Raw genomic sequence first — 144,179 nt, forward strand, 5'->3', positions numbered from 1 at the left:
TTTATTTTTATTTCATTTAATTTACTACTAAACCTTTATAAGCATTTGTAAGCAAATTTTAAATGAATAAATAAATAAATGATAAATTATTTACCATGAAAAATATTTATAAGCTTGTACACAATTTTCATACAAAATAAACCATTTCGTTCTTCATTTTTTTCATCTTAAACTTTTGGCCGCTACATCTCCTCTTCATTCTACTCTCCAGTTTTGGTAAAATGGATGTTTTTAATTACTGTTCTATATCGTAGTAATTGATTTATTCTTTATCCAATATTATTTGCTATTTTTTATTTTTCTCAATAAAACGAAATTTTGATTATTCTAATATAATTACTTGTTAAGGTTTGGTTATCTGAATGTCGCAACCACACGAGAGCTGCTTAAACGGCTTTCAAAGCTGCTTAAGAGGCCTTTGTGGAATGCTTTTAAAGAAAACTGGCTGTATTCACATAAACCTACCATACAGCCTGCCGTTTCGCCTGGGTTCGAATCCGGGACAAAATACCAGTAATCAGCAATTTTTAAGCACTTGGACATTGGTGGGGTTTTATATTTATTAAGATCAAGATTAATTTTTTTTATGCAATTTACAAACCCTCAATATGCTGCTCTTTACTGAAACGGTAGACATTAATACGATAATCCATTTCATGTACGGCTATCTACCTCCACATCTGTAGGTTGCGAAGATGTGGAGGTTAGCAAGAACTGATATGTAAAGACTGCACTAAAAAAGACTGTACTTAATAAACTGTACTTATAAAGTCTCACGGAATTAAATCCATGTTGAAATATTTTCGCAGATGATATCTGCCTTTGTGGCAAATTTTGATCAAGATACTATCGATAATGATCTCGATAAGGGCTTCTGTGGTACTGAATCGGACAACTCTCTTCTTAAAAAACTAACCATCATTATTTCCATTTAACAGAAAAGTCATCTAGCTTCTCAATATGTCTAAATAGATCCTTTCAGAGATGCGGAGATATCTTTCACATTAAAGCATATATTGAGCGCTTGCAAAAAATCCACTTTAATGATTTTACTTCTATTTTAGCTTTGCAAAGTATTTGGCACCGACTGCACAGTTTATTTAAAATGAAATTAAAATATATATTACGGAATGATGAATAACACTTTACTCTAAATGTATGATAAAAGTAACAAATATTGAATGACATACATTTTTAGGTAAAACATGAAATACAATGAGTCTGAATATTTTAATAAAATAATACGCAGAAAATAATATTCCATGAATTAAGTAAAATTTCAGAACAATATGGTAGCCAGTATAAAATAAGAACTAAAATTAACAGAACTGGAGAGCATATATAATAATATAGGTAATTAGTATCATTTCTCAGATCGAATGACATTTCTTAAGAACGCACGTTTTTTTTTGTGCATAATATGTTTTCTAAAGTCTACTAGAAAATCTTGCACTAAGCATATTCAGTGATACAGCGATTTGGATCATCAGGTTTGCTACATTGAGATACAGCTGAGTTTCTAAGTTTTAAATTTAATAAATACACAAGAAAAGCGTTCCTTACCCGTAAATAATTTATATAGTCTTTCCAATGATTATCGTTCTGTATCTATATATATAAAGAAGAAAGTCTGCGTGTTTGTCTTCTAATAACTCAGTCACTACTACAACTATCATCACCAAACTTAATACGAGTTTTTTCTGGGTCCTGATACAGGTCGACATCTTCGTTTTCCCCCTCTAAAACGTAGCTGAAATCAGATATATTAATTAAAAACTCGGAAAAACGATAATTTTCGCTCTCATGTTTTCCGAGTGGCAACAGTCTCGCAAGCTGGAGAGATAAATCTGCTTTATTTCGAAAGTTGCTGCCATTGCTCGCTTTCAAATTCTAGAGTTTGTTAATAAAAATATTAAAAAAAAAAAAAAAAAAAAAGTTTTGCAATGAAATAAAAATAGCATTGCCAAATATTAAATATATTATTTCCGATTCCAAAAATTCGTGGGAAGCGATTTCGACTATTCCCATCTTAGTACGACTTTAATCAACTGAAATATTAATTAAAAGCTCTAAAGCGCTAATTTTTTCCGAGTGGCAACAGTGTCGGGCATTGGAGATGAAATGCTTTATTTCTAAAAGTATTGCTACTGCTCGCTTTCAAATCGTAGATTTTGTTAATAAAAAATTAGTAAGTTTTACAAAATTTATATATATAAAGAAGAATGTCTGTTTCTGTGTTTGTTTGTTTGTTCGCGTTAATGATTTCTGATCAATTATGATCGATTTTTTGCCGCATTTAATCGACTAAAATTGAATATAGGGGAAATATTGGAAGGAACTTGAGCTTTTGCATACAATGCCAACGCTAGAGTTTTTGACGGTCGGTGACATCTCTGCGATTCCTAGATTCTGCCGTCCAGTGACTTAATAAATTTTATAAATTTTACCATCCGGTGCGGCTGCACCTGTTGCACATGCTCTGGCGCCGCTAATAATCATATCGTTTGATTATTAGATAGTGAAGAAATCACTAGCTCGCTCATTAAAATTCATACCTTCTTACATAATATGTAATATAATTTTTTTAATGTTATTTTACAAAGTCATCAGAAGAGTAATTAGTTTGAAAGTTATTGATAGAGCGTGTAAGTAATCGTGTCTTTGAAATAAAAATTTGAAGCTTCTGTGATGAAACATTTGAGACTTCCGAAGTGCCATTAAATTACTAGGTATGAAGATTTTCTTCCTCCTTCCCCCCAAAAGAAATTGTGGCAAAATCCTTGTTAAATACGGGTTTGATTTTTTAAGCTAAATGCTAAACATTCCTAAGCTACTGATTAAAAGAACTGAGATAATAATTATCGAAATACAAAAAGCAGTTTTGATATTGAAAGGCTTTGACTGCAACTGTTCTGTTTTTAAAGTCATCTAAATTTTCAGGCTAGAAAGTACATTTAAAAATGACAAAAATTAGTAGCAGAACTGGTTTAATGTAATTAATCTACTAGCAACTGGAAAGTGCGGTCAAACCTTCGAAACATTTGCTGTTATATTTTCAAACGTTATATCAGTTCCTTTCATTAACTTTTATTCATTTTTTAACTAATTTCATCTGACATCTATCTTTTAGTCTAATTAGAGAAGTATTTGAAAAATGCTGCATGTTGTGAACAATAATTAGTTCCTTTGTGTAAAGTTTCATTACTATACGACAAATTGAACAACTGAAATCTTTATGCAAGCAGTCGGAGAAGAAACAAATTCAAATTTAAAGCGATAGTCTGAATAAACAAGACATGATCATGAGTCATGAGTCAAAACAAGTGGCAGTGCTTTATTCAAATCTATAACAGTGAAGGAAAAGTAAGATGCGAACGTTCAAAAATTCATTGATCTTTAATGCCCTCCGAACTATATAAATAAATTTGATTATCATGCACTTTTAAATGTCTTTGGCGTGAATTCAAATACCTATCTGTCTCTATCTTTAGTTTTATCAGAAAGCTTTTCAACAGGTTTCATGTTAGGTTTCTGAATGTTGTTTTATAAGGTCATCAGACGATTAAGTAGATGGAATATTATTCATTGAGCATGTTGATAATGGTGTTTTTGAAACAAAAGTTTTAAAATTATTGTGACGAAACATTTGAAGCTTTGGAGTTCCGAAGTGCTATTAAATCTTTTTTTGCCCAGCACTTATTTCAAATTCGTTGTTAAGAACTGATTTTTTTAATGTTAAAGGCTTAAATATTCCTGAATGGCAACAAATCTCTTAGAACTCTTTAGATTATTTTGATATGTATTTAGCAAAAAGCAAGTCATTTCAAGTATTTATTTAAATTTTTGTTTTTATAAAAAAAGGTTTAGTGTTATCAAGCTCTGAAGCATTAAAAGTAAGCTTGTCACTTTCATAATTTTGAGTTTGATTCAGAAAAATTGATCTAATTGCCACTTAATGTTTTTCACGGAACCACTTGCATGAATATTAAACTACTTGTATAGAAGCATTTGCATGGAGGTTGAACCACTGATTGATGGAATGAATTCAAAGCTTTTATTTGATACATTCTCGATCTAAGAATAATATTATTTTAGTGTTCAAGTGGTTATTTAATTTTTGAATTAGAAATTGAGGTATTCACGTCTAGGAAATGATGCAGTATTTGTTATAATTTTGAGCTTTTGAAATACGTCCTTAAATTATATGTCAATATCTGCTGCATTAAAATCGCAATATAAAAGATCAGAACATAAATAGGACATGATATTGAATTTAGTATAGAATGAACAAATTAATTAAACATAATTAAAAAAAATAATCATAATTAAAAAAATGATCTTGCGCTTGTAACATGAAATATATTTAGCATTACTATAGAATTTGGAAAAAAGTTCCCAAAATTCAACAAATTACAGAATACAATCTTAAGTGTCAATCTTCGATGTAACGAACAAGTGATTACTTAATATAGAATTTTTGAGTTCCATTAAATTAAGTCAAATCATTCTTATATTAAGACGAAATAATGCTCTTAAATTCTGAATGTTATATGAAAGATGCATACATTTTAATTTCTCAAAAAATAATGTATTGTAAAATCGTAATGCTAAAAAGCATGCTGGATCGTAATGCTAGGTTCAAATTCTTTGAGAAGTTATTTTTTAAAGTCGTTCAGTAGCAGGGCGCAAATTCTGTACTATATTAGTAAAAAGAAAATTCTGTGTTAATAAGATATTCCTTGTTAGCTTATTAATGCAGACAAACTTTTGGGAAATGGAATCGGTACATTTATATAAGTTACTCTGTAGAGACATTAGGTTATTTTTGAAGCAGGAGAGATGAAAAATGAGCAATACCCTCGCCGGAACTCGAACCACGGACCTCTCGAATAAGCGTCGAGAGTGCTGACCACTACACCACGAAGGCACGCTAAGAAAGCGGTAAAAATACCTTATAACTTTTAGACTTTTTTGACGTTTAGACTACTTTTGCAAACATTTTAAGTTAAGAATTTTTGGAATTGTATATTTGTTTTATAAACACGAATATTAATATTTTAAACATTTTCTGATAAGTGAAATAAACTGGATTATAACTAAAATAATAAACGAGTATATAGATGTATTCATATCGGAGTAGCCTTTCTGCATTCTCCCCCATATCCTTCATTTTTTCCCGAAAAAAATGTCTTCACTATGCATGAAATACCCTAGTGCTTGAAATTATCTCTATATGATAGGGAAAATCAGAACCTCATTAAGTAGCCAATAAACCTGATTTATTATTTCATTGAAATGATCAAAAGGGAAACTTAATTGCCCTAATTTGATCAATCTCTTTTGAAAGTAAGTAACACATAATTTTATTCAGAGTTGTGGTTAGAGCTTTGCTCAAAGTGTAAGGCACAACTTTGAATAAAGTTATGCATTATTTACATTTCAAAAGAGACTGATCAGAGGAGATGAGAGAGTGATAATCAAGTTTATATATCTGCTTAGAGATATATACATTTTTAGATAATTCAGGCTGATGCACTCATGCATTCTTTGCTGCAGAGAGACAGATTTATTTGATTTAGAGCAAAGCAATTTCTTTTGCTCGAAAGAAAAAATTCCAGTGTCTCATAACTGGATGAGAATCATTAATAAAAAATAAATACAATTTTCTTCAATGATTTAAAAAAAATTCCAGAGCCTAAACAAAAAAATTACAATAAACAAAGTGTATTTTCTCCTTCCTTTCAACATGGCTTCGTGGTGTACTGGTAGCGCACTCGGCGCGTATTCGATAGGTCCAGGCTCGAGTCTCTGTCCAGGAACCACCATTAGGTTATTTTGAGGCAGGAAACATGAAAAATGAGCAATGCCCTCACTGGAACTCGAACCTGGACCTCTCGAATACGCGCTGGTTGTGCTACCGTTACACCATGAAGGCATGTTAGAAGAAGGGAGAAAATATCTTATAAGTTAATAGAATTAATATTAAAATTGAATTCAAAAGAAACAAATATAACTTTAAATTAAAGGAAATTTGAGAGAAACGTGTTAGATATTAATGATTTTACAGGTAATTTGAGAGAAATGTGTTAGGAATTAGTGCAAATGATTATGTAGAATAATAAATAATAATAATGCAGAAATAGTATAGAGTTAACAAGATGGTAATTTTTTTAAAGTTTCCCTATGATGTTTCCCCAAAATTTCTAATACCGGAAAAAATAATAAATCTGATTGGAAGCAATTTTTTTTGAGAGAAATACGTGCAAAATTCCAAAATTAGTTCTTTTTTAGATAAAGATATTATTCTGGTTTTTCATACTAGAAATATGTTAAATTCTTACTAAAATAATTCTTAAATTAACATTATTAGCTTTTTAATTAACAAAATCAGTTATGGGCCAAAAATTTGGATGACGAGAGATTAACTGCTGATTTGCACTGATCAGGTAACGGTAAAAATAAAGTTCAGAAAGTAATCGCTCGAGTTCAGATTTGAAGTTAGGATAGAGGAAAAAAAAAAAAAAAAAAAAAAAAAAAAAACTACTGAACTCGATCTCAAACCGAATAAAAAATGTTAGCAAGTAACAGTGTGAAAGCAGTTTTTTGCTTAGATATCTGTATTGGTTAATGTTAATCTCTTCGTTTAGGTCTCTTGGGCAAACAGGTAAGATGAGCACACCATACAGTCACATAATCAGAATGCAAAAGGTAAGTGAGTGCACAGCTTCCGACCACGGACATGAACCAAACGGAATTCTATACCATCACAGCGGGGAAGGCTCCAAAGTAACAAGGTTGAATATTACATACTAATAACAGTTTTTACATATTGATAACTGCAGGCACTAAGCGTTTATTCTGGTTATCTGGTTTAAGTTCTGAACATTTGAAACATAATATTATTCACGGTTGTTTCTGCTTAGGCAGTGTCTTGAGATTCTCTCTATTTTATCAAGGGCTATTCTGTTTTTGAGTGTGTTGGACGTCCACATTGCCCAGGCAATGTCCGCTGGTTTCTTCAAGTGCCAGGTTCTTGTATGTACACTATGGAAGTAATAATGGTCCGTGTCGCCTTCCTCTCCGCATTCGCAGAAAGGCGTATCCCTAAGTCTGAATCTGTTCAGGTATACTGGGAATGGTCCATGACCTGTTAAGAACTGTGTTAGGTTAGCACAGTGGGTCTTTATTTCCATATTAACTTTTGGCAATAAGCGAAATGTGCTTCGTCCTACCTCTGCCTCTGTCCTTCTACTTTGCCAATTCTGTAGTAGACTTGTCAAAGTTGTTCGCTTAATATGAGACCAAGGAAGTTTAGTTGGTCTTTCTAATATATCTGTGCTGTTGGCTGCCTGCTTGGCCAGTAGGTCAGCGGCTTCATTGTCTTGAACCCCTTTGTGAGCGGGAACCCATTTTAAAGTGGATCTTTGCAAAATAGGCATTGTCAGAAGCTGTTTCTGAATTCGGTATACCAAAGGACTCCGGCTGTTTTGATTTGCGATAGCCGCCAGACTTGATGCCGAATCACTGAGTATGGAGAATTTCTCCTGTTGACATGTGTTCGCATATCTAATTGTAGCACTGATATCTAGAAGCTCTGCTTGGTATACCGAGTTGTTCAAGCCTAGTTTCCTTTTCCACTCGAATGTTACAACTCCATTTTCCAATCTACAGAAGGCGCTGCCCGTGCCATTCCCAGTTTTGGAGCCATCTGTGAAAAGGTTATTACTGTTCCTCTGAATTGGTTGGTCGTTTATGCTGATACCGTCGGAGAGATTAAAAGCTGCTGGAGGAAAGTTTTGTTTCTCGTAGTCCGAGTGGTGATAACTATCACCCCAAAGTGTTGAAGTTTGACCCAGCCTGGTAACTCTTACGATAGCTGCCTCTCTTTCTACTATCAAATCTAGGGGAGGAATTCCTGCCAGTTCTTGTAGGGCTAGTGTTGACGTGGTACGGTAAGCCCTGCATACTTGAAGTAGCTGATGTCTCTTTGTCGAAGAATACCGGGAACGTAAATTTCTGGCTCTTCAATGTGCCATCACCAGGTGTTCGAAATTTGAACTATTATTTTTAATAACAATTTTCTTTTCCTCATGATCCATACAACGTATATACCAAATATCAACGAAATACGCCAACCAGAAGGAGCTCTGCACAAGTTCGGCGAGAATCGATTCAATTATAACCATCTTCTATTTACAAAATTTCCACTGTTATCTGCACCGAATTAGCAGATAATAAAGTAACTAATTACATAAGCATACATGCATTTCGCGATAATTAAAAAAATATGAGATTGACACCGCATGACTTCCTTGTACGGTCTGTTAAATATTCATTTTAGAACAGCAATAAAATGTTATTAAATATCGTTAGCTATTTACAAGAATAAACTGACATTAAAAATTGCTAGATATTTATTGTTAGACTAACTACGCAGATAAACTGCTATTATATATGGAGTTAGATTTCATTATTTGACGAAAGCTAATTTTTTAAAGTTTAATATTGCCAAATCATGAATATTTGCATCATTTAAAACACTTCTGAAACTACGATGATCAGTGATTGGGAAAATGAATGCTGGGTAAGGGCTTTTAAGAAACGTAAGGGATGAGTATATGTATATATGTTACTGTGAAAGACCGAAATTGGAGAACGTCGACTTTCACCGGAGAATGTCAACATTCACCAAATACGTCGGTGAAACATCGAATATTGCACTACATTCTTGTACATTCGGATCCTCACCGGTGTATGTCGACAATCACAGATATGCTCTGGTGTAAGTCGAAAAGAGAGGTCATAAAGTGCCATAATAGTTTAAGTTGTTGCAATAAATAAGATTAGAGTCACATAATTTAGTAAGTTTTTTATTACCGTTATTTTATTTTCTCATTTAGAACATACTGTATAATTAAGTAAGTTTTTAACTTCTAATTATTTTCCTTTCTCATTTTGAATATATTGTGTTTTTTAAGTTCTTATGTTCTTAAGTTCTTATTTTAAGTCTCAAGTGCGTTTTTTCGCGACTGAATGACGGAGAAGAAAATATAATATTGTTATATGTTCAACATTCACCATTAGTACATGGTGAATGTCGACATTGATCGGTGAAGGTCAGAAAAAAGAGTATTTTGAAAGTATTTCGGACATACACCAAGCGACTATGTGAATGTTGACATTCACTGGTGAAAGTCGATATTCTCCAGATTTCGGTATTTCACCGTAACATATGTTTACGTTTGGGTACCGCAGGTTACAATAAAAAAAAGGAGATACACATTTTATAGGTGTTCCGTACACAAAATGGCAACATTCGACAGCTAACCGCTCTTGAATTATGAGAAATACATATATACAAACGTGGACACGTACGCACAGACGTCACGAAAAAGTCGCATTTGAAACCATTTTAAATCCATTTTACAATCAGTTTTGGAAAAACCCGTCATTTATCCTATGAGTACATACAAATGCCGTGTAAAAAATCGTCCAAATGGATTCGGGAACTGTCAAAATAGACTTTTGGCTGAAATATGATACGCGAAATTTTTTGCTATTACAATACTTCCTTTACTTCTTTCAAGAAAGTAAAGAAGAGAAATACAAAATTACTATAAAACAAAGCATAAAACGAAGAATAAATAGAAGCAGAAACCACACGGATGCAAAGTGAATATGTGTGTGTGTGTGTGTGTTATTATGGCAAAGCCTCGAGGGCTATCTGCCTAAGGGGAGGGATGCCTTCGTGAAGGACTTTCTAAGGGAAACTGGCTCGTATACACGTTACACATGGGGAAAACCACGAAAACGCCCATGCAGCCAGCCCGTTCGCGGGATTCGAACCTCGGACCGAACTACCAGTGTTCAGCGACTTTACCGCTCGGCCGCTGGTGGGCCTCAAAGTGAATATGAAAAACACGAAAAAAATACAATATCAAAACATGTTTACGAAATTTTGCAGCAATAGTTTTCTATCAACCTATATATGAGGCAAGTTTTCTAGAAATTTATTTTTGAAAGCAATCTTTCCCAAGCACAAAAATTTTTCTTAGATTAAGATAATAAATCTAATTAAGAGAGAGAGATTTGATTATTGGACATAATGACAGGAATGATACAGGGAGTTCTTTCCTGTGGTCTTGATTACCGATGCGCTTGCAAATTTGTGTTTCCATTTAAATGTTAGATTTGCACATTACATCATGGCGAATTAAATTATAATTGGTAAGATTTCTATGATAGGAAAGATAGATATGATTATAATATAACTAATTTTGGACGGTAAGAAATCCCTTAATTTTTATGGCTTTTTTTTTCGTATGATATATCAAACAGAATTAGAAAGAAAATTATGGATTCGACGGCAGTTTTAGAAACACTTTTCTCTCATTTATTTTAAGAAAAACGAAAATTCTACTATTAAAATGTGCCATTTACCTGTATGTGTCTCGGTTAATACTTTTATTTCTGCAACTATTTAAACTTTTAGATGCCCATTTGCGAGCAACATCTGAATATAGATGGCGCTGCCACAGAGCATCTCTGTCCGGATGCGATGTGTCCAAGGCAACATCCCAGTCGAATCGATTCGCACGCATAACATCTCCCTCATCCACGTCTAAGCACGCGCCTTTATAAACTTATAAATAAAAACACTTTTGCGTTGAGGTTTCCTGCATTTCTGGGTCACCAATACGTTTCACACTGACTAACACAAATTTTCAAACAAAATTACCGACTTTGCATAGATTTTGCAATTCCCTGTTCGGAGTTTTGAATGATGCGGCATTTTCCGGCGTACGTCTTAGACGTAATATTTGTGCTACCTCTGATATTTGGGGCAGGTAAGTTGCAATTCACTTCATTATGCATGAGTTTCGTTCCGTCGTTTCGAATGACGTCGCGCGTTTTCGGATTTTTATTTCGATTTTACAACGATTCAACAAATTCTGGAGTTAGTGGTAAAGATATCCGATTCTGACAGAAACACATGTTTTAAACATTTAAAAACTGGTAATATTTTTTCGTAATTTTAAAGTTTTCTTTGCATGTTTGTACTTGTGTTTACTTAAGTTTAATTTCATTTCTATGTGTCATATCAAAAAAAAAAAAAAAAAAAAAAAAAAAAAATCTGAAATGTTTCAGATTTTAAATTACGTCCAAAGGGGCGTTTTTTAACATTTTGTGTGTTACCTTTCTTTATTAAATATCATGTTCCTCGCACTTAAACCATAAGATCCAGTGCAACAGCAATATCGCAAAATAGTTTTAAAACGAGCATATCTTTAGAATTTCCGATACAGAGACTCAAGCGCTGGAGATAAAAATGTTTTTTCTGCACAACGTTGCCATTGCTCGCCTTGAAATCCTTGAGTTTGTTAATCAAAAATTCGTCAAAGTTTTAAAAAATAGGAAATCGATCATAAAACAAATTTCAAATTTCAAATTTGGTCTTCCACATGCTCATATTCGTTGGAGGATTACGTTATTCAAAATTCGATGACTCTATGTACCGTTGTTTTATCACAATACGAGAAATATACATACATTTATGCAGATTTTTCATTATTTAATTTCTTCAAATATAATGCAGGACTCTAACATTTTGTGGCAACAGTTTGAAAAGTGAACCGACATTTATGAGTCCGACGCAAAATGCCAAAATGAAACTAATAGTCCTTCGGGATTCAAATCCCTTTGGACTAAAAATATATTGAAAACTTCTAATATTGCGTACTTGAAAGCAGTAGAATGTTTCAAAGCGTTTGTTAATTTCAGCAACCGCTTTATGAAATTTTAACGAATTTGGCATACAACAGATGTAGTATGCAGATTTGTTTTTAGCTTTCCAGGCTCTAAGATTTTACACAAGCGTGGGAATTTAGGAGGATTCAATCTTATTGCTATACGAAAGGAAATTTGAAGAGAACAGAGAAAGAAACTGGGAGAAAAGAATGATTCGATAGAAGTGAGAACAAAAGAGGAGGAACTGCGAAAATGCGTATCAGGAAACTGGCTTTTGTTCGCTCCAACGAGTCATAAAAAAGCGCAAAGGTAAAATTGAATGAAATTTCACTCAAGATGGAATTTTTTAATAGGATACTTTCCAATTTAGCTAGTTAAAGGTAATACTACGAAATGATATTTTTAAAAATGTTTTCTCCTTCAGAATCGTGAATGTGACTATAAAAATGCATTCAGACATTAATGAAACATATGATACATATAAGAGTAGGAAATAATTTACACTCGTATTTTAACATATGACTTGAGATAATAATCCACTTGCTGATTAATATAAGATTTGATATTTTAATTGATTTATTTTTAATTTATTGATTACAAAACCGTATCATACGTCATCGCGTACATGCAATAAAATAACACTAGTACGTTTCTGTAATTTTGTTACTATAATTTAGCTTTTCTGTTTTTTTTTTTTTTTTTTTTTTTTTTCAGAGAGAGCCCACCAGCGGCCGAGCGGTAAAGTCGCTGAACACTGGTAGCTCGGTCCGAGGTTCGAATCTCGCGAACGGGCTGGCTGCATGGGCGTTTTCGTGGTTTTCCCCATGTGTAACGTGTATACGAGCCAGTTTCCCTTAGAAAGTCCTCCACGAAGGCATTCCTCCCTTTAGGCAGATAGCCCTCGTGTGCTTTGCCATAATTAAATACACCTACACCTGTTTTTTCAGAGATTAAAATTTTAGACCGCAATCTGGAAATATGTAATTAGATTTTGTTTCTTAGTAGCAAGAGATTTAGAATACAGTTTAGGAAAAAACAGAAAGTAGGAAATTCTTTTTAGTAGCGCAAGAAATATTAGAAAGTCTAGACACGTTTGGTTATTTTCAGTATCTGTTTCTGAAACTGAATATGACGTGCTACTCTCATGAAAGTTTGAGAAATAATTAAGTTATGGAAAGGATTGAAATATAAATAAGCATAAGGTTAAAGAAATCGGGCAAAATGCATGAAAGCAGCTGTCACGAAAACGTAATAATAAGTGATTAAATATAAACACAGTGAATACGATCGATTTAACCATTCATTTTACTTTCCTAGACTTAAAGAAGTACGCATTTGTGTAAAAATAATTTTTCTAGCTACACTTAGATTCTATTTCATAGTATGACGAGTATATTAATGGAAAATCAAGTCGGAGGCTTATCAATGTAAAGGGTTAAGGCCATGAAGCATTGGTAATTCAACTACTTTGAAGTCTTGAACAACCGTCTGGCTAAATGGGCAATTTTGTGGTTTTTCCATGTGTAATATGAATACAAACCAGTTTCCCTTAGAAAGTCCGCCGTGGAGGCACCCGTTACTTTAGGCAGGATAGCCCTCATCTCTTTTGGCACGATTGATAAACAAAAGAAGTATCTAATTAAGTCACAGTAGCTAACAAAATTTAGAAATTGCTTTAACTGTTATTTGAAAGTACAAATAATCAAAAGTTAACTGTCGATATTCAATCCGCAGACAAATGACCGCAATATGTTTCTGCAGTCTAGAAGTTTTGTACTCAAATTCTGTTTGGATCCTGCTGATTATTTATATTCATTGAGCAAGCCACCAATTCGTTTGTGGCTTTGCAAATAAATGAAAAGTGTTTGTTTGGCTATCTTTAGGGCTCACAGTATATAAAGTATTTCATATTAATCTTAATAAAAAGTATTTTATATGAAAAAAAGAATTTTATGACAAAAAATAAATTTCTATTCTATTTTATTTTACATTTATTCAGCCAGTGGTCTGTATTTAGTTGGTCTTAATACAACTTTTCATATTATTAATATTTAAAATTTCAGTTAGAAATGCAACTTGGAATATCATCGTATAAATTAATATCATTATCCTTCATAAATTACGCACATTTGTAGAGTTATTAAGTTTTTTTTTTTTGAAGCAGAAGAAATGAAAAACGTACAATATTCTCGTTGGGGCTCGAATCCTGGAACTTTCGACTACACGGTGCATATACTTTCAATTACATCACCAAGACACTCGGAAATCAGGGAGAAAATACTTTACTTTCAATAGACATAGTATTTAATTTATTGGATTTAACTATCTAAACAAATGAAATATTTTCCATAATTATTCTTACAACAAAATATTTAAATGACAGTCAAATATAAATTTTTGATATCAGCTACGAAGAAAAGACTGCATCTTTACAAGTTGAATATTGAAATCGGGGCTACGAATAGTCAGAAACTAGAAGGAAATAAAGAATTGTTTATTTTTTGAATGAATTTCTCATTCTAATACCAAAATTTTACCTATACTCATAGAGAGGAAATTGGAAAAATATGCAGAATGTAGAATTTTCCTATCCGTTTCAGTAATACTACTGAAAAAAACGTGTTATTGCAAATCATAATCTTATACTACATTTCACAGAATGTTTGCTCTGCTTTTCATACAAAAAGAAATATATTTCATAGCGATATTAAGAATTCTTTCTTGATTCTGTTTCTGTCCTGAATCGAAACTAAATTTTTACCATCTTTGCAATACTGTTATTGTTCTAAAGAGAAATTTAATACTAATGAAGCTCTTAATGGATTGCTTTGATTTTGAAGAAAAACTGCAATTAAAGTTAATAGCGAAATACTTGTATTAGTTCAAAAAGTAAACGATTTTGTTTATTCTGTTAGTTTAGTTCCAATTCGGGAGCAATATCAAAAACGCCGGCCAAAATATGATACAATTTCCCTAGACGCAATGCATATGACATTTCAAACCGCCGCACGAAACGTGAGCATTGCTCATAATGCGTTGAGTGAAAAAATGCATTGTTGCCAGTACATTTCGTTTGAGTGAAAAGACTAACAAATATGTTGTTAAAATAGATATAAATGTTTACCTCTTTTCACTGATAATTGCCAGAAGTTTAGATTAAACTTAAGATTTTATACTTGTAGTTTTATTTTCTTTAGATAATCAATAAAAGAAATATGAGGTCTCTATTTTATTTTAATATTTTTGCCTTTTTCCCAGTGTTCAGTCAGGCATAGATGAGAAATGACGATTTATGAAACCACGTACTTTTAAAAGAAACATCTCTCCGTATCCATCCCTAATTGAAATTTATTTGAAATAATAAGAAATATAAATAAAATAATGTATGACTTTTACACCTAATACTTTTGGGCACTTAAGTCAAGGTAAAATAGGAGATAAATGTGGAAATCATGAGAAATACATAACACAATAAATAAAATAAATATTTCGAAGTCAAAAGAATAAGTAATTAGATAAAGATTTAGTTTATTTGATTATAGCAAAGCACTCAGGGTTTTTTGCTTAAAAGAAAGAAAGCCTTCACGGAGGACGTTCTAAGGGAAAGTGATTCACACATGGGAAAACTACAAAAACGCCCATGCAGCCAACCTATTCACAGGATACGAACCTCTGGCCGAACTACCAGTGTTAACGATTTTACCACTCGGTCCCAGGTAGGCGCAAAAATAATATAGGGAACAAAGTTATACTATAGAGCTTATTAGGTTATTTAGGAGTGAGAAACGTGAAAAAATCTTCAAAGCCGTAGCCGGGATTCGAACTCGACCTCCCAATTACTAACCAGACGTGCTTCCACTTATACCATAGAGGAATGCAGCAAGAACGGAGAAAATACCTTACAACAACGCAATAAATTATTTTAACTAAAATTTTGCAATTATGAATTGAATCTTAGATCTTCATTTATCATGCTTTGCTTTAAACGGCCTCCGCTTTAGCCGCTATATTGTTCTCAAAGTAATTTTCAAGCGTCAAGATTTTTGTTGATAATTTTAAGAAAATATGCTATGCAAAATCAGGGAAACATATTATTGTTTCTAGAAATTAAAATAAACTAAAATAGGAGCAAATCTAATCGCGTTTCTATAGCTCTTGAACTTAGTTTTCAAATAAAAGCTATTATTTTCTTATTTATACCTTTGAGAAAGTAGACGTTTCGTGTTACAGGTTATTATACCTGTTAGTTCCTTTTTTGTGTTTATGTGAAGCATTCAGTTTCTAGCTAAATAAAGAAAAAATATTATACCACAAAAAGTAGGAAAAAAATATGAAAGGTTTCAGATTTTTAATTACGTCCAAAGGGGCGTTTTTTAAACATTTTGTGTGTTACCTTTATTTATTAAATATCATGGTCTTTGCACTTAAACCATAAAATTCCATTCAACTGTAATATCGCAAAATATTTAAAATGAGCATATCTTTAGAATTTCCGATACACAGTCTCACGCGCTGGAGATAAAAAATTTTTTTTTTCTGTATAATGTTGCCATCGCTCGCTTTGCAATCCTTGAGTTTGTTAATAAAAAATTCGTTAAAGTTTTACAAAACATGAAATCGATAATAAAACAAATTCCAAATTTCAAATTTGGGCTTTCAGATGCTCATATTCGCAGGAGGATTACTTTATTCAAAATTGGATGGCCTTAGGTATCGTTGTTTTATCACAATGCGAGAAATATTACGTACATACATTTATGCAGATTCTTCATTATTTAATTTCTTTAAATATAATACAGGGCGATAATATTTGGTAGCAACAATTTGAAAAGTGAATCAAAGCAAAATGCGAAAACGAAATTAATAGTCCTTCTGGGAAAATAGGACTAATAATAGCGCCGGGAAAAATGTGAAAAATTTCTGTGCAATGAATAACATTTTTATGCCAATTAGGAAATTTATATTTTATGCATTATATCAAATACCTAGGCATTACATAGAATGACAAATAGCATTTTCAGCAAAACATGAAACAGACTTTTATAGAAAAGATGCATGTAGATATGTTAATAGATATATACAAAGTTAACATACAAATTTCTTCCACAGAAATAGAAAAAGACTAGGGCTAGGAGTTACTTGTTGCTACACGATAGACTAGAATTTATCCGCCTTTTTAAGATAAAATAACTTCATATTTTACACTTTATCTTGAAATTACCTCACAAACCCTTGATTGTTTCCCGCGGCCTGATTGGAAGCGGTCGACCGGAGATCTATTTTGTGGTTAGGAATGTTTTCATCTCTCAGTATGTCCATAGGATTTAAAATGAATTGAAAGCTGGCATACACTTTGATTAACACGTTAAGTACCAAGATTGTTTTGCTTTGTCTACGAGAGGTCCCTGTGGTGTTTAACATGATGTACTATATCCGGCAATCGCTGCCATACTCATAAGAATCTCTAGAAGGTTGTACGATTCACCCCATCCTTTACTGACGTCTGGGATAGGAGATAACACATCGATCTCAAAGCTGCACAAGGAAATTTTTGTGAAAATAATCCCCTTCCCCTCTTTCCATCCTGGCCTGTATTTCCAGATTTAATTTAAAATGAACTTTACCTGTTTTCTATCAACACCATAGTGTTGCAATTCAGCAGTAAAACACTGCGTGGTTTCCTCTTAGTAGGTTTGCTTTTTTTTTTAAACATTTTTCAAATTATTCAGGCAGTTTTAGCAGGCAGTCTCAGTTATAAGAAACACAGTTTTCAGAGCACTGGCTGAAGTTTTAAATAATTCTTTACATAATCATTGCTGAAGGTAATTATGACGGGATGCATACTTAGATAATGGAAGCTTCTCAACTTGTAGAGACATTAGGAATTTTTTGGAAGCAGGAAAGATGAAAAATGACCAAAGCCTTCCCCGGGAATCGAACCGCAGACCTCTCAATTACGTGCTGAGTGTGCACTACACCACGAAGGCTCGTTAAGAAGGCGGGAGAAATACCTTATAAACTCATTTTTTATGCAGTAGAATTGAATAGCGTTTTTCAACCGAATTGAAATTTTGCAACCGAATTGAAATAGCGTTTTTCACAACTCCGAATAAAACCGACTGTACAAATGGCAGAAGTGCCTTAGCATTCTTTTTGAGGCAAGAGCCGGAAATGACGTGATTTGTGTTGCGATATTAAATTATATTAAACCTTAAAGCTTGGAATATTTGATATTTCAGTCTGTGTTATGTTCTGAGTTGCTATGAAAGGGCAAAGAAATGTATGAAAATTTAAGCGCTTCATATTTTGACACATCCCTTTCGGCACTGTAGAGAATGCTTTCCATACTCTATGATTTAAGCGCTTCATATTTTGACACATCCCTTTCGGCACTGTAGAGAATGCTTTCCATACTCTATGATTTAAGCGCTTCATATTTTGACACATCCCTTTCGGCGCTGTAGAGAATGCTTTTCATACTCTATGATTTAAGCGCTTCATATTTTGACACATCCCTTTCGGCATTGTAGAGAATGCTTTCCATACTCTATGATATACTATTTTCGCTCTTTGCCGTTAATCTATTCAATATATATATATATTCATATATTATTTATTTTTATTTAAAAAACGTAAGTTCTATTTTGTGCGCTTTTTGGGTTTAAGGACTTTTTTGTAAATTGGCGTTGCCATAATCGATGCTTTACTTAAATAAAATCCGTAGCGCAAGTAAAAATTCATGTAATATTGAAATCCATAGAAAATTATGTGTACTATTTGAAATCTACTTAGGCAGTTTCGGCAGGGGGGGTATAAAATCAGTTTTCAAGGAAAACTTTCAGTTTCAAATCAAAGGATGTCCCGTAGAGGTCATTTTAAAGGAACCTGGCTCGTATCCACGTTACACATGGGAAAAGCAGAAAAATGCCTATGCAGCCAGCCTGTTCTCCGGAACTCGAACCACGGACCGAATTACCAGTATTCAGCGGCTTCCACCGCTCGGCTACTGGTCGGAACACGTAATTAAATGTTAGGTTTAAATTAGCCATCGTGCTCCATTAGTTTCATAAATATGAGAAGCGTTTGAATTGAGCTATTTAAATTATGGTAAAGTTTTCGAGGGCTGTCTTCTGATTGGGAGGGATGCCTTCGTGGACGAAACTAGCTGTTAAGCAAAACTAGTTCGTATTCACGTTACACATGGGAAAAACCATGAAAACCTTATGTGAATAATTCGTTCGTCCCACGCTGCTTAACCGTTAAGCACCAGTGCTTAACGGTTTTACCACTTGGCCGCTGATGAGCTGGAACAGAGAAAGCATTTGCGATGATAGGAGTAATCAGATTACTTTATTTTTGCATGTTGCCATTTGAGATTAATTTAGACTCAAAATGATCTTTTAACTACCCAACTGTTATTTTACGCTTAATAGATCCCTTTGTCTTATACTGTGAATTAAAAAATTAATTATTTAAATCATCTTTCAGTGGAGAAGTATTCTTCGAGGCTATTTGTATATGAAGATAATTAACTGCTCAAGAGAGAGATATAATTTATCTCTCTTGAAAAGCGAAAAGATATCTAAAATTTAGATAATAGCAAGTGATGCATATTCTCGGAGTTTGTTCTAAAATATTTTTAGATTTTTGTTACGTAAGATTGCAGTTGCTCTGGAAACTGAATTTAAATCCTATAACCCTACTAGACAGGCTACCCAGTTATCGCTGTCAGGAATAGTATGACAAAAGATTTGAGAATGTTTTCAATAAACCTTTTTATTTTATCTTGAACTTTTAACATAAAAGGCACACTTATGGTGCAGACGAAAACCACTACTTGTGGCAATGTAAATTAAAAACAACAGCCAAATAAATTTAAATGTTGATAAAATAGTCTGAGACTATACAGTAAAACGATTAATCTGCAAGCTAGTACAGTTATTTTTACCGGCGCATATGCTTAAAATCTGGGCTGCAAGAGAATACAAAAGCCGAGATAAACACTTTTAGATAGAGCTGGCGAAATTGTAATAGCGCAGCACGAATGCCAGAAGATCTTTCACCCTAAGATTAAAACTAAAAGCTCACTAACAGCTAAATTGCATTCTGATGAGGAATATAGAAAGAAGAAGTCACAGTAAAACCCAGAATCAGATTTTTACTTCCTTGTACGAAGTAAAAAGGAAGTATTGTAATCGCGAAAAGTTTCCGGCAGCATATTTTAACGAAAATATCCATTTTGACCGCTATCGAATGCAATTTAACAATGTTTTTGCGTGACATCTGTACGTAAGGACAGAATAAAAGACTCTTTTCCTACAAAAAAATTATAAAACTGCTTTAAAATTAATTCTGAAGAGAATTTTTCGTGGCGTCTGTACGAACGTATGTACGTACGTATCTCGCATAACTCAAAAACGAGTAGCCTCAGAACGTTGAAATTTTGTATATAGGACTGCTATAACATGTAGATGTGCACCTCGTATTTTGGTTGCAATCGGCCGCACCAAACGTATATAAATATATTTATATATATATCCACTCTGTTACCCGGCTCAGTGATCTCCGTTTCTTTAAAATTGTACATTTTTTGTTTTAAAAATGATTGAATTATGTTGTTTTTATCTTCCGGTTAAGGATTTTATGCCTTTAGTAAATTTGTGTGCAATATTTTTAGAATTATCAGCAATTTTAAAGTTGTTTAATTGCCGCTAAGCCTGTTTTTAATGGCGGCCATTGATGTTTACATTTGAAACAGGAGACTAGTGGATTTGTTGCCAATCTAGAGAAACTTAGCTTCGCAACAACAAAGATAACGCATTCATTTATTATTGCCAATTAAATCATGCTTAATTCTTTCTGGAATTTTTTCGAGGAAATAAGTGAGATTTACTTCGTAATTTTTAATATAGATATTTTGTGTTTTTATGTATTTTTGCCTTCTCGCGAAGTGAGAACTGAATTAATTAAATGAGAAATACTCAATCGTCTGTGAAAAAACTGTTTTTTTTGTTTTGTTTGCTTAATTTCTTTTATACATCGTTCTAGCTTTATTATAGTATTTGATTAGAATATGTGGCAACGATTAGATAATTCTATTCTTTAAATGATATAAATTTTGTGCAATATGAGTTATAATATGGACGAAATATATAAGTTAACTGTTATATAATTATTGGATTATATAATAGTTAACTTAGTTTCCGTTATATAATTATAAGTTAACTGTTATATAATTATTAATACTGTTAAGTGAATCTAGCGCCAGAGTGTCGCTATGGAAAACAAATACTAGAGTGAATTTTAAAGAATGCATTTATTCTATTGTGGTTTATGCGCTGTCGGCGAAGTAGATTTAATTCAATCCAATAAGTTTAATTGAAATGCAAGAAAAAATGCGTATAATTTAATATTCCAATACAAGGAAGTCATGTGGTGTACACATCAGATTTTTTTATATATGTGGAAACACATTACAACTTCAATATTAAAGCATGGTTCTTTCGTTACTAAATGTCCTATCAGTTGCCAAATCGTTAAACGGATGAATAATTGGAGATAGACCAGGGTTCGATCGCAGAAGAACAGGCTGGCTGCTTACTTGATTTCTTGGTTTTTGCCTTGCGTAACGTGAATACTAGCCAGTTTTCTTTAGCAAGTCCACATGCGCATCTGTCTCCTTAAGCAAGTAGCCTTTCGTGTTTTGGCATATCCGAATACCCTCAACCGTTTTTAGTACATTCTGAGGGAAACTCATGTTAATTACCCATTCTTAAGCATTAATAACTGCAGAATTTGACACTGAAATTTTTACTAAAATCTGCAATAAATATAAAATTGATATTAATATTGAAAATAATTACAGCTAGCTTGGAGGGTTTTAAGATATAATGATAGGATCTTCACTTTCATTGATGAACAATTTCTTATTGCATAGTGCACACGAATATACTTATAGAAAGTTACACAAATCAGCTACAGAATGGTTATAGAGTATCTATGTTTCACTATATGTGTAGTTGTTTGCATGCAAGGCAGTTATTAGGCGCATTTTATTCGTGATACTAAAAGAGAAAAAAAGCATTTTAATTAAATGAACAAGTATTTACTGTAATTTATCAGTTATTTAAGCTCTTTGGGAGGATTTGTCTGTTTCAAAATATAAATAATCATCGGGATAATCATCGTTAGAGCTAGAGAAGTTCAAAAGGTCAAGGCCATTAAATAGGGCAATGTGCAGCATTATTTATAAGATACAAATGAAACAGGAAAAATATAATTACATGTAAAGAATATATAAACATGATTTTATCAGTGTAATTCAGATTATCAGAAATTCTAATTGCTATGCTTGTCCGCTCTGTATGTATTTAAACGTGTAGAATCATTAGATGATTTTTATAACAGAGATATGAAAAATGTGCAGGGGCCTAGCTGGGATTCGAACACCTTACCTCCCGACTGCTACCGGACGTGCTATCCGTTTACATACCGAAGGCAGGAGGAAAGGACAGAGAAAATACCTTATATACTCCGCCTTTGGCGGGAAGTCGCCACCACCTGGTGGTAACAAAATATCACCCACCACCTTTAATTTAGGTGTCACAGACTCATTAGGTATTTTTGATGCAAGAGACATGAAAAATGTGCAAAGACTCTCCCCGGGATTCAAACACCCGATCACCAGCAACACTTGCCATCCATTTACACCACGAAGACAAGCGGTAAGGAGAGAGAAAATACTTTATAAACGCATACTGATTTCTGCAGGTGTGTTACCTGCGACAGAGTTACGAACATAAAAACCAGCTGTCCTGTCCATAGTCGAAGGGATAAAGACCATCGAGCATTACACATGCACACTAGTTATTTTGTCACAAGTCAGAGATGTGCAAATCATTCACATGAGGGCCATGTTCTGTCAACTACAGAGTAATTGTGCAAAGCTTCCAAGAACTGGATATTTCTTGAGAAGAAAATGTGTATTTAACCTACCGGTGGTACCGGAGTCTCAAAAATTATTTTCAGAAATGCATTTTCAGTTCAGAATTTAAATAGGAAATTGAGAGTGATGCATCTTGAGCATGTACCTTATGGTCGGTGGTTGTATATTAAGCACTGGCGTCGGCTATCTCATCACTTGTTATTCCAATCGGGCATGCGACATGCGACGGGGGACGTGGGCACCACCCCTTTACCGTCGGTTAATTGGTGTAGCGCCACGTCCACCAATATCTAGAGTTGAACCTTGAGTCTTTCAAAAGAGCAATTACATGGCCATACAAGGGCTGTTAATATTTAGTATTACATTCTTGTTTGCTGGTTAACATATTCTATGGATAACGTGATTTACAGAGTTACATACTGACTTTGTCTCTCATTTCCGGCATACAATGCATATGCATTACCTGAATTACATTAATCTTACATTGCGTTGGATTACTTTTGTGTACAGTTACAGTTTTTAGCTGTACATTTCAATAAATATACCTACATTACTTGTAGATTGCATATAAATACAGTTTGCATGTACAGTTACATATGCCAATATTGCATGTGCCTTGCGTTACATTATTTTTATATACATACATAGTCAGGCACGCCTGCTTCACATATTACTTAATTTTACCTACACTGCTTAAACTTAGGTTACATATACTTGCAGTTGCATATAGATACATGCAGATACATTCTGATTAATTTTTTAGATACAAATATTTACAAACATAATAGTCTTACAGGTTACTTACATTACATGTTATTTGGGTACTTATTGCATAATTTTCCAGTACATGAAATAGACATTCCAATACATACATTGCTTTGCGTTAGACATCCTATATCCCTTATTCATAATACAAAACATATATGTTACCCATGCATTTTTATTAGACATTTCTGCATTTATATTGCATTACTTTAAATTGCATAACTTACTTATACATAGCTTACTGATACACAAAAATATTTACATATATTACACTGCCTTACATTACTTTGCTTACAGATATATGCACTTTCATACATTCGTTATGCCTACATTATATATCGGTTCATTATATATGGTCTTACGGTATAATCTGCCGAAATTTATTTACACAGTACATGCACATTGTTAAATGCAACTGACTTTCCAAGTATGAATACAGGCAGTCTTTATACTGTGAGTTTCTAGTCTACATTATAGTTTCTTACAATTCACTTGAATGACAGTTTTCCTACATTGCAATACATGTCCTTTTTAAAATGCTTAAGTTGTTTTTACATGCTGGGTTGTTCTATGGCTGACACAAGTAGTCTGTATCTAAGTCGGACAGTCTGTCCATCAACTGTACCAGCTTTTTAATAAAGTGCCGCTGTTTTATCATATATTTACAGAACGGCTGGCGATTTGTTTCAGGGTGCAGTCCTTCTGTTATGGGCATGACGTTAGATAGTGCTCTGGTGAGCCTGAGTCGCCGCATGCACATTGACTTGTGTGACTTATGCCACGCTTGAAGAAATATTTCGGGTAGGGCAGAAACCCAGCGGAATTTGAGGCTGAGAATCCTTTACAATTACAGTGAGAATCCATAGTCTGATTATAGGAGGTTTACATCGGCGGCTTAAAATATGTTGCAGGGTGAAGGAGGAGTCTGTTAACCGTTCACTTAGACATAGTAAAGTACTGCCTTCAAAGCAATAAACTAAGCTTCAAATATTGAATTACAGTAAGACCCCGCTTAACGCGGGGGATACGTTCCATCGAAGTAGAGCGTAATGCGAAACAGCGCTAAACGAGGCTATCTTAACATGTAAATAATGGGGTTAGGGGAAGACGGATAAAAAATGGTTAGGCATTAAATTTAATAATGTTTTTTTAATAAAAATAAAATCAAACATTTATTTCTTACAAAAATAAAAACAATATAGACGCATATACTTTTAAAAACAAATAAAATTCTCAGTCAGATCATTCAGTCTATTCTGGGTTTCCAATTTTCTGCCTTTTTGTTAAGAAGGCATTATGATAGATTGGCTTAATGGCATATTGCGTTCAATTTCGTCGTCAATCCATATAGACAGTCGTTTTTCCATTTCCTCTATAATGTTATTTCTAGAACGGGTAATTCTAGTTGCAGAGCTTGACGTAGTTGCAGTTGCCGATGAAAGTATTTTTTCTTTATTCTTAAGAATTGTACTTATTGTTGAAGTTGCCAAAATCAATGCAGCACTAATTTGAGATTGACGTTCACCAGAATCTAATCTTCTAATCACTTGCATTTGAGTTTCCAGTGAAATGCTTTTTCTGGTTGCTTTCTTTTCTTGTTTTTTATTATCACCCATGATAAAAACTAAAGATCATAATATTTGTCACTGTATTAATCGTTATAGTATTATACAAATTTAAACTTACAATAATGTCAACAAATGTTTCAAATGATAAAAATGCGTCCACAAAGCAAGAAACACAACTACACTGTTTCGGATATGTTATTTGGAAACCTAGCGCTGCGCACAATTTCGGAGAATCCCCGGGTTGAAATAAAAGAGCGCTAAACCGAAACAGCGCTAAACGAAACAGCGTTAAGCGGGGTCTTACTGTATATGGATTTAATTTTCTTTTGCAGCTTTTGAAAATTGCAAAACTATTCACTACGCAATATGTATAGCTGCATCTTTGCTCCTCTTTGGAGCCGTCAGAATGCATGACCATGGTTTTCAGTGCCACCATAATGATGATGAGAGTTATATTGAATTCAACCCGTAACAAGGCAAAGCTCGAATGCAGGGTTTATAAACTGCATGAAATATGTTTCGTTTCAGATTGCGAAGGTTTTGTTTCAGTCTAAATGCACGAATTAATGCACAATTAAGTTATATCCCGAAACAGTCCAGTCAGAACGCTTAAAGCACTTGTAGACGGTGTTTTGGATCCTCGACAGATGCTTAAAAGATATGACTTATGGAACGAGTCCAGAAGATTCTACCTTTTAGGTGGAGTACAAATGTCCAACAAGCAGATTCCGCTTAGTAGTCTAGGTGCTCGGCAATTATGGTGAACCATCTTTTAAGTAACAGCAAAGAAACTCTCTGATTTACTGTTGTAGCTCTGAGCATCGAATTAAATGTAGTTTTAAGTTCTTCTTTGATTTCGTTAAGTGGAGAATACAAGAGATTATCGTCAATAATCACAGAGATATTTCATCTGCCGCACTACAGGAAGATTTTTACCATGGAGCATGGTGCTTGTGTACGATTCGATTTTTGCTATGACAAAATAACTTGCCTTTAGTTTTGGTATGAGAGATAACTAACTTGTGGTCATTAACTCAGCAGACTATTTTGCTCAGAGCATTCTTAGCACCAGTTTCATACATATTTTGACCGTGAGCTTTATTAACTTGTGAAAAATCATCCGCATAAGTCAGTATCGCCGTGTTTAACATCATCACCAGGTTGGGATTGAACTCTGTCCTCTACCAGATTACCGTTGTGACCTGGTGTAGGCGCTTAAGTACTGACAGACCACTTCAGGTAACAAAAGGCTAGGAAGCGGAGTTTGTAATGAATGGTAAGTCACTATCATGTTGTGCAAGCGATTCTATACATAATCTACCTACTCATCTGCTGTGAAAACATAAAATTAATTATTCTTATCTTTATTAACGAAGATTAAATGTTTCAGTCTCTTCAGGGGGATTCAGTAAAAATTCTATTTGGGAACTCATCTCTTGCCAGACGCATTTTTTACTCTTGCAGGCGCAGTATTTGATAGTTTGCTTTAGTGTACATCGTTAACAGTATATATATATACTGTTATATATATATATATATATATATATTTCTAAAAAGAAAACATTAAATTTCAATTATCACTCTGATTAAAGACTTTTATTAAAATTAGTATTCCTCCTATTTTCTTAGGCATGTTAAACATATTGTTTTGTTGCTTTCTACATTTGAATGTATTCTTTTCATGTTCAAAATATGTAGCACGATTCTGCTCATTCTTATTGATAGTTAAAATAGTTAAGGAGATGTTCATATTTAAACAATCTTTGAAAATAATCCTGAAATAGAACCCATTATTGAAGATTTTAATGTAGGGATCGAAATGTACTTCGTTTTCTTTCGATATAATCACGTGTTATTTCGAGGAATTTCTGAAGAACATAAAGCATTTTACTATTCAAGTCTTTTCGAGTCTACCACATTTTCACTGAATGTGCTTTAAATAAGAAAATTTTTAGAAAGACTTAAAACGTTTTTTTAATTGTTCATGTTAGAAATGTTCATAAAATAAAAAAGCTCTTAAATGAATCTTTATTTTTCAGTGATCAATTAATGAGCTTTTATTTTTAAGAATGCTTCAGGTTGTAAACATGAGGTTTTTAATTAACAGCTCTCAACTTTTAATTTCGTATTCAATATACAAGAGGTTTTCCAATATCACCATTTATTATGTTCAATGCATTCCTGAATGAATGGAGCAGATTTAATCAATTTCTGAAGACTTTTAAACACAGTGCGGAACAATTTTCAAGTTTCTGCTTAGTAAATCCCCTTTGGCGATTGAAATAATCTTCAGGAGAACAAGATTTAACGAGATTGGTAAATCTTTCATTTAATGCTAGTAAAGCGAAATTACGTTAAGCGGATGCAAAAAAAATATAAGAGTGATTATACCGCATCCAAAAATTAACATTAAATTTGAATAAAAATATAAATTACTTTATCCTTTACGATAAAATAATTGAAGTTAATAAAATTCCCACAAGGGTTAATTTTGTTTAATATCAAAACATTTTATGAGCTGGTTTGGTTTATTTAATTTTGGAAAAGCACTCAAGGACAATCTCCCTATGGGTAAGGATGCCTTCCCGAAGAACTTTCTGAGAAAAACTGGCTCGTATACACTTACAAGGAGAAAACCACAAAAACACCCTATAGTCAGCTCTTTCTCCAGGTTTCGAACCCCGGGCCGAACTACCAGTGTTGAGTGACTTGTCCGCTCGGCCGCTGGTGAACTCCAACTTATAAGATAAATTTCTGAAAAAAGAATTAAATAAAGATTTGCGAACAAAATTTAATACTTTTTTTTATTCTATTAGGAACTTTATGATTGCTGATGGTCAAACCCAATCAGTTTCATATAAATTCTCTTCACATATTCAATGTTAGGGAAACTGAACTTGAATTTTTCTTCTCTTTTTGAAGTTTACTTTTTCGCTTCAGATCTAACTTCACATAGGAGGGACACTAGATTGGAAAATCTACATAGCAATAATGTTTTTCTTCGAAAGACAAGAATAACACTTATACTTTAAGGTTTTGACCTTTATTCTTGTGAAATCATTGGAAAAAAGAATAATTTTACAATTTATCAAATCTGAAATGGCGTGTAACAAACCTATGAAATAAATCCGACCATAAAACTCAAATATTATTCAGAAACACTTTACTGAAAAATCTCCATTATATCTTGACAATGTTTTTTCTATGTAATATATATCATTTTTCATTTATTTTCAAAATATTTCTTCATTTTTTAAATAAAACCTGCCTTGCAACAGTCCACTGAAAAAACAATTATATGCCGATCAGAACACTGTTTCTTCCAAGCAATAACTAAAAATTTTCAACTACATTAAGAGTCTTTGGTTATTTTAAACAAATTTAACTCTATATAGCAATAAAAATTTCGCGTTATATAAAAGATAATGGCATTAATTGATTAATCGCTTTTAGGCATAAGTAATCGTTTCACTCAATTACGTTAAGTGATAATATGGCTCATATCGAACTAGCGTTAAGCGGAGTTTTCCTCTAAACATTTATTTCAATGAAATAACAGAGAAAATTAATTTTTGTGATTATATTTAAATGACATTTTCACAGCTTCAAACATAATTACTATATATTCAAAGATCTACTTATAAAACCTTTAAAAATATTATATTCAATCTCGTAAATTTAAATTTAATTGTATTCATTACAATTCATTACTGTCTCATTTAATTTCTCTATTAATACTTTGCTTGCACTGATTGGGTTATCTCGCCCTCTCTAATTTCAAATTCTTCTGAAAAGCCTCAAACATTTCTATAAAATTAAAGGCTAATCTAAGTTTGAAGTTTTGCCACTCGTTTAAATTGACGCACTTCTCTTGCATCTGTCATTAAATTAGAACAGCTTGAAAGAAAATCTGAAGTTGATTTCAACATGAGCGCCAATTATAGAAGAGAGGGGAACGTCTTAAATTATACAACTTAAGAGACTTTAAAAAGACGACGTCAGCAAAAATCAAATACTTCTCGTGTTAAATATATAATTAAAAAATAAAAATGGAACTGTCCCTAAACTAAGGTATTAAACAGTATCGTATAATTTGAGATTCAACAGAGTAAAGATTTAACAACTTTAAACTCATACCACGGGAGAGTGGTTAGTGATTCTGACTGCCACACCGAAGGACCCGGGTTCGAATCCTGGGGAAGGCATAGATGTAAATTGTCTGTCGCTTCATAGAAGGCAACTATGCTCCCCTATTAGCTGCTTCTATAAGAAAGTGACCACCGCTTTCGGCCTTAGCAGTGGCCAACGTCTATAATGGCTATTGCCTGCCGTTGGGAAAAAAGAAGTTTATGTTTTACTCATGTTGTAATTTAATTGTAAAAGACAAAGATGAAGAAAAGGACAATCAAATTCAGACTTGTTGAAGCTGTCAAGAACTGGCAGTACAGCAGTACTATCTGTGGTTTTGTAGAATTGCCGAGCAAATTAATGGTGCCGATGGGTTAATGGTATATTGACTAATGTGCTGAACGATTACAACCGAGATGCATTTATCATTGTGACAGGGTTTCAGTGTATTTTCTTTCCTGACCAGAAATGTCATTATCCTTTTGCGATGGCGATGAAAGAGGTATTCGAGGGAAAATGAATTGCAGTCAACATCCGATTTATCTAAGGAGGATTAACAAACAGGCCCTTGCCTAGGAAAAAAAAGTTACATTTATTTATTGCGGAATGATGGAAAATTATTATCACAATATTTCTCAAGATAAGATCAATGATTTTTTAAATGCATTAAAAAAACCTTTTTGTCGATCGATTTTCTCACGAAAGTTTGAATTCAGTAGCATTGGAATAGACAGTTTTCTTGTTCCTACTAACATTTATTCTGTGCTATTTACGGTGCATTCGCTTTTTATTTGAATACTGTTGTTTTGCAGCCAAGTAAATTTATTCGCCTGAATAAACTACTTGAAAGCAAAGTAAATAGTCAGCAGTACTTTTTGATAATTAATAACATAGGTTATTCCCTTTTCTTTTACTTTTTTTCCACTGTTACCATTTAATCGTGATTTTGAACTAACTGTAGAAGTAGTGCGTGGTATTAATTCGATAAATCAAGAGTTTAAATCCAGTATGACATTTCGGTATAAGGATTGGGGAGAAAAAGAGGTAATCCCCCCCCCCCGTGTACTTCGTACAAAAGTGAATGTTGTCTAGCGTGTTACTTTGTTGGAAACAAAATATAAAAGCAGCAAATTCGTTTTTTCAACTTCAGATTTCTCGAACAAAGGGAGACATAATTTGATATTTTAAAAATGTAAGCTAATTTTAGGAATATAAAGAGTGAAAATTAGGATGTGTGATAATTAAGCGCAGTAAAACGCTTACAGCGCAAATTTCAGGAAGAGATTTTGCAAATGGTAAATAAATTTAGTTTTTACTATTTTAATTGAAGAGTCATTGAGTTATTTTGAAGCAGAAGATGTGAAAAATGTACAGTGCCCTCGCTGGGAATCGAAATTTCGACCTTCAGAACACGTGTCGAGTTTGCTTCGAATTACACTACTTAAGCAAGCGGAAAGGAGGGAGAGAAAATACCTTATAAACTTATCTTTAATTTTATCGTGATTATTGTATAATTTTTAATATTTAAATAACTTTAATACTTTCTGCTCTTTCTTTTTTACTTCCTTGTACGAAGTAAAGCACAAAAAATTCAGGGTATCATAGATCAAAGAAAATATACATTTTGACCGCTATCGAATGCAATTTGACTATTTTTTGTCGTGATATCTGTACGTGCGAAGTAAAGGACTTTTTCCCCAAACGATATATAAAATTGATTTAAAATGCATTCAGAAGAAATTGTTTCGTGGCGTGTGTACGTACGTACGTAAGCATGTATGTATCTCGCACAACTCAAAAACAAGTAGCCTCTGAACGTTGAAATTTTGTATACTATAGGACTGCTATAATATTTAGTTGTGCAACTACTTTTTTATTTGCAATCGGTCGCACCAAAAGTATATAAATATATGTATAAATATACATATATACTCACTCTGTTACTCTGAGCGCACTGTTTTTTTCTTTTATGTTGGTAAATTGACCATTTTTTGCTTTAAAAATGATTGAATTATGTTGTTCGTATCTTCGGGTTAAGGTTTTTATGCTTTTAGTTAATGTGCATGCAATAGTTGTAGAATTATTAACAATTTAAAAGTTGTTTAAATACTGCTAAGCCTAATTTTTGTTTAACGTAGCAGCCATATTTGTTTACATTTAAAATTTAGCAGAATAGGAAATTAAGTCAGTTTCTGCATCTTCAATGTTTTTTACCAAGTGGGACCAAAAGTAAATTTTTAGTTTTGTGCACCGAAGAATTTGCCTTGTTGCCTGCTGGCTGAATTGTTTCTTTTTGCTTAAAAACTGTATTTTTAATTGTAAAAATTATTTTTTAAAAACTGTTTCAACTGTACTTGGTGTTTTATTATTTTTTTCTGTATTTTTCAAACTTTAATGAAGATATTTTGAGGTTTTGTGCATACCACGAAGTGAGAACTCAATTAATCGAATCAGAAATCTGTTTCTAATTATATTCGAGGAAATAAGTTTAAATGAAATGCAGCAAAAATAACGTTAAATTTAATAATCCGTATAAGAAAGTCATGTGGTATCCGCATCTTTTCTTTGGAAAGGTTTTATGAATTGAGTGACATCGTACCAGATTAGAAATATATTTATATTAAAGAACTAATGTGTCCGTATATATTTTCATGCCAACTATTCATTTAAACAGAAAACGTGATCTAACGGAGAGGTACGACAATCTTACTAAAATTTGGATCAATTGAAAACAAATTCGCTAATTTGGATGGCTTTGATTATGATATGGCGAATCATTATAGTAAGTCTATCAGCCTAGAATAAGTTTGCATTCGTAAAGGAATTACGTTGAGTGTATACGAGAAAATTTACGCTCTAGCAACCAGCACGTTCAATCACGAGGAACAAAACCTAGGATGGATTATCAAAATTTTGCAAATTTACCAACTTCTACATTACTAGAGTTTGACTGGTTTCTAAAGGTAAGCATCAGTTTAAAGCACATGTAATTAAAGTATAATATAAAATAATGTCTTGTTATTAATTCGTATTACTGCTTTGCATCTAAATGCCATTTCTTGGAATGTTTGAGTGAGTGCTTGGATCTGAAGTTTTTGGGAAATTAACACCGTAATTCTAGGTTGTGAATTTACGTAAATGTGAAAATTGGAGACGAGGAATATTGTTCCACGAGAAGTCATCTACATAAATCACTGACAGCAAAATTTCAGGATTTAATCTGCAATCGTCTCTCGAGTTTGCAGTTTTCCCCATCGATAAAAGTGCTACTGGTTACTACTTATAGTTTGATCGGGTTCGAACCCACCTTCCGAATTTTGGCTGGCTGCATGAGCGTTCTTGTGATTGTTTCTATTTAACGTAAATAAGAGTCAGTTTACGCCTTAAAATCTTCCACGAAGCGTTCCATCTCTTAGGCAGGTAGCCGTATTGGGCTTAATGATAATCCAACACAATCCGATGATAAAGTTGCTACTTTATATCGTTAACTAACAAATAAAAATTCTTAACTAATTAAATAAATTAATAAGTACCTTGGTGATTAAGAGCTGAATTTAAGCATATTTTGTAATAAAATATCGGGAAGTTATGCAGAGAGAAAAATGTTGAAAAGATAACCCTTCAGATGCACTATGTAAAAGCTGAACAAATCGTAGGATGAAATTTAATCTGGAAACACAAAATTTCTTTTTAAAAAATGAAGCGCATCCTTCAGTAACTTCCGTAATTCTCTAATAAACTTTCATAATTTGGTTTACTGAGTTACTTGTCCGATGATCCATTCATTTTATTTGATGCTTCTTTTAAGGCATGAACAGCGAAATTGTAAAATTTGCGGAAATGGCAAAGCAAAGCATATGTTATTTAAATATTCGATCGAATAAGCTAATTACTTGTTTATGTCCAGAGTCGCGAGAATATGTTAGCTGTATGAGCGGATGGATGGTTTACCCGTCATAATTATGATTATAATTTTTAGTTGAAGGCGAAATAACATCCGGTTATTCTCATTGTCAGATCAGCCATCTATAAACTTCTAGCAAATAGTGATGAAAACATCTGTTTTCAATTGATAACTCAGATAGTAGTCTATAATTTGTTAATTCATTTTAACTGTTTTCATTGCAGAAGACTTATGAATCTAATTGGTTTCGTTTCATTTTAAAAATGTTCATTTAATCAAATTTCAAATGAATTTTCTTTTGTTCTTCGTCTTAATTCTCTTTCAAGAATTAGTAAAATTGGGAACGCTTAAAATGGAGGATGAAAATTTCTTAATTTTATTATTTTGCTATAAAGTGAAACACGTTTGAAGAAGTCACAAAAATATTTAAACTCTTATGTTAAAATAATGAAATTCAAACTTTAAGAAATAAGTTTTATGAGTTCAAGGTCTATTTTGGATCTAATTTTATATTTTAGTCTCATATGTTAATTCTCTTCAGAAATCTAAATAATTCTCTTCAGAAATCTGCTTATCAAGTATTTATAAAATATGGAATTATTAATATTATAGTCTCATATAATACAGCAATGTGTCGACAAAGTTTTAAGCTAAGTTTGCACAAAATCGAAATTTGAAGAAAATAGCATTTTTACCTCTTAACCTAATATATGTATATAATAATTTATTGGTACTGTGAGAGAATTTAGTAGAGATTTTTATTTTTGAACATTTCTTTAAAGACATTTTCTTTTTTAATTGATGCAACACTATGGGTGCTAAACGCGCCCCACAATTTTATATAATACGTATATACGTATTTGGAGAGAATATAATTAAAACTAAAGCGAAAGAAATAACGAGAAATGAGCAAGTGTTTAAAACAGGACATGGGGGACTAAATGATCAATTTTGAATGAATTAGTGTTTTAACTGTAAATAAAGGAGTTTCCTATCTTGATGATGATGTAATGGACATTAAAGGCATTGTTTGATAAAAGTTTGTCCTTAAGAGAAATAGTCGTGGATTTTCATAGCAACAAAACTGTTTCATTAATAGGAAATTATGACGATTTAATACTTTGCCTCCTCCTGAAGGAAAAAAATAGAACATATTTAAATTAAAAAAATTGCAATAAAACAACCATTAACACTCTTCCTGTTTTCAAAGTATATATTTAGAATAATAATGAATACATTACTTTCCCTTTCGCTCGAGCCCACCAGCGGCCGAACTGTAAAGACGTTGAACACTGGTAGTTCGGTCCGAGGTTCGAATCCCGCGAATGGGCTGGCTGCATGGGCGTTTTCATGGTTTTCCCCATGTGTAACGTGTATACGACCCAGTTTCTCCCTTAGAAAGTCCTCCACGAAAGGCATCCCTCCCCATAGGCAGATAGCCCTAGTGTGCTTTGCCATAATTAAATACACCACACCACCACCCTTTCGCTCCAAATTATGTTATTCTAATAATATTTTGTGTGTAGAATTTAGTAGGGAAACTTTTTTGCAGCCTGTAAAGATATGATTTTATGACCTTGACTGGAGGGTAAAGCCGTATCTCAATGAAGAAATCTCGCAATATAACAAAGTATTGGCAAAATGTCAAAACTCTAAGTAATTAAGCTTGGCATTTCTTCTTATAAATCAGTAAACGATGGAAGGTTTGAAGTTCTATTCTAAAAGAGTAGTTAAAACATTACATAAATTTTTCTATTACAATTTCAAAGCTTGTAATACTTAAGCAAACTTAATCTTAAAGCAAATTTTAATATTTAAGCATTATTACAAATTTCGAAAACTTAGATTAAATATAACTTTAAAAGCTATATAAATAAAAAAAAAAGAGAGAGAATGGATTTATTAATGCTCCTGAATTACCTTCATTAAAAATTTTAATTTTAGATCATACAATGCCCATAGTGAAAATTTCTCACGTTTTCATAAGTATGCTGATAAAAATAATTTTGTAAAAGTATTGTTACCAATTTTGTACTTAGATAGGTAATTTTAGTATAATTATAAGTAAAACTTGTTTTTTTTTCTGTGTGATGTAGAGCGAGACAAATTTTAATAGAAACCTATGGCGGGAAAAATAAGAATACAGGGGCAAGCAAATTTAACATTGAGTAAACGGGTATCTCGGTAATTTGGCGAGATATTTTAGGTAATTTGGCGATATATATACAGTGGATGGACAAAAATATGGAAACACCTTGTGAAATGCATGTTTGAAAAGAAAGATTGATTTTAATGAAATATGTAGGTGGCGCTGGCGTTTTTGACTACTGACGCCACCTATACAACTTCGTAAATGTGCTAAACAGTTCAGTTGTTGTCGGAGTACTGTTATGTGAGGTTGTCATTGCATTATGTCAGAGTTAACAGACTTCGAACGTGGGCAAATTGTTGGAGCACGTATGGTAGGTGCTTCCGTAAGCGAGGTAGCCGAGGTGTTTAGTGTTTCAAGAGGTACTGTATCGAAGATTTATTCCGCATGTTTGAAAAGCGGAAAAACATCATCTGCTAAATCACAGCGCGGACGAAAGTGTGTCCTGAGTGATCGTGACAGACGATCATTAAGGGCAATTGTGACGAAAAATAAGAAGACCACAGCTGCAAAATTTACTGCTGAAATGTTGTGTTACCGAACCCTGTGAGTACCGAAACAATTAGAAGGGAGCTTCATAAACAGGGAATTGCTGGCCGTGCTGCAATTGAGAAGCCACTCATCAGTGATGCTAATGCCCGTAACAGGAAAAGGTGGTGTTTAAGTCATAAAGCCTGGACTATAGAGCAGTGGAAGCGAGTAATATGGTCTGACGAGTCTTCTTTCACATTGTTTCCCACTTCTGGCCGAGTTTACGTCTGGAGAACGCCATCTCAAGCCTATAATACAGACTGCTTGTTGCCAAGAGTGAAACATGGCGGGGGTTCTGTTATGGTTTGGGCAGCCATATCGCGGTTCTCTGCTAGCCCCATGATAACTGTGTCAGGGCACATGACTGCCAAGACTTATGTGAACATTTTGGCCGATCAAGTTCATTCCATGGTACAAACTTTGTTCCCCGATGGTGATGGTGTCTTCCAAGACGACAAAACCCCTGTTCACACAACTCACATTATCCAGAACTGGTTATCTGAGCACGAGGATGAGTTGTCCCATCTCCCCTGGCTACCACAGTCACCAGACCTGAATATTATCGAACCTTTGTGATCTACATTGGAACGGAAAGTGCGTTCTCGTTATCCACCGCCATCATCGTTATCTGAACTAGCCACCGTTCTGCAGGAAGAATTGTATAATATTCCCTTGGCAAACATACAGGAACTGTATTTATCCATTCCGAGAAGACTGCAAGCTGTTTTGGATGCCAACGGGTTTCCTACACCATATTAAGCAAAGAAACATGTTTTTTAAAGGTGTTTCCATATTTTTGCCCAACCCCTGTAGATTAAATATAACTTTATAAGCTATATAAATAAAAAAAGAGAGAGAGAATGGATTTATTAATGCTCCTGAATTACCTTCATTAAAAATTTTAATTTTAGATCATACAATCCCCACAGTGAAAATTTCTCATGTTTTCATAAGTATGTTGATAAAAATAATTTTATAAAAGTATTGTTACCAATTTTGTACTTAGATAGGTAATTTTAGTATAATTTTAAGTGAAACTTGTTTTTTTTCTGTGTAATGTAGAGCGAGACAAATTTTAATAGAAACCTATGGCGGGAAAAATAAGAATACAGGGGCAAGCGAATTTAACATTGAGTAAACGGGTATCTCATATATATATATATATTATATAGACTTTCTCTTTAGATGCGCTTTGCATTGGTTGTGTTTAACGTTCTTAGTAGTTTGAAGCGCAATTACTGATTGCACTGTGCGATACTCTGAACACCTGTACGACTGTTTCTGCAGAAAATTCCAGAAATTTGAAGCGTTTATTTTGATAAAATAAATTTTCTTAACCTATCATCGAACATTTGCATTCAGTCTATTACAAACCCGTACTAACGCAACAGTATTTTACTCCCTTTCAAGCCTTTTTAACACTTGAAAAACGAAATATGAATAAAGCCCCCGATTCCAACTCAAAATGTATCACGCAGGAAGAGAATATCAGAGGTATTGAAATTGCTCCGAACTCAGGAATACTATCTATATTTCTGTATCTTTATTAGATCACGAGATATCCCAGGTATACTTTTATGCGTGCTGTATTTACTTTCGTCTCTCAAGAATTGGCCAGAAGAAGTCGTTGCCGTATGCTTGGCACACATATCATATGTAGATTTATTCTTTTCCCAAACCCAAAACACATTTCGGACAAATTTATTTTATATTTTTCTCCAGGGATCTTAAAGGTTTTTTTTTTCATGACAAATTTACCATGGGCTGTAAAATTTAAAAGAAGGTTTTTCATTATTATAATTATTTTCTCCTTCCTTTCTGCATGCCTTCGTGGTGTAACCGTTAGCACACTTGGCGCGTATTCGAGAGGTCCAGGTTCGAGTTCCGGAGAGGTCATTGCTCATTTTTCCTGTCTCCTACTTCCAAATAACCTAATTTCTCTACAGTGGCACGCGAAAAGTTAGTGATAATTCTTCACCACCAGGTTTTGGCGATTGGGCCCTCTAATCCCCAGTCACCCTTTAAAAGGGGGAGTATATAAGGTATTTCCTCCCTTCTTCCAGCATGCCATCGGGGTGTAACGGTTAGCACACTCGGCGCGTATTCGAGAAATCTAAGTTCGAGTCCCGGCGAGGGCATGGCTCATTTCTACTAAAATTCTACTAAATTTACCTATCTAAGTACAAATTCTACTACACGAATTCTACTACTACGAATTCTACTAAAATTACCTATCTAAGTACAAATTCTACTACACGAATTCTACTAAAATTATCTATCTAAGTACAAATTCTACTACACGAATTCTACTACTACGAATTCTACTAAAATTACCTATCTAAGTACAAATTCTACTACACGAATTCTACTACTACGAATTCTACTAAATTTACCTATCTAAGTACAAATTCTACTACACGAATTCTACTAAAATTACCTATCTAAGTACAAATTCTACTACACGAATTCTACTACTACGAATTCTACTAAAATTACCTATCTAAGTACAAATTCTACTACACGAATTCTACTACTACGAATTCTACTAAATTTACCTATCTAAGTACAAATTCTACTACACGAATTCTACTACTACGAATTCTACTAAATTTACCTATCTAAGTACAAATTCTACTACACGAATTCTACTACTACGAATTCTACTAAAATTACATATCTAAGTACAAATTCTACTACACGAATTCTACTACTACGAATTCTACTAAATTTACCTATCTAAGTACAAATTCTACTACACGAATTCTACTACTACGAATTCTACTAAAATTACCTATCCAAGTACAAAGTTCATGTACTCTTGCTTTAAAATATCCTTTACAAGGTCTTATAACTATTATTAATTTATGTTCTAAATCCAGTTGGCAAACGTTTGAGTGATTAGGTTAACGTTTGAATGCAAGAGAGAAAAAATAAATGCGTGTCTTTGCTTATTATTTTAAATCATATTTAAAATCGTGCAGCAATACTCAGCTTGCAGTCCCAGATATATATGACTGCAAATTATGCAACGAAATTATTGTGTGTCTAATGATGGTTCAATCTATTTAGTAAATGAGGACTTTCTCAACGTATTAACTTCACTGCGTAATAATTGACGACTTTTCCAATGTAAACTTCACTGCGGGATTTATAATTACATTACCTTAAAGCTATCTAATGCTATATAATATATAAATTCATTGCAAAAATGTGTAACTTTTAATCTCAGTTCCTAACGTGCTACTTATATTTTCCTTGTCCTGTATTTTGAATTCATTTGAAGAACTCATTCCAGAAGTAGATGCAACGAATTCAGTTTCAACGAACACATAAAACCTAATTGCTTCACACACGTTTGTATAAACATATGTTTACAGTTAATTAAGTTCACACAAAACCTAATTGCCTCACACACGTTTGTATGAACATATCTTTACAGTTAATTAAGTTATGTAATTCAGGGAAAGTCATACAGTTCGCTATTGTAAAGCAGCAGGCATAAAAAGTTTTGCGTCTATCTCAATTGGAATGTTTTTGCATCTGTTCACTATGTGGAAACACAGTTCTTCCCCCTATTCCAAATCAAAATTTCTATAGCCAAGAATGTTCGATGATGAACCCCTTGTCCATCTGAAACATCTACGACGTTGATAAATATCCCCGTAACTTCAAATTGGAAACTTTAAGGAAAGGCATTTGGTATACGTTTCAAAATAGTTTAAAGTATTTAATATTTGTGATAACAGTATGAACCCGTCCTCGGTTGTAAAGAGTTAGGCGTATGAAAGTGTCCCATGAATGTGTTAGCATGGTTAAACTCTAAACATGAAATGGCATGAAAACATTCTTTGGGTGGTGAACAGACTCCTACCTATTTATTGCAATTCAGTATGAAGTAAACTCAAACAAACTTCGAAGCGAACGATTTAATTTCTGCTCTGTCGAATTAGATAGGAAAGTGAAAAATGAGCAGATACTAAGCTGAAATTTCCGAGTAGTTGGGTGATATCTCTGTGAAAAATGCCTTTCTTTTAATATCTATCCTTTGAAGACGAAACAAACGATAAAACAAGTCATCAAGAATTCGCCAAAGATGTTACGGAACGAGATATCTAGGAAGATCTGAAATGAAAAAAAGTTCTGGTTCTTAAATTCAGACAGCTCACCAAGATGAAAGAGGACGTTCCCCAACTAATGAAAGAAAAGTCATATATAATTTAATTCATAGTGTAAATTTACGTGTGTTCATCGAAAATAGCATAACATAAATAAGACACAATAACACGCCGAACACATACTAATTCAGATATCAAACAACAAAAATCAGCGTTATATTTTCAAATTTTCACAGAACTAGTTTCGATGGTTTTACCGAACCACTATCGTCAGCTGCAAAAGCGCAAATGAACGAGATAGGATATAATGATCGGATAAGATAAGAAAGCCTGGACAGAAAATAAGCTAGTGGCGCCATCTGTTGATGAAACCAGAACTAAAACATAATTTCTTTAAAGGCCGAAGGCAAAGAAGGATTGGAATTAGGATCGTTAACTAGAACAGAAAGATTTTTTTTTAATGTGAAATGTCTCTAGAAAATCCAGTTCTCCAATGGAAGATGTTTTTTTGAATAATTTTGGCAGCAGAAAAATTGAAAGGGTGATTTTCGGACCAACAATGTTGGGCAACAGAAGACTTCTGTGTTTCCTTTTTTCTAACATATGCCTCATGTTCCTTGACGCGAAATTTTAAGTTTCTCTTAGTTTGGCCAATGTAAATTAAACCACACTGGCAAGGAATCCTATAAATACCGCAGGAATTCATATCCGGAATGGGGTCCTTGAGTATGGAACTCGGAATTTTATTGATGGGAGAATAAACGACCCGAAAGTTAAATTTCTGCAAAATATGTGCAACTTTATAGCTAATTGATGGAAAGAAGGGAATGACAACAGAATTTTTATAATCTCCTAAAACAAGAATGTGTCTTTTAGTGTGTTAGGATGAGAATTTTTTAACTGCTTTATTAATAATGTTGGGTGAAAAGCCCCTGTCAATGGTTATTGCTTTTAAATAATTTAGTTCTTCTTGTTGTTTGACTTCTGAAATAGCATAACATCATGAGATTCCATATAGTGTTTTAACTGCCAAAGGTTTAGATATAGTCAGCTGAGCTGTTACGATTCTGCGAGGTACTTTAAATAATACTTTCAATAAATCATAGATTTTATGAATACCTATTGAAGAAATTTGATAAACCAAACTCCCTCTACTGTTGAGAAGGACATGCAATCAACTATAAAGGTTGTGCTAAATTCCTGGCAAAATAATAAGACTAGAATTAGGAAAAGTTAGAAGACTTTTCTGATTTTGGAAGAGATGAAAATAGAAATTCTAACTCACGGAAAAAGTATAAAAATACCATTAGAAACCACGGATACAATAGCTTATGTCTTTAGCTATGAGGAACCTGATTTCCAACATAACGGACCTGACGAAATCCCCAAAGACATCTGCGTCTGCATTTGATAAATTGAAGACCGATATATAAGTTAAGAAATTAGCGGAAAATTTCGATGGCTATAAAATTTTTTTAACTGTGTTTCTGTTTAACTGTGTGTAGATTATTGTGCTTAGATTGTTAGTGTGTTCTGTTTTCTGCGTTTAGATTTACTATTTTTCTTTACTGATGAATATATTTCTGGACTTCTCGCTGTCAGGCGTTATTAAAAATATCTTTTACCACTTGGTTACGCGATATATATGAAGGGCGAATCTTTAAACAGATGCAGTTGCAATCAAGTGTCAAATTCTGGTACGCATATTGTGGCAGCTCCTGGTGGTTCAGGCAGACCCTAACATGCCCAGATGGTTAATTGCAATTTACTGGCTATTGTTTTGTTGTGTATCCATGTGCAGGCAGTATGATTAAAATGATTTATGATGTTTAAAATGCGCAGGTAAGAAAAGTTTCTTCTGTCAATAACAAGGAACTGTTTGTCAAAACCTGTTAATAAATTTGCAGTTTTATAGTATATTTAGTCCAAAAGGGCGTTAGCCTCGAAGGGAGTATCAATCTCGAAATGGAATTTTCCGTTTTCCACTTCTACCAAAAGCCATCAAGTTTTGAATAATGCAGTTCTCCACCCGAACAAGTACAGCTGGAAGCCCGAACTTCGAACATTGAAATTAATGTTTCATATTTTATAAAATTTTAATGCTGATTAACAAACTGAGCTATTTGAAAGCAAGCAATGGCAACACTGTACAGAATAAAATATTTTTATGTCGAGCGCGCCAGACTGCCTATTGAAAATTCTAAAGATATATTGTTTTTACATATTTTGGGATGTTACCGTTGAATTGAATTTTTTGCAGCGTTAAGTACGAAGCACATGATATTAAAAAATAAAATTAATACCCAAAACATTAATAATAAAAAGGTATGAAAATTTTTCTTAGATATCTTACTAAGATACAGAATACAGGATACAGCGGCAGTATACAGGTTGCCGCATACTCTATGCTGATATGCTGCCTTAAAATGTTTTGTAATTTTGCTGTTGAATTTTAAATGGTATAAGTACAAAGAAAACGATGCTTTTTAAAAAGTTAAAAAGGTCTCTCCCTCCGAAAAAAAAAAAAAAAATATAAGCAAGAGTGAGTGTTACAGCACACTGGTAGACTGGGAGCTCAGGAAGAGCGTTAAAAACCTTAACAAAACATTTTGGGCTATTGTTAAAATCTGAACTCTTTCAGATCTTTTTTTGAATAAATTAATTAGGGTTCTAGATATAATTTAGAGAACTCTTATCGAAACTGATTTGTATAAGATAGTTTGGTTTTTAAAAGTCTGAAAACATTTCTGTTATGACGAATCCTAATAACTTCATACAATCAGAAAACGATGTTTTTAAATCCTAATCCACAGCAAAGAAATCTTTCATTCTCTTATTATTTCAGGTACACTGAGGGAAAGAAAAAGAAAAAAAAATGGGACAGTTTTGTAGCTCCCGTTCCTACTGGGCCGATTGACGAAATTCAAATTGTGTTTTTCATGTCTCGAAAGCGCGACTTAGGATATATAATTAGATTTATATATAACATTATTCTAACATACGTGTTTTGACACAAAATCGGACTTTTTCTGAAATAACATATCAATTTTTCATATTTAGATTCTACGACTCAAATTATGCTTACATATTAAATTTTGTAATTTTTGGTGAGAAATATATGGGGAAATTTAAAAATTTATCTTGGCTTAAAACTTGGCAAAAATTCTTATTTTATAGTAAATTACTTAACTTTCCTTTTTTTTTTTCATTGATGCACGAGAGGAAAAAAGGTCAATCTTTCATTCTTTCAAATAATTTTAGCAAGGTGCGTAAACCATATTTTCGTTATTATCGCTTATATTAAATACGCCAAATTTTCAAAACGCGGCAATATATAAATTCACCACATATATCTAAAAAAACTCTAATTTTTTGCAGATATGCTTATAAATGCATGTACTTTAAAATGATGTTAAAATTTAATAGGTTATAACACAAAATGTTTTTCGAAAAATTTATAAAAAATATTTAAAAATACGAGTTTTAAAATAAATACTGAAAAACGTGCGAATTATGTTTGGATTAAGCTTAAATTTCGGATTCTGGAAGGAAGAATCAAGTAAGTTTAATCAAAAAAGAGATATTAATAAATATATATCAAATTCAATTAACATTGAGGAGCCAAAATTTTGAGAGCTGATTTTTAAAAAAAGTGTCCGTGCGATTTTTACAAAACTTGTCAGTTTGGCATAATTTGAATCGTAGAATCGAAGTATGGAAAAACATTGATATGCCTTTTCAGAAAAAGTCCGATTTTGTGTCAAAATACCTGTATTAAAACAATGCTATATATAAATTTAATACATATCCTAAGTCGCGCTTTCGAGATGTGAAAAACGCAAGTTGAATTTCGTCAATCGGCGCAGTAGAACGAGAGACATAGAGTTGTTCCATTTTTGTTTTTGCACAGTGTACGTTATAATTTGTATGAACGATTCATGGGAAACTGTAACACCAAATAAGAGTTAAGCTTAGATATTCTGTTTTTTGATTACGGCTACGTACACAGTGGTATCCGATTAAGGGAGCGATGTTCCATAGAACACATTTTGAGGGAAACTGGCTTCTACTTAGGTTATACAAGGGGAAAATCACGGAACCACGAAAACACCGATGATGCCAGCCTGTTTGCCAAGATTGGAACTACCTTACCACCAGTAACGATTCCGGAGCTCCGATTGGCGCTGCAAGACGAATGGGCAGCAGTGCCTCAACAACTCATTGACACCCTCATTCTCAGCATGGGCAGACGCTGTGAAACCTGCCTAGCAGTCAGGGGAGATCATATCCCCTATTAAAGACCGAATGTTGCTTGCTGGACACCCATTACAGGGATGTTTCGGCCTTCAGTCTCATTGCGCTCCATGCTACTTTTTCAATAAAGCTTCTTTTTATCCCTCTGATTTCTCTTTTAGTAAGTGTTGCTTACATTACTCATGTCCTTACGTATTGGGGATCTTACGGTATTAAATGTGTTGATTTGGAAATCTTTTGTACAAAGTTATATTGAAAAAACCGTCTCGTCCTTAATTTTTGCACACCAGTGTAAATTATTTTCATTAAAATATAAACAGAAGAAATTTCGGTAGACTTTATGATTTTACTTATAATATCTAAACGCACCACGTTTAACTTTGAGCTTTCAACTGATAAGGCTGAGCAGCTCTCGAGAAAAAGCAATTTAAAATAATATATCCCAACTTGAGTAGAAGGAAAAAAAAAGAACTTACGCCTTAGTCAATATTACTTTGCTACCAAGGCAATTTTCTTCCCGTAGTGGATTCACAGATATCCCGGAACACATCAATATCCTGTATAACTTTCTTTTCCTTCTTACGTTAGCTCAAAGTAAATCGATTTGGGCTGTAAAACTAGAGATGGGTTGGCGGTAAAATCGTTGCCTGGCAACCACCATCTCCGACATCAAGTACCAAAAAACGTGGCATTTTCCATTGTAGTATTATTGAAAAGTTCTGCTGCCCGGTGTTCAGATGTACGGGGAAATTTATGAACATTTTCATCATTTATTTTATAGTGTCACAGAACAACAGAGGGCTTCAACCATAAAATGTATTTCATCTCATATTTTTATGCTGTTCTGAAAATGGAATTTCTAAAGCCTAGGAAATTATTATGGCACAGTGTCAACAGAAACTGATTTTTGTTCTGAAACTGACGATTTTTTCTGATGTAACGAGTGTTAGGATATAAGTTTTAGGTTTCAGGTAATTCCGTTACATGGAAGATAATTCTTTATAGATTATGCATAGCTTTGTAGAGGTTACTTTAACTAACAGTTACTTTAGGTTTAAACATGCTTTACTGTGTATTCTCGTTTCCTACCTGCTATTTATTAAAAGCTACTATTCCCTAAATATTACCTGCTATTCCCTAAAAGAATGAGTTTTTAGTATCGCCTTATATGCAAATGAGCTAGAAGGAGTATTTAAGGAAGATTCAGCTTACTTCAAGAGGGAGAGCTTAGGAGTCCTTAGTGGCACGTGTTTGCAGTCAGGCTACTTCCTTCTTAAATCTGCTACGCTGGGCCGTATTGTCCGTGCCTGTTGTTAATCGCCGGCTAGGTTAAATTAAGGGCAAACTATATTAGGTATTTGTGTGTAGCTTCGGTTAACTCTGTTTAGTTTAGTATTAGATTAGTTTCTCATTTTCTTATCTTGATTTAAAAGCCCAAGTAGAGGTTTTCCTGTAAGCCCGAGAAGGAGCCATTTGTTATTGTTTCTTAGAGTGAATCAAAGGGTAATTTAACCTTTGCAGAGTTTTTCAAACTCTGCAATTATGCATGTTAACTCAGCGATAAAGTCGATAAGTAGAACCATAATGAAGAGCAACTTGGCAGTCGAGGTAGAGTAAATATTCATATTTATTGTAAAAAACAAGTTGATGCCACAAACAAATATACACTATTGGTTATATAACATATAAACACTATTGGTTGATGCCTATTTCAAAATGCTTGCATTTTTTAATAGCTTTGCAGTAAGAAGACAGCAGCATGCAGTAGTACAGCTAGGCCGAAGTATAGAAAGAAAGTATGTGTGCCAAGTTGTCTGCGACCGCAATGTGGTTTTTAAAATGAAGATGAGTATTTATTTTGCCTCGGTTGACAAGTTGCTCTTCATTATGGATCTACAATCTACGTTTCTACACCATAGATACTATTTCTATGTATCTATGCAATGAACTTTTCTGTAGCATTAATATTGCTAATTTTGCTTTATCACTACGTGTTTACTTCCACGCCTATCGAATTAAGTTTCACCTTTTCGTTGCCCTGCGTTGGCAACAAGCTTTTGAGATTTTTTTCGTTCGTAGAATTTGGTCGCTAAAAGTGTAGCTGATCTGTAACTGTTGTAATTCTTATTTTAATGCTTATCTGTATTGCTGAATTATTACTAAATGTTTATGTGTGAATGTTTTATTATTAAATGTATTCAGTTTGGTTTAAATAGACCGAGAGTGGTTGAATTTATTAAGGATATTTAAAATCGAAATTACATCATCCATTTGGGCGCCATTCTATCACAGGAACGTAAACAATATTTGGAGGCACCGGCGAGATCGTGAGTTCAAATTTATATCTTTCGATTTACATCTGAATTTATTTCGATTTACATCTGAATTTGATTCTTGAAGTTTTATACTACGGTGTTCAATATTTCTACAATATCATTACAACTAAGTCTTTTTCACTACATATAGTGTCTCACAAAAGTGATGGGACACTTGTGCTTTACGAAAGGAAACTGTAGTAAAATAAATTAAAAAAACATGTAAAATTTTTTTGTGGGTGTGTTTCATACTTAAATTTAGTAACAATTATTACATAACAAAAATTTTCTCAAAATATTAAAATAGTAATTTAATAAAAATACAATTGTTTAAAACGGAGCAAAAAATGGCTCACATAAATGATGGGACACTTACTTTTCCATCAAATATTTATCCAAAAATTTTACTTCTTAAAATGTTTTAATATTTTGTTGGATTTCCTTTTACTTTTAAAACGTGATTTAATCTTCTTGGGATGAATTCGACTAATTTGTTTGTGATTTCTGGAGTGATTTTGAAGCAATGATTCCTCTTGAAGCAATGATTTAAATTGTTGTTTTGAAGAAATGGTGTGTTTGCGAATTCTTGATTCCAATTCTTGCCAAATATTCTCTATGGGATTTAAGTCTGGAGATTGTGGTGGTGTTTTTATTATTTCAGGATAGTTATACAGCAGCTAGAGTCTAACGTTCAAAGCAGTGTGCTTGGGGTCATTGTCCTGGTAGAATTTAAAATCGTTATGAAGTGTCAATTTTCATGCTGAAGATTTCAAATTTTGATTTAAATTGTCAATATACTTATACTGATCCATTATACTGTCAATAGAAACAAGATTACCAACTCCGGCGGACGACATACACCCCCATACCATAACTCCTCCTCCACCATGTTTTACTGTTGGCACCAAGTTCCTGTTTGCGAAATTCTTTCCTGGGTTTTCTCTACACCAAGATTCTACCGTCAGAACCAAATATATTAAATTTACTCTCATAAGCAAATATAACTTCATTCCAGTAATCAGTTCTTATTTATGTTGGATTTTGTGAAAGCCAGTCTGAGTTTTCTATTCTTTTCACTTACGAAGAATTTTTTCCTTTCTGCTCTACCGTGATATCCAGTAGATCGAATTACTCTTCTAATAGTCTCATGATTAACAATTACTCCATATAATGCTTGTAAATCAGCAGCAACTTTAGGAGCACTCATTCTTCGATTGTTTTTTAATATTTTGAACAATAATTCGCTTTATTCCATTGGATAGCTTTGATGGTCGGCCATGTCTTCTTTTATCCTGAATCATATGATTCTTTTTATATCGTTTAATGATATTGAAAACTGTTGAATGACTCATGTTAACCGTTTCAGCAGTTTCTCTAATAGATTTTTCAAGTTCAATATGCAAATTAATAACTAATTTTCGAATTTCAGGCAAAGTTTCTTTTCGTTTAGCATTTATGGCTGCACAGAGCTAAAAAACACAAAAATTCCGAAACAAACTGGAGAGAAAGACTGCAGACGATTTTATAAATTATTGCCAATTGCTTTTGAGTAAAAATAAAAACCCCCAAAAATATTTTTATTTTATGTAGTACATTAGTAGTATCTAATGGTGTCCCATCACTTATGTGAGCCATTTTTTGCTCCGTTCTAAACAATTGTATTTTTATTAAATTATTATTTTAATATTTTGAGAAAATTTATGTTATGTAATAATTGTTACTAAATTTAAGTATGAAACATACCCACAAAAAATTTTTACATGTTTTTTAAATTTATTTTATTACAGTTTCCTTTTGTAAAGCACAAGTGTCCCATCACTTTTGTGAGACAGTGTACGTATGCAATACTTGTATGTTGATTTGAAAATACCTGTATAATGAACTCTGCATAGTGTAAATGTTGCGCAACGGAGAAGAAAAAAAAACTAGCAGACGTGGCCGAGACACATCACATTATTTATTTCTGGAGGATTAATTCTTGCATTACATATTTTTCTTTACATCATCCTTATGGGTGCAATATGCACCCTTCCCAGCTTAGCATAGCTTAGCTTATATTTATTTAGACAACGAACGATAGACAGCACAGGCTACTACGCATTTAAGCAGCGTCTAGGTGAAGTAGAAATAAAGGAATGAGAATTTAGAAGCGTGGTATATATATATATAATCAAATCAATAAGAATTACAAAAGTAAATATCAAACTGATTAATTTGAAATGACGCAATACGGAAAAATTATTATTAACAATTTCTACTTTTAGAATAAGTTATCTAAACAATTAATTAAACAGTCTGACAGATTTAAATTATAACACATCGAAACTTTATTTGAAATTTCTGGCTATTAGATAATTGGAGCAATTCGTACTATATATGTGCAACATTGATTTTTTTAACTTTAAAATAATATCACTAAACAAAACGTCTTTTTCAGTTTATATTAAACCTGTTTTTAATATTGACAACCGCTAAAAGTCTTTGCAGTACGTCTGAATAAGGTCGCAGTGAATGTTTCGAAATTTAATTGAAATAAGAAAATGGGAATGGAAGAAAATAAATTTTACTTAGCGTGACAGGGAAGAGGATTAACTTTATCACATGGCGCTTAGCCAAAATAGATATTTTTCCCATTTGCATTTCCTCCTAGATATTTTCTTCAGAGGAACACTCGTGCTTCCCCTTCCCCCCCCCCGGCACCAAAAAGGTAGAAAAAGGCTGTAAAATTGTTTTTGTTTCAATCGAAGAAATGATTACTTTAACGATATTAAACTTTTATTTCATATTAGCTGAGGGATTTATGGAAAGGATATTAAATGTTACAAAAACATAAGTTATATAATTAGGCTTATACACATTCAATAACAAAGGGTTCTCAATCTTAAATATCTTTTTAGTTATATTTTCCTTTTAGTGCGTCTTTCTGCATTTTTTGTAACTTTTGGTGTTGCAGATTTTAAAGCTGAGCATTTATATAATACGCGAAAAACAAATATCGAAAGGAGAAAGCTCAACTATAAAATTGTTTGTACTCAGGAAATTTTAAGCATAAAGGATGCTGCATTGAAAATAATAGCAATAATAAACTTTAGGAATTCATATTAACAGTTCAATATTCAGCAGAATGCAATTATATATGAAATATTTTGAAATTTAGGTCTTTCGGTCAGTGGCGTAGCGGAAGGGGGGCAAGGAGAACAACTATCGCAAGACGCAGTATCCAGAGAAACCCAAATTGATGTTACGAAATTTTAGAATTAATTGTTTTCCATTCTTAAATGCAGTAAAACGTAAATGAAAAGCATTTGCTACTCACTATACAACCCCATCATTATTTGAGGCGGGATATATTTTTTAATGTTTCTTATCATGTGATTAGCAAAAATGGAAGAGAAAGACTACTGTCTGTCTACGAGAAGAATAGTACTCGCCACAGTGTCTGGCGGGTGGTGGTCGCTATAGCAACAGGGCTAGTATATTTCAAATAGGGGCGAACCAAGGTTGCAACATTTTTAAATGCGCCAAGATGGCAAACTGAAAAGTAAATCTTCAAGGACATCCCTTCGGAAAATGGGTCAAATCTCGTTTCTACGGCAACAGACAGCTGCAGACTAACTTGCGAGAGCTTTTCTTATGGCAGACAGACTGTACGATTTTCCATTTAGAAGTAAGATGAAGAAAAGTCATCCTTCCCCACCATACAAGGAGCCGAGACAGTCCAAATTAATTCTGGCTTAAAGCAAAGGAAGTAATGAAAAATTAGCTAGTAAAAGGTTTTAGAAAAAGGATGAATCTTTTTACTAGTGTTTACTGCCTTTTTAAAAGTAAAAAGTACTAGTTTTCACTACCTTTTACTAATCTTTTTACTAGTTTTTTTTATTATTTCTTTTGCTTTAAGCCAGAATTCGTTTAAATCGAAATTCTAGCGTTTAAAATAAATAGCCATTTTTTCCCCTTCAAATCCAACCATGCAAGATCTATTGGAAGCGTTCTCCCGTTTATATTAAACCAGAGATCCCCAACCATTTTGCATCTTATAGTACATCATAGAATACTGGTGGCGCGAAGGGCATATTTATTGTTTAAAGGCGCATTTATAGGTCTGCGTAGTTAATAATACATATAATACTATACAAAAAAATGTTTCAAAAATATAATTTCAAAATATAAAAATGAATCATTATACTCTTACGTAAAATAACTGTTAAATAATGCAGGCGAAAGTTTATTACTTCCTTGGTTTACAATTCGTTGATATAAAAATTCTTTATCAAATTGCAATGCTTGAAGTCAATGTAATATCTGGCTTTGCATTTCATTGGCCATTGCTTCCTGATTAGGAGAGTATGATAATATTCTTGCTCGTAAGCAATTATCAAGATATTCATCTAGACTTCGATATCTGCATTTTGTAACATTCAGTATTGAAAACAATGATTTGTTCAAATATGCAGTATCGGGAAATGATTTTTTTTTGTCTTCTATGCTGTTTTCAAGAACGAAAATTTTTCTTCCGACTATATTTCAGAAATTTTCATCTGATGCATTAGATTTTAAGACTCAAATTTCTAGCTCCAGGTTTTTCGTTCTTACTCGAATAACCTCTGTAATGTATGTAGTTATTTCAGTTATATTTGCTTAACAGGTAAAAGGACTGATGAAAAAAGTGACCATTGGTTCGGTAATATTAAACTATATAAATCATTTTTCAAAATTCTGTTTAAGTAGTTGAAGATTGATAACAAATGAGAACAAACCAGTTCCAGCTTTGCCTATAATGTTTTTCATATTTGTGAAAAATGCAAGTGACTTGATCTGTAAATTTGATATCCACAAAACAAGTTTAACTATAAACAGTTTCACAGACACTGTTAATAAACTTATATGTTTTTTTCTTACACAACTCAGTTTCTTGAATATGCCTGCGAGAAAATCTAAATCCGCCATCCAGTGAAAGTTTATTAACTCAGCTTATGATTCTTGCAATAACTTTGCCTTTATTTACCATACTTCATTACGCAGAAAAAGATCAGGATCTTGTGGATTTTCTAGTAAGGCCTTAAAAAGGTTGTGTTGCAAAAGGGCTGCTCGAATTAAGTTGACTACATAATAACGTGTCCGAAGGGCAGTAAACCCAATCGTAACAGTGTAAAACCCAATCGCCAAATCAGCAGGAGAGATGAAAAATGAGCAATGCCCTCGCCGGCACTCGAACCACGGACCTCTCGAATAGGTGCCGAGCGTGCCGAGCATTACACCACGAAGGAGTGCTCAGAAGACGGGAGGAATACCTTATACGTTGATTAGATACAGTACAGATATAACAAAAGCTAAGTATTTCGTAGGGACAAAATACGAATTCAATAAGGAATTTCGTATCATTCATAATTGAAACTTTAATTCCCTAAACAAAAAACTCTTTTTTTTTACAGTTGTTCCACAAATGTTTAATTTCGAAGTGAAAGGTGACTCACTAAATTTGTTCTTGAATACTGAACTTCGCCTAAATGTGTTGAAATTACTTTCATTAAATTCTCTTTTCTATTTTGAGAAGTGCTGCAGCTGAATATACATATTGTTGCGTTTTTCTTCTGACACCAGTTGTTACGTTATTTTCTTCCTTCACGTTCGTACGGGGTTCGTATATTTGGAGTGAATAACGACGACACTTGATGAAGTATCGAAACACACTTTATTTACCAATATTAATCAGATAGCTTCAAAATCACTTTTACAAACGTCGAGCTACTACAGACACGCTGACACGTTCAGCGACACAGCCTTAACACTGTCAGGCAATAATGGTGGAGACAGCTTCACTGCAAAGCGCCCGAGTACAGCTCCCAACTCTGCTTGGTTGTTCTTGGAACTCCACGTACTCTCGAGACTCTCCACGCGATGCATTCGACGATACACAAGAGTATAGCTCTCGACTCAGCACAGTCTAAGACAAAACTCGACGATGCACTAAAAGACTCTCTCGATGCACTTGACGACCAACTCGGCGCTAGACTTCGAGACGCTCAATGACTGACTATCGGCTCGCTGGACGAGGCACACATACTACTGACTGCGGACCAGCAGGGTTTATATAGCTTTCGGCTTATGTTCGAGAACATTCTGGACTAAACCGGTAAGAATTCGTTCCAGAAGGTTCTCCATCCGTCCATGGTATATCGCCAATTTTGTCGCCAAATGGGCGATTTCTCACCAAATATGGCAACCCTTAAACTGCTTTGCGGTGAAGCCATCTTACCGCGCCTGTACATTTCGTAACAATATTTACGAGAAACAGGTAAAGTAAAGAGGAAACAAAACTATCCTATCTTTTGAAAACCCTATATAGAAAATAATGCCCAAAATTTCAATCTTGCTTAAAATTTCGAAGCGGTTGCTTTCATAGCGTTACCTTATCATTAAAGTACGACACTTTAATGGAAGTAAAACACTAAGAGACAGAAACCTACATATGAGTTATTCGGCATAAAGGTGCCCGCACCTTTATGCACATAAGTGTTTTGTCTTAAAAGAACTTCATGGTGCAGATATCTTTATGTCGGGGCTATGCTGTGTGAACAGAATTTTCATTGTTTTGTTAATCAAATTAATAAACTGAAACCTATTTGGAAAGCCACGCATCCGCATAAAGGTGCCAGCATCTTCGTAAACGGTGACTGTTAAATTAGAAAACTCACCATCGTAAGGATTTTTGGAGCTTTAATGCAGAGCCATACTTATGAAGATTTCTTTATTGTCAAATAGAGCCTGATATACCTAAAGGCGCAGATTATGAAGCGACTTGCATACAGGCATCTCTATGGCGTGTTTTGTGTATAAAGCCTATCAGAGAAAGTTCACCTCAGGTTTTACTAAGATTAATTTAAAAACAAGTTTTAAAACCTTTGTTGACATATTTTCTGCGAATGTTTTCCAGTGCTTTTGATTAATTTTTAAAACAGGTTTCTCCAAAGAAGTAAGGATTTTAAGTTTGTTAGAAGATTTACTAGGGATTATGTGAAAATCTCTTGATAGATATCTTCAAATGATGGCAAAATTAATTTACTTTAATTAATAGTGTGATTTTTTATGTCTATTAAGCTTCCGCTGTTGCTCGAAAGATAGACCGCAAAATGACGGTGAACAATTTCAAAACTCAACGATTTCACAAATATGTTATCTTTTTGACACTTTTCTGTCAACTGAAGAAATTGCATAATTGCAAAAATCAAATATCTCTAAAAAGATGACTTGAGAAGGTAATATTCAGTCTTGATGTTTATTTATACTAAAATACCAGTAATTATTTGAATTACCAATACATCTGAGATGAATAAACTTCCATTCTTAGGGAAGTAATCATGACGAGAGGGTACTATGGTTTCAAGTCTGTGAAAACTCATATTTTTATTTAATGTGAAAGGAAGAAAATGTCTAAATGTCAGAATCTCTCGAAATCCATAGGAATGTTTTATTTATGTATAAAATAATCAATATGATATCAGCACAAAAATTCATTCTTTGAAGAAGAGAGCCCAATATCGGGGTCTTTCGAAATAGATAGATTTTGTTTGCAAAATCAACATGTATCTTAGTGTAAATTTTAACTTCTTTTAAAGCTCAAATGACTTGATTATCTTAAATCTAGTGGTAACAAGGAATTTGCTTAAAATTAATACGAATATTAAATTTAGTGTTTTAACGTCTGAAAACATGTGTTCGCAAATGCTCGTTAGACTATGAATAGATGAAAATTACTGTGAGACAATGCTTTTTAAAACTTTAAAATTTAAAAGCTACTGATACACTACTTGAAGTTTATAAATGGCATGTTGAGTAAAAAAAGTAACCTCATTTCTTTTTTGGTTACGCTTTATCTCTATTGACAGGAAGGAAGTGGTTTAAAAGGAGTAGAAATGGCGGAACTGCTGTTTATGACAATTTGCCTTTAGAAAAAACTGAAAGCATTACAAAGCGATGGATTTCAAACACTTCTGGGTAAAGATCTAATTTTAAAACTGAAGAATTTGAAGATGTACACATATATTTTTCTGTTAATTAAAGGTTATGGACGTAAAATTCTGCATCGAAGCAAGGCTTTATTATTTGGTAAACAGGAAAATTTCTCCCAGATCCTGATAAATTCGATTTTGGGTTGGATGTATTGTTGCGTTTTTTTTTTTTTCTGACACCAGTTGTTACGTTATGTTCTTCGTTCAGGTTCGTACGGGGTTCGTGTGGATTTGGAGTGAATAATGACGACAGCACTTGATAGGATATCAAGTTTAATTATTAATAATTATGCATATACTTTATTTACCAATATTAATCAGGACAGCTCCAGAACACTTTTACAGTAGTCGAAGATCTACAATAAACACGCTGGAACAATCAGTGACACAGCCTTCACACTGTCAGGCAATAACGATGGTGTTGGTGTATTTAAATATGGCAAAGCATACTAGGGCTATCTGCCTAAGGGAAGGGATGCCTTCGTGGAGGACTTTCTAAGGCAAACTGACTCGTATACACGTTACACGTGGGGAAAACCACGAAAACGCCCATGCAGCCTGCCCGTTCGCGGGATTCGAACCTCGGACCGAACTACCAGTGTTCAGCGACTTTAACTCTCGTCTGCTGGTGGGCCCAATAACGGTGGAGACAGCTTCACTGCAAAGCAACAGAATACAGCTCCCGACTCTGCTTGGTCGTTCTCGGAACTGTACTCTACAACTCGCGATGCACTCGACGACACACAGAGCACGGCTCCCGACTCCTCGATTCAGTCGTTCCCGGAGCTTAATACATTCTCTCGACGATACACTACTCGCGATAAGAGATTATCCCAATAAATGAATGTTGGAAATTAGGTTTTATTTTTTTATTAAATTTAAGTATATTCTATTGCCGTTAGCGACCGGGCTGGCTGCATGGTGGGCGTTTTCGTGGTTTCCCCCCATGTGTAACGTGTGTACGAGACACTTCTCTTACAAAGTCCTCCACGAAGGCATCCCTCCCTTTAAGCAGATAGCCCTCGTGTGTTTTGCCATAATTAAATAATCCAATCCAATCTATTGCCGTTATGTATGATTATTAGATTATTTCAATAAATGGATGTTGGAAATTAGGTTTTAATTTTTATTAACTTTAAGTATATTCTATTTTCTTCGCTTAACTTTTTATGTGCTTGTGATAACAAAGAAATTCAGAATAAACAGAAAAAAAAATTTCAGCGTGTGTTATTTAACGAAGAGCTTACTTTAACGTACTTAACTTACTATCGTATACTATATATTATTTAAATTATTTCTGCACAGTATCAAAAGGAAAATTAAAAAGTGCATGAAATGATCATTGTAATCTACCACTATTTCTAAAATGTAGAAACTAAAAATAAGTAAATACATTTACATATGATTGAAAGAAATGGTGTTAAGAATCATCAGCATTACTAGTAAGTACTGCAATCCATAATTATTGCACTTTTAATTGCTTACTATTTAACACAAATAATTTTTTATTAATTGGAAATTTTGGTTCTGTTACCTTCCTTCTGCTATTTATACTTTCAAACACTGCTAGTTCATGTTTTTTCTTAAATAGTGCTGTCATGTATGGTGTTTGTTAAGTTATTATTTCATTTTAGATATGAAAATGGGAAGTTTTTTTGGTTATTAGATTTAGGTATATTTTTGTATGTAATATTTTTGATCACATTTATTAACTACTTTATACAGTCTTTTATTTGCGCATCTCCGAGATATAGAAGTTAATGGTCATATTTTTTACTATGAAACGCAAATAAATTTATACTTGAGTTCAGGTAAAATACTGATTATGTTACATTACGCTTCTCAATTTATCATGACAGGGGCAATTTTCATTGTCTCTGAGATTTAACAGAAATAAATGTGATAATGCTGTTATAATCAGAAACGCTCTTTTTTACACACATAGATAGCTTTACTTTTATTTATCTATCTATTATTATTGCTATATATTTATAATAACCACTTTCATAATTACTCTCACTTATATATTAAAGGATTAAGGAAAAAATGGTGAAATATTAAATAATCGTAACTTAGAATTTAAATTGTTTAAAAATATAGTTTAAAGTACTGAAAATAATTAAGGCTATTGTTAATTATGCATATTTAGTCTAAAGAGAAATTTAAGAAATATACTTTAAAGTACTGAAAATAATTAAGGCTATTAATAATTATGCATATATAGTCTAAAGAGAAAAAATTGTATTATCTTCTGGTTTTCAGGAAATGATAAAATATTAAAGTTAAAAAGAACGTGATTCGAGGTGTGTATCCATGAGATGTGTAGAGACAGAAATGAGACAATACATAGATAGGAACAGCAATATTTAATGACTGAAATGCATATAATGTTTGTTAAAAAAATCACCCATTGCGTTAAGGCAGGCGTCCCATATTGCTAGCGAAGGTTACGAATTCCGGCCGCGAAGAACGATGTCGGTTGATCATAACTGCAGCCTTTACGTCCTCGTCAGACTGAAAGTGTTAACCCTTTAGGCTTTTCTTTAGCGGTTCAAAGATGTGATAGTCGCAAGGCGACAGATCTGGACTGTAAGCTGGAGGTTCCAAGACTTCCCGCGAGTGACATGCGGCCTTGCATTGTCGTGCAGAAGGCTGACACCTGACGACAGCATACCTGAATGTTTGGTTTTGATAGTCTTATGCAGTTTATCAAGCATTTTGGTATACCGTTGGGAATTGGTGGAGACTTGCGGCTCCTCAAACTCCAGTGATAAGGCACCCTGAAAGTCGAAAAATGCCGTCAACATCCCCTTTCCGGCTGATTGCTGAGTTTTGAATTTTTTGTGCCTAGGCGAAGAGGGAAGTTTTCATCGCATGCTGACGGACTTCCCTAACGGTTGGAAGTGGTGACACCAGGTTTCAACCCCTTGCCACTATGTGCTTCAGAAAGTCGTCATCGTTAGCCGTATAGCGCACCAAATGCTGTAAACTGAGGCCCATTCGCTGTTTCTTATGGTAGTCAGACAGTATGATGAGCACCCATTGGCAACAAACATTTCGATACTTCAGAATGTTGCTGACAATATTGTGAACAGTATCGATGGAAACGTTTAACTAATTTGAAATGCCACGAATGTTTCGACGCCGATTTGCCTTGATTGCCTAGTCAATGTCACTAATCTGGTTATTTGTCACAACCTTGTGCACCTGACCGGGCCGGGGCAAATCCGTTGTCTCCTGGCGACCTTCGCTAAACATTCTCATCCACATCGTCACCGTGGGCTTCGACACACACGTGTCTCCGTACACAGCTACCATTCTTCGATGAGTGTCCACCAGCTTACACGCTTCCAGTGTTAAAAGTTTAATTACAGCACGCTGATCCGTTTTCTACGCAGTTGCATCCACACCAGCCATTTTTGAATAAATGCCACGTCCTTACGATTGAAATCCGCACACGCATGCGTGTTACATACAGTTTCACTATGGCGTATGTTTCACGAAAATCCCGTGCAAACGTTTTGCATGCGGCGCTTCGAATCACTTTCGTTTGATCACGCCTTATATATTTTACATATCCCCCCTTCAAAAGGAAAAAGACTTGATGACATAAATACATTTTGAGAAGAAAGCAGTAGTGTTAGCAAAGGAAGAGAAATTTTGGAGAATTATTTACAGTACTTACAATTTCAATGAGAAAGGAAGTGAAGTGATTCGGGACGTAGCGTTTAGGTTTTCACTTGCCCCGTCATTTATTTCATGAACAATTTCATATTTGAACACAGACGAACATAGAGAAATATAATTTAAAGATATGATAACAGTATATGTTTCACAATTTAGAAATAGAACTCAAAAACGGACTTAAAGTTGAATTTGGATAGCTCTAAGAAATAATACTTGTAAAGCTCTTGAAATATTGTTGAAAGTCAATAAATTTACCTCCTAGCAGTATGGAATGCCGAGGATAAAAACTTCAGAATCTTTCCTCCACTTTCATGTGCCAAATTTAGGCAGTAAAACAAGTTGAAATTTATGGCAAAAATAAGGCTTGGAGAACCACTGAAGCTTCCACTTCAGCTGTTCTGGAATGCTCAATTTGTGAAGCAGTTTATCATTTGCCATCACGTGACACCTCCAACGATCGACTCTGTCTTTCCCCTCTGGGATCTGGCATCAGCCGTGACCATTAAGCTAACTGGAGAATCAATATGTCACAATTATTTTAGAAACATTTTCCAGCTCGGTGATTTACGCTAACTTAATGCACTTTTAATTAAATTAACTATCTAGGATCCAGCTTTTCACATTCAGTTTAACATTTAATGTAATTATGATGTATCGTTAGTTTTCTACAATTATTATCAGATCTGTAGAAAAGAAGCCTTTTCTGGAAAATAAAAGAAGGTTACAAGTTGGTTCTTTAGTGCATAACGAGGAATTCCTTACATATTTAACAAGGCAAAAGAATTAAGTTAAAGGTGCAAAGCTTGTTTACCCGGATGGAAGGTAAAATTCAGACACATGGAAGCTTAACGCTCATTTAATTAACTTCATTATTTAGTGAAAAACGAAATTAATTTGGGTTTTATATTAATTACATGAAACAAGTTCAGTTATTAGCATATTTACTTATGATAACTCCATTCACGTTATCATTCTAGTATCTAAAAGGTTCAATTCATATTGCAAATATTTCTGCGCATCTGTAAAGTAATAAAATTGTATTTTTTGCCAACACATTTCAAATGTATAGTCTTTCATCCACAGAAATGGTTAAGATATTACTTTAAAATACAGCGCATAGTCTCTTGGTCAACAGTAAAAATAAATAATTAAAAATCAATGTCATGCCATTGAAAGCTAAGCAAGGAATTGCTAGTATTATATTACGGAATTTTCTTAAAAAGAAATGTTGTCATTCACATTATACGAAGTAAATGTGTGCACATAGAGAGGGCTACCTGCCCAAGGAAAATGATGCCATCTTGGAGGAATTTTTAAGAGAAACTGGCTTGCATTTCTTTACACTTAAGGTTAGTGTTGGTGTATTTAATTACGGCAAAGCACACGAGGGCTATCTGCCTAAGAGGAGGGATGCCTTCGTGGAGTACTTTCTAAGGGAAACTGGCTCGTATACACGTTACACATGGGGAAAACCACGAAAACGCCCATGCAGCCAGCCCGTTCGCGGGATTCGAACCTCGGACCGAACTACCAGTGTTCAGCGACTTTACCGCTCGGCCGCTGGTGGGCCTTTACACTTAAGGAAAACCGTGAAACTCACAAATAGGTCCCATAGCTATACTCTCATTTAGCTTCACCAAGATTTGAGCAAGTATCAAACTACCAGTATTCAGCAGTTTTATGATTCGGACGCTGGTGATTTTAAAGAAATGCTGATGAAGACCAAATGTTGATAATAACAAAACCATGAACTCTTTGTTTTTATCTAGAAGTTACCAATGAAAGCTGCATAGGTTTTATTTTGTTGTGTCAGCATTTTTAGTAATTCTACAGATTTTCAATTCTTCCAAGTGCATGATTTCAAATCGTTTGCACTTACTTCTCCTCGAGTACTGTAATTGAAACTTAAAGGAAATTTTATGGAAGAACGACAGCTCATTTATTGGTACACTTTGTTTGGAATATTAATGTTTTCCACTGATTTGTAAGTAATACAACAGGAAATGTCATACCATTCAATAAGATGTCATACCATTTCATACCCGATAAAAATTATAATATTAAAACGGTAGCCACATTGGACACATTCTGCACTAAAACTGATTTTCCAAGCTCAGACAGTTAACTAAACATTCATTTTTTAATATTTCAATGGTAAACACAACAACAAAAGAAAAAGAGCACGATATTTCGTGAGTCACTCTGTACCTTTGCTTTTGATACAGAAATGTTTAAAACATTCCGATCTAATTAATTACGTATTAAACAATACTTATCTTAAAATAATCGTGTATTTAAAATTAATATACGAAAAATACCAATCTAAGTCTACTATTTTAGTCTAATTTTAAATTTTACATTGGTGTGTATCTTCTCCACTCAGACATTACTAATGGTGTTTTTCAAAATTTTCAGCAAAATAATCTAGAAATATTAATTTCTCGCTTTCTTGTTAATTTCCCATTTTAGCTAAAAGTTCATTTCCAGGCTCATTTAAAGCAAAAAGTACATATATTGCTCATGCAACTGTCAAAATTGTTCGTGGTTTCATATTCGTAAATAATGCCTAAATTTTGAGTTTTCCTTTAAAAAACGTTTTAAAAATTCTTATTAAATGCTCAAAATTAGAAAATAAAATTATAAACATTTTTCGTATTCTTTAGACGTTTTATTCTGCTTAAAGCTGCAATATTTAGACCTCCATGTTATTATCTTAGTGATTCGTTCTGTGTTTTTTTTTTTTTTTTTGTTTTGAGTATATTAAAAACTAGGCTAAATGGGTGTTCAATATGCGTGGCTGAGAATGGGATATAAAGTTTCCTGCCATGTCGTAAGCGAATTTCAGCGCTATGTAATTAAAAAAGTTTCTGTCTCTGCTTTAAAATCATAAACGTTTTGAAAGAAGTATTAGTATTTTGTCCTTATAAAAACTATTAGCATAAGCAAAAAAGCACTGTAAAAAAGCATTATTCTTTCCATTTCCTTAGATGTCTAATACATAACTCTACTGAACCGTACATATTATTTGCTAGTTTTTATTGGAGATAAAATAATACCGTATGTTTATTAACCAGACTTAATGATCTCTCTTTTAAACTTGAGAAATGGCTTTGGTTGCTCCAGATGGCCCAGGTAATAGCCCTGGCATAGAAAGAGTTGATATATGTGTAAATAATATTAATTTGAAAATGGTCTGTAATTTGTTTTTCCAATTTGGTTATTTCGATTTTTTATCCTAAAAAGAGTAATCTGTTTATATGTTTATAATAAATTTTTGTGCGTGAATCTTTTCAAAATTAATCAAAGTCATATGATTCTAATATAATACTAATGACGCATGGACTTATGTAATGGTGGAAGTGAAATTTAAGCCGCTTGTAATTTTATCAGGCCTACTGTTTTTCCTTATCTACTTTGAGAACATGAAATGTCCTAAGTAGACAGTGCGTTTACCCAAAACTACGTCCTATGGATTGTAGAAAAGATAACAAGATGAGATACCCTTTATTTCCCACACTTTACAGGTGCCCCCACTCTTCGGGATACAAAGACCAAACACTTATGGCCTAAACGTAAGAAAATAAGAACTACTAGCTAATTAAATTTAAATAAGAGCTAAACTAGAGTATTTTACACAAACGAATAACACTAAGATTGGCCTTTTAGATTTTCACATATGTAGTATGAAAACTATGGAAAACTACAGTACGTCTTCAATATCAAGAGAACTAAACCTCTGGCCTTAAAAGTGGACAGCAACTGTCTGAAAGCACGCGTGAAATAATGTGGCAAGAAGGCTCACTCTCTCTCATAACTTTAGTTGGCGAAAAGCCACAACTTAAATACTTAAGAGTTTGTAAGCAAAATTTGCATAAACGGATTAACGCATTTATTCTGGACGGAAGTGGAAAATAAGAAAGGACAGTAAAGTTTTAAAATAAAATAAACGTTAGTAAAATTTACGATGCTTATAATTTAAGTTGCTGTAAAGAAAAGTATTCAAACCAAAATTTTAAATTGACCAACAGAAATAAAGCGGTATTATCTAATATCAATATCTTAATCTTCGCTCTTCTCACGCGTGCCTCTGTTTTAGTAACATCCTGTCAGCCGCTTTTTTATCACATGCTATGTTGCAACAAATATGTAAATGCATGTTTAGAGATTTTGAATAACTATCGCGTTTCTTGAGGCAATTCAGCTGTGCATATTGCAAGAACATTTTTCCAAGAATACAAAAGTGCGTCAAGCAGTATAAACTTTATCTTCATTATAATCATCCAATTTAACATTTTCGAACCACGACTAAAAACATTTCAGTAAAGTTTCATAGCCGTACAGCAGAGAAAACAAGGAAAAAAAGAAAGAAAAAGAACAGAAACAAAGAGTTACTCAAAAGGATTACACAGAAAGAAAAGAATTGCATATGCGTGTTCAGTCAGGTTTCAAACTCGCTGAGTGACAGATGACATGGAACAGCAGTCGATAAAAATGAAAACTCTGTTGGTGTATTACAAATAGCAAGCTGCACTGAATTTTTAAAACAAATTTGTGAGGTTTCTATGCACACAGATCTATAAACGTACACTGAATATAAAAAATATGATGTATACACCACATGACTTCCTTCTACGGAATATTAAATTATACGCATTTTTTCTTGAATTTCATTTAAATTGATTGGATTAAATTAAATCTACTTCGTCGACAGCGCATAAACCACAATAGAATAAATGTACTCTTTAAAATTCACTATATTTGTTTACTATAACGACACTCTGAATGCACAAAATTTATATCATTTGAAGAATTATGGTTGCCACATGTTCTATTCAAATACTATAATAAAGCTAAAATGATGTATGAAAGAAATTAAGCAAACAAAAAAAAAGAAAAGAAACAGTTTTTCACAGACGATTTAGTATTTCTCATTCAATTAATTCAGTTCTCACTTCACGACAAGACAAAATTACATAAAAACTCAAAATATCTGCATTAAAAATTACGAAGTAAATCTTAAACACTTATTTCCTCGAAAAAATTCCAGAAAGGATTAAGCATGATTTAATTCGCAATAATAAATGAAGGCGTTAGTTTTGTGTTTGCGAAGCTTAGTCTCTCTAGATTGGAAACAAATCTACAATTCTGCTGTTTCAAATGTAAACAAATATGTCCGCCATGTTATATAAAACTTAACCGCACTTAAACAGTTTTTAAATTGTTGATAATTGTACAAATATTGCTTCCAGAATTACGAAAGGCATAAAAACCTTAACCGGAAGATAAAAACAACATAATTCAATCATTATTAAAGCAAAAAATGTACAATTTACAAACATATAAGAGTAAAGAAACTGAGATCACTGAGCCGGGTAACAGAGTGGAGAGATATATAAATATATTTATATACGTTTGGTGCGGCCGATTGCAACCAAAATACGAGGTGCACATATATATGTTATAGCAGTCATATATATAAAATTTCAACGTTCTGAGGCTACTCGTTTTTGAGTTATGCGAGATACGTACGTACGTACATACGTTCGTATAGACGCCACGAAAAATTCTCTTCAGAATTAATTTTAAAGCAGTTTTATAATTTTTTTGAAGGAAAAGAGACTTTTATTCTGTCCTTACGTACAGATATCACGCAAAAACATCGTTAAATTGCATTCGATAGCGGTCAAAATGGATATTTTGGTTGAAATATGTTGCCTGAAACTTTTCGCGATTACAGTACATCTTTTTTATTTCGTACAAGGAAGTAAAAAGGATTACATTTCTTTTCTTGTTTTGAAAACTTAAGAATGCGGAAAGATATTTAAATGGAGATTTCATCCTCGTTATTCAAACAGGAGGAAGACATTCGGTACATTTTCGTTTAAGTCATACCACGCATTTTCTACGCCATTTTGGCTTATTTTATTTCTCGAAGTTTTGGCCTGGTACCTGATGAAACGGAATTATCGGCAGCAGCATTATGGAACATTCTTTACCTTTGTAGTGTTTACTTTAATTTTATAATAGTTTGGAACAAGCCTTTCCTTTACCGTTTCATTTCCCATCTACGTTTCCCTACCAAAATGAATTTCCAGGATTACGACTTATGTAAATGAGGTAGAAACGAGTATTTAAGCTGAAGTCTGGGTCAGTTCAGTAGTATAGCGTAGGAAAGCCTATTCTGCCTTTCGGCCATATTATTGCTGCTAGGGTGTCCGCCGATAACATCGCGGCAAAAACATCGTGGACGAAAACGTCGGGGAGAAAACAACGCAAGGTGAAAACGTCGTGCTACAAAACATCGTGGGAGAAAACATCGCAAAGAGAAAACATCGCAGTTCTAAAACATCGTGGTACAAAACATCGTCGTCGAAAATAAAGCGGTTCAAAAACATCGCAGTTTAAAAAAATCGTCGTCGAAAATATCGTGGTAAAAAATAAAGTATCTACAAATCATCGCATGACGATAACATCGCAGACATGCTTTTTTCAGGTTTTAATAATTGTAAATGGATATTCCCATAATGATTTGTGAGCGCAAGGTGTAAAGAAGGATAAATTTTACTTTCACATATTTTATTAACTAATAAATTTTTGCTGAAAACGTAAGAAGGAAACTTAAGCATAGAAAATTAAATGTAACTTATAGATTATACTTTTCATGAAATATTACCAGTAAAAACTTTATAAAAATGTTTTATTAATGGCCTTTGTTAGTTAACTATGTCTGTTTAAAATTCTATTAAGTGCTATATGTTGCATTAATTTTTTATGCTTAAGTTTCCTTTTTATTTTCTCAGCAAAAATGTATTAATTAATAAAATATGTGAAAGTAAAATTTATCCTTCTTTACACTTTGCGCTCACAAATCATTATGGGAATATCCATTTACACTTATTAAAGCATGCCTGAAAAAAGCATGTCTGCGATGTTATCGTCATGCGATGATTTGTAGATACTTTATTTTTTACCACGATATTTTCAACGACGATGTTTTTAAACTGCGATGTTTTTGAACCGCTTTATTTTCGACGACGATGTTTTGTACCACGATGTTTTAGAACTGCGATATTTTCTCTTTGCGATGTTTTCTCCCACGATGTTTTGTAGCACGACGTTTTCGCCTTGCGTTGTTTTCTCCGCGACATTTTCGTCTGCGATGTTTTTGCCGCGATGTTTTCGGCTGTAACCTGCTGCTAGTCTGAACCTAGTGTTCTACGGCTGTATTGCTACGAGCCTGCTAGTTTACGCCGGTAATATTAATTAAGGACAAACTTTGTTAATTGATTCTGTGTAGCTTCGTCTGGTTACTTTTTTTTTAGTATTAGATTAGTTTTAATTTTTCTTTCTTGAGTTAAAACCCAAGTGTAACCAAACCTTATTGTGAGCACGAGAAAGGGCTGTGAGTTGAAATAAAGGGTAATTTAACCTTTCTTTGGACTTGTTACTTACAAGAGCTCAACGAATAGTCGTTACACAGTTCTTTGCTATTCTAGCTTACAAGAAAACCTAATTTAGCTAGGATATTACGAATTAATGGCAAAATCCTCCAAAAGTCCAATGTGGAAAAAAGGTCTATGCATTTTTCCTTTCTGTGAATAAGTTTTGATACTCCCCCATTTTGTTGTATGGATTAGTTTTAACATTAGGATGACAGAACAACGAATTGGTACGTACCTCTCTTATGTAACTATTCAAATCGACCGAAGTTTTGTATTTCATTCATTTCGAAAATTTCAACAGACATTAACTCCTAACATCATTAGGTAAATGAACCGTACTTCAGTAATTAAAGGAAAACCTGTTCCAACAAACCACATTTGTGTTCGAATTCTTTTTTCTTCGAGACATGAGCAAATTCTGGATAACCATTTTGACTTCGTCTGACATTTAATTTCATGAAGTGGTTATTGGAATGCAATCTTTCTTTGTGAAGAGCATCTCTTTCTTAAAGAAATAGTTACTTTTAATCCTTTAGCACATACCAAGTCCTGAAATTCCCATCGGAGGCTGGAAAGAGATTAAGAAGAAACCTAATTACTAAACCTTAAAGGAGGAAGAGAACGTCATTCGTATTAAAACACAGCTGCGAGGGCGATGGCTATAAAGACAATTATCGTCAGAAAAGGGAACGAAGCAAACTAGAGACACTTCGCACAGAGAAAATCGTCGAAAGGGAAGAAAATGGGCTAAGGGGTATACTTTAACGAAAAAGTACGAAGTATTCAAAAGTTATAGCATAATAATATTAAATTTGTATTTAATTAATCCATAAATTCATTAGGGAGCGTTAAAGAAGTTAAACGAATTTTGTTTCTGCCTTCGCGTCAGTAGATTTTGTTCTATTGCATATTTTTTCTTTCTGCCCTTTCGAAAGGTGAACATGATAGAAACAATTTAATAGCACGATTAAAAGAAAACAGAATGCTTAATCGGAATGAAAAGAATTTATGATAAATAATAAATTATCTTAGTTTTTGGAGTTAGAGAGGCAATGATTTCAAGTCTTCCGAGTCTTTTAGCTGATAGCTTTTCAGACTTTAGTAAATATCCCTCCCCTTTCTTGATATTCTTATAATCCGCAATGAAACTGATTTTAGCACCACTGTGTACCGTAAACCCTTTGCAGTTTGTTTACCACCCTATGCCAAGTCATGCCACCCTGTTAAGCAAAAAATGGCTTCTTTTTACTATTATGTATTCCGCGCGCTTAAAGTTTGTTCCTCTGAATCTTTGCTTACCAATGCATTTAATTATTTGAGAGCAGTTGCGATTGACCGTGGATTTTCTCCCGTGATTATTGATAAAGCCGTTAAAAAATTTTCAGATTCCCATCAAAGAAGACATTCCACTGTTATAAATAATATTAATGACCTTGTCGTGCTTCAATTTTATCCTTCTGTTAGCTATAAAATTTCACGGATTCTCCAGAAATTCAATTTTCAAGTCGGTTTCTCCACCATTAATAAAATTCACCCTTCGATTCTAAAAGATTGCGTTTCTGTCTTGAATTCTTGGGGAATTTATAGTATATCGTGTCAGTGTGGTTTAAGATATATTGGTCAAACAAAAAGAGCGTTGAAGTTTCGTATCAAGGAACATGAATCTTATGTCAGAAAAGGCGAAATTAACAAGTCTTCAATAGCGTATCGTAGTTGGACATTTAACCATAATTTTGACCATAATTTTGGTCTGCAAAAATTATGCAAAAGGCTTCTTTCATAAGTGAATTGGATTTTCTTGAGGCTTTTCACATTCGCAAAGAATTAGCAGATTTAGTTAATGATTTGAAGTCCAATCCAGTCCTTCCTAATGGCTTTAAAATTCTACTATCTTAATTCAGTTATTTTTGCCGATAAATGGCGTTACCTCCTCACGTTTGGTACTACCAGAGGGTATAAATAGTCGTTCAGTGGTTGCTTTCCATTATTTGAAGTTCAGATTTTGAGCGTGAAGGTGCATTTGCCCCTCGCTCCCTATTTTAACTTCGCTAATTTTTCTTGTCCTTTATGCTTGATCAGATAGCCTGGCTCAGTAAAAGTAGGCGGCCAGTGCAACTCTGATTAAAAATCCAGTTATAACCACGTGCAGTGCTGATAAGGACCACGTGTTTCTGAGACTCCTTCTCCTTTATTTTCTTCTTTCTAGATATTTATTTCTCCTGATGAGGAGGGACCTTTAGCTGCCCTTGAAATCGATTGAGTGTTTCATTATACTTACGCTAAATACAAGGTTGGTTTTACGATTTAATTTAGTAAATATATTTGCCAAACTGGCGAAACACACGAGTGTTATTGGCTTAAGTTATCGAATGGTTTCATGGAAGATTTTATAAAGGGAACCGACTCTTACGTTCGTTATGCTTAACAGGGGGACAGGAAATGACGAAAATGCTTATACAGGCAACCCATAGCCAAGACGGATTTCAGTGGCCTTATCCACTTTGCCACTGGCGAGAAGCATGAAATATAACGGTCAGATCTGAAAATGGGTTTATCTCTCTAATACATGCGATAAAAAATTTAGATATTCAGAACAAAATAACTTTTGTTGATTTAATTAAGAATGGCTCACACTTACACAGTTCTTCAAAATCGGCCTCCCTTTCATACAACAGTTTTAGGAAAATATGATGAAAAGTTATGTTGAATTGGATACAAAACTACTGATGCTATCTGGGAGTAGGAATACTATTTGCAGCTAGCACGTCTCTTAAGAGTCAGAAACCAGCACTGCCATTAGTCAGCAGCTTTAAACTCACAAACCCTTGACTTTAAATTTGAGGCTGGGTTCTTCTAATTAGAAATAAATCCATAAAATGTTAAATCCTGTATCTGAAAGAGGCCCGGTGGAGTCACATTAAAATTTAAGTTAGCAACTTCAGAAGTGTACTTGCAAACGCATTGATTATTAAACTTAAACGTAGTTTAAGCTTTCATTGTAGTATTTACCATTGCCTACTAAAAGGTTTCTGCAAGAAGGTTTTTCAAAAAGTTCACTTTAGAGAGAGAGAGAGAGAGAGAGAGAGGGGAAAAAAAACCCAGGTTAGGATCACGAATTAATCCGCAACAGTTAACAAGGCTAAAATATAAATGGTTTGAGAAGTTAGCTTTGTTTTTGCCGATCAATCAAAGTTGATGTTAAATAATGCATCTTCAGAAATTAAAATATATTGCACATAGCGGGAAGTTTTAAGCTGTAGTTAGAAAACACCGTTTTAGAAACTCTATCGGATTAGAATGGCTTAAGCCGTAAGGTAATTTATTGTACAGTATTGTCAGTTTATGACGGATAAACTAACAATACTGTAGTAGCTGCATAGGAATATGGACACAGTAAAAATCAGACTGACCGTTCTTAACCTGTGAACGTACAGGACAGGACAGGACTAAGTGTGGGAAGCACCAACACATCGCCATTGGCAGAACTGGTGTCGCTCCTTCACACTAACCGTCTTGAGATGAACACCTCCACAGGGCATACTTACGCCACTCATCGGTGTTAATTGAAACGTTAATCATTAGGGCATATAGAACTTGTGGTACGGGAGATACAGTTGCTGATGGCAATGACATTACAAATACAATACCATACATTACAGTTGATGGTAAAATTATAAGTATATATACACAAATAAACAAAAAGAATTGAATGGATAAACATTAAACATTATTATCTTGGCTAAGTTAATGTGATGTTATTGGGACAGTGTAGCAGTTCATAGATGGTGACCTGTGAACCTACAGTGAAAACTTGCATTCTTCAGAGGCTCTTTCAGAGATGCTCTTTGTCAGATGAAAGAATGAAATAAATTCTCTTTATAAATTTATTTGGTACTTTCCTGTCTTCATGTGTGTGTGAATTTTACACCTATCAGTTATAAATATCTATCTGTTATAACACCTACTGCATATTAAAAATCACCGCTTTCTTTACATATCACATAAATTTATTTAGGTTTGTTTGTCTTTTAGTTTGTATGTTTTGTAACTACCAGTTTGTATAGTTTATATTTAAAATTACTTCTGACTTTAAACCAAAATATTAGCTTTCCTAGAGCAGCCACCAAAACTAAAATATTTTAATCTTATTTTAAACAGCTCGTATCAAAATGTATTATTAAACAAAGAAGATCAAGATTTAATTATTAGTAATTAACTGAACTATCAACAGTTAGGGTATATGAATACATTGTCGAACCTTTTAATATTTTTCACTGACATATTTAGCTTATTATTTCCCTACAGGACTTTCATCAGAATTAAGTCTCATCAATAAAATCACACAATTATATATTTAGGGACTTCTAAATTCCAATTTTAAATTAAAAATAAAACAAAGGAAAACTTATAACATTTTTGGAAATTTAATGTGAGATGTTTCACATGCATAAAGAAAAATAACAAAAAATTTTCAAACTCTTTATAAAAAAATAAAGCAATTTGGGACATAAAGGATTAAATAAAACGAAGATTGTAACCTATGCAGCGAATCTACAGCTTTAAGAACAATTCCACAGGCATCGTTTAGGGATTCTACCAATCCTGAGCAAACGTAGAGAAATAAATTGTAATCTTTGTCAATAGACCACTTCAGTGCAAGTAAACACTAGGAATTCTACTTTATAAACAACATGTAATTTATGATTGTTGTCAAAGCGTGCGATATTGATTGAATGATAATGTTAGTACCTTCATTGTATAGCATGCAGACATTATTTTGGGCATGATTAATAAATGCATGCATAGTTATTACAGCTGCGAGTGATTCAACCTGTTATACTCATTTGTTAATTAATGAATCATGCTGAGTTCAGAGGATTGTACTATTCACGACGAGTTATGGTGTCATTGGCAAACTGCCATTCAAATTCAACAGTAAAGCTTCCATTTCCAGAAACATAATCATATTTGATGGAATTCCGAAAGCTTTGTATTTAATTTTTATTTCTTAATATAAATTTAAAATTACTCTTTAAGATAAAATGCTTTAGGCTTCATAATATTCATGAACATTTATCAAAATAATTTTTGGTAATTTTCACATATTTGGCCCTGAACCACTGAAAACACTGAACTTCACCACTTTTCTGTATCAAGTAGTCTTTGAAATATACAAAAGTAAATGAGAAATAAGTAAAGCAGTTTTATCGAAATAATCTTTTATCGAATTCAAGCTAGCTATCTACTAATGTTTTTAATGCACTAAAAGATAAATATTTTGGTACAGAGCAAGACAAATTATCTTTATACGTAGTTATTTCACTAAACTTCAGAAAAATGCCTTTCAAACAAAAACGATTACAGCAGTATCTTTTTTTATATTTGTTTCAACATGCCAATTGTTTATCAAAATACATCAATGTTTACTTCGTGATTATTTTTAAGTTATTTCAACGGTCTTATCTCACAGTTATAATTGTAACCAACCAGCTGGATATGTACAGGATTCTTTATAAGAAATCAACTGAACGAGGCTAAAAATGGTTATTCTAATCAGCATTGGAATAATTACAAGCGTTAGAAGTTGAGTGTTATTTCTCAATAATTTAAAATTTGTTCTTTTCATGATAGGATTTGAGATCAAAATTAATTAGGTAATTCTTTATTAAACTGTTTTGAAAGCAAATGTCAGATAAGAAGAGTTAAAAATGGTTTTACATTTTAGTTCACACTATGAAAATTTATTCGAAATCAGATGAAAAATAGAATATTATATTTTATCAAATTTGCTTTTATTTAACTGCTTGAGAATGTTATGGTACAGTTTGGCGTAATGAGTAGTTTGGCGTATGAAATTTGCTTTTATTTAACTGCTTGAGAATGTTATGGTATAGTAATCTAACTGGAGAGCGTCGTATTAGTTAGAAGATCATGTTATCAAGCCTAAGATAATTTACGAAATGTACAAGCGCGGTAAGATGGCTTCCCTGCAAAGCAGTTTTAGGGTTGCCATAAAATGGAAAAGGAAGGCTGGGTTGCCACATATTGCGAAAAATCGCCCGTTTGGCGATATTTGGCGACAAAATTGGCGATATGCCATGGAGAACCTTCTGGAACGAATTCTTACCGGTTTAGCCCAGAATGTCCTCGAACACAAGCCGAAAGCTATATAAACCCTGCTGGTCCGCAGTTAGTGAGTGTGCCTCGTCAAGAGAGAGAGAGTGTGTGCCTCGCATAGAGTGCGAGATAGTTAGTATCGAGTTGGTGTCTCGTCTATCGAGCCAATCTCTGCGGAGTCGATCGAGTTGACAGCCGGGCAGCGAGTGTCGAGTGGGTCATCGAGTGTACCGAAAGTCTCGTAGTGTATCGCCGTTAGTTCATCGTCGAGAGAGTGTGTTGAGCTCCGAGAACGACTGAACCGAAGAGTCGGGAGCCGTGCTCTGTGTGTCGTTAAGTGCATCGCGAGTTGTAGCGTGGAGAGTCTCGAGAGTACGTGGAGTTCCGAGAACCACCGAGCAGAGTTGGGAGCTGTACTCAGGTGCTTTGCAGTGAAGCTGTCTCCACCGTTATAGCCTGATAACCTGAAGGCTGTGTCGCTGATTGTGTCAGCGTGTTTATAGTAGTTCTTCGACGACTGTAACGGGATTTTGGAGCTGTTCTGATTAGTACTAGCTAAACAAATGCATGTTTCGATACTTCATCAAGTGTCGTCGTTATTCACTCCAATTCCTTACGAAACTCGTACGAACATGAAGGAAGAAAATAACGTAACAACTGGTGTCAGAAGAAAGAAAAACGTAACAATATGAAAATAATGCATAAAGTATTAATATATGATTAATTATACACAAAGTATAAACATACGTAAAGTATATTTATTACATATACATTTACAAAACAATACGTAAATTATACATAAAATATTGTCCGAAGCTACTAATGTTATCCAAATGGTCTCTTATTCTTATATTAATAAATGTCTAATTAAAACCCCGCAGTGGTTAATAAAATATAATAAAGGAGATGAGACAATTTTTTTTATAAAAAGAGGTTTTTAGAGAACCTTCCAAACCAGACCTGGGCAAGGATTTTGATCAAAGGCTTATATAAGGGTTAAAGAAAACAGCAGGTCACGAATAAAATAGTACTTTTAGATATGTGAATTCTAATATAAAACTAAATAAAATTCTAACAATCAACAGTTTAATGAGACGAACGATGTCATTTCATATCTTATTTTTCATTGTGCTATTTCATATCATTATTTTTTAAATTTCAGGTGTTAATCTAGTAGTAAAGACTCCTAAAACAGTTTGTAAATGAGCGTTGGGATGCTTGATTACAAAATGAATTTATCCATTCAGGACGGAAGACGTTTTTGATAACAGTCAACATTTCTCAAGCAAAATCTTCAAGTTTGTGGAATTTGTTCGAGTAAAGAATATTATTGCAATTTTCTTAAACAGTATCACACTGTAGATCTTTAATACGAAATTGTAATTTATATCTGTGCAATATCAATTTATACTAAAATTGCGTCACGAATTATCACTAAATTTGTTTCAATGTTTCGAAAATGGCCAAATAATGCTAACGAAATACTTGTTAAGGAAGTATGAGGGATGATCTAATGATTTATGAAATTCTGTCTTCATTTGAACAAAATTGGAAGTTATCACTGTGTTCACTTGCTGACAAGTTAAAAAACATATTATAAATTCAAATTAATACTTTTTTAATGATGTATCAAGAGACAGAAAAAGTAAACTATTGTGTGAAATATGATTACTTATCGGGGACTGCATAAAAATGCACGGATGCTGTAGTTTACCTGGGCGTGTGCTAACTACATAAAAAGTTTTCATTTGAGTTTCGTTAGCTGTTTTTTTTAGATATGGATACTTTGCTTCTATCCATATAGTGGATAGTTTGCTAAATTATTCATATCCACTATAGTTCTATCCATATAGTGGATATCCGTGGAATTCTGCAGCCTATATGGATAGTTTGCTTCTATCCATATGGGCTGCAGAATTTCACTTATTATCCGCAGGAAGGTGAAAATAATTAGTAATTTCAATTCAGTAAATCATTACTGAATTCAAATTACACATTATTCATTCAGTGAGTCATTACTCACATTTGTTTTGCTGAAAAAGCAATGATTTCTCAAAGTCAGAAATCCTAAGAAGTATTATCAAAGGAATAAGACCACCATGTTTAATTCAATGCTTTAAAAAACGTTTGTGTAAACAACTGCGATTATTAAAAAACAAACAAAAAGTTACCTCTTCTTGCACGAAAATAATTTTCAATATCCTGGGGTTAAAGAATTATGAATTACTGTAAACACATTGAGCGAGCATAGCTCTTATCTTTCAAGGCAATTCATGTGGCATTGAAATTTATCACTTATCATCATGCTTTCGTATCAATCAATGATTATCAGATATACTAAATTATGAACTATATCTCTTGCACTGCGGATGCATGCTTATTTGTGCTTTCAGTGTTTGTCACGTTTTAAGTTTGTTTTATATCAGATATTTAGGCTATGTCGTCAGAATTTACGACTATTTACAACTTTTGTTTGTATTCGAAAGAATGTAATGCTTCTTGAAACAGTTTTCGTGTGAATACAATAGAACATTGTATGTTTCTTCTACGAATTTTCGGTCTCACTAGCGGTTAAATTGCTGAACACTTACAGTTCGATCCGTATCAAATCCCGACGAACGAGCTGCAGATTTCGTGGTTCTACCTTGTGCAACGTGGAAACGAATCAGCTAGAAAGCGATCCATAAAAGCATCATTTCACACTGGCAACTAGCCCTCGAGCTGTTTTGTATTGATCTAACTATCTACGAATATTTATGTCAACCATTTGTCGGGTATCAACTGAACTCTGCTTCGGTACTGGACATGAAAAGTGCTGCACCATGAGGGAAAGTAGTTTACAAATGGTGTCCCGAACATCTTGCTCTGACAAACATAACGGGGCTATTATACGAATGGGACGGAATCGAGCTGACTTAAGATTGTAGTTATGAGTGTTTCAATTTATGTGGCTTTAATTCTACTGCAGAGGTCATGTGTTGTACTAGTTTCAGGGTGCTGTGACACCAGTTTCTCTGCATCCATTGACTAAACGTTTTCGTTGATAAAAACATTTCGTAACGTTTCTTATATTTGTAAAGTTGTTAATTTTTGCCAACGTACTAATTAGATTCATCAAACAAGCAATATAATTTTGATTTCGAAACTCATTTTTGTGCCTAAAAATTTTTAATGTTTTCATGTATATATGCTACTATTTGTAATATATTACATAAAATATTATAACGTCCACTCAGAAGCTGGTACATAAAAATTTTGTGACCACAGATTTAAAGAATCATTTGACATATTTTTTTCCCGGATAAATTTAAGATTGGGTGTTCTCTGAATAATAATTTTAAAAATAATCCATAAGGTATTTCTCCCGCCTTCTTAGCATACCTTCTTAGTGTAGTGGTTTGCACGCTGGGCGCGTATTCCCGAGGTCCGTGGTTCGATTCCCGGAAAGGGCGTTGTTCATTTTTAATCATTCCTGCTTTCAAAAATTACCTAATGACTCTACAGTGGCGCCCGAACTAAAAGAGTAGTGGATGATGAATATCCACGCCCAGGCTTTAGCGATTGGGTCCCCTAAAAACCCCATCCGTCCTTTAAAAGAGGGAGTATGTAAGGTATTTCTTCAGCTTTCTTAGCGTGCCTTCGTAGTGTAGTGATCTGCAAGCTGGGCGTGTATTCCAGAAGTTCGTGGTTCGATTCCCGGCGAAGGCGTTGCTCATTTTTCATCTCTCTTGCTTCCAAAATATCCTAATGACTATACAAATTTTACATTGATTTTGAATCATTTTTATGCAAACATTTATTATACTTCATCTTACCTTGGTAAAGTACTGTAACCAAGGCTATAATTGCTTTTGTAAGTAAACGGAAAAGATGTACTTTACTTTATCAAACTTGTGAAATACGAAGTCCTAGTTTGCATCTTATTCAGTTATCAATTAGGAGCTTATTAGATTTTCTATTTATGAATCTCACGCTCTTAAAGAGCGGCGTGCAGACTTCTAGAAGTTTTAGTTACATTTTCAAGTAACTAGAAGTTCAGTTTCATTTTAGTTACAAGAATTTTATCTGTCTAAATTTGCAAAAGGCTACTGAAAAGCCTCACAAGGCTTCCTAAGGAATGAAAACCCTTAAAAAGTAAATTAAATTCACATAATCAAAAACTAAATACTTTTTACCCTTGAGATATATTTTGATGTAAAGCGTCAAAGAAGTAGTTTATCGAAAGAATTTATCGAATTTTAATACGTTAACACGCAGAGAAATGAGTATTGATTAACACTATTTAGATTTATAATAAAATTGTTAAGGCACCATAAATGCATTTTTAAAATTATAAAACCTGAAAAAAAAAGTAATTAATTTAAAAATTAAAGAATTATTATTTTTAACAATATTGTCTTAGAATGGTTAATAAGAATGTTTTAAATTAAAACACCATCATAAAAATATGCTAAATGGCTCATTTATAAAATTTAAGGGAATAAAAAGAAAGAAAGAATGAAAAGGGAAGCAAATAACACAAAACGGAAATCTAAAGTTGAAACGATTATAAGCTATTTCTCCAGTTTTCCTAGCGTGCCTTCGTAGTGTGGTGTTCTGCACACTGGGCCGGTATTTCAGAGGTCCGTGGTTCGATTCCCAGCGAAGGCGCTGTTAATTTTTCATCTTGCCTGCTTCTAAAAAAATATCTAATGTCTCTACAGTGGCACCCGAACTAAAACGGTGTTGGATGAGGATTCTCCACACCCAGGATTTGGCGATTGGGTCCCCTAAAAACCCCAGTCACCCTTTAAAAAGGGGGAGTATATAAAGTATTTCTCCCGCCTTCCTAACGTGCCTTCGTGGTGTGGTGGTCTGCACACTGGGCGGGTATTCCAGAGGTCCGTGGTTCGAGGTTCGATTCCCGGCGAAGGCGTTGCTAATTTTTCATCTTGCCTGTTTCCAAAAAAATACCTAATGTCTCTACAGATAATCAAAGAATTCATTTAATTAAAATTTCGTTGCATTTTTTCAAGTACAGATCTCAGTAATTCTGCTGTTAAACTATTTCAGTTTGCAAAGTATAGGCATCGACATAAATACATCCAAGAAATTTTATCTGCAGTTTCTTTACTCATTTCTATTTGTACCTTATTTTATTCTGGAGTTTTGCTTTACAGTTACTTTTGCTCACGAAGAAGACGGTTATCTTTATTTTATTATCACTAAAAAAACTGTAAATATACAATAGTATTAGTGATGATGATATCATTACAATAGTATCAGCGCATGAACTGAACAAGTGAGTGATTATGTGAAATTGAGTAAGTATTATTCAATGAACTACAATGAAACTCTTTCTACGCCTAAACTCAAGAGCTTAAAATAGAATTTAATACACGTACATACTGTTAACACTATAATATAATATCGAATTCGAATCGATATCGATAATATATCGAAATATCGAAAATGAAATTTAATTTTCGATTAGTTCGGAATCTTACCTTTTTTTTTAATCAAATACTAAAAGTGTCTGAAGCAAATTCACGGAAAAATGAGCAAAAGATTCAGAAAAATGAATCATATTGAAACAGCAGTTAATAAACTATACGTTACTTGGAAGTTATTTTAAAGTTTGAAATTTGCAAAGACATTTTTGAATCAAGAAGTTTCTTCACTAGCTGAAAAATTCTAATAATTAAGAGAAAATTATTAAACAAAAAACTGTAATTTTAATTTTATTTTTGGGTTTTGGATGTGAAGAATGCGATGCTATTGGTGTGCAACTTCTCATCATACAGATTTATATTGTTTAAACTGCTCAATTCTTTTAACGAATTATAGTAGAACTATTTATCATACAGATTTATATTGTTTAAACTGCTCAATTCTTTTAACGAATTATAGTAGATTACAGATTTATATTGTTTAAACTGCTCAATTCTTTTAACGAATTATAGTAGAACTATTTATCCATTTAAGTTGAAATGCTAAAAATATATTTTAAATTTAAGATGAAATTTCAGCTTTTTTATTGAATATTTGTATTATAAACTATAAATGAATCTGGAATGCAGTACTTTAGCAGAACTTTTGCAGTACTGAATGTCTGGAATGCACAACTTTAGAAAAAGTAACTCTGGTGTTTCAAACAAATAAACGCAAAATTTGTAAAATTTAAACTATGCATATTTACATATATTAGAAATGTTTGGAAACTGAAATAAAGCAAACACAGTTTTAAATTTTGAAAAATGAATCACGAGGCAATCTTCTATCCATGACGAGTTTACGTAACATACAGAAATCACGTTATTTAATGACTTTTTTACTACGCAGACGGTAATCATGTCTTCGTAGCTGCGCTTAGAAAATGCTTTTTCCTTTAAAAGTTGTTTCAAGCATCTAGAAAATTTATAAGTAAGATCATGGCAGCCAACCACAGTGATAACAAAGTCCATACATTAAAAAATTACTTTTTAGAAATCACAGATATTTCACAGAAGTTTTTTCAAATTTATGGTTTAAAAATATTTGACTTTAAGACTATTTGATTAACACTTTTGTTCTTTTATGATTCTGAAAACTTTTAATTCAGACGTGCATATTAGATTGTTCAAAATAACTAAGATAAGTGAATTGAAATTAACACAGGTAGCAAATATGCACTTAAAGTATTTAGCAATTACATACTTACCTATACATTATTATTTTAGATGTCAGTAGTTAATTACAAATTAAGAGCTGTTAAAAAGCAATAATAATAAAACATATCGGCTGACTTAAGTTTCTTGTAGCCTGACGCTAACACACTACATACAACGAATTCCTACAATATGTAAACTTATTGCAGTTTACAGTAAGAGCCGTTGAAAAGCAATAATAATAATAATACAGTGAAAAAATTCCTATTAATGGCTTGTCACTTTATATATCTCCAGTTTACAACTCTTACTGTAAACTGCAGATTAGCTCGCTATTGAAACTCAAATGAATTTGAATTCTGGTGAAAGTAAAATGACGTAAAGAAGATGCAGAAAAGAATTAACATAAAATAATTTATCACATGAAATAAACCTTTTAAGTTCATCAAAAGATGGTTTTAAAATTGACAAGCTAACATGAGAATAACCTTCAAGATATACCACCCTCTTTTCTGATTTAACTTTTTGTATGCCATTGCAGAAAATACTGTCATTTGGAAAAGCTACAAATTCAGTTTCATTATTGGAAGGTTGCCTCAGAGGCATACACAAAATAAAGAAATTACCTTGTAGAGACATTAGAATTTTCTGATGCTACAGAAGTGGGAAACAAGCAATGGCTTCGCTGTGACTCGAACCTGGATCTCTCAAATACGCGCCAAGTATACTACCGTTACACTACCAAGGCGTGCAGAAAGGAAGGAGAAAGTAACCTATACACTCCCCTCCTTTTAAATGGTGGCGACTGGGGACTAGGGGATTCAGTCGCTAAATTCTGATAGTGAAGAATCATCATCCACCGCATTTTTAGTTCGGGCGTCACCTGTAGAATCATTAGGTTATTTTGAAGCAGGAGTATATGAAAAATGTGCAATGTTCTGGCCGGGATTCGAACCTGGAATTCTCGAATACGCGCCAAGTATGCTGCCGTGTCACCATGAAGACATGCAGAAAGGAGGGAGAAAATAGCTTATAAGATTCCTAAAACATTGGAAAAAAGGCAATTATTCGATCACTAACTTTCTCGAAGTTTTGATGCATTCTGTTACTAACATTATTAAGTATTCGTTTTGGTTTTGTTTAAGGCCCACCAGCGGCCGAGCGGTAAAGACGCTGAACACTGGTAGTTCGGTCTGAGGTTCGAATCCCGCGAACGGGCTGGCTGCATGGGCGTTTTCGTGGTTTTCCCCATGTGTAACGTGTATACGAGCCAGTTTCCCTTAGAAAGTCCTCCACGAAAGGCATCCCTCCCTTTAGGCAGATAGCCCTCGTGTGCTTTGCCATAATTAAATACACACCAACACTTGGTTTTGTTTAAGAGGACTTGAGTTCCTTGATTTTCTCGGTATTTCCATTACTTGCACCAGAGTTTCTTAAACTTTTTGATGTGAGGAATTTTTATTTACGAAAATTTTGTGGGACCCCCCCATAAGCATTGTGCAAATCCGACACGCGCGTGAGTGAAGTACTGTAATATACTATTGCAGTTTTAGGTCATTTACTTTAATTTTTAAAGCAAAATGAACGTTTCTATTATAAAAAAAATGTGTCGAAACCTTTTAGCTTTTTCTTTGTTTCTATTGTTTTGTTTTATCTCTATTGTTTTATGCTATCTATTTTCAGATACATTATACAAAAATATTTGATAATTCTAAAATTATTATAATAAGTTAAAGAAATATCAAAATTGCTAAATTTTTGGAGACCCTCTGCTGCAGATCTCGCGAATTAATGATTTCATGGCAAAGTATCGTAAACTTTTGTTCAGAGCATTTCTGAACTATATTTTCAAATGTACGTTTAAAATAAGATAATTTTGCGTCACGCTGTACGTAGGGAGCCACAAAGCATTTCATGGCAAAACCTCCGAAATTTGCGATATGTTGTCACTAAATATACTATTCTAAGGTGACTGGACAACCTCTGCATTATTTGCTGTAATTTTGGCTTAAAATGCCACAGGAGATTCAGGTAATATATATACCAGCGGCCGAGCGGTAAAGACGCTGAACACTGGTAGTTCGGTCTGAGGTTCGAATCCCGCGAACGGGCTGGCTGCATGGGCGTTTTCGTGGTTTTCCCCATGTGTAACGTGTATACGAGCCAGTTTCCCTTAGAAAGTCCTCCACGAAAGGCATCCCTCCCTTTAGGCAGATAGCCCTCGTGTGCTTTGCCATAATTAAATACACACCAACACTTGGTTTTGTTTAAGAGGACTTGAGTTCCTTGATTTTCTCGGTATTTCCATTACTTGCACCAGAGTTTCTTAAACTTTTTGATGTGAGGAATTTTTATTTACGAAAATTTTGTGGGACCCCCCATAAGCATTGTGCAAATCCGACACGCGCGTGAGTGAAGTACTGTAATATACTATTGCAGTTTTAGGTCATTTACTTTAATTTTTAAAGCAAAATGAACGTTTCTATTATAAAAAAAATGTGTCGAAACCTTTTAGCTTTTTCTTTGTTTCTATTGTTTTGTTTTATCTCTATTGTTTTATGTCTATCTATTTTCAGATACATTATACAAAAATATTTGATAATTCTAAAATTATTATAATAAGTTAAAGAAATATCAAAATTGCTAAATTTTTGGAGACCCTCTGCTGCAGATCTCGCGAATTAATGATTTCATGGCAAAGTATCGTAAACTTTTGTTCAGAGCATTTCTGAACTATATTTTCAAATGTACGTTTAAAATAAGATAATTTTGCGTCACGCTGTACGTAGGGAGCCACAAAGCATTTCATGGCAAAACCTCCGAAATTTGCGATATGTTGTCACTAAATATACTATTCTAAGGTGACTGGACAACCTCTGCATTATTTGCTGTAATTTTGGCTTAAAATGCCACAGGAGATTCAGGTAATATATTATCCAAATTAAAAAATTACGAAATTAAAAAAAAACTAGAAAATGTTAAACAATTTTTACCTTTTAAGCTGCTTTTTTCAACTTTAAACAGCTTAAACAAGATTAATCCTAATTAAATTCTATCTTTTCAAGCAAATCAATTTCGTTCGTTTTCTTTATAAAAACATCTGCCGAATTTTTAAAGCAAATATATGAATTAATTTATATATGTTTTAAAAACACAAAAAATTTTACATTAGCGAAATGAGCAGGAAAACTTTCTGATATTACAATTAAAATGTTAAACATAATAAAATTTTCGATAAGAAAATTGATTTAAATCAAATAAATGTTTTAAATAATTGTAATAAATATATTAAAACTAATGAAGCAAATGAATTTTTTATGCATCCTATTTCATCATGGTAACCAGATTAAATATTAGTGAGGAATTTAATTTTCTGCAGAATTTCTCTGGATAAGAAAAATGCGGTAGCTCCTTTTGATAAATTAATTAGATCACTTATGTTTAATTAATTTTGGCATAAGACGTTGAATTTGCAATTTTGAGATAATTAATAGCGGCAATGTCGACCTGAATAATTATCATCTTGTACTGTACTTAATCTGCTTGCAAATTATATTGCCTCAAGGCAGTGGTGTGCAAAATTTTTTTGAATACGATCAAACAGGAAAGTTATTTTAATTTAGAGACTTTCAATTACCATGCAGTTGAAACGAGGGGTTAAAAATTATAAATATATATAAATGTTTAGAGAAATATTTTATTTTCGTTTGTGTTAAGATAAATTTATCAACTAACAATGTAAGGTTTTATTTAGCTTGAACTAATACATAGGATATACTAAATCAGAAAATAAACGGCATTAGTAGATAATTTTAATAATTTCTTTCTTGATGCACACCCTAAACTGAGTCGCAACTCCACGGTTTTGCAAGATTGCTTTGGCAGACCATATTGCTGCCAAGGTTATTTAACCTAGATAGTTTACTTTCAAGGCAGTTTGCTTTATTTATTTAGTTATCAGTTTAAGATAAATTTGCAACGCTCCATTACATTAATGTAACCAATTATTATGATTTAGAACTTTACTGTCACTTATACCTTCCGTTTCTCTACCAGAATGCAAATTTAGTTTCATAGTACAGTACAAAGTCTGTAATCCGGACTCGTCGGGATTTCTGCGTTTCCGGATTAAGGGATTTTCCATTATAGATCATCAATTTAAATCTGGTAAGATGGCATGCAGAAATTATACAATTAAAAATATGAAACCGTAATTTATGAAATAAAGAGCAATTATGATCTAAAGGATATCAAATTTTACAAAAAAGTTTAATATTTATTTGTTTACTTTATTAAACATTTCTTTCAACGCACTCATGCGTGAAGCATACATTACGCGCATTCTTTACGCGCATGCGTAAAGTTTGTGGCTTTGAGGTCCGGATTATAGATCATTCCGGATAATGGACGTCCAGATTACGGACTTCGTACTGTATTTGAGCTGCGGCTTTTGGATTTAAGTCTGAGCGTGTTTCTACTTCTTGAGGCCACGTTATTAGGTTTCGCTAGCTCGGGAAAGATTGTAATCTTCGGCTTTGCACCGTAACTGCCGACATTTAAAATGTTACGCTGGTGAGAAACTAGAGCCATCTTCGCTGTAAAAAAATTGTGTAATCTTTGACTAGATTTAGTTTCAGTTTGAATTTGACAGTTAATTTTAAGTTATCTCACCACGAGTGGTTGGCTGACTTTGTCAAGTCCGAAACGTGTATTTTATTTTTAAGGTTCTGATTTAATAAATAAGTTTTTTGTAACCTTCTCAAGTCTTCGTCGTTCTCTACAGACGAGCGGTAATTCGCTCCAAATCTGTTAGGAATTTGGATACCAATTTATGCTAACGAAGAAAACAAAACTCTATAATCCAATAAAAATAAACTAGCTGAGCAAATAAAATTCCTTAATGCTATTAATTTCTTTATACCAGTATTTTTCTGTATTACTATTTTTCTTTATTTCAATAAAATTATTAGTATTTTATACATGACTTCAAAAATGTGATTTCGTATATGAGCAGTTTTATAATAAATTCACAGGCTTAAATTAAATGCAAAATTTCAACTACAAACTAGGGTTAATTTCATAAAATATGAATTTCGATCGAAACTGTCACGGCTTCCACTTAGGAGACAGAAATGAAAATATTCTGCATTATTTTCCTGAAATTACATCTCTTAAACAGGCGCTTAAATAGCTGGCTTTTCCCCATTTTCATATAATTTTATAATGCTTTTCTTTCCCATTTGTCCAATGGATGACCAATGGAATTCCTATCAATTTGTTCAATGGAGTTGCTACTTTGTTTTATTGTTTATTTATTTTTATTCATTTTATTTTGTCAAAATGATCTAAACATGGACCTTATAAGAGATAGACTAACCCAGTGGGCGGGGCGCGCGTCACCGACATGTCGGCAAGAAAGAGTAGGAACGATCTGGTTTACTTTAACACTGAAACCTATGGCGTTTGTATCACATAACTCTTTTTAATTATTAAATGTGATACGTTGTATAGTGATGAGATTATGAAAGCCACAGTTTTTTCCAATAAAATATTGATAAATATGCTAAATTTTTAAAAATCAATCTCAATTTCAAAAATAAAAATATGTAGATATTCTAATTTGTGAAATGAGGCGCTACAACCAGCTTTTTCTTGACAATTATATACGCTGCAATAGGCAACCACTGTTAAATTTCTGCAAGTCGTCCCTACTCCTTCGGATGTGATCAAGGTGACAGCCGAGATCGCCTCAGACGAGGGAGAAAACCCAATTGGGTTAGTCTATTTCTTATAAGGTCCATGGATCTAAAGTACTTCTGGTAGGAGGGGAAGGGAAAAGAAAGAGTTCCATGTCAGGTTTTCTTGAACTCGAAACAATCTTTTGAAAAACAAATAATGATGATATGGGCTTAGTTTTAAAATAGGCGTTTCCTCCTTCCTCTATGAGTCTAGAATGCAATAATTGCATATACATATGGATAAAGAATTATAGAATTTGCTGCATTTCTTTCTTTTTTTTTTTGCATTGATTGCTAATTCTTTAAGAATCCCTTTGTGTTATTGTCAATTGTATCTACAACTAAATATTTTTTAAATGAATGTTTTTTCAGAGATTTTAAGTGCTGCAGGCCACCTGGATATTCGAAAAAGGCACAAAAATAAGTTGCCACTTTCTGCAAGACAAATACGTATTACAAATGAGACAATTTCATATTTCTGTGGGTCATGTTCCATTTCAGCGAAGGTTGTAATGCTAAAAAATAAAATGTTTTTATTTTCATGAAAAAACACAAAACATACTTTTCTGGATAAAATTATTGTGTGAGATTGTTTTTCGTTTACATAAACATAGAGTTCATATCTGTTTCAGCTAAGTACAAGAAAGAAATTAATTTTTATTTACGTAAGCGCGAAACTAAGCACGCAATCTTGGTTTTATTTTTATTACTCTAAAATTAAATTTAAATTTATTTCTATTTAATTACAGCTCGTATGACATTACTGTTTTATTGTTGTAAAGCAACAAAATAACGAAATTTAATAAGCAATAACTCATAGAGTGAATGAAGAATGCTATTATGCAGTGTACAGTGTGCGTAATTTTATCATTAATAATTATTGATTATATATTCATCAAACAAAGTAGTGGAATCTACTTGTTTTCTGTATATATATACACATAAATATATGCCTAATATACGTATATAGATATATAAAAACTAAACTCAGTGGCGCAACAGCCCTAATGGGCCAAGGCCAGCAGTGTCCCGAAATCTGCTTTCTTGACCGTGGGCTCCGGGGTGCGTGAGTACATGCCCTGAACAAGTGGTCAGCTTGTAGCAGCGCCCCCAGTGTTTAGTTCCCAAGCGAACTTGGTACTCATTTTATCGACCCAGGGGATGTGAGTCGACCTTGTCCATCCCGGGCATCGAACCCTGGACCTGTAGTTCTATATAGATATAAAGGTATGTTTAAATTATTTTAACAGATTTTTAAAAATATGTAGTCTATATTATCATTTTATAAGCAAAAGGCTTAATTTACTGACTCTACAAAGGTGAACAAGCTATATTTTAGTGACTCGGTTTTAGGATATCTGGAATCCTAATAATTTCATCTCTACTTTATTTAATTCATTTAAAAAATATTCATTTTCAAATTTCGTTTTGCTGCATTTGGGAGAAACATTCTCAGGAACTGAAAATTTAAAGTAGTATTTTGGTTAAATCTGTTAAGTATTGTTGTTATTCATTTTTCGGAATATTAAACAACATAATGTTTTGCTTCTATTCAGCTTCAGCAATCGAGAAACGCATATGCTATCAGTGTGAAGTGGAAGACTTGGCTCTGTGTACAGATGAATATTTACAGCCATGCCCAGATAATCAGGCCTATGACAGCTGTGAAACAAGAATTTCCAAATCAAGTAAGAACCATATATGTTTGAGCTCAAGAGATGAAATATTCTGTTGTTTTATTTTTACTGTTGTCTGTTGTGTTATGTTTAAAAAATTGAAATATTAATTCAATTACTAAATAATTTATCAGACAGAATTTCACCAAATCATTGCACTTCCGGAGAGTTGCCACATTTATTGCATACTGTTTCTGCAGACAACTGAATGCATACATGAATCAGTGCTTTGAATTTATGAAATACGTATTACTTCTTCAATGTAACATCTTGAAGATGTTCACAATGAAGTTTTAAGGCATTGCTGTCATCTCCCAGGTACGCTTGCTTGCTATGATACGACTGACAGTAATACGTGTAACATTCTCCATCTCTCGACGAATTGAATTTTTAAGGCTGTTTAAGGCAGGGTATGAGGGAAAACTTACATCCTTGAAAGAATACGACAGCAGGTTTTGGGGAACTGAATATAAGACACTAATTACCATCAGACAAAAAATAAATTGACCTAGAAGATGCAGCAAATGATTTTATTAGAGGATAAGCTAAAAGTTTCACGTATACACTGCCTGATACTGACTGTCTTAAAAATTCAATTTATTTGGAGACTGGAAATATCACGTAGAATATGTAGACGTAATGCCGTGGCAACTGTACCTGAGAGATGGCACTAATCTCTTGAACATCAAAAATAAAATCTCCAAAACTTTGTATTGAAGAGATGAGGCCTGTTTTGTGTATTCAAGACATTAGTTTACCCAATCGAATGTTGATGTGAGTAATAAATGTCATCATAATTTGGAAATGGTTACATTAATCTCTGCATTCTGTACTTCTTCAAACTAACGTTAATAAATTCTATTATTCAGTAATAAATTACTATAACAATTACTTATCTTGTGTACATTTCAGATTTTAATTTTTGTCTTTTATATATTTTTTTATAAACAGTTTGCTATACTGTGTCGAAATTGATATTTAACAACACAGCAGTGCTCTTGATTTTAAAATATTTTTTCTGCTTCACATTAGCTCAGAATGTTGTAAGCAGAATTAATGCATTTTAAGAAATAATTTTTTGGTAGTTTTACAACCAACTTGTGGATTACTATTCGCATGCTCTATAATATGAGCTATAATATAAGAATAACATGAGCTATAATGTAAGAATTTCCCCTCAGGCTGAATGAATCATTTTACTGCAGTTTTTATAAAATAACTCACTTCTCTACAAATCATGAATATTAATACTACCGTACGTCCATATAATATCAGTGCTCGTATAATCTCCGCACCTATTCTCTTAGACGAAAGGAATGCGTTCATTTAATGTCCGCATCTGTTCGTTGTTATAGCAGCTGGAATTTCACACATTCGTATGCTATAAAACAACAGGAAGCCTGAAGAGAGCATCACTTACTGAAGTGGTATGGGACACTCTCATGCATGGGACAGCATCACAGAAGACACTATCATCAAAGAGTTTTAAAGTCATTGGTATATCAAATGTAATCGATGGTACTGAAGATGACTCATTTGGGAATCGAATGATTGATTATGGCATGGGACAGCATCTCAGAAGACACCATCATCAAGAGTTTTAAAGTCATTGGTATCTCAAATGTAATCGATGGTACTGAAGATGACTCATTTGGCAATCAAATGATTGATTATGGCATGGGACAGCATCTCAGAAGACACTATCATCAAGAGTTTTAAAGTCATTGGTATATCAAATGCAATCGATGGCACTGAAGATCACTCATTTGGGAATCGAATGATTGATTATGGAATGGGACAGCATCTCAGAAGACACTATCGTCAAGAGTTTTAAAGTCATTGGTATCTCAAATGCAATCGATGGCACTGAAGATGACTCATTTGGGAATCGAATGACTGATTATGGTATGGGACATCATCTCAGAAGACACTATCATCAAGAGTTTTAAAGTCATTGGTATATCAAATGCAATCGATGGCACTGAAGATGACTCATTTGGGAATAGAATGACTGATTAGAAGAACGATCGAATGATTGAACAGTGAAAGAGAAAGTGATAGTGACGCAAGTGTTTAGTGATGTTCACAGCATGTATAACAAGCAGTGTGATTATAGGTGTTAATAGAAAGATAATGCTATTATCGATATTTCTGATAATTATTTCTAGGTAGTTAGATTTCTCCTATTTTCTATTCTAGTGTTAACTACAAGTACCGGTATATTGTAAAGGTAAGAATTAAGAGTAAATACAGTGTAATGTTCAAGCAAAAATGCCCTGTAAATTTTTATTGAATTACACAAGCATATACGGTATGTTAATTTTATCAGAGCACAAACATTGATGTTAATGTTTGAAATTAATCAATTTCTTAACTTATTTAATAACTTCGGACGAATGGTAATATATTTAGCAGAGAAAACCTTTTTAATTAACAACGAACTATTTTATTTAGCATTCTAAACATATCCAAAAAGAATAACATTCCATGCGTTATCACGCTCAAAGTAATATAAACAGATTTCGGAATGGTTAGAGAAACAAAGGATATGCCTTTATCCACTTTTTGTTTGATAGACATCGAAACATGCTTTCGCTTTGTAGATCCTTTGGCAGCTCCAGAATCGGAAATTCTTTTTGACATAATTGCTTTTTTGACATAAGCTTACTTTTATAAAATTGCTGTAACAGTCTGCAAAAAATAACAAGCCGGATCCAATTAGAAGATTAAGGAACAACGCAGTCTGCAATATTAACTGAAATAGATGATTAGATAAAATGCGTTTACGCATGCGCAGCAAGTTTGTAGCTTTGAGGTCCAGATTATAGATCATTCCGGATTATGGACGTCCGGATTAAAGACTTTTGACTGTAAAACTCTAATGGGTTGGCCAGTTCATTTACTAGACTAGAACCCGACTGAACCGGTGTGGGATATCATAGACAGATTGCGGTGTATCAAATGTCTCCTCGGGTATTTAATACAGTACGGAATATAAATGTAATATGGAAGATATAAATAAAAAAAAATGCATATAAGGTCACTGAAGATAAAGCATTTAACATTTCCCAAACATATTGATGAAAAATTCGAAGTATAACACTTTTGAAGTATATTCGGAGTTTTCTTTTCTGGTCATTAATTTACGATTTAAAAGACTTTTTAAAAGTTCCATTTCACACTTTAACATAAGATATGTTTTATTATTAATTCGCTTCGCTGCATCTTGATACTACCCAGTTTTTGCTTTTCATTTGTATATTTTTGTATTTATTTTAACATGCTTTGATTAACGAATTATGCTTATGTTTTCAGGAGATTAAATTAAATAATGATCTCAAATTATAAAATTAAATATGGCTTAAATCAACTGAAGTTTCAAAGTGGTAAGAAAAACTATTGTGCGCTTCACTATCTTTTGGTTTCATTTATTTTATTTTTTTTTTCCAGAATCTAAAGGATTTTGGATTCGTAAAAGTTGTGCATTAGGACCCTGTGCTCTCAGAGATGCTTCGCAAAGCATAGGATTGGGACTTGATCACTGCGATCGTAGCAAGGAGGAATTCGACTGTTTCACCTGCTGTAAAGAAGACGGCTGCAATACTGGTGATGGCGCCCTCTATCGGCCAATGACGACACTAATTGTTGTTTTAATTTTCATTGCGTTTACGAAAAAGTATTATGTTTAATGTTTAAATAGGGAGGCAAATCTTCCATAATAAACCAAATATTTCTTTATTAATATTCCTATATCAGATCTAGTTGCACCAATCATAAATAACTGCTAAATGCCAGAGGTAAAGTTGAATTCCTTTTACCCAGTATGGAAATCTTATGCAGTACGTAAATAATTTTTCTTCCTTTTAGAGAAAATTTTTTAAATTATGTTACATTTTTAAAAACATCCAAACGAGCGCGAACCAAAAAATAGTAAATAACTTTTACTTTTGATATATGTCTGTAGTGCTGTCACCTCTTTCATCGTGAGAACTATTTATTTTTAAATGAAAAGTACATTTAAAAATGCTTTCATTTCATTTTTTAATCTTATTATTGAAACAGCAGCAATTATTGATGCCAGATTTTCTTAAAGTTTTTTATAGTGTTGTCAGTTAAAAAATTCAAGTTGCCATTTGCTTCATTTATTTGCGTTACTCTTAAAAAGGACAGCGTATATTGAAATCAAACTTACTTAATGCTTTATCGTTATAAATTAAAATTTAATTTAAAAATTAAAATTTAAAAATTACTTTGATATTTATACATAAAATAATAGAGCCCTCTAGTAACTAATATAAGCCAACTAATTTGAATTTTCACTGACTTGATCAATACATTAAACTCATGACAAACGCACAGATAATTATTACAAAAACAATTGCAAATATTTTGGAACTCTCAGAGTGTCCAAACTAGACAGATTAGAGATGGATTTTTGCTATTTCGTAATTCTCCTTCTTGCATGTTCTAACTTTCATCTGAACGTTAAATATTTGCCCTCTTAAGATTCTTTGAAGGATTATGAAAGAAGGATTAACTTTCCTTTAAACCAAATAATTTGCTGAAAGATTTTAGTCATTTTGTGCTGGAATAACTTAGGAATTGTTTGTTTTTAGTAAATACTTGTTATTATTCAACTGATTCCAAGTCACCGTCTCACATGAGCAGTAAAGAAATTGAATAAATGTGTGTGGTGAACAATTGTTAGAATATTTTAATTTATTTCCCCCCATAAAATAGTCGGTACTTTTCCGTTTTGCCGGCGCAAGCGATAAAGTCGCCAATAATGGTACAACCGATGCCAAACGGAATTTTCTAGCTGGTAACCTTTTACGCCTCATTTTGAAAACAAGTCGCAGCTTTTTCTTATCAGACTGATTGTTTCTTTCAATACTGGCATATAATTACATAGAATTTTTATCAGATAGTTCAGTTTTATGTCTAAGGCCATTTTCGGTAATTAAGTCAATTAGGATGCAATCACAGCGCTTACCCGAAGCCGAAAATATAGAAAAGGTAAAGTCAAGGGTTAAATTCATCAATTCTAATGAGAATGCATTAGCGAAGTAAAGCACTGCAGTTTTACATAATTTCTGAGTAAGCTATTCGTACGAATTGAAATATTTCTTGCATTTAAACTTGTGTTCCAAATTAAGATTTAACTTGAAATTAATGTAGATAATTACTAAGAGCATTAGATTTTTGTAGAGTAGTTTACGTGAGATGAGATCGCTTGGGGTCACGTGATATGAAACGGCGAATCAGAATGTTGAACCATGAAAGCATAGTAAATTCTTAAATTAATGTCTTTTTACAAATTTATTGTCTTTATTTATTGGCTTTTTATAAAATTTTAAGCGATATTAAAATGTTTATGCCTTCAAAAAAAGAATTCTTAGAACTAACATTTTTTTAATATTTTTCATGTGTATACTGTATGTTGTCGCCAATAAATTCTGCTTAGCGAGATTTGCGCCGGCGAAACGAAAAAAAGTACCAAATAGTCAAATAATGCTTACCATACTAGTCTGTTCCTACACCAAATATGGAAGATCTGCCTTCTCAGATAGGAACTGTTTATTGCATATAGCGGAATCTGTATGCTTATTATCATTATTAATTTCTCCAAAATGTATATTTGTATTGTTGGTTCTTGATTTTATGATAATCAACATAAATCCCAGAATGCTATAAGAGAAAAAAGGAAAAGTGAAATTTAATTATGCAACTTTTTAAAACCTATTGCTTATTTTATTCACTGCAGCAGATACAAATCATTAGTTCGTAAATCATCTATATAAGAAATACCTCTTTATGAATTCTGTTTTATTTTTCACATGAATTCAATTATTTGTTTAAATCGAATAATCATGCCATGTTACTTACAAAAAGAATTTTAATTATTTATTTCATTAAGTACAATTATTTAAAATAATTTGACAGGCGAAAAGCGTAGTTAAATAATATAAAGTGATGAGTATTGATAACTTACTTAAATATCAGAAATATTCATAAAAGAAATTTAGAATTTTCAAGAAATAACTTACGAGATACGCACACAATAGATTATTTCATACAATGTTTAAAAATATTGTTAGCAAACGTTTTAAAGGGAATAACTTAAGTGTCAAAATTAGATGTTAATATAGAATTTGTAACAGAAGAGAAACTAGCAAATAATGTATTTCACATTGCAAACTAAAATATATTAGAAAAGTACATTACCCGTTTTAAACCCAGATCTTATCGTAATCTTGGCATTCTTTGTTACACGAAAAGATCACATGATTGGATTAATGTAACTAATTGTCAATTCCTACAATGCATGCAATACGGAACTGGGCATGCAACAATAGGTATTTCAGAAAGATTAAAATTTAATTTTATCAAATATGTCAAAATTAATCTGAAATCTAGAATTTAATAAAATGTAATCATAAATAATGAGAACTGTATTAACAATTTTTTTTGAAAAAACTGTAACAGGTTTTACTTGATCTAGTAAAAGTTAAAATGGACAAACCCTAATAAACGTAAAGCGAAAAATCGCTATGCTTGAAAATAACTACTGAGTCTTGGAAATATTTAAAATGAACCTTTTTATTTATACATGAACCTTGAGCATAAATGCACTTTCTTGTGCTAACAAGACTAAAGTAACAGTCAAATTAGACTTTAAAACCTATAGTAGTCAAAGACTGCACAATTAAATTCAAATCTAAAGTGGCTCAGAATTTCTAACCGGCGTATCAAATTCAAATATCGGCAGAAATAACGCAAAGCCGAATAATTACAAAACATTATAAGACAGAGCTGGCAGGAACTAACGTAACTTCCGCGAAAGGCAGAAACGCGCTCTTCTTTACAATCTAAAAACCTAAGCTTAAACTGATTTGTATTTTGGTGAGGAAATGAAAAGGAGCAGTTAAAATAACGGCTAAAATTATAAATAACTGATTAGTTTCAAATAATAACCTCGCAAGGTAATTAAATAATTAAGTAAAACGTAAACCAGTTTACATGATTTTTTTTCTCTCTGTGCTGAAACCATGCTTGGAATAAGCACTTCTGCAAAAAATATCAGCTGAGGAGCTTGAAAAGAGATTTTCTTGATAGATTTTCTAAATCTTTCAAACACCCGAACTGTCAGTAGGTTAAGTTCGAGAAAAAAGAAATTTGTCCAGGTGAGGTTAAAATGCATTTCATATCCCAAGAGTACACAGTTTACATAATGAAAGATCCTAGTGATTAGTATTCAGTATAATCAAGATTTATTTAAAGGAGGTGATGCTAAAAACCCCTTATTTATATTCTACAAATATTAGAAAATCCCGAATGTCGGTTATAATTCAGTATTTCAAAAGGTTTTCGGATACACAGATAGTACAACATTGTGATATGTAACGCAGGTCATAGTTGTTAATGGAGTTTATGACGGATTATTATATAAGTGGGGTCAAGCATTATTATTCATAATGTGCATTGAATTTAATTAAAGAGTCAGTTTTTATCCAGAAGAGTTAAATAGCATTTCATTGCGTCTAGCAACAAGAAAATCTATGTACATCGTAATCGCTTTTTCTCCATTTGCATTAATGGCTGTACCGTGAATGCAATGCTTTCTCGTTTCAATGCCCGTCTTTTCAATTAAAGCCATAGAAAGATTTGTATCAGCTATACATGATTTAGATTCATTCATTACTAACCACACTTGACATCTTAACTTCAAATCACATTTTGAACTTGGCATATTAGATTTATTAATCACATTTTGAAGCTAATATTCTTGAAATCGCCAAAATTGAGTGCTAACTTGAAAGTTAACCTGAAAGAAATAAATATGAGAAAACGCATTCGTTTTAGAGAAACACTGGTGAAAATGTGAACTATTTCACATTGCTTTCACTACTTATAACTCCGTGTTCCGTTCTGTAAGCTTTGTGACAGTAAATGAACAAAACAAATTGTATTCTATAGTGAATAAGCATGAAAGTTATCAAAAACCTTTGATATTAAGCACATATCCTTTTTCTAATCTTTTTACAGTTAGAATAGATATATTCTGAAAATTAAATCGTAGTTCTTCCTCACAGTTTTAACTAATTATAGAATTTTAGAAGAGTGAATATCACTAAATCACACCGAAGTGTCTTTCATGAATGGATCAGATTATATCTGTAGACAAAACATTTACCTTGTAGTATATCTCTTAGTGTTCACACTATTTTACTAAATGTTTCTATCAAATTTTCTAAATAATTGATTCAATAACAATTGCTCATCAGCTTTCATAAGTAAATTATTTTATACTATAAGCTTTTTCTGAAATTTAAATTACTTAAATAGATGAAACATTATTAGAAATCCAAGCTTACTGCAAATTACTTTTAAATTTTTCGAGTTTGTATTATTCTTCAATGAGTGAAAGCTTTTATTCATTCTTTGACATTATTCTTAGAAAAATGAACCAATCGATAGATTATGGGATAAAAATGATACACCATTAGGAGAGAAATTTTCGTAGATTGCGTATTTCAGAAAAATAAATTAGAAAATGATATTTTTGCAGAAATTAGAAAACGAAATTTAATATAAATTTTTATCACAATAGTTTTAAAATAAATTTGAGCTTATTGATGTTTTTCCACTATTTTTTAAGTAATCAATGATTTCAAAGTTCCGTATTTCTACTTTTAAATAAACTGAAATTTAACTTGATGACTGAAAATAAATATTATCAATTTCCTAGTAGTATCATTTGATTTCGATAATTCCTATTTCATTAGCTTAATGCTAATTGGTTAGCTAATTAAATATCAAGTCATTTAAGAAAAAATTATATTATTCTTTAACTTATTTCGGTCATTAAATATACGTCTTATTTATTAATTTATAATAATTAACATTTTCCCTAACAATAATCGCGATAAAATGTCGTTTAATACTAAATCTAACAAAAATTATAAACAATTGTTAAACAAATTTAAAAATATTTCTAAATTTGCATAAGCAGTTTCGTATTGGTTTCATTTCTAAAAAACATTACATTCTACGAAATAAACAAAAATGTAAGACCATTGTTTAGTTAAAGAATTAATTTATTAATCAGAATTACCTGTCGCACCTACACTGCATATTTCTGTTTTTATTAAACAGCTACAGGGGTTGGACAAAAATATGGAAACACCTTTAAAAAAACATGTTTCTTTGCTTAATATGGTGTAGGAAACCCGTTGGCATCCAAAACAGCTTGCAGTCTTCTCGGAATGGATAAATACAGTTCCTGTATGTTTGCCAAGGGAATATTATACCATTCTTCCTGCAAAACGGTGGCAAGTTCAGATAACGATGTTGGCGGTTGTACCATGGGATGAACTTGATCGGCCAAAATGTTCACATAAGTCTTGGCAGTCATGTGCCCTGACACAGTTATCATGGGGCTAGCAGAGAACCACGATATGGCTGCCCAAACCATAACAGAACCCCCGCCATGTTTCACTCTTGGCAACAAGCAGTCTGTATTATAGGCTTGAGATGGCGTTCTCCAGACGTAAACTCGGCCAGAAGTGGGAAACAATGTGAAAGAAGACTCGTCAGACCATATTACTCGCTTCCACTGCTCTATAGTCCAGGCTTTATGACTTAAACACCACCTTTTCCTGTTACGGGCATTAGCACCACTGATGAGTGGCTTCTCAATTGCAGCACGGCCAGCAATTCCCTGTTTATGAAGCTCCCTTCTAATTGTTTTGGTACTCACAGGGTTCGGTAACACAACATTCATTTCAGCAGTAACTTTTGCAGCTGTGGTCTTCTTATTTTTCGTCACAATTGCCCTTAATGATCGTCTGTCACGATCACTCAGGACACACTTTCGTCCGCGCTGTGATTTAGCAGATGATGTTTTTCCGCTTTTCAAATATGCGGAATAAATCTTCCATACAGTACCTCTTGAAACACTAAACACCTCGGCTACCTTGCTTACGGAAGCACCTACCATACGTGCTCCAACAATTTGCCCACGTTCGAAGTCTGTTAACTCTGACATAATGCAATGACAACCTCACATAACAGTACTCCGACAACAACTGAACTGTTTAGCACATTTACGAAGTTGTATAGGTGGCGTCAGTAGTCAAAAACGCCAGCGCCACCTACATATTTCATTAAAATCAAACTTTCTTTTCAAACATGCATTTCAAAAGGTGTTTCCATATTTTTGTCCATCCACTGTATTTCTACTGTTTAATAAAAGCAAAAATATGGAGTGCATTAAAATTAGGTACAACTTCATATTTCTTGAATATGGATAAAACAGCGTTAGAGTTAATAATTTGAATAGAGAATGGTTAAAAATCTTCTAAGAAAAGAATAGACAAATTTTTTTAAAGTAAACCTCGGCCAAAAAAGAGGTCGTTTTCTTCTTATATAATTTTATAGAGCCAAAATAATATCTAAACAGTTCAAAATACGAGTGGACTGAAATTTTAATTTTCAAACTAGCAATACTTTTAAAGCAAACACTTAATATGCAGATCTGTAAGAATTTCATTTCTTAAGATTTAACAGTCTCAGAATGAGTAATTTAAACATTTCAGAGATACTTCAAACTACCCCATTTTTTACAATAAAATCTTTCACTGCATTTCTTACTCTATTAAGATAAAACTGTTAAAAATTATTGTTTGCAATTAAAATATTTATGTATATATATTCTTAAATTTGTAATATTTATTTAAACAAAAGTAGCAATATTGTAGATCACAAATTTTGAATATGCATTTATCCTCTTTGATTATAATTTATGTGCATTTGGTAGATAACACAGTAGATGATTTTACATTTATAAACCTATAAATGATACTTTGAGTATTGACTATTTAAGCTTTTGGGACCATAGTGTCTTGTAAATACATGTATATATCGTATAAACGTGATCATTGTTAAGGTAGCTGGATTTCATTTTTCTACTTACTGTTTCAATGATTTAAATGTTCTGTTATCTTCGTACATCTTCTATAAAATCCTGTAATTATTGTTGCACGGATCAAGGGTGCGTCGCTCAAAGGCATAGCGTCACTGTCTTAGTGAAATATATGTTTGCACAGCACTGTTTACAAAGGCCTCTACTGGATCTCTGTTAAGTAAAATAATTTTATTGTATAAACACGGATTCTTGAGTAAAATATAGATCTTATATGTAGATAAATATTAATAATTTACAAAAATTGGTTAAAATCTTAAAATTTCTGGATTTTTACAATAAAATAATAAATAAAAATTCTAAAATTCAGCACTAAAATTATAGAACAAGACAGAAAATTTCTTTTTTTTATTAAAATAAAATCATTATAACTAGACAGTCATTGCATAAAAATTGCATATTTATAATTATATATTAAATATCGTGCATGTGAATAATACAAAATTATTCTACGCGTTAATAAAAGTGAAAAATATCTATTTCATCTAGAAATTATAGTAAGGATTATTTTCTAGTCAAATAATGTTGCGTATATTTCAAATATTAAATTATAACCTTTTATGAATATATTTCCTTAAGAGAAATTTGCGATTTCAAGAAATTATTGTTTGAAACTTGGACCGTATTTAAAAGCAATTAAAAGAGATATAGTTTAAAATTTGAACAATGAACTTAAAACATTTGCTTATCCTGTATTCAGATAAAAATGTGTATGACACTTATTTATTAGTGCATATGTTAATATAAATATTCGAACAAATACTATTTTAATCTTGCTATATTGGAATGATCGGAGTATAAGGATATACAATTTGAAGTTCTCATTATCTTGAAACATTTTAGCACTTTATTTAACATTTAGACATTTATAAATGTAGTTATGGTCAACAAAAATTGTTTACATTTCGCTTTACTGTGATTATTTGTAAATAAAGCCTTATAAATAAGATTTCCTTTTTTATTATTTTTAAAAAATATTCTGCAACATATTTATTTTATGAATTCACATAAGAAATTGTTAATTATTTCTTAAGGGGACTCATACACCTTAAACCCCTCATGATCTTCGAATATGTGACTGTTGCAGGAATTGGGATATTTTATTTATTTTAAAAGCAATTACTTCCAACTTTCACAGCTGACTACATAATATAGCTGCTTTAGAAACTAGTAACCAGAAAGTTTGTGTTGGCACAAATATTTTTGTAATTTAATCCTCTTTGTGGTAAAATATTTCGCCATGTTTCCACCTTGCGCGCATGATATTTTAAAAATGGCTAATGGTACATACTTGAAATTTGATGGAATTCTTTATATGGGCACTATTTTGTAACTGAACCAACAATCTGATGAATATTTTAATACTGAAAAATTTTATGGACGAAAACATTAGAAATTTTTTTAATAAAATACATTTCATAAACTCAACTCAAAATAAAATAAAAATTTAACATGAAATTTTTAGAATTTTAGGTTCACAGTAGTTTCCAAATGTTATAAAAGCTATATATTAACTATGGAATTAAATTACGAAACAGAATGTTTTAAACTGTGCGCGCGATTTGGAACATGACGAAAAATGCTGTCACAAAGCGGATTAAATTATAAAAATATTTGTGGCAACACAAACTTTCTGATTACTATTTCAGAAAGCAGCTATATTATGGTATCAGCTGTAAAAAGTTGGTAGTAATTGCTTTTAAAATAAATCAGTTATCCCAATTCTTGCAACAGTCACCTATTCGAACATCTTATGTGTTTTAAAGTGTATGAGTCCCCTTAAATATTTCTCTGTTCATAGAAAAACAGCTTCGCTGTCGCATGTACAATTACAGTTCACGGAGATTGCAATACTAATGAAATGTACTTAGTTTAAACATGTAAGAGTGATCATTACTTTTTTCTGAGTCTCATAGCTTTTTAACATATTCATTGTCACTTAAATAAAATATACCCATATTTCACATTGAAAATATCTTATTTAGCACTGAGCTTTACAGTCTTTTGAGGACGAAATTTAATTTTATCATACATGTATAATGCTTATATCATTATACATGTATGATAAAATTAAATATTTATCATACATGTATAATGCTTATATCATACATGTATAATGCTTTATCATACATGTATAATGCTACGTAGTTATGATACATTACACGTAATATGGAATAGAGTTCCAAATAATGATTCAACATAGTAATTAACTTAAAAGCTTTAACACAGTCATTTTAAGATAGGAATTTCAAATTGACATTGACTTTTAAACACTGAGTTCTTGCAGCTCTTTGAGAACATTTAATTTCTCATGCATAGCAAATAAAATTATAAGCATCATACATAATATGTAATATTGAAATGCATTCCATATAATAATCCAACTTAAAAGTTTTAGCACATTCTAAATTGAAGTTACGCATTTAAAATTGATATGGCTTAGTAAGGAACTCTTACAGCTTTTTTGACATTTAACTTCTCAAAGATAGCAAATAAAACTGCGCAAAAATATCATGCGTAACAAGAAATTTTGACAGAAAATCCATACAATGATCTACAGTAGTCATAAACTTAAAAAACATTTAACGCATTTGAGAGAAACTCTTTATATGATCTACTATAGTCATAAAATTAAAGAAAATAAACCCATTTTAGTATGACGTAACATAAGATAGACCACAATTTAAAAAGCATTGTTTTAATTAAACTCTGGAGACCATACAATCTATACACAAGCTAAAAATAGTATATTTAGGGCACCTAAAATGTTAATATAAAGACACGAATGCAATCAATTAGCAAAATATGATGAACTAAACGGTATTATATGTTAAAAATAAGTAGGAAAACTTCTGGATGAGTACATAAAATAGTGAATATTTCCTAAAATTACAAATGAAAGGTGAAACTTCATTCTAAAAATTCTGAATATACAAAGTTCGTTATTAGAGGTAATTGGTGGTCAAAATTAAGTATATGTAACACTGAAGATCTTAAAAATATATGAAAAATAAATGTACACATTCAAATATAAATGACATTAAAAATTAAAGGGAACTAATAAAGGTTAAAATGCGAATGAAATTCATAATATTACCTAAATGAAGTAAAATAGTAGAATTAGTCACAGTATGTTTAAGAAGTTTAAACATGTAAAATTATGTGAAAAATATGTAAAATTAAGTGAAATGGTAAAATAAATGCTGTACTATAAACAGAAAATATAATAAATAAGTTAAAATGTATAGGCCTAAGGTGGTAAATAAGTTAAAATAAAAATCAGGTATAGGAAACGATAAAGGAAAAAAAAAAAAAAAAAAAAAAAAAAAAAAAAACAATAAAAAAAGTAAGAAAATTACGTCTAAAATTAAATAATTATGATGAAAACAGTTCATATACTTATAGTATGAGTATATAGGAAATAAGCTAAAACTTAGAGTTTGTTGAAAATTAAGAAGGCTAAAATGTACTAAATAAGTTTAAAACTACATATAAAATTCAATAAAGGCCATGTATATGGTCCGAAAATGTAAAATTAAGTTAAAATTAAGAGTATGTTGGAATTACGAAGGTTAAAATGTATAAAAGAAATTAAAATTTAAATAAAAGTCATGCATATGGTGTGAAAATATAACAAATTACTTAAAAATTAGTATGTTAAAAATTACGAAGGTTAGGATATACGAAATAAGTTAAAATTACATCTAAAATTAAATAAAGTTCATATATATATATGAATTATATATATTCATATATATATATATGGTCAGAAAGTATAGGAATTAAGTTAAAATTCAGAGCATGTTTAAAATTACGATGGTTAAAACGGGTAAAAGTAGTTAAAAACTAAATGGAAGTCATATGCATAGTGGGAAATATAACAAATTAGTTAAAATTCTCAGAGTATGTTGGAAGCTACAAACGTTAAAATGTAGAAAAGAAGTTAAAATTTATTTCTAAAATTAAATAAAAGTCAGGTATATGATCTGAAAATATAGGAATTATGTTAAAATTAAGAATATATTGGAAATTATGAAGGCTAAAATGTATGAAAGAAATTGAAATTCAAATAAAAGTCATGTCTACAGTGTTAAAATATAATAAATTAGTTAAAAATTACAGTTTACATTAAATATTATGAAGGTTAAAATGTACGAAACAAATTAAAAAAAATTCGTCTAAAATTAGTAAAGGCCATGTATATGTTCAGAAAATATAAGAAATAAGTTAAAATACAGAATATGCTGAAGTTCACAAAAGTTAAAAAAGTATGAAAAAAGTTAAAAATTACATCGAAAATTGAATAATATGATAAATAAAAACGCGTATTTTAGTAATTACACTCGTAAAATATAACAAAGTTAACATTAACCCTCTGAGCGTTGTGAACGGGTTTAAGAAGACCTACGTCAAAAGATTTGTAGACGCTTCTAGGTGGTTAAGGGAAACTTGTTCGAAAGCGTTATTGAGGATTTTAGGCGGTCAGTGGCGAAGACTTCGAAAGCGCTACGGCCGCCTTAAAGCGGCCGTGCAGATGTCTCAGTGTCCCATTATTCCAGGAACCCTGGAGTTCTCTAAATGACAACTCTGAGTAGGAGTCTCAGAGGGTTGCTGTTCTTTGTTTTAGACCGCTACGTTTGATCGCCAATACAGTGCTTGGACATTTAGTGGCTTATAAACAACAAACTGACGCGAACATTCTTCGCTAAATAATCATGTAAAAGTTTTTCAATACTGTCTTTAAGCAGATAACATTTTCATAAAATATCTTTTAGTCTTTAAACTAAATATTCAGAAATACGCAAAATGCTGGTTAAATTTCATTAAAAATAAGTATTTGAAAATATTTAAATTATAAATTATTTAAATAAATTTACTTGTGATTATATAGGTGTGTAACTAAAACCGCCAAGTTAAAACTTTCAATTATTTACTCGAAACGAATAGTACTGCATTCAATTAACCTGAATTACGTACAATCACATGTAAAGAATAATCTTACTTAATATTATTTTTTACATGTGATTGTACGTAATTCAGGTTAATTGAATGCAGATGAAGTTATAATAAAAGTATTATTGATACGGGTTTATAAAACACAAACTAATTTGGTAGTCAATATAATAATGGTGAATTATTTATTCGTTTTGAAACAATATTCGTCGGTTTTACTGGCTTGCTGAAAACCTGTTACAATGCATTAAAATATTCCAATGCTTTTAATGAACATTGACTTGAATGAGATTTTCATTAGACAAAAAATCAATGAGTCTGATTTTCTTGAGTATTTTTGCTTTGCATAATATATATTACTTTGTTCAATGCAATATAAGTGCAAGCAGCAAAGCAAAGTTGAGTTAATATGTTTGTATTTCGCTATATAAATTATTAAAATAACCTATAGCGTAACATCTGAGTTTCCAAAATATAACTGGCAACTTTTCTAAGAGTTAGACGTAAATAAATAAAATGAAATACTAATAAGAAAAAAATTGTTTTTGAATATATATTGTTGCCAAAGTTGTCGTAGGCTAATGGCACATAATAAAGAAGAATGATCTGTGTTATTTTTTATTTAAAATGCATAAAATTTTCCTCTAAAATAGTATCAGTCTTAGATTTAATGTCTAAACAGTTACAATGCTATTTTAACATGATTAGCATATAAAATAAGTTTCTTTTTAAATAACTTCATCAGCAGTCTGAAACACCTTTTCGAATCATTAGACGATTTTTAATAAAATTTGGAGTTATCCAATTTTTATAAATATTAAAAGAATAATTATATTATTAATAATTATATTATTATTAAATATTAAAAGAATAAATTAGAATTACCAAAATAATAAAAGCTAAACTTTTATTAATTTCTTTATCAAAGTACTACATCTTTAGTCAGCGAAATCTAATCATAAAAGCTGGGCTATAGGCCCAAGATTCGTAGGTCTAGACAGTAAAAAAATGCTTGTCTCTGTATAGAAAATTGTCACATATAATAGAAAAGATGTAAGCCAAAGCACGATTTTTAAAAATTTATTCTCTTGCATTAGAGATGGCTTTCAAGTGTTTTATCATGATTTTATTTTCGCATACGCAGAATTTTTGCATTTTTTACTGATTGCTGTGTTTTTAACTTCCATAATATAAATTAAAGAAATAAACTTTGCAACTTCAACCATAAATAGATGACTTAAGAGAAATTTGTTTTGACATGTTATGCCAAGGAATAAATAAATATTGATTAATCTTGCATTTATGTTGCACGGCAGTAATTAGGAGTATTGGTTAACAGGTATGGAAAAAATTCTAAGTAAAATGAAATTAACGATGCAATTAAGATTACAGAATATAAATGCAGTATAATGAAAAGAAGATTTAAGAAATAAAGTAAAATTCAGACTATATAAGAAATTATAAGTATTTAAATATACCTTAAAAATTTTCATCTAAAATTGAGACCTTCTGAATGAATAATTTAATTCCAAAATAAGCGACGTTAAGGGTACATAGGAAACAAAAAATAATCATCATATACATTAGTAAAATAGTTGAAATACGAAGAAAAACACAAAAGCTTAAACTTAATTAACAGATCTTGCGGAAAATCAAGAAAAGATAATCTCTTATCAAATTGTGACGTCATCTATCAACTAAATGAAGAATCATAACACATGAGTTTGCTGCGCCTCCAACTGCCCCCTCATCCGCCTCCGGACTGTGGACTTGCACCGACAGCCTGCGAGATTCACTTAGAGGATCATCCGCAATCCGTCTTTTGCACGTGAACCGGTATTTTCGTACTACTTTCAGCAATATAAAAAAATCTGATGTGTATACCACATGACTTCCTTGTACGGAATATTAAATTATACGCATTTTTTCTTGCATTTTGTTTAAACTTATTGGATTTAATTATATCTACTTCGCCGACAGCGCATAAACCACAATAGAATAAGTGCATTCTTTAAAATTCACTCTATTTGTTTACCATAGCGACACTATGGCGCTAGGTTCACTTAACAGTATTATATTTCGTTCATATTATAACTCAGAATGCACAAAATTTGTATCATTTAAAGAATTATCTAATCGTTGCCACATATTCTATTCAAGTACTATAATAAAGCTAGAACGATGTATAAAAGAAATTAAGCAAACAAAACTAAAAAGGAACAGTTTTTCACAGACGATTGAGTATTTCTCATTCAATTAATTCAGTTCTCACTTCGCGACAAGGCAAAAATACATAAAAACTTAAAATATCTCTACTAAAATTTAGTAATTATTAAAAATTAAATTACTAATTATTAAAAATTAAAATATTAAAAATTAAGTAAATCTTAAACACTTATTTCCTCGAAAAAATTCCAGAAAGGATTAAGCATGATTTAAATCGCAATAATAAATGAAGGCGTTTATCTTTGTTGTTGCGAAGCTACGTTTCTCTAGATTGGCAAAAAATTCACTTCTCAGCTGCTTCAAATGTAAACAAGCAATGGCCGCCATCAAAATAGGCTTAGCGGCACTTAAACAACTTTTATATTGTTGATAATTCTAAAAATATTGCGTACAGATTTACTAAAGGCATAAAACCCTTAACCGGAAGATAAAAACAACCGGAAGATAAAAACCTTAACCTGAAGATAAAAAAAAACATAATTCAATCATTTTTAAAGAAAAAAATTTACAATTTACAAACATATAAGAGTAAAGAAACTAAGATCACTGAGCCAGGTAACAGAGTGGATATATATATAAATATATTTATATACGTTTGGAGCGGCTGATTGAAACCAAAATACGAGGTACACATCTACATGTTATAGCAGTCCTATATACAAAATTTCAACGTTCTGAGGCTACACGTTTTTGAGTTATGCGAGATACGTACGTACGTATTTTCGTACAGACGCCACGAAAAATTCTCTTCAGAGTTCATTTTAAAGCAGTTTTTAAGTTTTTTTTTTGGAGAAAAAGAGTCTTTTATAATGTCCTTACGTACAGATATCACGCAAAAACATCGTTAAATTGCATTCGATAGCGGTCAAAATGGATATTTTCGTTGAAATATGCGGTCTGAAACTTTTCGCGATTACAATACTTCCTTTTTACTTCGTACAAGGAAGTAAAAAGCAATAAATGGTAGAAATTTTCAATCTAAAATTATAAAAATAATCACGAATCAAGTTATTATCTATTTGTCTACGTTTACAATTAGGCAAGGGGGGGGCTACATTTCAGACATGAAAGCCGAAGTATATTGTAGATCGAAAAACGAAAGTACATAAAACATCTTATCCCAAAATTTGGTGGAGATGTTATTGAACTTACGCCATTCATTTCGGCAGAAATTTAAAAGAAACAGAGAGTGTTTATTTTATTAAATAATCAACAGACACAAATTGAGGGTACAACATATAAAAACCTAAATCGCTTATCATAGTTTTTTCCTTTGCATCGTCATATTTTGTATAGGTATTGTGCTTCTACAATAATAAATTTCTTGAAATTTCAATGACCTGCTTCAGAGCTGGCAAGCAGAAAAATCACATTTTTATGACACCTTAATTGAAAAGCAAATGACCTTGGAAACTTTTATTACTTTCTTAAAATAAATAAATATACAGATAGATATACTAAGAAGTTTTCTATCATGCGTAGATACTTATCTGTATAAAATTATATGAAAAGCATTTTATACAAAGTTCATGAGATAATAACACGAAGTATTTACTGAAATGTGAGTGCAAACAAATCATCTAGTTGTTTAAATGGTAGAAATTTAGACCTATTTCTTACTATAGCATTTTTTATTCTAATAAGACCTGAGAAAACTACATTTTGAACTCAAATTTCAAGATTTTAATGCTATTTAAGCCAGAGCTGGATATTTACACAGTAAAATACGAAGCAGTGATACCGGACTTGCAGCTTGAATTGAATTGCATTCTAACAATCATCTCAAGCAGTTATTGTCAGTATTTCAAAATAAGAGTTTTACAGATCATTTTCGAAAGCAAGTTTCTCAAATTTACCTCACGCCCAAAAAATTATTGCTGTGTTTGCTTCATCTTATATATGGGATCAAGTGTTTTCTCCCATGAGCCTTAGGAAGAATTTTATTAAAAACAGACTGAAAATGATCATTTATCATCATTTCTCAGAATTAGTACATCGCATTTCAAACCCTGAATTTAATGAAATTTTAAAAATGCAGTTTCAGTTTCATTTATCAAATTAAAATTTACATTGTAAGGTTTGTATACCCTTTATAAAGTTTTAGAATAAATTAAAAAAAAATATTAGCCTGTTAAATCTTCTTTTACTTTTTTGGCCCAATACCGTTGAAGTTTGCTCATCACTTAAACAATTCGATTTCCTAGTTGAATACTCCTCAAATTTGCAGCAATATCCTCCGTTTCATGCTGCCATCTGGTTGCGTTATAAGTTAAGCTAAGTTAGAGTTACAAATGAGATGGTGCTGCCATCTATTGGATGTAAACATCATGAAGTTATAACGAGACATTTAATATTTCAGTTCAGAAATTAATACGAATATTTTAGTCCTATTGAAAAGTGATATTTAGGTTTCATTTGTTTATCAAACAGGAAATCCTATCAAATAGGAAAATGGCGTATAGCTTTTAAAAGTTTTAAAATTTAATTTTTGACTGAAAATACATTGCTTCTCAAACGAAGCTTATTTCTACAGATGCAAGTTAAATGAAAGGTGGTATCAAAGAATATGAAAGGTCTTAATTCAAGTTCTTTGGTGGTACAGTCTTTTAAACATGGCAATCTTTCATTCACCTTCAATTCAGCTTTATTATTATGCATTTACTAATTCAGAAGATAATGTTACTACTAGCTCTTACAAATGTTAATACGTTTATAACACGTTTCCTTTATGATTACCTACCACTTTCTAAACATCACTACTATCCTCACTACCACACTACACGCCTTTGCGTCTCAAATTACTCAAAACCCTTTATGTTTTCTCAAATCATTTTTACGATATTTTATTATGATACTTGCATAGATAGGGCTATGTTTTACTGGCAAAGCTTACCGACTTGGTGCATTGTGTATAATCATCTATAACACGATACTTTCGTATAGAAAGAACTGTTTTTTCTTGCAAAGCTTTAGGACTTTGTGCATGCATATACTCATAATCATCTACTTTTATTAATTTTACGGCGTTTCACCACTCTCAGATTAATTTTGTCTCCATTTACGTTGAACTTTGTGTTTTTTAGCGAAGCAAAGACATTACATGTATATGTTATTTATTGTTTTATTCAAGAATTCATCCCTAATTTACGCACAGTGCCAAAAACTTTAAATTGGTCAGCGACCAATCGGAACTTTATTTCGACACGATGCGACTCCTGATGCTTCGATCTCCTCAGCCAAGACCATCTTCTTCAATGGCCCATAGATGGCGCCAGCAATGCTCTCAGCTAAGCCCTAGTGCTTGCTTACTATTTATTTCATGTTATTACACATTAAATTAATCGCCTTGTCTTGTCTTGTCTTTTGAATGGTTAGGAGGCAATTAGCAGCCTCTGCTGCTTTAACCACCGCTTTTGAAAAAAATGCCCTTAGGCGTTGGTATATATAATTGAAAAAATGGGCGTGTAACGCCGCGCCTACTAGGCGAAGCTGAAGCAAATACAAAGATATGTAGAGTGAAAAAGCATCTGGGAGCTGTTCGAGCTGTGACAAAAGATATAACTAACTGAAAAGTATGCTTAATAAAGCATTTGAAAAAATAAACATTAAGTAATTTAAATTAAGTATGCTTTTGAAACAGGTTCAGAATGAAATGGATCGTAATTATACTGGTGGGAGTGGCTCAAATGAGGAATAAGTCAACAGTAACATATTTCTGGTGAATTTCAAGAGTTCTCGTACGAGAAATGAGGCCCACCAGCGGCCGAGCGGTAAAGACGCTGAACACTGGTAGTTCGGTCTGAGGTTCGAATCCCGCGAACGGGCTGGCTGCATGGGCGTTTTCGTGGTTTTCCCCATGTGTAACGTGTATACGAGCCAGTTTCCCTTAGAAAGTCCTCCACGAAAGGCATCCCTCCCTTTAGGCAGATAGCCCTCGTGTGCTTTGCCATAATTAAATACACCAACACCAACACCAATACACCGTACGAGAAATGTTAAAGTCATATAAATTAACAGTATTCACAAACAGTTCACCCTGTACAAAGTTCTGGAATAAACACACTTTTTAAGAAACACTTATAATTTTAAAAGACACATATTTCAGCATAAGTCACAGTTTAGAAGGCGGGATGGTGAAACACACATAATTAATTCAGTTTGTGTGTCCCTAACAAAGTCTTTTTATAGGAACACTAATAAAATATAAAATTCTTGAAAATAATGATATAAAGTAATAATCCAATGAGCTTTTTTAAGTCCTAAATTAAGTTGAAAAAAAAAAAAAAATAAAAAAACACAAAAGTCTCTAGTTGGGAAATATTTACAGTATGTACAGCTATTTACAAGTTTCACCACCTTGGATTATGAAAAATGCTCCTAGGACGCTTAGCAGCATTTTCAAGTGTTGGATCATAATTGATTAGTTCCTTAATATGATCATATCGAGACTGTTCAATTTTACTATAAGAGTTGTGGCAGGTTTCGCCTTCGGGTGAGATACATAAATATGTATCCTTAAAATATTAAAAAACTAATGGCTACTGGTAATTAAAATTTAATGTACTGGTTAATACTCTCAGTAGTAGACACCAGAAGTAAAGCTACGATCTACTCCGTCTCAAAAAGACAATTCTTATTTTTTATTGCTCTTTATCTGCGTTTTATATTTCTCCCGCCATTCTGACATTATTTTTAATTAGTAGGATCATCCTGAAATATATCATATTTCGATCATGGCTTTGTCACCCTATTTTTGTAGACTTCTCCGTTTAAGCAGCATGCTTCTTTTTAACAGAACTTGATGTCTGTTGCGACAAACTGAGCAAGGGCTCCACATCTTCACTCTCAAGGGAACTTCCAAATTCTTCTGCTGTGTTTAAAATACGTAAATTTACGCAGTTTTTTTTTAAATTTAGGATTTAAAAGTATAAAATTAGAAGAAAAAGTAATACGTAATGTTTCGTATTTATTTTATGCTTTCTCTATAAATTAGACGTCGGGCCTTTGTCTCCCGTTCTTGTTGGCTAACGATATCACTTAAAACAGCCTTAATTAGAAAAATACTTAATGATAAATTATACAATCAATTATCGCTTTATGCAGTGTGTAATCAGCATCACGTCTTCATAAAAGTGAAAAATTAATGTACATAAATAAATGAAATACATAAATACATAAATACTATACGTAAATTAATGTAATATAAAAAAATTATTGAATTTACTGAAGGATTTTTTATTTGAAATAAGTATTACTGTTGGTGAAAAATAAAGTTTTTCCAGTTAAGGACCGAGCGGTAAAGTCGCTGAACACTGGCAGTTCGATCTCCGCAAACGGGCTGGCTGCATGGGCGCTTTCGTGGTTTTCCACATGTATACGAGCCAGCTTCACTCACAAAATTTTCCACGAAGACATTCCCTCCCTTAGACAGATAGCTCTCGAGTACTTTGCTATTGCAGAGAAATAAGGTATTTTTTTAAAGCAGAAGAAATGAAAAATGAACAGTGCCCTCGCCGCACTGTTAATTAGGGCATCCAGTCACGAAATACCGGTGGTGGAGTATGATCATCTACCACCTTTTTTAGTTCGGGCGCCATTGTAGAGACATCAGGATTTTTTGAAGTAGAAAAGATGAAAAATGAGCAGTGCCCTCCTCGGAACTCGAACCATGGACTTCTCATATACGTGCCGAGTGTGCTGACCACTACACCACGAACGCATGCTAAAAAAGTGGGAGAAATACCTTATACCATGATTAAATATATCATACCATTTTAACTTATACTTTATTAAATGATTGTTCATAATGATATTCTTAAACAATCTTAAAATTTAAACTGATGATAAAAACTGCCCTAAACTGATAATTAAAAAAGTGAATTCCACTCCTTTGTTTAAATGGTTAAATTTAGCAATTTTGGAAAAATTTAAGGAAAAGGCTATGTTATGAAATACTTCATATGAAATGTACTTTACAGTAATATATTTTGGTACAGTATGCAGACAAAATTAAGATGTGGAAACTTTCCAATAAATTTTACCTGATCTTCTAGCTTTGTAAATGAGATGCTTTTCGAGATTTAGTGTTATCAAGTTCTTCAAAAGATGATCTTGATATTAATGAATAACGGTACAATGTTTGCTGTAGATACAGTAGAATTTCAAATATCTGAACTAACATAACCCTTTCCTGGGGGGAAGGCTGGGACATATACGTATGTCCCCTGTATTCACAGTATTATATAAGGCTAAGAAATTTTAATTTAATACGGACATTTACAGACCCTGAGGTTTTATTTTTCTGTTTCTTACTGATTGAATAGCTGCCTTAATCGTTTGAATACATAAAATATTAGCCCACGTGAAAAGGCTAAATTATAGCTCATCCGAATGTTAAAAAAATTTGCTGATTCAAGTCTTTTTTACGGTTTACAAACTAAATCCGTATTTTCTTTAAAGCAACTGAAGGAATGAATACTTAAAAAAAAATACCGTATTTTTTTACCAAAGAATATAATGCACTTCAAAAAAATTAAAATAATCTTATTGCCATAAAACAAAATGTAAAAGAAACTGAAAAAAGTATTAATATGGGAATTTAAACAATACAATAATATTTTTATTTGCTTCACATAAAACAAACCCATTTCTATTTCGACAAAACAATAAATGTTTTTTACTTATACAGATTATGAAACGAAAACAGTTAATCTTGTTATTGCTTATTTTATGCTATATAAAAGAAAATAATTGTTTTTTATTTAAGAATGCAAAATATGTATTCCGTTTCTTTTAAATCCAAGTTAAGGAGTTATTTTTTCTTGCTGGTTGAAAATAAAATTCTGAATGTATATAATGTTAATTGATGTAACAAGAATTTAATTTTTTTAAAACTTAAATTAGATATAAAAAAGAAAGCTATGGAGTTTTTAGATAAATAAGAAAGATGAAAATGTATTCTAGATATTTGGAGACTGAATAATTAGAATTATATCGTATAGATTAACGTATCAGCGCGAAGTATCGTTCCATGCGTAGGAAAATGAAAGAACATTCCTGCATATGAAAAATAAATAATTAATGTAAGAACAGATCGATGATATATAATCGATAGATATTTGATTTTTTTCGATTGATCGATTGATATTAAGAACAGATCGATGCATCTTCATAGATAAATATGTAGGGAGGTAATTTGCTGGTCACATTATCAGAAAACAGAAGCAAAAAACCTGGATCGTATTTCAGCTCGACAGATTAAAAAAAGGATTTGGACAGTGAAATGTTATTTACATTTTATGTACGTGATGAAGAAACACTTGAATCAAAAACTGTAAAATTATTAATCAGAGGAAGCATTACATAAATTTATTAAATATAATCTGAAAATGTCTCAAAGTACGTTAATATTTCGGAAATTTAATTTCGCACATAAAGTCTTTCTGTTTACTTTCATACGGAGTCATAGGAACGTATTTATTAAAAACCGAAATGAGCCAGATGCTACTGTACTGATGATGTGAAATTCTTTAAATTAATATTTTGAGTTTTTCAAATACGCGCAAATGTGTGCATTTTTCTTTCTGCAATTTTATAATAAATTCCATGTAATAAATTACAGAAAATTCACATGAAATTGTCCTTGCTTCTTAAAATAATATTCAAGTCTACGGTAAACTGGGAAACTGAAAAGCCGAATACGGTATGCAGCGATTTTCCAAGTTCTGTAAACTGCAGCGGTGAAGTGTGATTTCATTTTAGCACGAAGATGGTGAAGTCTACCTCTAACTGCATTTAATCCCGTGTGCATTTAAGCTTAATATTCAACGCACTGAACTGGAAAATAACTACTATAAGGCAGAATTTCTGAACGATTTGATTTCCATCAAGAATATTTGAGCTATTTAAATGAGAACATTTTGTCTCTTAAGGTTAATGAACTATCATCTCAAAAATGTAATGAAGGATTTTATCGAGAGTTTGATGACATTCCTAGATATGTAGGCTATACAATCAGGTTCTCTATTCAGTCACTTTATTTCCCAGCTATACAGTTATTTTGTCTGCGGAGATGGGAAGTCTGTATAAATGGGAAAGACTGCAATGTTGGCAGTCCTTGTTTTATCTGGAGATGCCGAGTAAATTCGCTGTTCAATGCTTGTTCAAAAAAGGAATACCAACTGATGATGCAAAATTATTAACAGTTAACAAAATGCTATTAAATTAGAATTGAGCAAAACATTTTGTAAAAACACAAAAATTGTTCAAAAGTACTCAGTTTTTCTTCGCTATTTCTTCTCATGATGAAAATAAAAAACGAATTTTCTTCCTTAAATAGTTTCTATGTAAAATGGCGAAACAGGTTGATTTGAATTTGCTGGTAGTTTTATGATGAAGATACATGTCTTGTTAAAATCTGTATAATTATTAAAAAAAATTCTAAAGTAAATTTGATCTTAAGAGAAGTACAGGTAAACACAAGAAGAAAAATATGAACAACTACATATTTTCAAATTTCTACATATTTATGCCTTAAAAATGCGAATTTATTATGTAAATGTTATTTCCTAGATCTGTTATTTGAATACCTACTAACATGTGTGTTGGCTCGAAGTAAGTATTTAGCACATCTAGTTAGCGAATGGAAGATCCATAGTTATAATCCCATTGATATCTGAATTAGAATGTGCTTCACCATCCGTCAGCACCCTCTGATTTCGGCCAACAAGTTGTAGAGACATCAGGAATTTTTGGAAGCCGGAGAGATGAAAAATTAGCAACCGCCTTCGCCGGGAATCGAACCACGGACCTCTGAAATACTGGCTCAGTGTGCTGACCACTACTTCACGAAGACACGCTAGGACAGTGGGAGAAATACCTTGTAAAGTTCTTGTACCTGTCATCAGTCTTCCTTTAAGTGGGACATAGCGTGTCAAGGTAGCAGTGGGAGCATCCGTGTTAGAATCTCGTCTAGTTAACAACTGATTTTTCCTATTTCTTATTACTGACAAAACCTAATAGTCTCTGCTATAGATCTGTTTAATAAAGTGCCATGAAAGAGTGTTTCTCATTTTTTTTGACAGAGCTATACTAATCCTAGTTAAAATTAAAGCTTACGATTTTTCGGTCATTGCAAGAATATTTAGAAAGGTATGACAGCAGTCTGAATGCAAAATAAATTTCATTATCTTCAGTGACTGTTGTTTCCCTGACTAAGGATAATTAAAAAGCTAAGGGAAAAAGATATGGCATTGAAAGGATGATTTGAATATGAAGTTTGGATTTAATTTGAAGGATAAGATCTCATGCTACAGCGATTTGTAACACGTCTGAGAAATGGCAAATTGCTAGGCAGCTCGGATGACAAGTTGAAATATAATGGGTACTTATTAATGGGATTATCTTGGCGTTGTTTGTTAGAAAGTCCTCCACGAAGGCATCCCTCCCCTTAGGCAGATACCCCTCGTGTGCTTTGCCATAATTAAATACACCACCACACCTTGGCATTATTTGACAATTTTTTAGAGATGAAAAGATGAAAGTTACTTTTCAGGTGCAAGCTGGTGGTTTTCGCGATATTTTCTAAAACATTCCCAAATTATCGATATTTACTGCACGTCGGCAAATATTATCAACATATGAAAAGAAATTTTTACCAATTTAAAATACAGATTTTAATTATTAAAGAAGGATTGCATGAGGAATTAAAAATAAAACACATACATTCTTCTCCAAATATTTCTGCAATTCTTTTTGAGCTATTTTTCTCTCCAAGTACTGAGCGATCTGTTTTCGCTTAAATAACACAGAATTGCAGAGTCTCGAAAACAGAAACAATCTACCAAATTCTTCCCTTTAGAAATTCTGCGACAAAACTTTGTATTCCTGCAGAAATTGTACCGCAGTTTCTTCTATTGTCGTCAAATTCCACAAGCTCATTTTTAAAAATTAAAAAAAAAAAAAAAAAAAAAAAAAAAAAAAAAAAAAAATCCTGATTTGTTTATAAAAACCATTGGAACAAGGAATGCAACATAAAAGAACGCATACAAAAATGGCGACTTTCCTTGATTGAAGGAACTGTTATGAGCATGGTTGTCTGAAGAGTGTTTATACACATAGTTGCCAGAGTTGGGCACATTCTGAAAAATCTGAAGACTTCCATTAAAGTGGTTGCGATAATACATGAGTACCGCATAATGCTTCATGATGAACAATATTTACTACGTCATATAAATGACAAACGCACTACTAGCGGTAAGCAGTGTAACGTAATGTAATGCAAAGCAGTGTGGGGAGACTTGAAAATGGAATAACGCTAAAAATATTAACTGTTTTTATTACTAAAGATTGACATTCTTGGATTAATTATTTAATTAATTATGAAAATACACACGAGGTATATCTGTATCACGGAAAGGAACACTGCCGACCGGACGGCTGTCTTACTGTGAAGCATCCAGTTGAAGGTGTCTCACAATCGCTGAACACTGGTAGTTCAGTCCAAATTTCGAATCCCGGCAAACGGGTTGGCTCCATAAGTGTTTTCGTAATTTTGAGTATGCCTAACGTGTATGCAGTATATTGTGAATGCATACGTAAATAAAGCGGGCGCAGCCCGCGCGAACCGCAAAACACTGGTAGTTCGGTCCAGCTTTCGTATAGAGGCGATCGGGCTGGCTGCATAAGTGTTTTCGTGATTTTAGGTATGTTTATCGTGTATGCAGTATTTTCTGGACGTATACGCCAATAATTTATTTATTTGACAATTTTTATTGTCAAACGGGCGCAGCCCGCGTTGAAACGGGCGCAGTCCGCTTTGAACACTGGTAGTTAAGTCGAATACCAGCGAGCGGACTGACTGCATGCGTACTTTCGTGATTTAACGCATGTGTATCGTGGACGCAGTATCTTCTGGATGCATATGTGAATAAAGCGGGCGCAGCCCGCTCAAAACCGCTGAACACTGGTAGTTCGGTTCAACTTTCGAATAGCCGTTAAAGAGCTGTCTGTATGGGTATTTTCGTGATTTCACGCACGTGTATCGTGTATGCAGTATCTTCTGGATGCATACGAGAATAGAGCGGGCCAAGCCCGCGCAAATCTGCTGATCACTGGTAGTTCGATCCAACTTTCGAATGTCGGCGAACGGGCTGCCTCCATGTATGTTTCATGATTTTCCGCATGTGTAACGTGTATGCAGTATCTTTTGGATGCATACGCGAATAAAGCGGTCGCAGCCCGGGTAAAATCGCTGAACACTGGTAGTTCGGACGAACTTTCGAATAAAGGCCAATGGGCTGGCTCTATGGGTGTTTTCTTGAGTTTCCGCATGTGTGTCGTGTATGCAGTATATTCTGGATGCATAATTTAATAAAGCGGGCGCAGCCCGCCCAAAACCGCTAGACACTGGTAGTTCGTTCCAACTTTCGGCAAGCGGGGTGGGTGCAAGGGTGTTTTCGTGATTTTACGCATGTGTAACGTGTATGCAGTATCTTCTCGATACATACGTGAATTAAGCGGGCGCAGCCCGGGTAAAATCGGTGAACACTGGTATTTCGGTCCAACTTTCGTATACCGGGGAAATTTAACACGGGAACTCTTTTACACACGAGCAATATATAGCGGGCTTCAGCCCGCTCAGCTGGCGGGCTTGCCCGCTAGTTAATCATGAAAATACACACGAGGTATATCTGTATCAAGGAAAGGAACACTGCCGACCGGACGGCTGTCTTACTGTGAAGCATCCAGTTGAAGGTGTCTCACAAACTTGACAACTTTGACAAGGCTTAGCCAACAAAACAAAACATTGTTTCATAACAGCAAGCATAATGCATGTATAGCATTGTTACATGCTTTGCTTAGGTCATTAAATTTGTTTCGGTGCATAACAAATTTACGATGAGTCACATTGTACTTTGCTGCCTTGTAACTATAAATAATAATTTTACTAATTTCTCATCTAGCAAGTAAATCGAACTACGAAACCAAACAGACAAATAATATAGAAGTTCGCAAAATATTAACAAATAGATATCTCTTTAACTCACTTTATGTGATAAATATTCATTTTTAGAACATGACATTTAATTTTTCAAAAGTATAATTTCAAAATTAATTAATTTTATAATCTAACTGAAACAATTTATATGTAAAATCTTACGTGTAAATATATTTTAATATTTTTCTTTTAAATATATGCCATTAATTTCAGTATTAGTTGAAAAAATATATAATACATATAAAATTATATAATATTTATAAAATTTCTTATACATTTCGATTACAAAGATGATTAAGATGGACGTACATCCTTTAAATAACAAATGTTTGAAAGCGGTGCTAGTCTAAAGTAATTTGAAATAACACAACATCAAGGAGTTTTGTAATAAAGCAATTATTAAATATTAAAAATAATTTTAAACACATGTTACAAGTAAAAACTATATATACTTTATGAATTACGTTCTTTAGTTTCCACATGACACTATTTTACTGTAACTTTTATTTGTAAACTTTATTTTATATTAAGTGGAAACTACTGAAATATTTTTTTCTACCATTCCACCTAAGTGAAAGACAAAGTAATTCATTTATTCAGTAATCATACATAATTGCTGTTTTCCAGAAATTGCTGGCACCAAACGTAATTGTATCTGCTTGTATAATGAATATAGAAAGCTTTCATTGGGCATTCAAAAGTGCAATATTCGAATCTGGTCTAGCTGCAGTCAAAAGTATAATAACCCAGCTGCGGTCAAAAGCATAATGGTCCAGATGCAGTCAAGAAGTGCGATAGTATGCAGTCAAAAGCTGTGAGTGCGATTTAGTCAAAAGAGTGTTGGTAAAAAATGTAATGGTCCATTTGTAATTAAAAGCGCAATGATAAAAAATCTAACGATCCAGTTGCAGTCAAAAATGAAAGGATGAAACGTTTGTTAGTCTAGTTGCAGTCAAAAATGTAAGGATGAAAAGTGTAATAGTACCAGCTCCCGGAAAAAAGAGAAGCAAATTAAAAATTAAAAACTTAACTGGCTTAAAATTTGAACAAATCCCATAGATCTAGAAACCTATTCATTGGACCTCTCTTCGTCAGGAGAAATAAAAATCTACAATGTTTAAAGGCATTTTTATATGTTCTGAAGAAAAGGGCTTTATATTTCATAGCTCTCAAAACTGACAGAGTTGTATTCAGAATCTAAGAAAATCGGAAGTTGATCTTTTGCCTAATTTTAATCAAACAAGTTTTCACAACAAATTAAGTCGGTTTCATGATCTGGCATGTTGATTAATTAAATTATCGAGTCTGCTTTAAAAACGTTTCGAATAGTAATGATTAGTTACGCTATCGTGAATTTATCATCCGTCTTTTGTAATGTGTTACTATTGCACGACAAACGAGTGGTACGCGAGTGAAAGACCAGTCGCTTAGTGGTAAGACGTTGACCAAAGCTCAAGTACTGCCATAGGGGCTGGTTATCTAATAGTTTTCACTGATTTTTCCTTGTGTGAAGCTAACATTCATTTTCTCTTATAAATATCCTACATGAAAGTGTCCCTTTCTTAGACAAATAGCCTTAACGCACTTACCTGAAATACAAGTAATTTAGTTCTTAATTTTTAATAAATTGATTGAATTTAAAGAAATCTTAAATTTATCTGTGAATTTAACCAATCTGTAACCTGTAACCTGTTTAACAAACCGCGCTATTTAATAGTAATGAATTCACCTTTTAATAATTTAAATATTTTTACTTCCTTGTACGACGTAAAAAGGAAGTATTGTAATCGCGAAAAGTTTCAGGCAGCATATTTCAACGAAAATATCCATTTTGACCACTTTCGAATACAATTTAACGATACTTTTGCGTGATATCTGTATGTAAGGACAGAATAAAAGATTCTTTTCCTCCAAAAAAATTATAAAACTGCTTTAAAATGAATTCTGAAGAGAATTTTTCGTGGCGTCTGTACAAAGGTATGTACGTACGTACGTATCTCGCATAACGCAAAAACGAGTAGCCTCAGAACGTTGAAATTTTGTATATAGCACTCCTATAACATGTAGATGTGCACCTCGTATTTTGGTTGCAATCGGCCGCGCCAAACGTATATAAATATATTTATAAATATATCCACTCTGTTATCCGGCTCAGTGATCTCAGTTTCTTTACTCTCATATGTTTGTAAATTGTACATTTTTTTCTTTAAAAATGATTGAATTATGTTGTTTTTATCTTCCGGTTAAGGGTTATGACTTTAGTAAATCTGTATGCAATAATTTTATAATTATCAACAATTTGAAAGTTGTTTAAGTGCCGCTAAGCCTATTTTGATGGTGGCCATTGCTTGCTTATATTTGAAACAGCTTAGTAGTGAATTTGTTGCCAATCTAGAGAAACGTAGCTTCGCAACAACAAAGATAAATGCCTTCATTTATTATTGCGATTTAAATCATGCCTAATCCTTTCTGGAATTTTTTCGAGGAAATAAGTGTTTAAGATTTACTTAATTTTTAATAATTTAATTTTTAATAATTAGTAATTTAATTTTTAATAATTAGTAATTTAATTTTTAATACAAATATTTTGAGTTTTTATGTATTTTTGCCTTGTCGCGAAGTGAGAACTGAATTAATTGAATGAGAAATACTCAATCGTCTGTGAAAAACTGTTTCTTTTTTGTTTTGTTTGCTGAATTTCTTTTATACACCGTTCTAGCTTTATTATAGTATTTCAATAGAACATGTGGCAACGATTAGATAATTCTTTAAATGATAAAAATTTTGTGCATTCTGAGTTATAATATGAACGAAATATAATACTGTTAAGTGAACCTAGCGCCAGAGTGTCGCTATTTTAAACAAATAGAGTGAATTTTAAAGAATGCATTTATTGTATTAAGGTTTATGCGCTGTCGGCGAAGTAGATTTAATTAAATCAAGTAAGTTTAAACGAAATGCCAGGAAAAATGCGTATAATTTAATATTCCGTACAAGGAAGTCATGTGGTGTACACATCAGATTTTTTAACTGCTTTATAAGATGCATAGTTAAAATGCATTTGATTTATGATATAGCTAACGGATAATTTTTATAAACATTCACAACATTACCGAAATCAGAAACATTATTTCTAACGCCATGTGTTAACATTTTAGAGCAGAATTACTCGAGTTTACAAGTGTTTCACATTGTGAGTGCATCTATGCTTACATTTGACGAATATAACCAGGAATTTATAATAATAAAAACAAAAAGAAAAGTAAGGAATTTTGTAAAAATTAATTGACAAGACAAAACTAAAGAAATGGCTTTGTGAAACTCGTTTTTTGTGTAGCAGGGGTAGAATATTAATAAAGAAGTTCCCGAGCTTTCGACAGAATTATCTTACACTACTAAAACTAGACTAAACCAAAAGAAAATATAAGATGTGTAAAATATTTTCTACAAATTGTGATGAAGAGAAGCCATTTCGTGAAGCAATTTTGATTCAACGAAATATGTCTTCTAATGACTATAAGTGTAAGTGGGAAAGCATTTGTTTTAAATATTTCATACTTAACTTCAGGTTTTTGTTTTAATGACTATGTATTGTAGTTTTTTGGATAAATGTCTTTATACTGATTATGTGTTTTGTAATTTAAAATTTTTTTTTGCAAGTTTTTTTACGTTACATTTTGCAGTGTATTTTTGCATTATACATATTATCTATATGAAGATGAAGGGGATGAGAAACATCGTTTGTTTTGAATAAAAAGTGAATTATCACCGTGTCTTAGCCGTTAAAAGCAATGCGTTCAAAATTCCGAGGTGGTAGGAAATATTATGTATTAATCAAATTAAAAAAAAAATTCAAGAGAATAAATTATAATATTTTCCTTTTTTCCCCCTCAAGATACTGCAATTTTGCCTTTATTCCTTTCTTTTGTGTTTCTTTACTTTTCTTTCTTTATCTCAAATCTTTTTCAAAACATTTCCCTCATTTTAGATAGTAATTAGGTTTGAGTAGGAGATAGCTGCCAAAAGTCACTGAACCATCATCGAAAGATCAGAAAAAGTTTCCAGTATGTTAATACTAAATTTCTCAATAATTGTAAACAATTCCCATCATTAAAAGGAATGATTATATTATAAATTGCTATGCTTCGAAAATAAAAATATGTTGCAGAAATAGAATATTGCTTTTGTATTATTCACATATTTTGCGTGGATAACGTATTTTACTAGAGCATGGAATAATTAAGGAACTGAAAGATACAAATTTAAAACGGCTTTCATTTGATAATCGGATAAATGAGGCCATTAAAAGTAATTTTTAAAATTATTTTATTTTCCTTTATTTATTTAAAAGTTTTGAACTCTTTATAAAAGAGTTACTGCAGTCTATTGCTGCGAGTCTATTGTTGCGAAATGAATAGAACAACTTATGCCGCAAAAACAATAAGATCAGAATTTATAAGGAAAAACAACCATTATAGTAATGAAGCTTTCAATGTAACAGAACTGAAGTGCTACCTTATTATCGAAACTTAAGCTCTTCAGTATTCTCCGCCACGAAACTTTTAAAGAATAAGCTTCCCTACTTGTGTTGAATAATTAAACTTTAAAATTAATCAGCCAGAAGTTTCAAGCACTTCACAGTGGTTATCAAAAAGGATTAAATTCACAAAATATTTACTTTTTATGCTATCTTCATCTTCGGAGGTTTCTTAAAACAGATTCTAAATATTTCTTTAAGGAGCTCAAATTTCTAATAAAAATTAATAGGTTTCAGTTTCCTGCTCATATTTATTTTCGTACTGCTGATGATAATAGCAACTTCATTCAAAAGTCTAAGCTCTTATCTTTTTTAAAAATCTCCGAACTCCTCAGCAAAGTCTTTCTTGAATCGAAAAATTTCTTTGCCTGTTTCTTTATACTCATGATTTCGTTGTTAGCCTATATGCGAAGCGGAGAGTCTATGATATGCTCTTCAGCGCTGAAATTTAATAATTAATGAGAAAATGTAACACAGCGTTATTAAGATCCCCGATTATGAAGTCAAGCGTTGACTTCGGTTATTAGGAACTGAAGCTCTAAACAGAGAGAACTCTGGAAAAATTGATGGCGAATAAGGGTCTCCTTAATAGAAACTCTTATGCGGTAGCTCGAAAATGGCTTTTAAAGTAAATTTTTAGTGAATGTGAAAGCATAGAAAAGCTCGTCTAAAGCAAAAATTATTTATTCAAAGCAACTTTGGTTACATTTAAAAAATTTCCAAATGCTTACTAGATTTATTGAAAAATGTCGTCAACAGAAAAATTAAGGAAATTAGTAATTGAAAATGTTTATTAGTTTAATTGAAGAACATTGTTCGCAGAAAAATTAAAACTCAATTATTTCAATTTATCATGCAGATTGTAGAGTTGCGCGCCTCCAACCTGCACGCAACCAAGAGGTGACTGTTGAAACTGGAAAATAGACAGAGTCTTGCTAAGGGTTTAAGTCCCTTTTTATTCAACTTAAAAAATTACAATTTCGTGCTCTTGACGCTCACAAACTACGCCGACCCGGCGGTAAAATAAAAATAAGAACCTGAAAAGAAATAATAACAAGACTCTAACTACGAGGCTCTCTAAAAGTAACTAACCTCACTGCGTTTTACAATACCACTGCTAATTCAGCAAACTTTGAATATCACGTTGAACGATTAACAATTCTCCGAGGCGAGCACACAGGCCGAAACGCGGGGTTCTTCAATTTCTGGCTAACTACCTCCGCGCTCGTGAAGTAAGAACAGCACACCTCGAACTCGTTTCCTTTCTATTTAACTCAAAATACTTCCGCTGATAATTTGAATACTTGCGCGTTCTACTAAAATTTACATACTCTGGCATTGGCAGTTCCAGGGGAAAGTAAGGCTTGACAGGAAAGATAGTTTAAACTTAAAATAAATGTTAGTTAAAATAAATATAAACCCTACAAGATCATTAATACAAAAGTTAATTCAGAAAGCTACAGTGATTCATATATCTTTAAATATTAGCTTGAGGAATGTATTTAGATTATAAAATAGAAATAGCATTACAATTTACAGTATGAATCTTCAATATAAAAGTTGAAAAGAGGAGAGGAGAATTTTGGGAATCTATATATAAAAGCTAAATAACATTAATAGATATCTTTGTAAAGTATACTTCCTTTAAATCACTAATAGCCAAGTTACACAGCTTCTAATAGAATTAGCATGCAACAGCCAGATTTCTCTAAATCACGAATAATTACAAGATATGGAAATATTTGTCTAAAAAATTAATTAAGTCAAACCATTTTATAACGTGATTCTGGTTTAAACAGAACCGTCATCCAAAGATGGAGTTAACCCTTTGAGGGGCGGTATATAAAATAATTTAAACTGTGGTAAAATTTTGCATGAACTATAACTTATGGACCCTAAGGACACAAAACTGAGACTTAAAAAAAATCTAGAGCGAAATCCTGAATTTTGAGAGCCGGTATATATTATATACCGGCGCCCCTCTAGGACATTTTTTTCCAGGTAGCTGCCAACTGTTAATCTTTGTTTTTAAAATTAATTGTGGGTACTTTTGATGTGCGTCTGTAGTGATGAGTGCTTGAATATAGTTATGTAAGTCTAAAGACAATTTTTTTTTAAATTTTGGCAGAAATTTAAAATTTTAAAAATAAAATTTATGTTTTTTTATGCACTTTGATGACGCAACCCAGCTGAACATACTTATGTAAAATATGGGTAAAAAGCTTTTCAACTTGATTTAAATTCAATATTATTTTATAAAAAAATTTAGCAAATATAACACTGCATGTGTAAATCGTATCATGCTGTAACTGAACTAGTATAATATTACAAGCAGATGAACTCAGCCGAAAATTAAAAAAATTGAAAAGTGAAGCACTACGACCGACTCAGCTGAGAAAGTATGTTGTATTTTATACTTTAGATAATATGTGAAAAAACAACCATGCTTCATACTATGATACGAAGAATCGCCCCCCCCCCTCTCCACGCACACACACTTTAGATCATCAAGGACCGTAAGAGTCCCTTTTTTATTTTTTGTAAATATAGGTTGTAATGTATCTTTTTGTTCAGGAAGAAACACCGTTAAACAATTTTATTATTTGATACACCTCAAAGCTCTTATTCTGATTTTCAACCCCTTTGGCTGCATAGGGGCTCCTTTTCAACTTTTGGATAAATTTTAGTTTGCATCTAAAACGGGCCTTAGAAATATTTTTCCTCCTTTCACCAACTGTGAGAATTTATTTCAGAAACAACCTATTTGTATCAACGAGAGCGCAGATTTCTCTTGTGTTCTCTAGTCTTTCATCTGAAATTAACAAAGAATTTCCCTAAAGAATAAAAGCATGCTTTCAAACCAGCAGTTTTCGTGAAGGAAGAGCGACGGAGAGCTCGCGACTTCGGGTGAGATGGACCTTAAGTACATTTCCATTTTAAGTGAGCTTTCCCTTTGTGTGATCTTATCACACCTCACAAAAGGAAGAAGGCGTGACTCCCGAATGACAAATTCGTTGTCAATCACCTCTTTCATTTTCCTTGCATTCTAGAATTTTGGAAAACACGAAGCAACGGGTGTCTTTTGGAGGCTAACATGCCACATTTAACCCCCACAATTGTGTAAAGTTTTGACCCCAGATGGCAATTTTGAAATCGATGAGTCTTTCTCTTAGGAAAGAGATAAGTGCTGAAATAAAAATTTTAGCTAAACACAGACGAATGAAACTCGAGCTGAGTACACAAAGAATATATGAAACTAATATACTTGTATTCAGTCCTAGCGCAGAGTCAATAAACTCCCCATTCCTCCATGAACATAATACTGAATCTTAAACGACTTATAAATTAATCATGAAAAATTATTACATCATAAACTGTTATAATAATAAAGAAATTCTGTCATGTCACAGAGTATAAAAGGAGAAGACTGGTGCTGCCATCTATTGGCGTGGTACCCTCAGTGTGGGCGCCGGTATATATTATATACCGGTTTTAAAATCGTATAAATAATCTTCTGTTAATTATCATTTCTGACAAAAATGAAGTAAATATATAAGATTCAGCATGTGTACGTCATATATTTGCAGGTTTTGAATCTTTTCTTTCCTTCCAATAGAATTTATCAATCTTCCAACATGATACCTTGCAAAGAGGTATATTAATTTCATAACTGCAAAATATTGAGCATTCATAGAGTGATGCTACCATTTAGAATTGAAAGGAAACACTAGAAACTTACGATTATAGCTTTTGGTGTAGAAAAATTAGCATTTTTTCGGAGGTTAAAAAATTGACAAACAACCGGTATATATTATATACCAGTGCCCTTCAAAGGGTTAATACATTCCGATGACCTCGGAGATCATGTGACTTGTGTATAGCTAATGTAAACAGACAATGTAGATGACCACAGTGATAATGTGACTTATGAGTAGCTAGTGTAAACAAAGAAGATCATTCTTTTTCTTTTTCTCTTGAGGAATGTAACGCATGTTCGCTAGTTAGTTTGTTTAATCAGTTATAACAAAGTTCGCGAAGTATACACATTGTTGAACATTTTGTTTAATTTCATAGTTTTGTTTTTACGAATATATTCATAACTTTCGAATCAAATTTATTTTATTTGCTTTTTTCTGTTGATCAAGTTTTTTACATTAAAAAATTCTTTCACTAGTTGAAAGATGTTAAAAATTACGTCTTTTTTTAATAAATGTATAAATTATTTTTGAACCTTTTTTATTAAAAAGCGTTGCGTTCAAGTTTGAATGATATATAAAATATTCTGTATAAATTATGTTTTAAAAATCTTTATTGAAAAAATCTCGATCTTTCTTTTCATTCCCCCCCCCAAATGTAATTTCAGTTATGTTTGCTTCTTTAAAAGCATAACTTTACCAGAATGTTCCTTTCTACTTTGGTAATCGGATGCTATATCGGATTCAGGTCTGGGGATTGAGCTGGACATTCCATCTGCTTCATACCGTGACCCTCAAGATATTCTTGAGCAAATCGAGATCGGTGAGGTCGCGCATCGTCTACCAGAAGAAATCCGTATCGATATCTCACACCGGTCAAAGTACCTCCATGGAGCACATACAGGTGAGTGTGACGACCAAGAGAGATCCCAGTTCAAACCATTATTCCACCGTCTGTGTCTTTCCACAATCTGGGACGGGTTGTATTTGGCGCGTTGTTCCTTTCAGTCAGCTGACGACCTGAATCCCTCTTCAATGTGAACTTGGACTCGCTTGTGAAGATAACAGACGCCTATTGTTGATTGGTCCGGGAAACGTGTTCTCTTGCGCAACATAAACGGACACCTGTGTGTTCTCGGGTCAAGGGGACACAAACAACTGGTCATCTTGCATACAGAGCTGTATCTGCGCACTGTATTAGCTGAAATTCTTATTTCTGTTGCCAGTAAATGATCTGAGGCACAGAAATGTTACTTCTTCTTTGGGCCGAAAGAGTTAAATAACGGTTTCCCAAAGGTGTTGTTCTTCTTCCTGGAACATGTCTTCTAGACAAAGAATCCTTGGATTCAGACTGATTCCATAGTCGTTGGACTACACTTCGACAGTCATTGCGACGTCTAGCAGCATCAGCTTGTGACATCCTCATTTCCATCCATCCGATCGCCCGCCACCTCAACGAATCTGGAAGACGATTTCTCCTGGACATTGATAGACCCTCCCGAATGATAGACTCTCCTGTATATTGTCCACGAAACTGTAATAAAAACTAAAAATCAACATTTGTGAACAAAAATTACAACTTTTGCATTTTTTCTCCAACTTCTGTATAAGTATTCATTTATATAAAATAAAAGTGGTAGCTATTGGTTTTGCGTATATATTCTTAAAGTTCGTCATTGCCATGCATATGAACTGTGAATGTAAACGTTACTGATATTTTTGTAATGGTGAGCTTTGAAAAACATGCTGTTCCTTAACTTTTGGAGGGCAGTGTACTTTTCAAGCTTAATAGAAGAGTATAGTTGCCATTTTGAAGTACGTGGACAAATTATGATTTGCGACCCAATATTAGCTACCAAGCCAGGGCCATACTATAAGGAACTTGGAAACTACGGCATAGATTTAAGAGAAGATTTAGTCCAATGAATTTCTTCTCGGAGCACACATTGCGGGAATGTTCACAGGAAACCATGTATATTTTCATCTACATTCCAGATGGACTTACTGCAATTGAAACAAAGTTGGGTTGGTAGCACAAATAAGAGTTCAGGTTCGTTAATTGCTCCCATAACCACAACTAGTAGTTGCATTTCAGAAATTTGGATTTTAGAATCTCTGGGTATCAGTGATCAATCTAAAAAAAAAAAAAAAAAAAAAAAAAAAAAAAAAAAAAAAAACAGCGATTGAGTTACAAGAGGTAGCGAACCAACATTTCTTGGACACAGTTAAGAGGAAATTAAAGGAAGAATAATGAAAGGAAGAACAGTTAAGAAAATGAAAGGATCTTAGTGAACGTATCTTGGATTGAAGGTCATCCTCCATTCCTTGATAATTTGTAACTTTCTGAGAAAAGACTACAGAAAGCTGTAAAGAGTCTTAAATGAGAAGGACTGTTTGAATCACATGGAAAGATGATTGAAGAGTGGTTAGGGAAAATACTGTAGAAGTGCCAAAAGATGAACTGCGACTCCTTGGACATTATTTACCTCACCACCCGGTTTTGAAGGAGAATAGCACAACCAAAATCCGACCCGTTCTTTTGAGCTTCGGACAAACGGAAAAGGTACACCGAGTCTCAGTGATTGTTTAGAGCACGGAGTTAATTGAGTTGATACCAAATATTTTGCATCATTTATGGTTCGAAAACATTAGTGTTGAAAATGGCCAATTAAAGCGCTTTTGACATTGCCGTGGAGTGTTTTTGTTCTGGCCAATTGCCCTTTTTTGCTTGGGATTGTGATTCTACATCATCTGCAACGTGTTTTGGACGGTAAAGATATGGAATATCCAGAGGTGTTAAAATTATTGATGGAAAGTTTCTATGTGGATAATTGCGTAACAAGTGTGCCGAGCGAGCCCACCGCGGACGAGAGGTAAAGGCCGCTGAGCACTGATAGTTCGGTCTGGGGGTCGAGTCCCAGCTAACAGGCTGGCTGCATAGGCGTTTTAGTGGTTTTCCCCATGTCTAAAGTAGATACGAGCCAGTGCCGAACAACAACAAAAAAAAAAAAAAAAAAAAAAATAAAATTGCAACCAATGCTATGGCTGAACAAAATTTGGACTTAAGACGCTGGGAATGCACAAATTTGACCGATGAAATCACTCCCGTTACAAATTGGTTTTGGATGCAGTGGGATAATGATGCAGATACGTTAGATAGCAACATGACTAGTTTGAGTGGCGTCTAGAACTTATCACCGTCTCCATTTCACAGTGGCCATTTCGCCGTCAAGACTTATTTTGCTTTATATGACTGTATTATACTCCTATTAAATTTATTTAGATTAATAATTCTCTTTACCTTTTGTATACTTAATAAAGGTTGCTTGTAGTATATGTAGTTATTAACTAGTATGAGATATAAAGAAATTAGGCATAGTCAGTTGGAAAATTATGCCAGTATGAAAGAGAACTGGGGCTAAACTTCTGTTATATCAGAAGTTATATTATCGATTTTAAAATTATGCGGTACATTGTCTATATACTCGTAATTAGTCCAGAGAAATCACACATAAGATCAGGAAATTCACATTTTTATGAAATCTAAATGGAAGAAGGAATTACTTTGGAATCTTGTGTAACGGCGTATTTGTATAAAACTGTACACAAAACAGTTTATATATTATTTTATAAAACTGTTTATTAAATTAAATGAAATTATTGAACTAAACAGAGTTATTAATTTAAATCAACTTAATATAATACGGTAAGGTGTAATACAGTCGTATAAGGAAAAATATGTCTTGACGGCGAATAGTCCCATTCCGTTTGAGGGAGCTCTATGTAGAAAAGGTTCCGAAGAAAATTATCCTTTCTGTTCCTCATCAAATCTTTGACCCCGTTGGTGTGACTTGCCCTGTTGCATTTTCCCAGAAACTATTATTGCAGAGAACTTAAAACAGGAAGTTGACTTGACAGGAAGAGGTTGACCCTGAATCCAAAGCAGAATTTCTGAAGTGGATTCTTAATTTAGTATAGGTGAGCATTACTCGATACATGAAAATCGGTGATGACAATAAAAAATATTCCTTACATTTCTTCTGTGACGCAAGCATGTATGCCTATGTGGCAGTATACATTTTTCGACTTGAAACTAGTGAATGTGTTAGAATACAGTTGTTAAGTTCTAAATCCAGAGTAAAACGACTATCCTGAGACTAGAATTATTAGCAGCCATAATTGCACCTCGTCTTGCCTATATAATTGTGTGTGAGATTCCGCATGGAGAAGTTTACTTTTGGACGGACTCCTCTAACGTACTTACTTGGATTAAAAGAGAAGACGCGTGGGAAACCTTTGTTCAAAATCGAAAATAATCTGAAATTAGGACTCTACTTTCATAGAGAAATGGAGACACGTGTTAGGGTAATTAAACCTTGTTGATCTCCCCAGCAGAAGCTGTTCTGCAAAGAAAATGATATAGTCAACATGGTGGGAGGGCCTTGATTGGTTATATTTATCTACTGAGAAATGGCCTTCTTCAGAAGAGAATGAACAGTAAGTTCTTAAGGAACGGAAGAAAATTGTTGTTTCGTCGTCATATACCTGCTTGACTACTATCATTGAAATGTAGATAATGATTGGCACGATCGCTACTATTCACAGCTTAAGAAATTCATGATTGGCTGGATTTTAAGATCATTTGAAAATTATAGAAAATTGAAAGAATTGAGAAGCAATAGAGGTCTGGATGCAGAAGAATTTTCAGAAGCCAAGAAAAGAGTTATAAAGATCATTAAAACAGAAGCATTCTTACAGGCGAAGGATAAAAATTTGGAAGAGAACACTAAAAGTTCAAAATGACGATGAAGATGATCTTATCACGTTCAGAACAAACATTTTCTATCGAGAAGACAGCCATTTTTTTACACGATCTGTGATTCTCTCTTCTCAACACCAGAATAGTGATAGACTTTCCTGAATATTGTCCACTATACTCTTCTCTGGCAACTATACTCTTCTCAACACCAGAATGATGTAGATACGTTGGATAGCAACATGACTAGTTTGAGTGGCGTCTAGAACTTATCACCGTCTCCATTTCACAGTGGCCGTTTCGCCGTCAAGACTTATTTTTCTTTATATGACTGTATTATACTCCTATTAAATTTATTTAGATTAATAATTCTCTTTACCTTTTGTATACTTAACAAAGTTTGCTTATAGTATATGTAGTTATTAACTAGTATGACATATAAAGAAATTAGGTTGCAAAATTTTCAATATTTTATTTCCACAAAACATGGACATGTGGTGACTCAAATGTTACTTTATCTGAGGGAACGTTTCTAGATCTTAAATGAAAAAAAAATTGAGATTGATTATCGTAACATGTGTTACATTTAAGAGACATTCTGGCTAAAATTTAGATGCAGACACGGCCCAAATCAATAAAGACCTTATTCGAGATGTTGCAGTGTTTGAAGTCGTGGGAGTAAAATTACCAGTCCATTCATTATATTTGAAAGAACAAAAGAAGACTTGGGTTTGTCTCTGAACTTGTGCGGTTTATCGAGCTGTGCATATTGCGCTTGTGTCGGATGTTACGACTGATACCTTTTCGTTGACCTTACGTAGATTTGTGGCAAGGAGAGGGAGATGCACAGTAATTTACTACGACAATGGGACCACTTTTGTTGGAGTTGATAGTTTGTAAAATCTTTGGAGTAGTATCGGATCATCGAGAACGGAACTATGAAGCGCATTCCGTGCAAATTCAGTCTTCCTCCTTCCTCCTTTTGGGGTGGTTGGTGGTAATGCTTAATTCGATTCATAAACTACAGATTAAAGAGAGAAAAAGGTCGTGTTTTGTTGACATATGATGTGATGATCACTGTTCTATGTGACTCTGAGTTCATATTAACTCAGGAGCTCTCACATATATCACAAAAAATGATCCAAAATTTTTTTCCGCTGTAACCCTCATTATTTTTTCACGACATCAAGGGAATTGGAGTACCAGACTATGATGCAGCAGATCATAAAAGCCTCAACAGAAGATTAAAATATTAACTCACAGTTCCAAACGATCTTAGCAAATGATTCAGATCTGAATATTTAGGTTCGTTAATTCAAAGAACTAAACTGCAGAAGTATGCAAAGATATCTTTGGAAGACGTCGTTCTCATAGGCAGTGACAATAGAAATGCATTAATTAGCCTCTAGGGCAATTATTCTGGAAAAGAAGTAACCACGAGACTGGCGAAACTCCAAAGATCTTATGGAGAAATAATGAGACCGATTCAAGGTGTTTCCTCTAGAGATAGGTCGTGTTTTGTTGTGAAACGGCTAAGGATGTTTAAGCTAAAATGCTAAAAAAAGCAAGTATCATATTCTATAGTATCCCAGGCATGAGTAATAGTCCATGAAGAGCCCATTACACGAACTGTAACAACTGGATTTGGAAAAGGTATTAAAAGTACCAGAAACGACTTAATTGTCACGTGATTGTTAATTGTTAAGTTGCGAAGTCTCTCAACTCAAGGTGGCAGGATGTAGAAAACTGAGTGTTAAATGCACGCGTATTGTTGTCAGTGTAACTCCTCGTATTTAATGTTTGTAATTTTGCTATTCTGAGTCTGGCAACTGGAGAGTGTATTCTTATGTTTTGAATTCAATGAGAGAATTGTCTTCATATTCGTAGATAGGTGTTTAAAATTGCAGTTATTAATGTTACAAAGAACAAAAAGAGTGCTGTGTCAGTACTTTATACATTATTTGTGTTTTGAGTACTAAGAATATCGATTTAAAGTTGAGTTTTGAAATCAGTATCCAACAATAATATTTCGAAGAATTTAACTTTAAGGTTTTAGAAAATTAGCATTCTTTTTAATTAAGAATTTGCAAGATTAAAAAGATACTGCAATCTCATCATTTTAAATTTTAGTCTAACGCTTAAATCAAGTTTACGTTAAGTATTTGTTCTAGGTTTACCAGTTTAAATGCGTGGCCTCTAGAAATTAAAAATGTAGAATATAAAAGTGTAAATTTAGGATTATTTATTCAAAGGCTGGTGGTAAGAAAGATTTGTTAAGATATTATTTCACTTTAAATTAACGCCTTATGAAAACACATGTCATATGAAAACTCTCTTCTCAAATGAGTGATTTTAATATTAATAAGCTTATTATGTCTTGAAGTTTGTAACATCGAAAGAAGAAACTTAGTGTATGTCATATGCCATCAGGATTTAAAATTTCTTAAACTAGGTCACAGTATTTACGAAAGTATGTCAACATATTTTAACTTTAGAGAAAATTAATTTAGAGATATTTGATTTCCCTTATAGACAAAAAGTATTGCATATTATTCATGAAAATTTCCTTAATCTTTTATTTGTATTTCTCAATTTAATACCAGACTTACGTTTTATATTTAGTTGTTTGATTCTGGAGTGCTAGCTACAAATTTTTCACATGTGGTTTACCCATTCAGTGAGCAATGATGTGACAAGAGCACACTTTTAATAATAAAACTGTAATATTAAAATTTGAATGTCACTCGGCAAAAGTGGGTTTCAAATTTCATTTTTGATTAGACTTTAATTAAATTAGCTAGAAATATTTGTAGAAGCTATATTTAAACTGCACCGCTACTATGTTTCACAAAAAAATATTTTATCATATACTAGAAAAATTCTAAAGGCACAGAAAGAAATAATTGGCTTATTAAGTTATGAAAAAATCAAAAATCCTATTTTAGAGTTTTAATTAAGCAGAAATCAGAGTTTTAATGATAGGGTTTCAAATCGTTTATTTTATAAAAACAAGGAAAAAATACTGAAGTCAGCATCTAATAATTAGATTAATATTTTCTTAGATCGTACCTTTCGCATATTTTGTATCATTTTAAAGTCAGATGGACTCAATTTCTTCTGACCAACTGATATTTTTGTTTCCAGCACAGTTGGTTCCTTTAATATTTGCTTAATCTTTTAGGATGTATCTGCTTATTGGTTTTTATGCAATATAAAATGTTATTATAAAATTATTTTATGCAATCTTTTACTCGAGAACTTCTGTATTTGCTTTGCTAGTAAAAGAATTGGGTATGAACTGCACTTTTATTTACTTAGCAAAAGGAATTTCCTATTACATTAGAAAAATTTCTTTGCCAGCTTTAAGCCTGCGTAAAGCAAATTCTATTAAATATATATATATATATATATAAAAAAAATACTGAAGTGCATCTTATACACACACGTGGCGGCTTGTTTTAGAGTATATGAAATAACGCCAATAACAGGTAAGTTGAATGGAAGAGTCCTATTTGTTATGCCAGTCCAGTCCAGTCCATCCAAGTATTGCCGGGAAATCGCTGAAATCTCGCGATGTATCTGGCTCTATGATACATATGCCACATGGGCGCTAATAAAACTGTCCGGTGCCTGCATGTTTTCTTGTTTACAGTCATTATGGTAATAAGTATAGAAGAGGTTAATTAATTAAAAACTGCGGTAGAGTATTCGAATACATTCTCATATACGGAGTAAAATCTCAGGTTATCTTAAAACAATATCGTTTTTCAAATAGAATTTATTAAAACATACTCTAACGTACTTACAGTGATTTGTACTGGTGCTTAAATACCACTGATCAAAGATAGCTTCATTGAGGTAAATTCTGGTTTCCAAGCACTCAAATACTCATTTGTGGATTTGATATCTCCTCATGAAAATGACGGTCGCAGAAAAGCTCATCAGACACGTCAACATGTCATATTTTAAAAGCATGAAGAAGACAGTAGCGATGCAAATTCTGTAAAGATTGTAGAGGAAGTGTATGGTAAAGATGTTTTGAATATTCGCAAATGTAAACTATATTTTTGTAAATTTTGAAAGACTACAATTGAACAGTCATTATGTTTATCATCCGAGTAGGAGACACGCGAAAAATATGGAATGTCCTCTCAGGGTTTGAACTCCGAATCATCCGGCTGCTAACCAGACGTGCTTTCCAACTGCACCAAGAAAGCACGTGGTAAGGAGGGACAAAATACCTTGCATATGCCCCCTTTAAATCGCGAATAGGGAGGCAGAAACCTTAGTCACCAAATTATGGTGTTGAGGAATTACCGTCCACCAGACTTTTAGCTCGCTTCTCACTTGCAAAGACCTTTTAGAATTTTTTGGAGCAACAGAAGACTATTAATCTATTATACTCTCGCCGGGATTCAAACCTCTGACCTTCCGATTGCTAGCCAGACATGTTTTCCCATTACACTATGAAGTACACGTTAAGAAAGGAGAAAATAGTTTACCGCCTTAATTTGAAAGAGGCCAGCCTACTAGTTTTTAATAATGATATGTCGAAAGCTCCAACTGAAAGATACCCATATGAAATTATTGAATAGCTACAGAAGAGGTTAATTCATCAACATCCAGTCGTCCATCAGGTTTCTGATCTTACTGACGGTAATCGAAAAGAAGATCTGCACTGCTTTGCACTCACGTGAAAAACATTTTTTTTTTTTTTACGTTTTAAGGACTGGAGATTAGAAACTTGCAACATTTCTTCTATTAGAAAAGCATGTAATTCCCATGAGGCAGTTGAAACACACCTTCAGAATGTTTTCACGTATAGCTGTTGTTTTATGAATGACATTAAAACTTATTACAACGTTGAAAGAATTTTATTGATTGATATGGGGAATATATAGGTAATTAAAATAGCATCTTACATACTTTTTCCAAAATTTACTTCGGAAAGCGATGCTGCTTACTGGATTAGTACATTAAAACAAGTATGAAATGATCAACTAGTATAAGTATTTCTTTATTTTGTTTTTAATTGAATAAACTAAGATATCACTACATTTTCAACTGCCGCCCAACTGTATAGTGGTTAAGGAAGTTGACTGTAATACCAAAGAGCCACAGTTCGAATCCCAGAGAAGGCACTGTAACTGTCCTGCCCTTCAAAGGAGGCAAAAGTAGCCTGTCTATTAGGTGCCTTCATAATAAAACTCACCACCACTTCTGGCCTTAGTCATCATTGGTGTTGACCATCTTGGTAGCGGCCAACGTCCATGATGACTTGGGCCTGCCATGGGGGAAATAATGTTGTCATTCCTCTCTCTAATGATCAAATTTCCTTCAAAATTCTTCACGAAGACATTTTTCATCGTAGGCACTATATAAGTGCTTGTCATCATAATAAAATGCAATAATAAAATAAAGTAAATTAAATAATCTTCTCCTTTTGCGTAATGTTACCTATTTATAACATCCTTATTAAATAAACGTGCTCCATTTATTCGTGTATTTTCTTTGTAACGTAATAATTTAACACAAAATGCTTGCATGATACTGATGTGTTTTCAATGAAAATAGGAAAAATTATTTTTTGGAGTAAAATTTCGTCTGTATTTTTGCTGTTAGTTTCCTAGATAATTGCTGTTTCTTGTAAAACTTATTTTCTGGGAACATTTCCAAGTTTTTTTTCGAACTCAATTTGTTATAAAATTTGGACACTTCTCTTAAAGCGCTGTTTTTTTTTAATAACAAAAAGTATTCCTTATATGCTTTGTATTTTGTACGATAAATATTTTAAAAAACGTTTGGGAGAAACTTTTACCAATATTCTTCATATATTTGAAGTTATATTTGATTTATACTGCGTATGCTTATGCTTTAGGTATTTCCTCATGTTCATTAAAATCCATTTAAAGCGTATAAAAGAAACCAGATGGCGCCACATTTTCGCGCGGTATATCAGCGAAGGATTCTGCGGAGTTTTCGTAGATGCTATTGCGTATTATTTAGTTTACAATCATAGTTTCAGAATTGTGAGACTTTTCTTCTTGCAGAAAAGCCTTACGATATGGAAATCGGAACGAGAAAACGGCGTTTTAAGTCTAAAAATTCTTACGTGGGAGCATTTGTGAAGGTATACTTCTTAAAGTTCAGAATTGCAGGAGCTGTCAAATTACGAATGTAACACTAAATTAGATAAAACTTTTATGCACCTCATAAAATAAATACAGTTACACAAAAAAAAAAAAAAAAAAAAAAAAAAAACTGTATTTATATGGAGGCTACAACACTATTTGAACTTGATAGTAGAGTTTCGAGTAAAATGATTATTCCCCAACATTATTCTTACATGCACATTATGTAACTCTTTTAATTTCTTATAAAATGAACTAGGATCACTCTGTCTGATATTTGGAGAAAATTAAGAAAAATAAAAATGATGATGATTACTTTTCGAACAAAGCTTCAAAAGTAATTTCTTTCTACTTCCTTTTAATTCATTTGGCTCTTCGATTTAAATCTTAGCGATAATTCGTTTTTCTCTCAGTAGTGTTTCTAACACTACTGAGAGCTCTAATAATAGCTATTCTGGAGATTTTTGATAAACACCTTATAATAACTTTAAGCAGGCAATGAACACTGAAGTAAAGAAATGGCTTTTTTTGAAGTAAAGCGTTTAAAGGAAAGTAATCCAGAATTTATCTTTTGAAAGCAAGTTTCAAAAAGGAAGCTATACATTTTGTTTCCGTTTGTTTTTACGACTGTTTAACGTGGCGTTTTGTTACAAGTCTAGAGCGAAACTGTAATCATTTATTCGGTAAGAGAACGTTAAACGCAGCTACAGTAACTTCGCTTTCAGAGGTCTTGAGCAGATTCAGAGATCATGTTAATGAGTAACTTTGTTTCTTCTTTGTGCGAAGTAAAGGAAATACTGTAATCGTGAAAATTTTCGGGTATCATATTTCAACGAAAATCTCCATTTAGACCGCTCTCGAATCATTTAAACGATGGTTTTGCGTGACGTCTGTCAGAATAAATCATTCTCCAAAGCAGATTGAAAAATGAATTTAAAATGGATTCGGCAGATATTTTTTTCGTAACGTCTGTACGTACGTATCTATGTATCTCATATAACTCAAAAACGCGTAGTCTCAGAACGTTGAAATTTTGTATATGGGGCTGCCATGACATGTAATTGTGCCTCTCCCTTTTTGGCTGCAATTAGCCGCAACAAAAGTATACATATATATCTATATATAAATAAATAAAAAAAACATTAAAAGAGGCTAAAATTAAAAGCACATTTTTATACCTGTCCTGCGCTATAGCTGCAGGATTGAAGTAAAGCAGACTTAAAGATTCTTAGAAGTAAAGCAGACTTAAAGTTAAAAGTAAATTGGAGTCAAAGCAAGGCTATTCCTCAACAAATTAACAATCCAAACAACACAAATTCCAAGCATATAAAAATTAAATAAGAATCCACAGCAGTATAAAATCTAAAAATAAAAATGAAAATGCAAAAGAGAAAAAATACAATATAATAAAAATATAATAATTACTGAAACTCCAGGTCAGAACTCATCGGGGGAAAATGAATTAAAGTTTTACAAAAGTCGATTAATATGTTTCGAAAACATGTTTCGTTCCCCTGGTTCATTTGAGATCAAAAACCGAAAAAAGAATCTATTAAATTTTCATTTAAGGCACTAAAATCCTCCCTGGTGTTTCGGTAGAAACACGATTGACAAAAACAAAATTAAAAAATTCTCTTCCACAACAAAATCTTTAACACGCTATCTCTCACTAAATTAAAACTAATTTAAATCTCCAACCTGAAAGCACATAAATTTCAATACAAAATCTAGAGCTAGCCTTAAATCCTTAACATTTCAAATACCACACAGAACTCTTCAAAACACCGGGGAAAGATACAAATTAAGAAAATTAAGAAGTCAATTAAGAATTACAATTAACTCACAATTAAGAAGTCTACTCAACAAAATCAAAACAAATTCAGTAAACAGATCGTATAGTCACCAACACTAAAACTGATTTTTTCTACTACCGCAATATAATTACCCAGGTTCGAATAAAATAACCATGTTTCCGTAAGGATCACATGGGTGACCTACAGTAGACCACAATTAATACACAAAAGAAACATACAATATTAAAGATAATAAACACATTTATTGAAAATTCCCACACATTATAATTTAAGATAGCTGGCCAGACTACCCCTACAAAAATCTTTTAAAAGTCACTCATAGTTTTTTTTTATATTAATCTCATATTTAAAATTAATCCATTAATACAAAAATCATAGTGAAACACGTCACAGTTCTTAATCATTTTGAACAGGAACTCAAGAAGATTAAACTCATTTAAAAAAACTAATTTAGAATAAATCATATTGAACATAGCACTTGAATATTTAAACAAAGATTCACTTCCTCCAATTAGTTCAATTAACTTCTGACTAATTTAGTAAAAGCAAATATTAAATTTTTATCTACTTAACATGACAGCTCTTGCTTTAGTATTAAACATTTCCAAATTTAAAAAGATTAATTATCAAAATAAAACACCAATGACAATATAAAGTCACTCACGAAATCCGAGGACACAGGAAGCTACTCGGATTCAGTCAGAAATCGCCGAAACAATAACTGCCAAATCTTCATCCTTTTCAGGAACCGGACTTTTTCACAGTTCCAGCAGTAACCTCCGTCAAGCAGCATTTTAACTCAATCAACTTCCCGATTTCGAAGTTCCACTGAAGATAAGAGAAGAAGGTCGAAACTGGAGACAACAGATCATGACAAACCTCAGGAGATAACGACTTTCCTTGAAATAGAACTCCAGCACGAGCAGTTCAGACTCTTCCACAATTGGGAAAAAAATATCAGCGACGTAATTGAAAATAATAGACCGCAAGACAGGAATTGCCGCCGACATGACAAGCACCCTCACTATCTGGGACCGGACTCCATAACCAGAATCTCGGAGATAAACAGCTTAACTGCGGTCGACTCCCGAAGAACCGCCGAGGTTTTCCTCCGCTCCATCCCAGCACCTCACTGACCAGGGGCCGGCCGTCTAAGAAACAAACCCCGCTAAGGCTCCAAAAAAAATCTGCTAAAAAAGGTCTCTTTCAGTCTAAAATTTAGTCTTTTAGTTCAAGGCTCTCTCCTGCCTTCCGTGCAACGGCTTAAGAAACCTCGGTTTACACACACCAAGAAACGCCTCAAAATTACTATTGGCTCAAACAACACTAAAATTAAAAATTTAGCCAATCTTAAGGAAACTTAGACTCCCTTTCGCCAACTAGAAGAAAGGTCATAAATAGCTTTTAAAATTCTCAGAAATTCAGAACTTTCTACAAGATGACAGACCCTTTCTTTCCCACGCAACAGAAGAATGTGTCCAACCTATAACTCTGTCAAAAAATCGCCGCCCCTTAGAACTATTCGCCTCTGAACGAGAAAAACACCTGTTTTCAACCCCCGCGAAAAGAGGAAAATGCAGCTGGACAGTGACCTCTAACCTCCAAAGAAGTCTAGGCGTGAGAAACGGAATTACACCCGCGCCCTTTTAACTGTAACACAATTCTGCCAAACTTAAAGGAGCTTTGCCGTAAAGTTTAACAATATTAAATATTATACATTAATTTTTAAATAGGCACAATACAAATTCATTAAACACAGTAAAATAATATAATAACAAGTATTTATGGTAAAGCTGTAAAATAGATGCGCATAGTTGAAAAACAGAGCAAGAAATCTTTTACTCAAGGCCTAATTTCAATCGATAATTATTCTCTAAGGAATACCTGAAAGTCGTTTTCATCGTTTGGGCTGTGAAAGTATGTCTCATTTCTCCAATTCCAATAATATTTTATTAATATTTGAGACAGCCACACTTTATCTAACACTTACGTACAGTAATTCAAATTATTACCTTCTTGGAACTGCGTGTTGCGTGTTTGACAGCCTCTTCTCTCGTTTCCACTGAAGTGCATTGAGTCAGGCTGGCGCCTGTCAAACTTAAGCTTACCTCAGCGTGGTGTCAACGCAAGTGACAGTAAGACTATCTTTAAAGAGTCTGTAACTAGTTTCACATTTTTTATTTTTTAGAAATATGTTCTCTACGATTTTTTTTTTGAGATTTTTTAAAAGGAGATCTGACAACCCTCCGCTCGAGTGTTCAGCTTAGCAAAATTGCTTGCAAGATGCCGGCGAAAAAGATTTTCAATTCATATAGTAATACAAAATAATATTAGGAGAAAGGAGATAAACTACATGATACAAATGGTTTTAAGAAAATATTTATCTCAAAAGCTCAAATATTGCTGAGTTTTGGCTTACGCAGTGACTGCGGATATGTATGATTTTAACTAAGAAAGATTTTGCAAATTCTAAATAAATTTTTAAGATGTTTTGCTTGAGTATGAAGAGAGGTACAGGCGCAGGCAAAAAGTATGAACACCAGCCATATACCACTGGTCAGCTGGAAATGCTTAGATATGTAAGCGTATGTCTTAAAACTATTACACGCACACACACATGTATGTATATAAGCTAAGGGGAGGAAAAAGGAGCTGGCTGCCGACCTTTGACCCCAAAGTGGTCGTTTAATGGGAAACGAAAAATCAGTCGCCTTTAGTTGTACCGGAGTTTTCAGTTAGCTTAATAAGAGCTTTACCGTAATCAAATGAAAACAAATGAGTAAATAGTAATATATTAAAAATTAGTTCTCGCATATTAACATTATAAATTCGCTATTCACTCTAAATTAATACATTCACTATGCACTGTAAAATAATACATAATATATCTGAAATGAAGCACCTATATATTCAAGTTTAATTCCTCACATAGCAGGACAATTTCTTTCCTTCCTTGAACGCTGTAGCTCATTCAACATATACACATTCTACGTCTTTCTGTTTGGTTACCATTTCTTCTTATTCTGTCGGCTCATACATGCACATAAAAGCTTTCTATCTTTCTCTTTTTCTCACAGATAAGCCTGCTTAGTAGCTGAATTATTTAGCGTATAATATCTCTATGTGGTACATCTAAAACTTTGCGAAGCTTTAGTCAGTCGTACGTAACAATTTCCTAATGTAAGATGGTTAAATCTTGATACCAAAAGTTCACATATATAAGTGACATATATATTTCCTTAATAAAGATAATTATTACTTACATACATACACATGATTTTTGCTCGAAATATTACTTATTAGAATAAACCGAAGGTCTTAAAGGATGCACTAAATGAAAGGAAAAAAAAAAAAAAAAAAAAAAAAAAAAAAAAAAGACTTTCTTAATATTTATGAAAGAAATGCGGCTAATCTTTGGAATATGGTAACAGGTAGTTTGGCGACATTCTGGTAAGGCGATAAAGGTTACTAGCTAGTACTTTAGCAGTGTACATGGATAAAGCCAAGAGTGTGCCCAATGCCGTTTTTGTGCAATTCTGGGATGTTTTTTTAAGTGAAAATTGGTCGACGTGTACATGGATACCATGTAGGTGCAATTCTTAAAAACGCGGCAAGCAGTTTGCGATTCTGCACTTTCTCCCAATTTCTCACCTAATCTTCGTCATGATTAAGCACTTTTGTTCCATAAAAGTTCTAGCATAAGAATAATTCGGCTAGCAGATTGTTGGAAAAAAAATTGTTGAGTTTAAAAAAAAAAAAAAAAAAAAAAAATCTGAAATGTTTCAGATTTTAAATTACGTCCAAAGGGGCGTTTTTTAACATTTTGTGTGTTACCTTTCTTTATTAAATATCATGTTCCTCGCACTTAAACCATAAGATCCAGTGCAACAGCAATATCGCAAAATAGTTTTAAAACGAGCATATCTTTAGAATTTCCGATACAGAGACTCACGCGCTGGAGATAAAAATGTTTTTTCTGCACAACGTTGCCATTGCTCGCTTTGAAATCCTTGAGTTTGTTAATCAAAAATTCGTCAAAGTTTTAAAAAATAGGAAATCGATCATAAAACAAATTTCAAATTTCAAATTTGGTCTTCCACATGCTCATATTCGTTGGAGGATTACGTTATTCAAAATTCGATGACTCTATGTACCGTTATTTTATGACAATGTGAGAAATATACATGCATTTACGCAGATTTTCATTATTTAATTTCTTCAAATATAATGCAGGACTCTAACATTTTATGGCAACAGTTTGAAAAGTGAACCGACATTTATGAGTCCGACGCAAAATGCCAAAACGAAACTAATAGTCCTTCGGGATTCAAATCCCTTTGGACTAAAAATGCCTTTACTTCGTGAAAACAAAATGGCGTCCAAACAAAAACTAGCAGGTTGCTGTAGCAGGGTTAATCGCCAAATTTTCGCCAAAAAATCGCCAAGTTACCATAATCCAAAGAATAACCAGAAATGCTCGTTCCGTTTTTACTTCTGTTTTGAGCCCATCAGTAGTTGAACATGTCACTAAACACTGGCAATATCGACATAGGTTCGATTCCAGGCAAGCGAACTGGCTGCATAGACGTTTTTGTAGTTTGCTCCCTGTATAAAGAACTCACCAGCGTCTGAGTGGTAAAGTCGCTGAATACTGGTAATTTGGTCCGGTGTTTGAATCTTCGCGAACGAGCTGGCTGCATGGGCGTTTTCGTAGTTTTTCCATGTGTACCGTGTATATGAGCCTATTTCCTTTAGAATGTTCTCCATAAAGACATTAGAATGCCCTCCTCTTAGATAGCTAGCCCTTGAATGCTTTCCCATGATTAAATACCTCCCGAAAAACAAATGGGAAATGTATAAATCCAGTTTCTCTTACACAGCCTTCTGTGAATGCATTTTTTCCCTAAGCAGATTTTCATTGACAGCAGCAAACATGTAAAATGCGTTTACAAAGTAGAAGTTTTTTTGTCTCTACATTATCTTTTAGTTATGCTTAACAAGTGCTTCTTTTCTGAAATGACGCTAGGCAAATATGGCCGGCTAGCTTAGTTCCTTTTTATTTAATAAAAAAAAGTTATGCGTTTTGCTTTAAACAAATAAAAAAAGTATTTTTTTTTTTGTTTAATGCTAATGAAAAAAAAAAAAAAATATGTGTTTTGTGTTAGAATGTATGAAACAAATGTTTATTTACTTGATGTGAATTTGAGGAAATATTTTAACACATGCAGTCTTTACTTAAATAAACTAGCAGAAACAACAAATTAAACCTCCTTTTAGTACAGGGGTTCTAAAATAGGGGAATTCCTCTGTAGGAGAAGCTTCATAGTTTCAGGAGTGGAATATGACCAGTCTTTTGTTTAGCTGCTCAGTATTTAGTTTTATTTAATAAATATAAAAAAACTGCTTTTATTCCTGTTTTAGTATTTACCAACATTTTCTATACTTTTTTTGTTTAATTTATAAAACATACTAGAAAATAATCTAAATCTAAATAAATGCACATATATGTATTTTTGAAGTTTTTAAACGATAGAGGGGGGGATGATCTTCTTGAAATGGAGAAAGGCCAAAACAAAAATTGAGGAACACTGTTTTAGCATGATATTAAATATGTATTTAAAAGAAAATGTACTTAAAACGTTTTAAATGTGTACCAGTAGAAAACATAAAACTCAACTCTCTAAATGGGCTGTGAACCCATTTCATCTGGATAGTTAGAGTTCTTCTGCGCAATAAATAGCTGCAGAACATATACTAAAATTGGAATGATACTGTTTATGTTGCGAAGACATTCAGTAAGAAAACATTTTTAAGAATCAAGGAATAAAATAACAATCTTTTGAAGGCTGACACTATTAGTCGATGAATAATTAGAGATCATAGTATGATTTTTATTTTTTCTAGTTTCAAATGTACTGTGGTCCTCAGTTTGTTCCCAAAGCGAGTTTTTTCATGTTTGAAGTTGTTTTCCAAACTACGTTCTAAAGTATTGCATTCATTTTGGTTGAATTTATGATCTAGTCGAATCTTCGTAGATTGCAGGGCAAATAATCTTCCTGGCTTTACCTTTCCGCCTTAGACCCTAAGGAATTACAGAAATATGAAAAGAATCAAAATACATATTTGGACTTCAAGCTGAAGTTACAGAAACTAAAACAAATAATTTCTTGAGTCAAGAAGGACAGTGGTGATTCAAATTATTTACAAATCAAGGTTTAAATTTAGAAAAAAAACTGGCTCTACTCTCTCGCGATTTCCAACTCAATTTTGATCAAAGAATCAACTCGTAGAACAACGCTAAAGACAGAAAACTGCAGAGCAACTTGCCGAGACAGGCCGAGCTCCTTATAAATAAGAAGTGCTAATGAAAATAAATCTTACAATACGGACACACAAATTTATTACGCGGTAACATAATTTTTACTAAATCGTTATTTAATCATTAAACCGACGCACACACATATTAAATAATTTTAATTTGATTAAATTAATAACACCAAAACACCTTTTTGATATAAATTGTTCCTTTATTGGTTTCTAACCGAAACATTAAACTGCAGTTTCGAACCAAAAGTCAGATCTATGAAAATTTCATTAAAATTTGCAAAATATTTCATTCTGGACTAAATAGGACAGAAAAGAACTGAGGTATTAAAAAAGACCAGGGAGTTGGGTTGTTCTTTTATCTACAGATACGTATGCATTTACTGTGATGCAAAAAGGTTGTATATTATTTTATTATTTTTTTCGTTATTGCATACTTTATTTGAACAAAAACTATAGAATCAAATGAAAAAATTATTTTTCTGTATAGATGGGAAGAAAAGGAGACTTTTTGACAAAATCTACCGATTAATGTTTCTTCATTTGCTTGAAAACATAATCTATGTCTTTCAACAAAATAGCGAAATCTTTGCTGACTTATGCAAATTCTGAAACAAAGAGCATATTCTTGCTTTTATTTTTAAAGTAACCAATTTAAAAGAAAAGGTTTTCACGAAGTAAAAACGAAAACCACCATCTATGTTTAGTAAGGTGTCCGCCGATAACATCGCGGCAAAAACATCGTGGACGAAAACGTCGCGGAGAAAACAACGCAAGGTGAAAACGTCGTGCTACAAAACATCGTGGGAGAAAACATCGCAGTTCTAAAACATCGTGGTAAAAACATCGTCGTAGAAAATAAAGCGGTTCAAAAACATCGCAGTTTAAAAACATCGTCGTCGAAAATATCGTGGTAAAAAATAAAGTATCTACAAATCATCGCAGACAGGCTTTTTTCAGGTTTTAATAATTGTAAATGGATATTCCCATAATGATTTGTGAGCGCAAGATGTAAAGAGGGATAAATTTTACTTTCACATATTT

The 144,179-nt window shown here is 32.8% G+C and overlaps 1 protein-coding gene and 1 non-coding gene across 2 annotated transcripts; one reads left to right on the plus strand and one right to left on the minus strand.

The window, feature by feature from the left end:
- Positions 1 to 4,854: 4,854 nt before the first annotated feature.
- TRNAK-CUU (transfer RNA lysine (anticodon CUU)) lies at positions 4,855 to 4,927 on the minus strand. The gene has a single exon. It is a non-coding gene; the product is annotated as a tRNA-Lys (tRNA).
- A 5,663-nt stretch (positions 4,928 to 10,590) lies between these two features.
- On the plus strand, positions 10,591 to 97,063 carry LOC118188092 (uncharacterized). The gene is made up of 3 exons (XM_035358442.2): positions 10,591 to 10,847; positions 85,598 to 85,729; positions 89,168 to 97,063. Exons 1-3 carry the CDS (start codon positions 10,781 to 10,783, stop codon positions 89,404 to 89,406), a joined length of 438 nt encoding a protein of 145 aa, XP_035214333.1. The 5' UTR covers positions 10,591 to 10,780; the 3' UTR covers positions 89,407 to 97,063.
- The last annotated feature ends 47,116 nt before the right edge of the window (positions 97,064 to 144,179 follow it).

This window comes from Stegodyphus dumicola, chromosome 6 (assembly GCF_044657685.1).
Source record: "Stegodyphus dumicola isolate Sdum_Otavi_A_Nest chromosome 6, ASM4465768v1".
NCBI lineage: Eukaryota > Metazoa > Arthropoda > Arachnida > Araneae > Eresidae > Stegodyphus > Stegodyphus dumicola.

Excerpts from the sequence above, each read along its gene's own strand:
- LOC118188092 (XM_035358442.2), top strand. The coding sequence starts at position 10,781 with ATGATGCGGCATTTTCCGGCGTACGTCTTAGACGTAATATTTGTGCTA. Across the intron at positions 10,848-85,597 it reads ACCTCTGATATTTGGGGCAG|CTTCAGCAATCGAGAAACGC; the intron begins GTAAGTTGCAAT and ends GCTTCTATTCAG. Across the intron at positions 85,730-89,167 it reads AACAAGAATTTCCAAATCAA|AATCTAAAGGATTTTGGATT; the intron begins GTAAGAACCATA and ends TTTTTTTTCCAG.